The 144,179-nt window shown below is 38.9% G+C and overlaps 1 protein-coding gene across 1 annotated transcript; it reads left to right on the forward strand.

Annotated features, from left to right (window-relative positions):
• The first annotated feature begins 4,644 nt into the window (after positions 1-4,644).
• On the forward strand, positions 4,645-115,666 carry LOC122799379 (synergin gamma-like). The gene is made up of 6 exons (XM_044068387.1): positions 4,645-4,966; positions 14,229-14,279; positions 27,498-27,594; positions 60,918-61,078; positions 69,806-69,916; positions 113,001-115,666. Exons 1-6 carry the CDS (start codon positions 4,928-4,930, stop codon positions 113,163-113,165), a joined length of 624 nt encoding a protein of 207 aa, XP_043924322.1. The 5' UTR covers positions 4,645-4,927; the 3' UTR covers positions 113,166-115,666.
• The last annotated feature ends 28,513 nt before the right edge of the window (positions 115,667-144,179 follow it).

Below are 144,179 nucleotides of genomic sequence, written 5' to 3' on the forward strand. Positions count from 1 at the left end.
CTGTGGTTAAGAATCCAGTTCCTCTGGACAAAGATGCTAGGGCCCTGGATAGGTGGGGTAAAACTGTATACCTCTTCTACTTTGGCTATGAGGGCTTTGAATGGTCAGTTTCATAGGCTCAAGTATCAGAATTTTGTGTTAAGTCAATTGAAATGTAAAGTGGATGCTTTAGCTGAAGGTATTGACTGTAAGGAGCTTCAGGATTTAGTGCATGCTTCAGACCAGGTTGGGAAGCATTCTCTGCAGTGTGGTTTTGATGCTTTACAAGCTTCTTCCAGGGTGGCTGCTACTAGTTCTGTTGTTCGCAGACATGCCTGGCTTAAAGATCAGTCCTTGTCGGAGCATGTTAAAGCTCGTATTATGGATGCTCCTTTGCAGTCTGATGTTCTTTTTGGCCCTCCTGTGGAATTAGTTTTGAAAAAAATGGAGGAAAAAGCTAAATCTATGCAGTCAGTGAAGGAATTTTTACAGGTTCAGCCTCCTAAATTCAATAGGAATTGGCCTGCTAAGGGATGGTCTTTTCCCTCTTCGGATTTTCATTCTAGAGGCAAGTCGAGGCGTAGTAGAGGTAGGGCTTCCTTTCAGGGCCCTGTTACTTCTAGGTCTTTGAGTTCCTCTACCCCTTCTGCTGGGGAGGGCAAGGGTCAGTCCTTTCGGAAGCAGACCCAATGACCTGTGTCTTCGGCTGCCGGACTCTGCTTTGCTGGCAGCTCCTTTGGGCGGAAAACTGGGACTTTTCAACGGAAATTGGCATTTGGTTACCCAGGACAAATGGGTGTTGGACATTGTAACTCGAGGCTACAAATTTTATTTTCACACTTTCCCGCCTTTCAACGGTATGACGGATGTGCCTCATCAGCAAAAATTGGAAGCACAGGCACAGATTTCTTCTCTGCTCCAGTTGGGAGCAATACAGGAAGTTCCTTCGGCGGAAAGGGGCACAGGGTTTTATTCCCGTCTTTTCTTAGTGCCAAAGAAAGGAAATACTTGGAGGCCCATTCTGGATTTATCCATTCTAAACACCTTTCTAGAAATTCCAAAATTCAAGATGTTAACACTGCAACAGCTGTTGCCTATGCTGGGCAGGGATCACTGGATGGTGACTTTGGATCTCAAGGAGGCCTATCTTCACATTCCTATCAGGCCCAGTTGCAGGAAATTCCTGAGGTTTCGGACTGGGAATTTGCATTATCAGTTCTCTGCATTGCCCTTTGGCTTATCTACTGCGCCCAGGGTATTCACGAAAGTCCTGGCTCCAGTAATAGCTTTTCTCAGACTACGGGGAATTCAGATTTATCCCTATCTAGACGATTGTTTGATACTGGCTCAAGACAAGCACGACCTACTTTGACATCTGCAGTGTGTGATGACAGTTTTCAGATGCCTGGGGTATTCTGTGAACGAAATAAAGTCCAGTCTAGTACCCTCACGAGAGATGTGTTTTCTGGGTGTGAGTCTGAATACAGCGACTCAGATGGCATTTCTTACCCCGGACAAACACAGAAATCTTCACCAGTACTTCCTACAGCTATCAGTCCTGTCCAGGCTGACTGCAAGGACAGTCCTTCAAGCCTTGGGGTTCATGGCATCTTGCATTCTAGTACTTCCCAATGCCAAACTGCATATGCGGAAGCTACAATGGTATCTCAAAAGCGTTTGGACTCAACACAGCCACGATTTGGACACTGTCATTCGGATTCTTCCTTGCATCCAGAAGGAATTTGTGTGGTGGGCTCAGGAATGTCACCTAAACAAGGGACTCTCTGTGACCCAACCAGAGGCAAGTCAGATATTAACGACAGATGCCTCGGAGTCAGCCTGGGGTGCTCATTTCAAAGGAAAATGGATTCAAGACCTTTGGCCCCGGAGTTGCTTCACTTGCATATCAATATGAAGGAGATGCTGGCAGTTCAATTTGCCTTAAAAGCATTCAAGGATCTGCTTCGCCCGGGACTGGTGTTGGTTCGAACAGACAACACAACTGTCATGTGGTACATCAACAAGCATGGGGGAACTCATTCTTACCCTCTTTGCAGACAAGCAATGCTGTTATGGGAAACTGCTTTGGATCTGCACATCACTCTTCGAGCACAGTTTCTGCCAGGGGAACAAAATTCGTTAGCAGATGTTCTGAGCAGACAAATGGTGGATCCTCACGAATGGAAGTTGGATCCTCAGGTGTTTCGTCAGTTGACCATGGCTTGGGAACTCCAGACATAGATCTGTTCGCTTCTCCTCTGAATTTCCAACTACCTCTGTTTTGCACAAGGCTGTTTCATCCGAAAGCCTGGAAAATAGATGCACTATCCTTCAGTTGGAGCAACCTTCACGTGTATGCCTTTCCTCCTCTGCCTCTTCTTCCAAAAGTCCTGTTGAAAGTCAGGAGGGACAAACCGTGCATGATCCTTATAGCACCGGATTGGCCTCGTCAGCATTGGTACCCTCTGTTGAGGAGTTTAATTCAGGAGGCCCCTTGGCCATTACCACGGATTCCTCACTTATTGTCTCAAGAAAACAATCATTTTCTCAATGTCAGGGTGCGATCCCTGCACCTGACAGCCTGGCACATTCAGTTTTAGAGAATGAGGGCCTTCAGCTCCCTCAACAAGTTTTGGATGTTCTTTTGGAAGCCAGGCGTCCTAGTACTCGAAAAGTTTATGCTGATAAATGGAAGAGATTTTTTCTTTGGAGTTCAGCTAAAGGCTTTGAGGTCACATTGCCTGATTTGAGTTGTACATTGCAATATTTGACTATGTTATTGGTCAAGGGTTTGTCTTTCTCTTCTATTAAAGTGCATGCTGCAGCTATTTCTGCTCACTATGCTGGTGACCCTCCTTTATTTTCACATCCATTGCTTAAACAATTTCTTAGAGGGGCAAAGAATATAAGACCCCCACGGAGGGCTCCTATTCCTGCTTGGGATCTTAATTTTGTTTTGGAGAAGCTGACTCTGCCTCCTTTTGAACCTGCAGCTACGACTGACTTGAAGTTGTTGTCTTGGAAGACTGCTTTTTTGTTGGCTGTTACTTCTGCTAGAAGGGTATCTGAATTACAGGCTCTCATGGCAGTGGAACCTTTTCTGATTTTTCACAGGGACAGAGTTTCCTTACGTACTAATCCTACTTTTCTGCCTAAAGTGGTTTCTAATGTGGCATTGAACCAGTCTATACATTTGCCTACTTTTTATGCTGACCCCCAAACTGAAGGGGAAAAAGTTTTGCATTCTTTGGATGTACATAGGCAGTTACGATATTATTTGTTCAGAACCAAAGAGTTCAGAAGTTCTCATCAGTTGTTTGTTTCGTTTGCTGTGACTTCCCGTGGAAAGGCTGTCTCGAAACAAACTATTTCCAAGTGGATTGGCCATTGTATTGCTTTTTGTTATTCTCATCATGGTAAAGAGGTTCCAGTTGGGATCAGGCCTCATTCTACTAGGGCTACGGCCACATCTACTGCTTTTTTAAGAGGGGTAGCTACTAAAGACATTCTAGAGGCAGCTACCTGGAGTTCTGTACATACCTTTACGAAGCATTATCATTTGCCTCTTTATTCTACGTCTAGGGCTGGGTTTGCCACTGCAGTCTTACAGGGCATGTCTGCAGCTCCTCAGGCTATTTAGTTGTCCGACCTCCCTTTTTGTTTTTTCCGTGGCTCTGGGATTCTACCCATTAGTCAGGACTGCAGCAATGGGAGACGACGAACATAGTACAGTTTTGTACCTACCATAAATGTAGATGTTCGAGGATCTCCATTGCTGCAGTCCAATTTTTCCTCCCTCCTTCCCCTTTTTCTTTTTAGATTGGGGTTTTTGGGTGGTGTTTTATTTTTGCATTCTGACATCTGAGGCAAGAAAGACTAAAGTTATGGCGTCGGTCATGCTCATTTATACTGACACCACGTCAGTCTCGGGCGCCATGACCGACGCCAGATCTAGCCCTTTGGTATTCGGGCCGATGGAGGACAGCGGAGTACCCATTAGTCAGGACTGCAGCAATGGAGATCCTCGAACATCTACATTTATGGTAGGTACAAAACTGTACTTTTTTTCAGCTTTAAAGATTAAGCGTTGGATATAATTATTTCTTTCTTGAAACAACATAAGACTGAATTTATTTCCTTAGTCAAAATTTTTACAGATCATCGTCAAATGAATATGTTGGGGAAAAAAACTCTGAAATGCATCTCCAGGTATTTAGAACAGCATGGCTTAATTTAGTTATTTCAGTGCAGCCTTTCAAACGTGACAGTAAATTGAAAAGATCCAAGTGGTGTAGGAAGGCAAAATAAGTAAGAACCATCCACTTGGGTTAAACTTGTGGATTCCTTTTATGCCTTTAATGTCTGAATGAAGTTTGTTTGCTTTCTGTAGGTACTGTTCACAACTTTATGTTTATTTCGAGTGCAGAATATGAAAAGAAAATTAGGTGTAATTATAATCAGAAGTGGGACTTTGTAGTACTGAATGTCTACAGACATTCATATTTGGTCAGCACTAGCCCCCCCAATCCTTATCTGTTCTGGATCCGCCACTCTGTACCTTTAAGAGCTATCACAGGCCACTGATATTAAAAGGCATGCCTGGGCAATTAAGTAATTTTGACTAAGAAAAAAGCTGTTCAGCAGGTAACAGCATAAAGGCAGGCTTAAATAAACATCCTATATCTCAGGCCATGAGTAACACCCTCTCAGCAAAGTCCCTCCCAGAATGTTTGTGAACTTCTGAAATATTTCACATTCAAGAAACAAAGAATGAGAAAAGAATTCAAAGTTATGAACCAAAACTTCAGGTAGACAGCAAAGAGGAATGGGTGACAATAGTTCTTGCAGCTTCAGCTTCTTCCACAGGGTTACTATTCTCACTTCATTGTTTTCCTTGGAATCTTCAAAGGGGTGACTTCTCAAGGTGTGTGTTAGCTGTTTTCATAGAATGCTGGGAACAGAAATAGAGGCCTGTGCCTACTCAGAGGTAAGACACTGCTGGTCTGGCAGTTATTTTAGTGGCAAATAACCAGGATTCTCTTACATGGAGCAGTCTCTTATCTTTTGTTAGAAATTTTCTGCCAGTTCCACCTCACATAATAAGGGACAACTTTATTTTACCTACTCTATTGCTTTTCTTGTTACACCAGTTAGTAGCCACATGTCTCCAGGCACAGCCTTGTTCTGTTTTATTCATTATTTACAAGTTTAGATTTTGTAACTAGGTAACTAATCCCTGTAAGATAACTGATTTTTGTTAACTATGGATGAGACAAGGAAGCATTAAGTACAGTGGCAAAAAACAGAGATCAATACATTTAAATTCATTCAATTATTCTCCTATTACAATCTTAATTATAGAAGAGAATGCAGTAGAAGTATTTTACAAATAACGTGTTGACATATGTGCACAGAAGCATGTCTGTAGGAATATATGATCTGCGAAATTGTTAAGTTAGATGTGATGGTTAACTAGAGATTTAAGTTCTTGCAGACATTTGGCTAAATGGAAAAATGACTGTCCGTCCCCAGCCATCACTGCAGGAAAAGTAGTATTTTAAAACTTTTTGTATGTGCATTTATGGTCTTCTCTTTGTTAATATTTTCCCAAACTATACTTTTCATTGGCTATACTATATCCTGCTTCTCGTTTCTCTTACCCACCATTACTAGAAAACCGCACCTAAGAGGCAGATGTATGGTGAGTGACTGCACATTCCTGAACTCACTTTTTAAAAAGCCATGGTGTTGAGCAGCAAAGACTGAATAACTAGTGATGAAAAGCAAAAGCCTTGAAACAGGAACAACTGAAGCACTAAAGCCTGCAACTCAGAAAACTGAAAATAATTATAATTAAATAATGCAAAAATATAAAAGTAAAAAAAAAGTTAAGAAAGAGGCCAAACCATCCCCCACCCCACATTTCTGCATGTAGGAGTTTCAACTCCCCACTAAATTATTCTCACTCTGAAGTTGCGCTAGCTCACAGTGAAAATCAAACTTCAGAAAAGTACACAATGTGTCATGTTTAGCATTACCTTGAATTGCTTTGACCTCAGAGTGTGGAAAGGACAACTCCCCATATTGGGAAGCAGAGGGAACTTCAACCCATGCTTTACCCTTGTTTTAAGTCATTTAAGTTTTCAGATTTCATATTTAGTCTGTGTGTTTGTTTAGGCTTCTACTTTCCATTATTTGGGATTCAAACATTTGCTGAAAACTTTCAAAAAAGTTCTGTTATTTTGTGTGCGCGCACATACCTGCATGTAATGTGGTCTCATTCCCATTTTGTATCTCACAGCAGCAACACTCATCACTTGTATGGGATTGTAGAAAACTTTTCTCCTTAACTACCTGTCTCTTACTTCTTTCACCATGTCCCATTATATGTTATAGAATGCTGCAAGCATACCATTAAGTCAAGCCATTATGTTTTGAAGTGTAAGTATCCAGCAGTGATGTAATCTAAAGCTAATTCAGAAAGCCTCCTTCAGTATTGAGTGAGCTGGGCATAACAGAATCCAAGTCAAAAGTACAACACATCAGCACATTCTGTAGGAGACATGCCTATTTCTGAGGTTCTGAAAACCATTTCTTCTTCATTCAGAAGTGAAGAGAAATCGAGCATAAAGATGCATGCAAGACTGTAACAGCAGATGACTACCAGAACCCCTCCCCTCAAGTTTGCCATTTTTTTCCCCATCTACCAAAGAAGCTGTAAGTCCTTCTTTATCATAGTTTCATAGGTTAATAGTTTTATACTAGGCTATCTGCCCTAAGGCATTTATAAGCCTAGCCCAAATTTTTGTGGCTTACGCCACCCCTTATATGAAAAAATACTGCGCCCATTAGTTTGTTGTGCCTCTGTCCAGCAGTGACACAGAGATGATTCCCGGGATAAACCTACGATCTCCCATCCACAGGTCAAGATTTCTCTTGAACAGAGCCAGCGAGGTGCTCTGCCTCACATGGACTGGGATTTTATTCCACAGCATAGGGAGTCTCTGAGTGATAAATCTATCCCTCCAGCACGTCCTATTTATATCCGTGCTAAGGTTTAAGTCACTTGCTCTAGTGGTTTTGGTGGATTTGGATTTTTTGAGGTGGAGCATGTCCATTAATTCCGGGTTGGACATGGCCTTGTATGTCAGGCACATGTCACCTCTGAGCAGATGGTATGCAACTGAATAGAGCTGGAGTTTCTTCAATCTGGCAGCATATGACAGATTTTGGAGTCCCTTTATCCTTTTGGTGAGGAACTTTTGGGGTCTCTCCAATTGCTGCAGATGTCGGGTGAGATGCATCCCTAATGGGACATTGTACTCGATCATTGGTCTGATAAGTGAAGAGTACAGGGGAACAATGACCTCACTAGATCTGGATGTGAATCCCTTCATGATCAGGTGGGCAATGTAGAAGGTCTTTCTAACCACTTTAGCAATGTGAGTGTCAAAAGAAAGGCCACTGTCAACCTGGGTTCCCAGGTCCCTGATAACCTCTTCTGTGCTTAGTGGATTGCCACCTGTATGGTAGCTTGGGGTTACCTTGTTTGTTCCGAAGGGTATGAGTATACATTTTTTGGCGTTTAACTTCAGGCCATGGCTCTGGCACCAGCTATCTGTTTCCGTGAGTCCCTTCTGAAGGATATCCGTGTCCGATGCACTTTCCACTATGGCGCCCAGTTTGCAGTCGTCTGCAAACTTTGTCAGCCAAAGTCCTCCCATGTTGGCCTGTACTTCTGAGAAGTAGATGTCGAACAGTAGGGGCCAAGGACCGAGCCCTGTGGGACACCACTTGTGACCGGCTTGGAGTCTGACATAGCGCCAGCAACTCTAACCCTGTGGGTTCTGTCCTTAAGCCAGTTTGCAACCCATCTTGTGACATATGGGTTTACATTTAAGCTGGTGAGTTTTTCTACAATACCCGAGTGGGGTATTGTGTCGAAGGCCTTTGCAAGGTCAAGGTAGGCTGTATGGACTGCCTTTCTCTCATCAATGGCCTTGGTGACTGTTTCGAAGAAGTCGACCAAGTTCAAAAGGCATGATCTGCCCTTGACGAAGCCAAACTGGGTTGGGTCCAATGTCTGCAAGTCCCCTATATCTTTGTTTATGAGCTCCATTATGATCCTCTCCATAGCTTTGCAGACTAGACTTGTTAAGCTTATGGGGCGGAAATTACCAGGGTCCGTAGAGGCACCACCTTTGTGGAGTGGGACCACAGTTGCCTTACGCCACTCCTTGGGCACGTATCCTGTGGTAAGGCTGAGATTAAACAGCTGCCTTATGTGCGGGTTTAATTCCTCATTTAGCTCGTGTAGCACACAGCCGGGGACACCATCTGGTCCCATTGATGCTGTGTTTTTAGTTTTAGAGAGAGCAGCTTTCACCTGCGCATTTGAGATGTCTGGGAGGCTACACTCCGCTGGGATAGTTATCTCTCCTTTAGGGGGGGGGGGTGAAGTTTGCACTGAACCTGTCTGCCAGTATGTTGGCAATGTCTGTGGGTTCAGTGATTTTTGTATAATTTTGGACTAATTCTGAGCATATCTGGGAGTTTCCACCCAGGTTCCTAACATAGCTGAAAAAGGCCTTATGATTGTCCTTTGAATCCATGGCAATTTTTCACTCAAAATTGGCCTTAGTTGATTTTATGAGTGCTCGTATTTTTTTACTAATAATAATCAGAGGTGACTTCCCTTTTATGGATTTTGTTCTATCATGTAATAGCTTTCTCCTCTTATTGTAAAGTTTGTTAATGGCTGGGGTCCACCAGACTGGACGTTACTTTTTTCTAATCTCCCACAAACTGTCTTGTTTTCCATAAGCAACCTGGACTGTTTCACTGCTTTCCACGTCCTGACTCTGTAGCTCCATATGTCCATCATCCTGTCTTTGAAAAAAAGTTTCTACTACAGGATCTGATCCAGCCACTGTCTGTCTTCAAAGCATTCTTTTTTTTTTCCTAAAATATTTCACTGTCCTGAATTTCTTGATTCCCTTAACGCAAGTACTTTAAAATTTTATAATTTCTTTATTTGGCTTATTTTATTTTCACCTCTGAACTGCTTCTGCCCTTCAGAAACTACTGTTGCCAGGTTTATACTAATGTGTACTCAGTAGAATGAGAGGAAAGGCTAGCTTGATCTACTTAATTTGCCAAAATGATCCTTTATCACAACACATTACCCATAGCCTCTGATGCTCTTAGCTGCTCATCAGTATACTTTAATTTCTATATGCTTAATTTTCTGAGGGCTGCCTATGGATGAAAGAAGGAAGCCCCTTGTGGATAATGTCTATCCATGGGGGAGGGCTCACTTAGTGACTATTGCAAGGATGGGCACATTGCAGAGGCTATAACATATCAACTGCAGTAGGGTACAACTGTGTACTGTAACAACATGCACCATTTCCCAGCTGTATGAGGAAAAAGCTGTGTCATAGCATGTGAAGACTTCCATCTCCAACAGAAAATAACTGTATCATAGGATGTCCCACTTCCCACATACACCAGGGAAGAACTGTATCAATACATGCCCCACCTCCTAGGTGCACAGGAAGGAACTGTTCCATAGTATAGTTCACTTCCCACCTGTACCATGCCCCACCTCCAAAGTGCACAAAGGAGGGACTGAGTCATAATATATGCAGTCTCCTATCTGCAATAGAAAAGAATTGTATCGTAGGAAGCACCACTTCCTGCAAGCACCAGGGAAGACTTGTATTGATGCATACTCCATCTCCTGGGTTTACAAAAGAGGAACTGAATCATAGTATGGTCTATTTCACACACATATTCCACCTTCCATTTCCTTCAGAGAAGAAAATCCCTGTACAATTCCATTGGATGATACTGTGTTGGTGGCCTTTATCTCCTCTTTCTCTCATTTGGAGACATGTTTGGTCCTCTGTTGCTCTGGGGAAAGGAAGCTAAGCCAAAATAATAAACAAAGCAAAGTGGAATAGGGAACATGCACTGGAATGCAACCATTTATCAAAGACTACTTTATCAGCAGTCAAGTTCTATAGTCATACTAACTTTATGACAAATGCTTTAAATACAAAGCAGTCAATGAGTGGAAAAAATCACAACAGATTTATATTTAATGTTGCTTGATGACAAGTTGCATTTCAAGTCTTGGGACAGGGATATGAAAAGAAAACACCTGCTTATCTCTGTAGCTACGCTTTTTTGAGAGAGAGAGTTTATGCCTCAACCACTGACCTCAGGTGATAAAGATCTCATCATGTTAATTTACTGTCCCTGTTAAGGGCTGAATTGTAAGGACTTGGATCAGCATCACTCTGTTGATACAGATTGCTTTTTTTTTTTTTTTTTTTTTTTAATTATGCCATAGTTGTGTCCAGCTCCTACCAAGTATGTGACATGCAAACATGCTAATGGAAGAAGCACATCAGTGCTACCACTGTGAAGGTTTGCCAGTGCAACCACCCTTTCAGTAAGTTTCCTGCCTTCTATGTAGGAAACAATGAAAAAGGTGAGACCCCCCCAGCCATTGGGCTGCTAATCAAACTTGGGTTTTCTAAAACCCATCATCAGACTGATGACACAGCAGAGTACCTCTCACCTGAAAGGTTTCCTATTTGCCATCACTGACCTTAGTACAAAGCTGGATAGTTAGTAATTCTTTTCTGTCATCTGTTTTCATGTGTTAATGATCACCTGCCTACTGACTCTATTTATGCTTTCCTTATTCCTGGTTTGCAGTCTTATTTCTAGTTATAAAATACATTTTGTTTGTCTGTGTTTATCTGGCTTATGACAACTAGCAGCTTTTTCATTCTTAATATTAATGACTAGTACTTTATAAGTTCAGATTTAGTTAATTTTAGTGTTATTTCCTAAGCACATTACAAATTGGGAGTAATGCATATAGAAACAAATTAAAATACAAGAAGCATGTAGTATTATAATTTATATAGTTACAGTCTAGACGAGCAAGATGACTGAATTATAATATGCATCAAGTTAAATTAATAAAATCAAAATATTACCACATATGTAATGACTGCAGACTGACAACTTAAATGCTACTGTAACATCTAGAGAGCACAGTATTACTGGCCTAGTAATGCTGTGATTTACTGTTGAAGGTGTGATGAAAGGGGATACTGCCAGCACAGCTAGCTGGAATTTTGAAAATAATTATGTCATTGGTGAATATCAAAATTATGTATATAAGATGCTTGTGTTACAAATGTATTAGAACAGTATGTCATGTGTATATCAAACTGGTTTGTACAGATGCGTGCTGAAAAGGTATTATATAAAGTGTTTGTGTTTGAAATGCATCCATGGTGTGTCCTACTGGAAGAGAACAGAAATGTATATGCACTATTGCAACTGTCTAAATGTATATATTTTAACAGTGGAAACTGATATACATGAGGTTTACTTCAGTCCAGTAAATTTTAGGAAAATAGCTGAAATTAAATTACTTTATAGCTATACAATAAAATATGTTATCTTTCAGTTTTCAATGTAGCTAGAGACACAGTCTGTGCTGAGAAGCTTTCTGTATTGTCTGTAGGGTGAACTAATTACTCGTCTTGAAAGTATAAAGGAATGCAATTGTTTTATGACTTCCAGCATCTACCAAAGATCTGAAGTCTATGTATTTTCACAGGTAGATGCTAAATACTGCCAGCTTCCGGCAGTGGGGGGTTCGCCTGGGAACTACAGTCAGATGACAAGAAGTGATTGTCATTCTGCAAGTTATCCCAGTAGTCATATTTGAGATATTATTTTGAGAAGTCTTTGAGTGACAGAGAGCATTCTGTATTCTGTTTTGGACCTGACAACAACTAGAAGATCCATTCTCCACATCTGCATTGCTCTGATGAAGTAAGATTCTAGGGAATAGTAATTCTCTTAGATATAGTCAGGAATACAGTGAAGCTTAGTTTAGACATTTTTCTTTATTTATTTGAGACTGTCCTGCAATGTTGTTTTAAATATTTCCGGTGGTTTGAACTCTGATGTCACTGTGAATATATATGTAGTATTATCTTCTTTTATTATTAAATATATTTAAACTTTTCTCTGTGGCTGATCTTTGTAGAGATATTTAAGTTTTGAAAGTACTTGCATATTTATTTGGTGACACTGTGTGGGCCACTCCTAATAGCCTTGCTCTTGGTCAAACCACCATTTGTATTAGTATTAATATTAAACAGTAAAACTGGACTCCATTTGTTAAGGGCCTTAAAGTAAGAAGTGCTGGTGGCAGTGATAACTACCTTAGTCTAGGCAGAAGAGGGCATAGCTAGTAAACCTGTGCCAGCCTTTCCCAGGTGTGTGTGTCTGTGTGACTTGGGCAAGGACACGAAGCACTGCTTGGACAGAGAAAGTGTTGGAGGACTTTGCTTGGTACCCTGGCTAAGGAATCAACTCTATAGCTGTGCCAGTAGTGAGTCTTATTGGGAATCTGGAAGAAGAGGGAGAAACCAGCCCCCAATTGACTGTGGTGTCTGTGTGCTCTTAAGGGAAAATGCACTTGATGCAGAGAGGTGCATCTGGAAATACTGTGTGTGTACCTGTAATCCTCCCAGTGAACACATCCCACGGGTGCCAGTGGTGAGGATTGAGGCTCCTTGATTACTGGTCCAGTGGTGGGTCTTCACAGAAGGTACTATTAATCTGCCTTTTTACTGTATTTGCTTTATCTGCGAGTAGCATCTATGTATTTTTCTCTCTCAAAAATGATATTTTTCTAAGAAAACATGGCATGCACACTTGTAGGTACTCAGATCTGTGCTTTTATTAATTTTAATGTGAAGAGTTCTTTTGTAGTTTATATCTGCTTTAGACACAACTTAGCATCTTGTGTGAAAACAATCTTACTGTTTAATTAAATGCCATACCCAGTAAAGATAATGTCCTTCAGCGATGAATAATACTTCTTTTTGAAATATACCTGTAGAAATTTCTTGAATGCACGTTTGTCTTCTTGTATGAAGTTATAAAGTATTGCAGATTATCTTTGTAAGAAACAGATGTCCTGCTGTGATAGTCATATTAATACCTGCACTTTTCATTATAATGGTTGCTTTTGACATGTGATACTGGGGAATTCTAGTTTGGTAAAGGGCTCTGATACCAAAGGATTGACAAGGGTCAGGATAAGAAGTACAAGTTTCCATCTTGTCTTTTTGCTGTCCTAAAGGAGGTCATGGGACTTGATCCCAGTGTTGAGCAGGTTAAAATAAGTATAAGGGATAAGTTTTACCCTATATGATGTGCAGCTCATTGTATACATGTATTAGGTAACCATCAATGAATGCTCTAATTCCTCAGTAAGACTGGACTGGTCAGATGATAATTCTGTAACCCAGAACCCCATGAAATCTCTCCATGATGCCTCAAAATAGTCTTCTTCTGGAGTCCCTTAGTCTGCAGCAGAGCTTGTGTCATTAAGGCTGATTCCTGTCAGAAGTAACGCGCTGATTAGCAACAGCTTGTACAAGGCCACATGAGGAAGAGACTGAAGACAAAAAAGGAAAAAATGGTGAATGAATGGGGCAGTGCATTTAGCTTGGGTCCAGAGTGCAGAAAGCAGTAACCAGACCAAGAACGAGAAAGAAAAGACAATACATGCACTATGGCATGCACTTGTCTGTGCCCGTGTGCACATTATAAATGGAACTCCATTGCTTGAAATGGATCTCAACTGAAGTAATTTCCTCTTTGCATTTTTCTCTGTGTCAGCTGACTATCAGCTGTCCATTTCCTCGCCAGCTCTTTTAGTTCCGTGTGTTGTAAGAGCCAGATAGGGGAGTTTACCACACAGACATTACCCCCCCCCCCCCCCCACTGGCTCTACCATTTCAGCAACTTTAGAATGCTGGTCTATGGCATGTACCAGTACTGAGTAAAGAGCATCACTGAATTGCTTAGTAGCTGCACATGTCCAGGCCTTTTCTGTTACTGTTGCTGTGACAACTGGGCTCCACCCTCTGCACATCCTGAGGGAGCGGCAACTTGGTTCATCATCTGCTGTGTAATGGTTCCATTGACTCCTCCACCAGCAGGGTTACTAGTTAATCCTGGGTCCACTGGGTTTCAGTTTGGGAATGATTAATCTGTGTTATCTTAGAGCCTGGTCATCCTTCATGTTACTTCACATACATACCCACACACACATACACACACTCACATTCTGCTGGATGCTGCAATGTTCAAAGGCAATGTTCTGCTACTAAGCTTGCTGTTTGTTGCTTTCACTGTAGGTGGAGCCAGTACGTCATAAGCTGAAGAGATGCCTGGACAGCAGTCATAAGGTCAGTTTCAATTAATTCCTGTACATGTTCAAAATGCTCAGGTTATAAGAAAACAAGTTAGGAGGACAGAAGGAATACTTTGTATTGACAATTACACTGGAAATTACTTAAAGATCAGGGCACTGGTAAAAAAATACAAAACTCATCCGTAGCTGGTCATTGAGCTCTAGCTTGTAAGGACATTCAATTCCAGACGCTTCTGAATTACATACAGTGTGTCTACAGTTATTTGTTCCCCTCTTGCTAAAGAAGTTTTGGCAGTCAGTTTCCGTGACACTTCTGCATTTGTGTATTTGTTGCTGCTGTTCCAAGTGTTGCACCTGGCTTTGCAAGCACTTCTAGTTGACTTGGGCGCTGTAAAATCTAACAGGTACCCTGGAAATCATTTGACATTGGTGAAATTTTTACCAACATTACCTCTGTTTCCTTCTAACACAGAGTTTAAGCTCTTGAATTCAAGCTAGTTCGAAAAAAAATCAATATGCTTTTACAGCTAAAGGTCACATTGTTATCTTGTATTATTAATGTGCAACTACCTTCCCATCCCTTAGTTATGTTTCTGTACTCTGGTCCATACAAATGGCATGGAAACTGTACCTACGATAAGTTTATTCTGTCCTTTCTAACATATGTTTTGAATCAAATGACTTTTACAACCCTATTTTATAAAATAAATGCAATTCAGCATTCTCTGAGCTTCTTATGTGAACTTCTGGTCATGTTCTATGAAATGTGTCTGGAAAGGGTCCAGCTTTAGGTGTTTGTTCCAAACCAGTTGTCCTTGACCAGGTACATTAAAAAAAATTAGTTTATTCAATGAAGTCTAAATGAAATAAACAAAGACTGTAATGGATCAATGGATCAACTGACAGATTTCTATTGAATGTTATTAGCCAGCTCCACACCAGGAAGCTGTTGAAGGTGGTTGATATATTATTTTAATGCCAACATTTTTTATGGGAGATGCATGTATCTGCTCTTAATTTAAGTGTTATATGAATTATAAAGCAGAAGGCAAGAAGTATGAGATGTGTGTGAGAGTATATATAATGTGATATATATCTGTCCCTCCAACATGTTCCACTGATGTTGTAGAAGAGTTTATTTTCTCTTGATTGGGTGTTTGTCACCATTGGACTTGTGGAAGTGCAGTAGGTGTGAGAGGAAAGGATTTGTTGAGGCTCTGTATTTGAGGAAGAGGTTACACCTCAGTCACCTGAATTATGCCAAGAATAGAGACAAGACTTTGAGACTATCAGTATAGTTCTTATGAGTTAGACCCTTGACTTTTTTTTTGGTAAGAAAACACTGTGAACATGCAAGTTGCATCAATTGTTTGGACATGTAAATGTTGAAGTGGGCATTATACTCAATGGTCAACTTAATTAGTGCAGAGTACAGTGGAAAGATCACATTCCTGGACCTGGATGTCATGCCCTTACTAATAAGTTGTGCAATGAAGAAGGACTTTCTTACAATAGTGGAAATATGGTGATCAAAGGGCAGTTCACTATCTACATAGTGTCCCAGGTCCCTAAATATTTCATCCGTTTTTCAAGTGTGTTATCATTGTGATACTTGTAGGGAATGTTATTGCCAAATTATATACATTTTTGACATTTAGTTTTAGTCCGTCATTTTGACACCAGCTATTTATTTGCAAAAGGCTCCCTTGGAGAATCTTGGTGTCCTCTGGAGAGTTTATAATGGCACCTAGGTCAGGTAATCCACAGACTTAGTCAACCATAAGCCCTTAACATTGGCTTTGACTTCCAAAAAGTAAATAACAGAGAAGTGGTAAAAGGACAGAGCCCTAAGGTACACTGCTAATGACAGGACAGACCCTTGGAGTAATCCACTTGTTAAATGGCTTTTTCTCCCAGTATGTCTGGCTGGTTTTATGCATAAGCATGTCATGTAGGGAGTTAGTGTTTGTTTTTGCGGTAGTGCACAGGTTAGAGAAATGGTACAGTGTCCAGAAACATGCAGTGCTTGGAGTTGAGAGATGCTGTATTATGGGGACATGTGGATGGGAAGTTACATTCTGAAAGATGCCATGCAATTAAAAAAATCCTGGCTGTGCCCCTATCCCATAAGACTTCATAAAAATATAACCTGAGATTCACTGCATCTCATTGTACTAGAGAGGAAGCAGCTGTAAACCTCGCACTATTAATGAGAAGTGAAACACTGACATTCATTATTCATCCCTCATCAGGCCCATCATAGAATACAATGCCCCTTTTGGGATGTACCTTACCCGACACCTGCAGCAATTAGAAAGACCCCAAAAGTATCTCACCAAGAGGATCAAGGGTCTCAAACAGATGCCATATGCTGCTCAGTTAAAAAAACTCCAGCTCTACTCAGTTGCATACCGCCTACTTCGAGGCGATCTATGCCTGACATACAAAGCTATGTCAAATCCAGAATTAATGGACATGCTCCACCTCAGTAAATCTAAATCCCTTGGAGCCACACACTCGAGGGACTTGAACCTCAGCACAGAAATAAATAGAACTTGCTGGAGGGACAGGTTCATAACCCAGAGGCTCCCTTCGCTCTGGAATAAAATTCCAGTTCATGTGAGGCAGAGCACCTCACTGAATCTCTTCAAGAAGAATCTCGATAGGTGGATGGGGGATCGTAGGTTTGTCCCATGGATTACTCCCATGTCACTATTAGACAGAGGCACAGTAAACTAAACCTTAAAAACGTCACAGTATACTCAAATCAAGTGGTGGCGTAAGCCATACAGAATCGGGCTGGGCTTATAATTGCCTCAGGGCAGATAGCCTAGTATGAACCTATGAACCTATAATCCAAAGGAAACACAGGGTTGGAGGTAAGGTAAGGAAGAATGCAGGGTCTAATGATCATATATGTTGATCTTGTCACATGATGAACCAACAGATCCTATATTGTACATATAGTACAGGCACTGTGTAGTGCACGATCTTGTGTAGTACAGGTACTGTGTGATTTATGATCTTGTCTGGTACACCTGAACTCCTGTTCTTCAGCTCCAACAAGCTGCAGAACCAAGGAAAACAAAATTACCTGTGCATACTCTTTGTAAGTAGTGACACAATTTGGCTTTACTTTTCTAGGAATAGGTTCATAGGTATGTACTACGCTGGCTACCACTGGAGCCTATATATATAGGGGAACCTGGACCATTGCATTGGAAATCAGAAATACCCTGGGTCTAGCACATATGTCTGTAATGGACAGAGGCAGCCTGTAAATTTTACCCTAGTTTATATATACACTTAAAGTATCTTCCAAGGCTCATAAACTTGTGGGATACAATTGGGATGCTTGGCTAGGTATATATGTATTGTATCCCACAAGTTTATGAGCCTTGGAGCATACTTTAAGTGTATGTATAAGCTAGGGTAAGATTTACAGGCTGCCTCTGTCCATTACAGACATATATGCTAGACCCAGGGTATTTCTGATTTCCAATGCATTGGTCCAGGTTCCCCTTGAATAAGGTTATGAAAGAGCTCTGCTTCATATTAATGGAAAGCCTGTTCCAGAGAAGGGGAATTTTCTGAGACGCATACCTGTCCCTGCAATGTGTGCTATTTATGTCACAAGCAAAATTTAAATCTCTACATCAAGTAATTCTGATGCTATTCATTTTGTGAATATGAAAAAGTCCATCAGAGTGGGATACAAGGATACCTTGTATACCTGACGATGATAGTTTCTCAGCTGAGTATAGAGAGAGGGCTTTGAATTGATCTACACAGAACACTGTATATACACCCTGTATTCTTTTTATGAGGAATCTCTGTGGACGTTTCAGTAGTTGCATGTGCCTAGTCAGGTAAATACTGAAGGAGGTGTTGTACTCATTGGACCTGGTGAGTGCCAAAAACAGTAAAACAATGAATTCCTTGGACCTTGATGCCTTGACTTTGCTTATTAGCTGAGCAACATAGAATGTTTTCTTTACTACCTGTTGCTCATCTGCTCAGGATAAAACAGACGAACATTTGTGGTTTCTGTTGCAGCAGCTTTATTACACACAAACGCATCAGAAATGAGGTTTGTAACTTAACTTACAAACAGACTGACTACCACACTCCTGCATGCTAACAGCCTGGCTGTTTCCTCAAAATGGTACTGCTGCCTGCACGTGCTTAGTCTTTATATGCACATGCTACATCTGGAAATGCTTCTTAAAGGTACATACACAAGCTCTGATCTGCATCCTCCCTCTTTGAGAAATAGTCCTTAATACGAAATGGCAGTATTCAGTGACATGCAATTTACAGAATTAGACACACACAAAACAATTCTGTTCAAGTTGCTGTGTATTTTACGCTAGGTCTGGAAATATGACCTGAACGTGTGACATAAAAGTCAGAATTGGATCTAACAACGGTGACTGTCTTCAAGGAATGTTCAACTCTGGGGACATCTGGGACATCATCAGGAATGGGAATGGATACTGCAACATGTTCTTCGGTATGAAAATTGTCTGGATTGCTCTGAGATCTAGAGTCTGTATCACAGGTAGAAGATGTCTGCTGTTTCTCCTGTGCTCTATACCATCAGATTCTACTAAGTAGGATCTCAGCTCGGTGCATGTACCTCTCACTTGACCAATTAGATCAAAGCCTTTTGCTGTTTGCATCCTCACTGTCTGTCCTTCTTTTAACAGACTAAATCTGCTCATTTTATCATAACTGGATTTCTGAGAAGAATGCTTCTTAAAAAGTTGGGCTTTGATTGCTCTGTTGTTTTTAGCATTAGGCACCAACAAACTAGAACTGATAGGCAAGGTTGTCCTGGTTTGCCTAGATAAAACTCTCTGAGCAGGCGAGCATAGTTGGTTGTCATGGGGTATATTTCTGAGACTGAGTAAATTCAAGAAGCCATTGGTATTGTCATGCTTTGACCTTTCTAGTAATTGCTTTGCACTCTGTACTGCACATTCAGCAAGGCTGTTTGACTGAGGATATGCATGACTGCTAGTAACATGGATAAAGTCCCACTCTTTAGCAAATCTCTGAAACAATTGACTGCTAAACTGAGAAATTTTGTCAGAAATAACTTTGTGTGGACAGCCATGGGCTGCAAAATGACATTTCATCTTCGCAATAGCAGCATTGGACTTTAGGCTAGGTAGCAAATCAATCTCAAACCATTTCGAATAAGAGTTTACCAACACCAAGTAATGTCAACTGTTCCATTCAAATGTCAGCTGCTACTGTGGACCAAGGTAGTTCAGGAATTTGGCTTAGCTGAAGTGCCTCTTTCTGCACAAGAAGAAAGCACTTTATCAATGCCTATTGCTAGAGAATGCCAAAATACTAGTCCTGTCACCCTTCTTTTGATAGAATCGGAACCTGGGTGACCTGTATGTATTCATGTTGTAAGGCAGTCGGAAAACAACTTTTGGACATTTGAAAGTGATTACATCTTCCATCAGCATCTCATCTCTGTATGGAAAGTAAGGTTATACTTACAGCGGTACACAGGATTGCTTTGAAGGCCATCCTACATTGATGAAGTGGTTGAGCTGATCTCTCAGCTCAACAAGTCTTGTGGTAGAAAAATGATGCACTTCCATGACATCAAAGTCAACATTTTCTGCATCAAGCTGTTCCATAGTATTTCTGGGTGATATGGAAAAGGCATCAGCCAGGTAAAGAAGTTTACCTTTTGTATAGACCATTTTGAAATTGTACTTTTGCAATCTGAGCACCATTCTTTGTAGTCTTGCTGGAGCTGAATGCATAGGTTTCTTTAAAATAGTGACTGGAGGTTGATGGTCAGTTTCTATCTGGATTGCTTGACCATAAATATAATGGAAATTTGAACATGCATACACAATTCCAAAATGTTCCTTCTGAATTTGAGCATACTGCATCTCAGTTTGGGTAAGAGATCTAGATGCATAGGCAACAGGTCTGCCCTCTTGAAGAAGAACTGTGCCAAGACTGAACTTTGAAGCATCACAGGAAAGAACTACTGTTTTTGTTTGTTTGTCCTTCGGCTTTTCCTGGTTAGGGGTCATCACAGTGGAACTCTGGTCTGCTAATGATTGGCAGTTGTTTTTTATTGTGTCGAATTGCCAGCCCAACCTTCAACGAAGGCATGCCCATTCAACTCGTGTCTTTTGAACGCCCACTCGACTGCAGGGAGGACATGCAGACTCCACACAGAAGGAACTCCCAACCCAAGCTAAGAATCGAACGGGAGGATCTCTTGCTGAGGGGCAACAACGCTACCGCTGCACCACAGCAGAAGTACAGGAAAGAACTACTGGTTTGTGAAAATCATAGTATCTTAATGTAGGTGGGTTAGCAATTTGCTGTTTGAGGTTATCAAATGCTCTTTGGTGGTGTTCTAACCATGACCATGCAAACCTTTTGCATGTCAGCTCTCTCAAAGGTCCTGATAACTCAGTGAAACAAACTAAAGTCCGGAATAAAATTGCCCACGTAGTTAACCATACCAAGAAAATGCTGTAAGGCTTGGACATTGTCTGAAGCTGGCATTTCAAGAATGGCTGATTGCTTAGAAAGATCTGGTCATAAGCCTGTATTGTTAAATAAATTACCTATATAAGTAACTTCTGGTAGTCTGAATTTGCACTTCAGAGGATTGAGCTTTAAATTCACTTCATGTGCTCTGTCCAGAACTTTCCTGAGGTGTATGTCCTGCTCTGCTTCACCATTACCTCCAACTAGTAAATCATCAACTATTATTGCACACAGGTAGCATGAAAAGCTTTGCTCCATTGCACGCTGAAAGACTCCACTGGAAGAATTTATTCCAAAAGACATCCTGAGAAATCTGTGCCTACCAAATGGAGTACTGAATATAGTCAGTAGTGAAGATTTGCAATCAAGCATCACTTGGCAAAATTAACTCTTTGCACCTAAGACAAAATACAGTGGCATTTGGCATGAGGGTTGCAATCTCCTCGACTGTACGCATAGGATGATGAGGTCTTTTTAATGCCTTGTTCAAGTCTCTTGGGTCAATACATATTCTGATTTCATCTGAAGTTTTATTATGAGCAGCTGCCATGGATGATACCCACTCAGTTTGGTCTATGACTGGAAAAATCACACCTTGCTGCACCATTTTGTCTAACTGGACTTTGACCTTGTCCTGTGTAGCTATTGGAAGTCTTCTTGCTGGTCTGACCACTGGACTGACCACTGGGTCTAACTTCATGAAGTACATAACTGGAAGTTTGCCTAGCTTTTTATTGAAAACATCAGCAAACTCTGAGAAAATAGCATCAGTAAAGCTGGAACTGGGACATGTGCTTACATGATGGATTTCTTTGGTAAAAGAAAGCAGTTTAATTCTCAAACTCTCTCTGAGACCTAATAACAGGAGCGGCCCTAGGTCAACTGGTGCCCTAGGCAAAACAGCTCCACGGCACTCCCCAACACATTACCTGGTGCCCCCATCCTGGTCTACCTACACCAAATAAATACTGGAAAAGTGCCCCTGCTACACCGGTGCCCTAGGCGGCCGCCTAGTTGGCCTATGCCTAAGGCTGGCTATGCCTAATAATGACTGCACAGGTTTCGGACTACATAAAATTGCAAGTTGTAACTGTTCCCAGCTGAATAACATGAAAGCACTACTGAACCTTCAGTTCGAATCTCTTCACCTCCATAAGCAACACGCTTCACAAAATTGACCAAATTAAGTTGCTCACCACCTTTCACTCTAGCAAATGTTTCTACTGACATTGCATTACACTTTGAACCAGTGTCTACTTTGAACTCTGTGGGTTTATCATTGATCAGGACAGTACAAAATAAATCATTCTTTGCCATTAAATCTACTTAACATTTTCACCAACCACTGATACACCAGCTACATAGAAAGTTGGGTTGCAGATCTCTATATGATCAACTTGCTTTTTTGAGTGACCTTTCTTAACAACTGAATGAGGCTTGCTTGTGTTACAAAACTTTTAAAAATGCTTTAGTTTTTTACACTTGTGGCATTGCTGACCAAATGCTAAGCACTTCTCTCTTTTAGACTCACGATTGGCACCACAATTACGACAGTTATTAAGACTTGACTTGGGTTTTGCTGACTCACTCTTGTACTGTACTGAGCATGCTCTTTTTCTGAACTAGCCTTGGAACTTGCTAGAAAGCTTCACGTTTTCCTTGCGACACCCACAAGGGTTACTGCTGCCATGTGCTTAGGCCTGTTTTTGCTTGCCACATGTTGCATGCTGTCTACAGTTGCTCTAGAGCCTGCTGAAACCATGCTCTTATCACTTGTAAGCATACGTGTGTGCCTTTCTGTGAGCTCATGGAGTTGAGAAATCTCTATGGCTTTGCTCAACATTAAATCACTGTCACGAAGCAAAATCTTTCTCACTGCAGCAATATTAACACCACACACAAGCCTGTCCTTTATTAACTCATCTTTCAAGTCACCAAATCTGCACGTTTTGCTTTGTTTCTCAAGTCAGTGATGTAGGCTGCAAAGGTTTCACTTGGTTTTTGATCTCTTGTATAAAATAAGTGCCTCTGTAATGTAACATTTGTCTGGGGTTGCACATTTTTCTAAATTTACATTTTAAGAACTCAGGATCTTCCCTTGATTCAGCTGATACCACAATATGACTGTTTCCCCCCTCTCCTGCATATATTTCTGGTGCATGCACAAATGAACACTCTCTTTCAATAAATAGCTTCTGACCCAGCTAAGTTAAGCAAAATTAATGTCTTTGTATCTGCTTCTTTGTCAAAAAAACTGCTTGTATGAAAACATTGTATTCCTGCTCAAATACTCTCCACTTCTCTGCTATGTTTGATGAAACCTTATGAAACCACTCCTTATCAGTGTAAGAAATACTTTGAAAAGACTGTACTTTGCAAATAAACTGTACACAGTGGAAAAAGCTCAGAGTAAGAAACACTTTGAGATGAATGCACTTTGTAAATAAACTGTACGCACCACAAGAACATTTCAAAGTGGCTGTACTTTGTGAAATAACTCTGTACAGTTTAAGAAACATTTTGAAATGGCTTCTTTCTGCAAATAAATGCACACAGCACAAGAAACTTTTTGAAATGGCTGTACTTTGACTGCATTTTGCAATATAACTGTACTTTGCACACAGCAAATTCTTTGAAATAATTGCACTGTAATAAAGCACACACTCATGCAAAGACTTTGCACACTAAGATACTTCGAACACCTCTAGTTATGCTTTGAATGGCTTTGGTCAATGCGAAATAACAGTTTGTGCCCAGACACGGTCTTTTACTAAAAAACATACAGTTGCCTTGCTCTTTAAGCTTAATTTGCCCTTTTATTGTACTAGTTATGCCTTTTTAATCTCTTATCGTGCTCCTTATACTTTTTTGTGCTCATTTTACTCTAAACATGCTCTTTATGCAAACCAAATCTAATTCGGAGACCCATATGAATAGTTTTGCTAGTTTTTTTCAACTATCATGGTTTCTAACATTTTGTTTAATAATGTGGTCTGTGCCTTTTGTTTGCTTAATATGTTTTTGTGCTACTCGTTTGACTAATAATGCGTTTTGTGCCTTATAACTGCGTTGTTTCATTTCGTTTGCCAAATAAATCATTTGTGTAGTTTTCTTTACCTTTACCTCATTTCTGACCATTTTTAGCTTGTCTGTGCTCCATTTAACTCAGCCTGCTTTGTCTGCCTTCACCTTCAACTCTGCATCTCATGGCTCAAAGTATCAGCTTTTCTAATGCCGGTTCTAACACCATGTCGCTCGTCTGGTCAGGATAAAACAGATGAACATTCATGGGTTCTGTTCAAGCAGCTTTATTACACACAATGAGGCTTTGTAACTTAAACTTAAATAAATTTACAAACAAACCAACTACCACACTAATGCTTGTTAACACTCTGGCTGTTCTTTCAAAACCGCATCGCTGCCTGCACTTGCTCTATATTTACATGCACGTGCTATATCTGGAAATGCTTCTTAAAGGTATATGCACATGCTCTGATCTACACTACCTTAGACACATGTTGGTCAAAAGCCAGGTTCATAGGTTGGTACTAGGCTATCAGCCCTAGGGCCTATATAAGCCTAGTCATAACAATTCCCTGGCTATTTCTTCCCACACTATTTATTTCCCTAGACCCCTGTCTATCAGGGCGACTGACATGATCCCCGGGGTGAATTTCCTTTCTCCCATCCAATCATCAAGGTTCCTTTTGAAGAGGGCCAAAGAGGCACTCTGCTTGACATGCATGGGCAATCTATTCCAGAGTCTGGGGAGTCTCTGGGTCAGTAACCTATCCCTCCAGCATGTTTTGTTTATTGTGATGACAAGGTTTAGATCCCTGGAGTGTGTGGCTCTGAGGGATTGGGATTTCTTTAAGTGTAGCTTGTCCAACAGCTCTGGGTTTGACATGGCCTTGTATGTTAAGCAGGGATCGCCTCTTGAGTAGACTATATGTGACAGAGTATAGCTGGAGTTTTTTAAGGCAGTCAGCGTAGGGCATCTGCTTTCGGCCTGTGATTCTGTTAGTGAGGTATTTCTGTGGCCTTTCCAGTTGTTGCAGATGTCTTGAGAGGTACATACCAAACAGGGTGTTGTATTCTATAATGGGTCTAATGAGGGATGAGTACAGTGGGACAATGACCTCCTTTTTCTGGATGAAAAGTCCTTAGTGATGAGGTGTTCCACATAGAAGGATTTCCTGACTGTTGTGGCAATGTGGTTATCGAAGGTGAGACCACTGTCCACCTGTGTCCCTAAGTCTCTTTATCACACTTTCGGTGTTTAGTGTACTGCCACCTATATGGTAATTCATGTATACATGTTTTTTCCCCAAAGGGGATAACTATACATTTCTTGGCATTGAGCTTGAGTCCATGGCTCTGGCACCAAGCATCTGTTTCTGTAAGGCCCTTTTGTAGAGTATCCACATCATTTGGGGATTCAATAATGGCTCCCAGTTTGCAGTCATCTGTAAACTTTGTTATCCAGAGTCCCTTAGTGTTGGCCTGTACTTCAGAGAAGAAGATGCCAAACAAGAGTGGTCCCAGGACTGAACCCTGAGGTACTCCACTTGTCACTTGTCTGGAGATGGATTTGGAGTGTGCTACTTTTACAGTGTGGGTTCTATCAGTAAGCCAGTTAGCAACCCACTGGGTGACATAGGTTATTATCTAAATACGTGCCCAAATTCCTGGCTACTAGTTCTACTCGTAGGGCTGTGTTATCAATGAGGTAATTTCCAAGGGTGTCTGACTTTCCAAAGGAGAACTGTTATACATTTCTTGGCACTGAGTTTTAAGCCATGACTTTGGCACCATTTGTTTCTCTGTGTTGGTCCTTACTGTAGGATGTTGGTGCCTTGGGGGGAATTCTATGACTGCTCCTAGTTTACAATCATCTGCAAACTTGGTCAGCCAGAAACCATTAACACTGGCCTTGACTTCTGAAAAGTAGATGCCAAAAAGGAGCAGACACAGCAGACAGTCCTGAGGGACTCTACTAGTGACTAGCCTCTTTGTGATCTCCCCTATCTTAACTTCTGTGGTCCTATCTGAGAATCAGCTGGCTACCCACCTCATAAGATGGGGGTTTATGCTTAGATCCATGACTTTGTTTACAATGCCCAAGTAGGATATTGTATCAAATGCCTTAGCCAGGTCAAGGTAGGCAGTATGCACCATTTTCCCATATCCATTCCCTTGGTGACCTCTCAAGAAGTTCACCAAGTTGAGTAGGTATAGCAATCCACTATTTCCACGTTTGCAAAATTTCCATGATTTTGTGTCATTTTTGGTTTGTTCCTCATAAAAGGTCTGGCTTTTTTTCTAGCAAATCACTGGGTGAATCCAGATCCACCAAGAGGCCCGTTACAAGTGGTGTGCCGCAGGGCTCAGTACTGAGACCAGTTCTGTTCAGAATATACTTCTCTGAAGTCAAGGCAAATGTGGAAGGCCTCTGGATGACATTTTGCTGATGACCGTAAGCTGAATCCTCCAATGATATAGATATCCTAAAGAGAGCCCAGATTGGTGCTAGAACTGTGGCCAAAAACTGAATGCAAAAAAAAAAAAAACACTATCATACTCTTTGGGAAGTCAAATACCCCTGAAAATTGCAACATCAGTAGCACACCTCTTAGAGTAGACTCGAAAGTGAGAGATCTAGTACACAGATAGCAGCCTGAACTTTGAATGCCATGTGTTCACAGTAGTGAAGAAATCCTTTTTATGGTGCACAACTTGTAAGTAAAGGTATGGTATCCCGATCCATGGAAATTATAGTCCCGCTGTACTCAGCCCTCATTAGGTCAGTAATACAGTGCAGTGCACCATTTGGCATGCACTTGACTAGGCACTTGCAGCAGCTGGAGTGACCTCAGAGGTTCCTCAAAAAGAAAATACAGTGTGTAAACAACATGAACCAAGCAGACTAAAAGTCCTATCCCTTTACTCTGTCTCCTACTGACTATTAAGGGATGGCCTATGCCTGACTTGCAAGGCACTCACAAATCCAGCCTAAGGGAGCTGCTACACATCTGCAAGACAAACAGCATAAGAGTCTCCCAATCTTGGGATCTAAGCTTACATGGCAATTCAAATAAAATATGCTGGAGAGACAGATACATGTCTCAGTGATTGCCCCTTCTTTGGAACAGGCTTCCTATTCGTCTTAAGCAGAGCCCTTTCACTGGCCCTTTTCAAATGCAATTTGGATCAATGGATAAGGGATCGCAAATTCACACCTGGGGTAGTGCCTATGTCCCTTATGGACAGGGGCAATTTGTAAAGATACTCAGTGCACAGACACAAATCCATGCTATCCACTTGCCCTAGGGGCCATGTATTGGGTAAAATTGGGTTATATTGGTTAGGCTTGTAAGGGGCCTTAAGCTGTTAGCCTAGTAATCTCCTATGAACCTATGAGTGTAAGACTGCAGTCATTAAATAATGACAGACATTAATGTTTCAGACTTCATTTCTTTCAGAAAATGCATGGTAGTGCAAAACCTGTTATTCTAGCAACTTTAAAAGAGACCATATTTAAACTAGGTCCCTCATTTTTGGGCTTTTGTCCCTCATAATTATTTGGGTTTGTCCCTGCATCTTGCACTGAGACATTGAAATGTATGCTCCCAGTTCACTTGCAGTTCTAATCACAGACAAATATAAGCACTTAGGGTGATGCTGAATTTTCTAACATTTCAAGTTTTACATTTAGGTCATACAAGAAGCAAATGGCATCTTATGCGGTATCAGTCATCCATCTGTGTGTTCCGAAGTCTTGCTGTCATCTCAAGGAAGTGCTTACATTGCAGGTATGTACTGGTGAACAAGGCTAAATAACAGAACTACTTTAAGTTAGTCTTGTTGTCCTATAGCAATGAAAATCCAATGCCATTTTTTCTTTAAACAACAAAAAATTATTTTGGGTAATGTGATACTTGAGATGTACTATTAGTTTGGCTAGAAATAGTTATCTTGCAAAAAATGTTTAAAACAATCAAAGGAGAGCAGACATGCACAGATAATTGTCTAAAATGTCACTTAACTAACTGGTACCTTTGAACTAAGTTATGCTAAAGATAACTATAGGCAGAGCACCCAAGTAAAAGTGGTTCTCGAAACTGGTGTTTTTGTGATTATTCTGTTATATTACATTACCTAGAACTTGTTAGAGTAAATTCATGTTTTGACTTTGTAAGTGCAGGTGAATGCTTTTCAAACAGAGTTTAGAGAATGGGCAAACTTTAAATCAGCACCCTGATTGGAGCACGAACTTTCTCCAGCAGGGTATTAATGTACAAGCAATGTCTGCAGAAAAATTAGTCTGCAGCTTCACGGCAGCATGTCAAGCTGCCATGGAGCTCGGACTGAAAAAATGTAACACACCATTATCTTACACGCTAAGCAGCACTTCTGCTCTTTATTTAGTGTAAAAAAAAGAAAGTGTGTGTGTGTGTTTGCCTGTGTGTGAGTGAATGGAGGCATGAAAGCAGAAGAGACTGTGTGTGTGCGTATGACAGAGAGACTGAACAGTGAAACTGAGCTCTTATTTTACACTCTCTAACCAGTGCTTTTGCTGTTTAGCAAGTATAAAGTAAAAAAGAAAAAAAGTGTTGTTTAGCAAGTATAAAGTAAAAAAGAAAAAAAGTGTATGTGGCTGTGAGGGAGAGAGTATGCATGTATGAAAGCAGAAGAGACTGTGTGAGTAAGAGAAATGAGTGAAGAGTGAGAGTGATCCCTGACAGCAGTTAAGAGGTCTTCCAGACCTCTCAGCTGTACAGATTTTTGCAGACAGTCCAGATTTTTGCTTCATATTTTTGATATGGTGCTCATAAAATTCTGATTTTTTTTTTAGTAAATCACTGACAAAGCATTGAGAGCTGAAGTCAGAAAATGACAGGTATTTGAATTTCAATCTTCATTCCTTTCAGAAAATGCATGCTAATGCATAACTTCTTATTCTGTCAATTTTATATATTTGTAAAAGCAATATTTAAAAAGTGTCCCTATTTTTGGGCCTTTATCCTGGCATTAATTATGGCTTTGTCCAGATTTTTTGTTCTAAGAGGTTGAGAGTTATGCTCTCGATCTCTTAACCCAACATGTTTTTATATATTTTTGATGTAAAATGCTTCCTCCAACACCATTAACATACATTTACAGCAAGTTTGAAACATTAGGCGGAGGAACTATATTGCATCAAAAATATATAAAAAAAATTATAATATAGTACTTAAAAAGAATAACGCCCTTCCAGGGGGGGCTGTAACCCTTCCAGGGGGGGTGTAAAGTCCCTCCGCCACATAACACCCCTGCGCAGTCATTAATTACACATTAACACACACCCTGTCAGGCATTATTGCTTCTGTAAAGCACAAACGTAGTCCGTAATCCAAACAACCAGCTCTTTATTCGGATCTGGTACCTCGGCCTTTCGCCTTCAATGGATGATCCGTTGAAGGCGAAAGGCCGAGGTACCAGATCCGAATAAAGAGCTGGTTGTTTGGATTACGGACTACGTTTGTGCTTTATTTACCTTTGAACTGTGTGATAGATTATTGCTTCTGTAATATGCCCTCCTGAAGTGTTATATCAGATAGCTTGGGAAGGCATTTTGTGCATAGCTGTTCGATTGTGCTTCAAAAGGTATAATTTGTAACTGATAAAATACTTAGCTCAGTTAGTCTGTTTTCATGTGTGCAATATGAGTGCAATGGCAACCTAGATCAAAAGCATTTCCCCTACAGTCCTTTCTAGTCAAGATTTGTTACACCTCTCACGCACATTCTTCTAAATTTCAATATTGTTTTACTCCCAACACTTTGTGAGGTTTTTTAATGTAGCCTTATTTTCTGATGTTCTGTCATTGTTTTGCTCCAAAATCTACATTGTTGCAGCATCATAGCAAATTCATTTGACTAAAACTAAAATATTCCTTTCTCTGTTATTTATGAAAGTTATTTAAAACGTCTCTCTTATCCCCTACCATTCTAACAAACCAAAGCATAATAATTCAGTAAAATATTGCAAAAAAGACCCAGCCAAACTAGAGTCTTCACTGTGTAATACCTTAAACCTCCTGTAGTGGATGCCCATGGGATATATGCAAATCCCTTAGGACATAGAGTTTCAGCTACATGGCATTTTGGATTGAGGTGGAGATATGCTCTAGAGAAAAGAGGAATGAAGGTCAGCAGGACTAAGACAGAATACATGTGTGTGAATGAGAGGGAGGATAGATGAATGGTGAGGATGCAGGGAGTAGAGGTGGAAAAGGTGGATGAGTTTAAATACTTGGGATCAGCAGTTCAGTGTAATGGTGAGTGCGGAAGAGAGGTGAAGAAGAGAGTACAGGAAAGATGGAGTGGGTGGAGAAGAGTGTCAGGAGTGATTTGTGACAGACGGGTACCAGTAAGAGTGAAAGGGAAGGTCTACAAGAGGGTAGTGAGACCAGCTATGTTATATGGGTTGGAGACAGTGGCATTGACAAAAAGGCAGGAGTCAGAGCTTGACGTGGCAGAGTTGAAGATGTTAAGATTTCCACTGGGTGTGACGAGGATGGACAGGATTAGGAATAAGTATATTAGAGGGTCAGCCCAGGTTGGAAGGTTTGGAGACAAAGCCAGAGAGGCAAGATTATGTTGGTTTGGACATGTGCTGAGGAGGGATGCAGAATATATTGGGGAAAAAGATGCTAAAGATGAAGCTGCCAGGTAACAGGAAAATAGGAAGGCCTAAGATAAGGTTTATGGATGTGGTGAGAGAGGACATGCAGGTGGTTGGTGGTGTGACAGAGCAAGATGCAGAGGACAGGAAGAAATGGAAACAGTTGATCTGCTGTGGCGACCCCTGATGGGAGCAGCCGAAAGAAGAAGATTAGTTTGTGGCTTCCGGACTGTTTTCTCTGTTTTTTTCTGGTTAGTTTCTGGTTTGCGATGGAGGAAGGGGCAGACCCGATGATTGGAATTTGTTCTCTCAGGGCTGCTGTAGTAGCTATGACCAGGCAGCACTCAACACAAATGGTGGATTGTATTACTGGGGAACTCGCCAAACTGTTGGCGGTTATTTTGTTCTCTTGTAATGGGCAGAACACAGAAAGCTGTGGTGACAGGCAGAATAATGAACCACGATCGGACAACATAAGTTTAAATGCAGAATGCTCTGCTTTTTATGAACATGGATTAAGGACTCATGACTCCTAATCAGCAAGGTACTGTCAATAAGATATCTCTGGACAGAGAACACCAAAGTAATAGATTTAACTCTAGTTTTAGTTTTAATGCCTGGTAGAATCAGGAATTTTGTTTGATGGCTGAGTACCACCATTCACTGGAGGTGGTAAAAAATGTAAATCTACTGAATACAACTTCTAGAGGGAAAAAAAAACTGTTTTACTGCAAAATTTGCAGTAAGATAACATGTTTCTTAAAAAATATATCCGGGTACGTAGGCTGCCCAAGGGGCTTAGATATTATAAATTTCTGAACAGAATTGTACCCGGTACTAGACTATACAAAGAGTTGGTTGACTTTTTTAACAAACAGGGATTGGAACTGAGGAATGGATAAAAAGTGTTTTGGTTCCGATTTTAGGAATAAGGGTAATGTGCAGAGAGTAGTAACTACAGCAGGATTAAATTGATCAGTCACCGCATGAAGTTATGGGAAAGAGTAGTGGAAGCTAGGTTAAGAAGGGAGATGATCAACAGTTTGGGTTCATGCCAGGAAAGAGCACTACAGACGTGATGTTTGCTCTGAGAGTGTTGATGGAGAAGTACAGAGAAGGTCAGAAGGAGTTGCATTGTGTCTTTGTGGACTTGGAGAAAGCATATGACAGGGTGCCTGGAGAGGAGTTGTGGTATTGTATGAGGAAGTCGGGAGTGTCAGAGAAGTATATGAGTGGTACAGGATATGTACGAGGGTAGTGTGACAGTGGTGAGGTCTGCGGTGGGAGTGATGGATGCGTTTAAGGTGGAGGTGGGATTACATCAAGGATCAGCTCTGAGCCCTTTCTTATTTGCAATGGTGATGGACAGGTTGACAGACAAGATCAGACAGGAGTCCCCGTGGATTATGATGTTTGCAGATGACATTGTGATCTGTAGTGAGAGTAGGGACCAGGTGGAGGAAACCCTGAAGAGGTGGAGATATGCTCTAGAGAGAAGAGGAATGAAGGTTAGTAGGACAAAGACAGAATATATGTGTGTGAATGAGAGGGAGGATAGTGTTCCACGGTGGTGCAGCGGTAGCATTGTTGCCTCACAGCAAGAGGTTCTCCCATTCGATTCTCGGCTGGAGTGCCTTCTGTGTGGAGTCTGCATGTCTTCCCCACAGTCGAGTGGTGTTTGAAAGACATGCGTAAATGGGCATGCCTTCGTTGAAGGTTGGGCGTTGAGCTGGCACCACGGCACCATAAAAATCTACTGCCAATCATTAGCAGAGCAGAGTTCAGCTGTGGCAACCCCTAACCGGGAAAAGCCAAAAGAATTAAGATTTGCACTGGGTGTGACAAGGGTGGACAGGATTAGGAATAAGAATATTAGAGGGTCAGCCCAGGTTGGAAGGTTTGGAGACAAAGCCAGAGAGGCAAGATTACTTTGGTTTGGACATGTGCTGAGGGGGGATGTATAGTATATTGGGAAAAAGATGCTAAGGATGAAGCTGCCAGATAACGGGTAAAGAGTAAGGCCTAGGTTTATGGATGTGGTGGGAGAGGGCATGCAGGTGGTTGGTGTGACAAAGCAAGATGCAGAGGATGGGAAGAAATGGAAACAGATGATCCGCTGTGGCGACCCCTAACAGGAGCAGCTGAAAGAAGAAGAAGAAGAAGGGACTGGAATTGTTAAGGACAACCAGGTCATTACTGATGCAATAAGGATAGAAGTAGAACATTTAAATAAAATTAAGAAAGAATGATTGTTCACAGTTTGTAGCATCAAATATAATAATATTTTTAAGAAAGTTGACATCTACACGAATAAGGTCAAAATGAGGCAAAACAAAAGGTTGGCAAGAGATAAATTGGAATATGAAAAGGGCGAGGTTTTTCTTATCCCTAAAAAACAAAACTTTTCTGGTAGGGATAAAGCTACAACTGTTGGAGTTAATAGACCTTCCAACATCCCTAACCTAATGGTTGTTATTACCGGTGAGGTTTTTACAAGTGAACCTAATGAGGTTAACCCAGACAAGTTCAATCTAGAAGACCCTTTAGAGTCCCCCCCCCCCCCCACCGTGAAGACCAGAAAGACTTGCCAGCAGGACCCATTCCCTTCCAGGGAACAATGTTGTACCTGGGAACCAGACCCAGGCAGGAGGGTATTACAAGAGGGGGAGGGGTGGATACAGGGGTTGCTGGGGACAGAATTTATTTCCTGTGACAGTTTGGACTCTCATCCCTACCCTTTAGTACTTAAGAAGAATAATTTCACCATTTACAACTACAGTGATTTTGTTATAACTGACAGTTCCTTTTCATTTTTTGAAAAGAGTTTTTCTTTTGTCCCTACACCTAATTACAGCCTGTCCAATACACTAATTGAGTTTAAACTATTTACAAGGAAAATTTAATTTAGCTATTCAACATCATGGACTAGATAAAAGTATGGAGGATTCATATCCTCACAAGTACTCTATTTGTACTTAAAAAAGTTTAGTCCTGCCCACTCCCCACCCTACAGTACAAGGTTTCTCCAATATGTGTGAACATGATATTTATAAACAGTATGTGAAAGGGAAAATGAGAACCAGAAGATACAATCCAACTAAGGATGAATTTAAATTATTAGAGGAGATCAAAAGAAACAATTCCATCCATATTATGAAACCAGATAAGGGTGTAGGGGACGTGGTCTCTGACAAAAGTATTCAGAAGAGATGTTAAAAATTCTGCATGAGAATGAAGCCTGCACCATTTCTTCTGTCAGTGAGGTAAATCTGGCCTACCATAAAATTAATCATTTTCTGGAGGACGAATTACTACAACATGGAATGGATTTTACTACCTATAAGTTTAAAAAAAACATAACCTTCAGGTCCCCCTTTTTGTATTCCCAAATTGCATAAGGATTTAAAATATCCCCCCATTCAGACCTATAGTTTGAGCAGCAGGGGCTAAAGCACATTCCTTTGCCCCATATGAAGACAGAATCCTAAAACCATTTCAGGATTTTCATACCCATGTAATACAAGACTTGTGGGATTTCCTAGGAAGAATTAAACCCTCATCCTGGCATAAAGATCTTATTTTCTTGACTATTGATGTAGCTGATCTTTTTTGCAGCATCCCACAAGATAAATGTCTAGAAATGTTTAAAGATGCTTTATTAAGCTTTGACTTCTTGGACTCTGAGAACATTAGTCTTGTGATGTAATGCATGGAAATTGTTTTTGAAAACAATTACATCTGGTTCAAAGGAAATGTATTTAAGCAAACTAAGGGGGGCTGTTTGTGGGTAGGAAGGGGGGCTGTTTGCACCCCCATTTCTAATAACTTAGCAATGCTAACATGGGAAAGGAAATGTGTTTTTGGTTCCCCCCACCAGGAACATATTAAACTTTTATTTAAGGTTTTTGAACATCTTTATCCTGTGGGGTGAGGACCCCAAATCTATTCCTGAATTTATTAATTACATCAATCAGTCCACCCATTTTTTTGAAATTCACGTACCAACTGGATCCTAATAAGATCAACTATTTTGATATTATGCTCATCAAAAAGGATGATGGTTTTTCATCTACAGTCTGTATAGAAAACTCACCTTCTCCAGTATACACCTCTGTTTTCATAGTTCCCATCCATTTACACAAAAAGAGTTTGATGAAAGGCCAGTTTGTAAGACTGGCCAGAATGATATCAGATAGGGAAGTGTTTGATTATGAAAGGAAAAAAACTAGAAATATTTATGTATTTATTTGTTTATTTAACATTTGTTAAATGGAAAAGTCCGAGTTGGAATAAAGCCAATTTTCTGTGGCAGCCTGGGCAGAAATGCGCCAGATGCATGCCTTTTTTAACGTGGGAGGAAACTGGAGCACCCAGAGGAAACCCACATGAATGTAGGGAGGACAAGCAGACTCCACAAAGAAGGCACCCCGGTCAAGAATTGAACTGGAGAATCTCTTGCTGTGAGACGACAATGCTACTGCTGCACCACTGCGCCTTCAGTAAGTTTTTGGAGAGTGAATATCCTTGGTCTCTTGTGAAAAGCATGAGTGATTTATAATTGGGGGATGAAATACCTTTGTTAGGCACAGGACTTTAGGGTCCGCTCATATGGAAACACTATTAATTCTAATCATAGTACCACCAATGATAGAGACCAAGAGTCTGAATGGGATGTTTACTTACGGGAACCATTAGGTGACATCAGGGCATTTATACTGCAATACAGTATGGGATCCCACATTATTAAAAACATTGTTAGCAAATACTGGGGTATTTTAACTAGCGATGACCACTTTAGGGAGATTGTAGGGCTTAGACCTCTATTATCCAGTATTACCAATTTATACATATATAAAGCTCAGAGTTTCAAAACTTTGAACTTCAAATGGCTGAGACAAGAAGATCAAAGTTTTGAAATTTCTAAAACAAAATAAAATAAAAAATAAAAACAAAACATTTTTTTTTAAGTTTTTGCAGGGGGCAAGCCCACTGCACCCCCCATACCCCCTGCTAAATATACCAACTCCAAGGTCACATTACAGTGAGAAAAAAATGGTAAATATCATATTCCTTGTTGTATGGCAGTCTCTATTCAAAATGTTTGACTGTTTCAAAACTTCGATCTTATGGTCTCAACCATTTGCAGTTCCAAGTTTTGAAACTTCGAGCATGTAAAGGGAAACCACATACATATATATATATATATATATATATATATATATATATATATATATATATTTTTTTTTTAACTCCAAAAATGACCTTATGTAAAACTGAATTTACAGTTTTCATTCTATTTTACTGATTTATTTTTAACATGAAGTCTTATTTAAAATTAATGTGGTATGGTACCGATTTCTAGGATATGGGTTGTAAAAATGACAGAATTGTTTACTTTTATGGTTGGTTGCCTTATACCTTTAAGAAATTATTAAATCAGGATTTAATTGCTTTAATTTAATTGATTGGTATTGTTATATAAAGCATTAGGGCTATGGGATTTTGTGTATTCTGATGAAATCTTTCTTAAGACGAAAAGCTAACTGAATGTTTTTTAAGTTTTAAATAAAAAAAATTTGGTACATGTGATTCGTGATGGTCTAATTGATTGCAGTTCTTTTTTGGAGTTCAGGTTTGCTGACGGACGGTTTGGGATTTTTATTAGTTTATGGCTTTTGGACTGTTTTCTACATTTTTTTCTGATTAGCTTCAAGCTAGAGTCTTCCCTGTGTAATACTTTAAACCTCCTGTAGTGGATGCCCATGGGATATATGGAAGTGATCCCTTAGGGCATACAGTTTTTTTTAAGCTACGTGGCTTCTGAATTACTTTTATGTCTTTATGGGTACATTCAGGCCAATAAAGCCAGAGCACACCATCTCTTGATGTTTTTTATTAGTATGTTCTGGACATCTGATTCAGAATTTATACCAGAATTAGTTGCCATCTTCTGGGAGTGTGTAATTATTCACCTGTGTGCTAATACCATAATTTCAACAACCAATTCAAACACAGCTACTGATTCCATGAATAGACAATATCTAAAATAAGCAAATGTATTCAAACACTTAAAAGAATCCCAATCTTCAGTATTGGCGTTAACTTTAGAAAAGTAGATGCCAAGCAGGAGAGGTCCCAGCAAGCCCTGGGCGACTTGTGGAGGTAGCTTCCACTATTTTGATCTCTTGTACTCTATCCATGAACCAGTTGGTGATCCAGTAGATTATGTAGGGGGTCCATTCCTAGATTGCTTAATTTTTCTGCTATTCCTTGTGGGGGTTATGTCAAAGGCCTTGGCCAGGTCGAGATAGGTGGTGTGCATTGTTTTACCTTCCTCCACCTAAGTCATATATTTTATTAAATGAGTTTTAATAATGCCTGGCAAATGTTTTTTATTTTTTTGGTTCCATCAGAAAAGTCTGACACCCAAAAATGTAGATACTAAACTGCAATCACCTAAGTCATGATCGACCATTGAAACTACTGCTGTACTGTTTAAAGTGTTTTTTAGGGGGTTTGCCTCCTGCCACCCAGATTTCTGTTACTTATGTATAGTAATTCCAGGATCACCACATTATGAAATAAGGGGGATAATTTAATCTACGGCAGTCTCAATCTTACTGCATATAACATGCCATTCACACACAAAATTCGTAGTTGTCAGATTCGCATTTAAAATCTAACACATACAACTGGCACCCTTTTTGCTTAAACTGGTAATTTTAAAATTTTTTTCAGTATTGTACAACATGAACTGTTGAAAGTGGAGTAGGGGCTACACTTATTAGACTGATCGTTGAGTTTAATGCCCCTTTCAGGATGTACTTTGTCATGACTGGAACAGCCACAAAGATTTCTCACTTTAAAAAAAAAAAAAAAAAAAAAAGAAAATCCGTGGCCTAAATTGTAAAAATTATGAAGACCATTTGAAAGTCTTGTCCGTCTTCTCATTATGGAACCAAATAGAAAATGCACCAAACAAGCCTGTATATGAACTCTGTTTATTGCAGTAAAAACACACCAAGATTAAGAGCTTTCATCTTTCACACAGAAGACTTCATCAGAATAAAGGACACTGGGGCAGAGCCTAGATGGCCAACTGAGAGCAGTGAATTTTGAGAGCGCCATAAACTAGTATAATAATAATATAGGAAAATGTTATTTTCAAGTTTAAAACATCAGAAATCTATAGATAAACTACTAAACTACATAAGCATCAATTTTGGTGGAGATGTACAAAAATTTTCCTGTCATGTAAGGAGATGTATTGAGTCACTGAATATGAACAACTCAAGGAATTCTCATCCAGATGCTGCTTTGAAAAAAGAACTGCAATTGATGACATCTACCTTACAGGAACTATCTTTGAAGATGGATGGCTTTAAAAATGACCTAGAAAACCTCAAATTAAATTCTCAAAAACAGACTGATAACTCTTGCGGAACTATTACAGCAACACCATACAAAAATAACAAATATAGAGACTTCTCTAAATGACATTGAAGGGAGACTCAAAGAATTAGAATTCCAAAATTAATTTCTGCTTAAACAGAATACATGGCTGTTTAACAAAATAGATGACTTAGAAAACAGGGAAAAGAGAAATAACATAAGGATCTTTTGTCTGCCTGAAAATACTGAAGGAGAAGACATTATTTCATTCTTAACCTGGATTCCTGAAATTTTAGACTTGAAAAAGGGACTTTCATTTGGAATCGAAAGGGCACATAGAGCACTAAGGAGACCTGCTTCTAACTCAACAAATACTCCTCCTAGATCCATAGTTATAAAATTCCTTTCATTTCTGGACAAGGAACTAATATTAAAATCTGCTTGGAGAAAAATCACTCTTAAAATACAATCAAAGCCTGATACAGTTTGACTGATTATTTTTCCAGAATACTAGAACAAAGGAAAAAAAGTCTGGCCAATAATAAAACTGTTGAAACAAAACAACATTAAAGCAGAGCTGGCCTTTCCAGCTAAGATAAAAATATGTTTTGCCAATGAGATGAGAACCTTTAATGACTTAGAAGAAGCTACTATAGTCATCAAAAACAACAGCATAGTGTCTATCCCAGAAGAAATGGAATGGATGGCCCCTACTCTTAAAAGAATAAAAGAAACACATCCTTGGATTGATGCTAGAAAGAAAAAACAAACAAAAAAATGATTCCAAGATAGCTGTCCCAAAAAATAACTCTTACAGCTACATCTCTCAAAGTATCAACTGATATGGTACATCACTTGTCATCTGTTTTTATTTTAAAAAAAGAAGGGTTTCTTAAACAACTGAGAAACAGTAATGATTTATTCAGAATGTTCAAAGAGTCCAATAATTCTTCACAAACAAAGATAGGTCAAGATGGGTTACTATTTACATTATATATAAGCCAAATAAAGCAACATATAATAAAAAAAATAGACGTTTCTATTTCCCTACTTGAACTCAATGAATACTTATCTTCATTTTTCATTGATTTTACTTATAATAATTTAAGTAATTGATGAATGGTATCTTGCTGAATTGGTTAGAGTTCAGACTCAAATGTAACAAATTAACATCATATATAATAACAGTAACAGTAGAGTGTTTTGAAAAAAAAATGCTGTCCTGGAGAGTAATGCCTTCTTCAGTTAAAGTATGATTTAGAAATGTCATGTATATCCTGGTTAAATAGCAGCAAGCTCTTAGTACAAATCTCATCAATATTCTGTCTAAAGATAGTTAATATCAATTATGGCAGGTATCACAGCTACGAGTGCTGTTTGATCAGTCCTGATATTGTGTGTGTGGATGCAGCTTTGTCTGGTAGCTAGTACAAATGTCATTATTATTCTGTCTAAACATAATTGATATCAATTGTGGCAGGTATCATAGCTTTGAGTGCTGTTTGATTAAGCCTGACATGGTGCATGTGGATGCAGTGGGTCTATATGATATGAGCGAATCACACAAATTGCGAACGCTCATGATATCGAATGTACTGGATCTCGAACTTCCTATTGTGGGGGGTTGTGCCCACCCCCCACTTAAATACATGTTCCAAAACCGAGATTGCACTACAGTGAGGAAAGGACAAAGATCCCATTCTTCACTGTACTGCACTCTCAGAAAAAGCACTTTGAGGTCTGGTACGGTCGATATTATGAGCGTTTGCAATTTGTGCAATTCGCTCATATGATATAGACCCAGATGCAGCTGTGTCTGGCAGCTGTTATATGTTGCCATTTTCGTCTCCGGGAAGCTGTGGGTTGTGGCTTGCGATCAAGGTTTACTGATGCTTATGAATTAGGAAGAGACATTTGGTGTTTTAGCCAGGATCCAGGGGAAAGGGGGTGGATAGAACTGTGATTTGGGATATTTTGGCAGAGAATGGTTTGTTTGTATTCTGCTGAATGAGAGGTGGGAGGGCTGGAGGAGTGTGTTGTCTTTTGTTGTGGCGACTTGGGAGTTTTTTCTGTTTGCTCTCTGTTCTTTTTTTGGCTGTTGCCTCGCTGAGAGAGAGGGAATTTAGGCTTGAAGTTGCAGTGAAGTGAAGATTTGCTTCAGGTGCATCGTGAGCCTCTGGTATGCAGTACACAGACACAGTAACAGAAACAGATGCTCCCAGGTTGTATGGTAATGGAGACAGAGTGGTGATAATGCTTAATGGCTCTGAGGAGCCTCCGAAATGATTTTTGGCAATGATGTTTTTGGTTTAAAAAAAAAATATATATATATATATATATATATATATATATATATATATATATATATAAGGCTGTTTTAAACCGCATGTACATATATTGATGGTCTCCCAACATTTTGTTTAGCTCATTAAGTTGATTCTTGATAAAAATAAATAAATAAATAATAATAAGCACAATTTTATATTTAAAATGTATTTTGGTCCAAACACATTAAGGACTTGAGTGGAAGTCTGAGTTATTGTGAAAGACTAAGAGCACTTGGTCTTGTGCAGTGCCCTTTGCAATGGTCTGGGAGGTGAACTTGCTTAAACATGCTGGGCATATGGCAATAGCTGATTCTAGGGGTGTTTGGGGTCACCAAGAAGTGCTGGAGAGGCCTCCAATTTCCTTTGTGGAAATATCTGTGGGAATGGAGGATGTGTTTAGTGGTTTGTTGGCAGAGTAGCCACTGCATGGAACAGGCTGGTAGAATGGAACAGGACAAATATTGGTTTGAATATTTTAAGAACAGCCTGGAAACACACCACATGAATTAGTGAATGGTATTCTGGCAAAACTGGGTGGGCATTATTTCCCATGCTTGAAGTACTGATGTGTGTATGTAATGATGGAAATATAACAAATAAGAAACTAGAAGGGTCTCATAATTTAAAGTCTATGGACTGTATAAACATGCTTGGAAGAAACTAATAATAAGAATAAACATTACAGCTTGTGGTCTCAAATAACTAAGCAACAGCCAATAGTTATGTAATGTATGATTTTAGTAAATCTAGATATAAACTATATCATTGTCATACAAGAAGTGTTATTATACTCAAGCCCATGTTATTAAACTGAGTGTCTATTGTCAATTTAATACTATTTGTTCAGAATATGATTGTTACATTCTGTGACATTTCAAGTTCAGGCTTCTATTGTTTCTCTTGAACAACTTTGTTGGTTTGATATCATGTATAAAACATTAGTTATCTTGGTAACTGCTTAAGTATTATATGTGGTCAAGATGGGTTACAAAATCTACAATTCAAGTTAACGCAATTACATGACTTGTTATGCATATTTACTTATATAAGAAAATCGTTATGCTTCCCCCTTGATGTTCAATGTAGTGTTATACACAAGCCCATGTTATTAAATCCTGTCTTTAATATCTAAATTCAGCAGACCACTTCTATTTTAACTTGTCATAAATAACATACACTATATTGAACATCAAGGAGAAGCATGATGATTTTCTCATATAAGTAAATGTGCATAACAAGCCATATAATTGCTTTAACTTGAATTGTGGTTTTGTAACGCATCTTGACCATACATAATACTTAAGCTGTTACCAAGGTAACTACTGTATTATACATGACATCAAACTGACAAAGTTGCTCAAGGGAAACAATAGAAGCCTGAACTAGGAATGTCACAGAATGTAACAATCACATTCTGAACAATCACTCAGTTTAACCTTTGCTGATTATACAAAATAGAATGTTGCCATTTACATCTAAAAACTTTCAGTATATGCCATAAAATGGCAATTTATGAATATGGAAAGTGAACTTGTAATCATTAATCACAATAAGTGAATTTGTTGTTTTTAACCTATAATCTCACTCATTTTATAATAAGAAATGATAGGTATGAAAATCCTTATGTGTAGGAAATGGGGGGAAGAGAGATGCACTGATAATTAAAATGCACTAACTTTCATTGATGTTTACATAAAACAAACTTGATGCTTTAAGTAAGTTAGCAACAAACAAAGCGATTACTTAAATGCTGGCAAACAATGAAAATGTAACTTCTGATATATCCAGTAAAATATATTGTATTATAAACATTAGGTATAAATATTATTACCATCTATTTTATATAGAGTAATTTTTGAAAGACTTAATCAATAAGGGCAAATATATTAAATAACTGTGTGCTATAATCTTACTGAGGTTTTATATATGATACATCCTACTTTACTATGATTGAATTGCTTGTCATCTATCTTTCCTATAAATATTAACTGCTTATACAATAAGTAGACATTTATATTGTATTAGAATTCTGTCTAATCAACAATAGTACTATATCTGTTCAAAATAATATAAATATTGCTTATTCCTATTACAAATATTCTCCATATGATAATTCAGTTTATGGAGCTCAGATATTCTGGATTGTCAATGTGTGAGTGATAATCTGATGGGCTTAGGTTTATCCATCAGATTAGGAATGATTTTCATTCCATGGCTAGTGCGGATCTTAGTTTTGTTAACATTTATTAATTTAAATGTATTTCATAAAAACATTTTTAGTATGCCTGCCCAAAACATTACTTTATTGGTAAACACTCATAAAACTGATCATTTTCTTTAAAATCTCCAACATATACTTTATAGTTATCAGAAGAAAATGTTTAATAGTCACAATAAAACAAAAAATACATAGTCTACATAACCTAACATGGATTTAACTTTATCTTTAAATACCAATGGCTTAAATAATCCTAGCAAGAGATCAAATCTACTGAAATATTTAAAACTGAACAAAGCACAAATTGTCTTCCTTTTCGAAACTCATTTCAAAACAAATGACAATTACAAATGGAATCCTTAGGAATATATGATATTGGCACAATCCATTACAAGACAAAGACAAAAGGGGTAACAATTTTATGGAAAACAAATGTCATTAACCCAGAAATCATTTATAAGTATGAAGATAAGGCCTTATGGCATTAGTAATAGTTAAATATAATAACAGAATATGGATCCTAGCTAATCTATACTGGTTCCCAGGCACTGGATCAGGAACTGTTAAAAAACACTTTGATTTCATTTCCACTAATTATAAAGGCAACTTAATATTAGGAGAAGATTATAACTGTATATTTGATATTTCTGAAGCTACAAATAAAAGACCTCTGTGTACATCTGCTGTATCAAACGCTTTAAACAAGTGGGTAGAATCATTTCATCTTGTAGATACTTTCAAATTTAAAGAAGATAAATCTTTGTTGTTTTGCCATCCAGATCACAGATTTGGTACTCAAACTAGAATAGATAAAATATTTGCTGCCCATGACTTGCGCTCTAAAATCATTAATTTCTCAATCACCCCTGTGCCTTTTCAGACCACAATTCATTGATACTAAAACTTCAAAATGGGTACAAACCATTAATCTTTAACTCCAGAATTCCAGCATATATAACTAAAATTAAAGAGTTCAAACCCTGGTTATTATCTGAATTTCAGTTCTTCTTAGATATTAATTACACCACACAGAAAAATAAAATAATGATATGGGACTCATTAAAAGCTTACATATATGGTAAAACCCTAACTTGGTATAAAAAAAAATCAGAGAATGGGATTCTGAATTATTAGATCTACAATCCAAACTTTTGTCAGTAAAAGCTGAAAAAATGAAAATCATTTGGAGATGAAAAAAGTAGAAGTATTAAACAATAAATACAATTAAATTCTAACATAAAACTAGTTTAGCTTTAGAAAAACTAAAAATGAATACCTTGGCCACTTCTCCCAAATATCTACACAATTTATCCACAAGAATGAAAATGCATTCAAAAGCTAATAACATTAAAAGCATCTTCCATGAAAAGAAAGGGGAAAATGTCTCGGATATAGGTGACATTCTTGATGCCTATATAAATCACTATATGGAACATTTCCAAAAGGAAACCATACATATCAATCAATTAACTCTAGATGAAAAATGTTCTAATAATAAAAAAATACCAAAAAAATTAAAACTAGATCTGCAAGCACCCATATCCTACAAAGAAATTACAGATCCAATAAAAACAGGTAAAAATAATAAAGCTCCATGTATAGATGGCATAATTATGGGAATATATAAACTTTTTCCTTCAAGAATACTATCCCTCTTACATAAAACTCTATTAGAAATTCAGTCACAAGCTTTAATACCACCCTCTTGGAGATATTCCTTAATCACAGCAATCCTAAGTGAAAACAAATCCCCAAACCTCATATAGATCTATATCATTATTAAATAATGACTATAATATATTTATGACAATATTAACTAACAGAATGAAAATACCACTATCCAAAACAATAAATAATCAAACTGGATTTGTATATCATAGACACACACATGACAATATTAAAATGATAATTTCTCTTATAGATTATGTTGATAAGGAAAATAAACACTCATAATTGGCTTAGATATAGAGAAAGCCTTTGATTCCCTAAATTGGGACTATTTATTCAAAATTCTGGTGTTATTTGAATTTCCTCCTTCCTTTTTTCATCTACAAAAGAATACATATGCAAATAATTTAGTGTATGTTAAGCTAGATCCTTTCACCTCTGAATCTGTACATATAAAAAGGGGTACTAAACAAGGATGTCCCATGTCACCAATTCTATTTGCTTTGGATATTGAAATATTGGCAGATTCAATACATAACGATATAAAAATCATAGCAGTAATGTTTATGGACATTACAATTCTAAAGTAATGCTCTTTGATGATGACGTATCATTTACATTATCCAATACAAAAGAGACATTAGAATAATTAGATATTTTAATTGACACATTTTACAGGACTTCAGGACTCTATTTTAATAAATCAAAATCAAATTGTTTTTATTTTTAAATTAAAAAAAAATTGCAGATGAAGAGGAATCACATTATAGGGAAACAAGAATCTATCTTAAAATATCTAGGAATTGAGTTATGCAAGGATAATAATGAATTAGTCTCAAAAAACTACATAATGTCATCAATACAATTAAAATCTCTGTGGAAAAGTGGAATAAAATAATACTAACATTTGAAGATAGACTACAGTTAAGAAAAATGGTTTTACTACCCAAGATTCTATATATAGCTTTGGTAATTGTTACCAGAAAGGAATATACTCAAAGAAATAAACTAATGCCGAATAAAATTTTTATGCTTTCCCAAAAGAAACGGAATAGCTTTAATACATCATATCAGACCATGGAAACAGGAAGGATTAAACTTTTCTGATATAGAAACATATATATAAAATCATCAATATCTAAAACAATCTCAATTCTTTGGTAGTCTAGCGGAAACTTTTTGACAGTTTTATTGTTCCTTCTGTCTACATTCATTAGTAGTAGTTAAATCAAGTAAAAATATGCCATATAAATGTTTTATTTTGCATACTTTTGCCAGTTGTTGGTAAAAGTCAAATCTTCACTTAGTGCCACCTCCTATCTGATGCTTTAACACCTGCACTGAAAGATTTCAGACCTGATAGTTAAAACAGGCAGATGGGAGATGGTATGGATGTATTCATTTTCTTTACTAGCAAGACAGCAAGTACAAGGCAAGAAAGAACCATGTGATATTTCATATACATATAAGCCTTGTAGGTATTACTTAGTTACACTACCCATGTGATATTTCATATACATACAAGTCTTGTAGGTATTACTTAGTTACACTGCACTATTACTTTACAGTGGGTTCATTCTGAAGTTGGTATACAATTCCAAAAATCCTAGCTATGTCCCTGATAGGACAGGATAGACAGTGTATTTGAGATCATCGTTACCTAGCCTGTTTAAGTTGGACCTTACCCTCTTTGCAGCTATGTATTGCCCTTCCTACTATCAGTCATAAGTCATGACCGCCTTAGTTCTCTTCACATGCTAAGACTTACATTTGTTGGCTCAGACTTTTTTCTGTTTTTGGCTCTAAGTTAATGGATAATTTCCCTCCTGAAGTGTGAAAATATGCTACACTTGGAGTTTACTTGTCATTTCTCATAAACAAATAACTAAATGTAAATGATTATTGTAGCTTTCCTGTTTTCTTTACCTTTTTCAGTATACAGTAAATCCCAAGTACTGTTATCCTATAAGCATATGTTCAGTGATACATTAATGATGAATGTGTTGTAGCTTCAATATAAGCAAATTATTTTTATTATCTTAGACCTATGTTGCCTTTTGTACATGATTGATTGTATTTATGCACATTTGTATACCCTTTCTAGCACTGTACCTTATTTAGTGCCAATCATTTTTGTTTTGTTTAATATTTACGTATATTTTAAAATCCACGAATGAGACCCATAGTGGTGGCAAGGAGGTCTAAGACCAAACCTATAGCCAAGCTAGTGGATTACCATTTAAAGGAATATTTTAAAGGGAAGAAGCATGTGCTCAAGAATTCGTGGCATTTGTTAAAATGTTTAGTTAAAAGTGAGTACAAGGAGAATATCATATTTCTCAGTATTGATATAGAAGACTTTCTGACAATTCCACATGAAGAGGGGATGGAATTTTTTGAGGAAGCTTTGAATGTGGGTTCTAAATTTTCAAAGGACTCTATTTATATTTTGTCCACCCTGATGGAATTGGTATTAATGAATAACTTTGTTTGGTTCCAGGGGGAGTATTTCAAACAAATTCAAGGGGTAGCGATAGAGGCAGCAGTGGCCCCCATTTTTGCTAATATTTTATGTCAGTGGGAAACTAAATTTGTGTTTGGTTCAGACTATATGAAGTACATCTATAAGTATTGCAGGTTTTTGGATGATATTTTGGTGTTGTGGGAAGGGGAGATAAATGAAATCCCAGATTTTGTTAATTACATCAACAATACCGCAGACTTTAACATTTACAAGTAGTGTGAAAGAGGAGGGCATCAAATATTTATAAGTCCATATATACAAATATAGGAGTGAGAGATGCTTTGAGTCATCCATATATAGGAAACCGACATACTCTAATAGTATCCTACACTTTGGAAGTGACCATCCTTTTTGGCAAAAAAAGGAATTTGGTGAAAGGCCAAATGATAAGATTATCCAGGTTAATTACAGAGGAACAAAAGTTCAAAGTAGAACTTGAGAAATTAAAAGAAATGCTCAGGTTAAGAGGATATTCCACATCATTATTAGAAAAGCAGGAATCCTACATTATTAGCAAGACAGCAGATATGTACACCCCTCTATTGAGAAACGCTGAGAGTGAGATGGGAGAAAACAATGAACATAGTTCTACTTGTTGTGTGTTAACATATGACCACTATTCCCCAAAAGTGAGACAAATTGTGGAAAAGAATTGGAGTTGTGCGTTTGGGGCATTTGGTTTAACCGAGAAATTGGGACAAACCCTGAAAATAGTGTTTAGAAGGGGAATGAACATGAAGAATATGTTTGAAAGGAATCACAACAAAAGTTGTGTCCCCATGGGGAGGATAGGTAAGTGTCACACATGTAAGGAATGTAGATATATTTATGAAACCAGAAATGTGGTCATTGAAGGACACAAAAGGGTGTTACCAATGCATGGGAACTGCAATTGTAATACTAGGGGGTGGTATATGTGGCTTTATGCCAGACTTGTACCGCTTTTTACATCGGGAAAACTGAAAATCAACTGAGAGGATTTACCAGCATACCTATGCAATAAAAAAACAGGACAGGTCAAATGCTTTATATAGACATAGTGTAAAATGTAATAATTTTAGAAAATTCCTCTTTTGTGCACTGGAAAAGGTGTCAAGATAGGAACGAGGGGGGATTGGGCAAGTATTTTGGACTGCAGGGAAATACATTGGCAGGTTTTATTAAATGCCACATGCTTTCCTGGTATTAATGATAGGATGTCCATTAGTAGTTTGTTGGCTTTAAAAGCAGACAGGGTTTAGAGAGATATTCTCCACAACATCAGGAAGGGGATAGGATATGTATTCACATATATATATATATATATATATATATATATATATATATTTCATCCAACTAGGTAGGATGTTATGACAGTATTTATTGTTGACCACTAAAGACTGTTGCAAATGTTGTTAAAAGTTTATAACACTGTATTTTATTTTTAAGTGTTCTACAAAAGGAAATGACATATTTTTTAAATGTGTATACAGTGGATATAAAAAGTTTACACACCCCTGTTAAAATGCCAGGTTTTTGTGATATAAAAAAATGAGACCACAATAAATGGTTTCAAAACTTTTCCCACCTTTAATGTGACCTATAACCTGTACAATTTAATTGAAAATCAAACAAATCTGTTAGGGGAAAAATATAAAAAAATAAAAAATGTACAATAAGCTGGTTGCATAAGTGTGCACGCTCTTAAACTAAAACTTTGTTGAAGCACCTTTTGATTTAATTATAGCATTCGGTCTTCTTAGGTAGGAGTCTATCAGCATGGCACATCTTGACTTGGCAATATTTGCTCACTCTTCCTTGCAAAGGTGCTCCAAATCTGTCAGATTGCGAGGGCATCTCTTGTGCACAACCCTCTTCAGGTCACCCCACAGATTTTCTATTGGATTTAGGTCTGGACTCTGGCTGGGTCATTCCACAAGTTTAATTTTCTTCTGGTAAAGCCATTCTTTTGTTGATTTGGATGTATGCTTGGGATCATTGTCATGTTGAAAGGTAAAATTCCTCTTCATCTTCAGCTTTCTAGTAGACGTCTGAAGGTTTTGGGCCAAAAGTGACTGGTATTTGGAACTATAAATCCCTCCACCTTGACTAAAGTCCCAGCTCCAGCTGAAGAAAAGAAACCCCAAAGCATGATACTGCCTCCACCATGCTTCACCATGGGGATGGTGTTCTTTTGGTGATGTGAAGTGTTGTTTCTGGGCCAAATGTACCTTTTGAAATCGTGGCCAAAAAGTTCAACCTTGGTCTCATCAGACCATAACACATTTTCCCACTTGCTTTTGGGAGATTTGATGTATTGTTTTGCAAATTTCAGTTTGGCCTGGATGTTTTTCTGTGTAAGAAAAGGCTTCTGTCTTGCAATCCTACCCCATAGCCCAGACATATGGAGAATACGGGAGATTGTTGTTACATGTAGTACACAACCAGTACTTGCCAGAAATTCTTGCAGCTCCTTCAGTGTTGCCATAGGTCTCTTGGCAGCCTCCCTGACCAGTTTTCATGTGGTCTTTTCATTAATTTTGGAAGGACATCCAGTTCTTTGCAACATCACTGTTGTCCCATATTTTCTCCACTTTTTGATGACTGCCTTCACTGTGTTCCATGGTATATCCAATGATGTGGAAATTTTTTGTAGCCTTCTCCTGACTGATACCTTTCAACAATGAGATGTTTTGTAAGTTCTCTGCGAACCATGGCATTTGCTGTAGCAGGCAACTGAGTAAATGTCAGGAAAATCCTGCTAGGACAGCTGAACTTTATTTGGAGTTGGTCAGTTTCTTTAATTGATTGCAGGTGTGCACCCAAGAAGACTGACTGTTGTAATTAAATCAAAAGGTGCTTCAACAAAGTATTAGTCTAAGGGTGTGCACACTTATGCAACCAGCTTATTGTACATTTTTTATTTTTTTTTATATTTTCCCCTAACAGATTTGTTTGTTTTTCAATTGAATTGTACAGGTTATAGGTCACATTAAAGGTGGGAAAAGTTTTGAAATGATTTATTGTGGTCTCATTTTTTTATATCACAAAAACATGGCATTTTAACAGGGGTCTGTAAATTTTTTATATCCACTGTAAGTATAAAGGATTTTTAGTAGTTGATGAGAATTGGAGTTTGTATAAAAGGAGGATGTGTGTAAGGTGCTTTTATCTGATGAAGTTCCGGTTTGTTGAATAAAGGGAACAAAAGCTCGTATTACCTTGCAGTGGTATCCTTGTCCTGCATTGCGAGGGAAGCTTTGCTTTGTCTGTGTGGTGATTTTATACGTTCGTCTTTGGATTACTTGTTTTCAAAATTAAAGTATGTAATTGACGGTATATAATAATAATTTTTACATGTTATATCAGCATTTCAGTGTTCCTACCGCACAGTAATATCTGATTATCTTTTTTGATTTGAATGCATAATCATCTAAGATGTAAAACTACATCTGCAGCCCATACCATAATTGAAGAATGCAGCCAGGCTGACTTTGTGAAGTCAGACAAGTACATATTTTCCTAAGAATATCTCAGAAATATTATGTCTTAGAAATATTTATTTAGAAGTTGATCAATCAATTTATTTTAATTTATCTGGGTACATCTAGCTTGCTGATCCATTTTTATTTGGTACAGAGTTGAGAGGAAAAGCATCATTTATAATATTAAATGACTGCTCCAGTTAAAGCCATTTTAAATACTTAAGATACAAAACATAAATAAAATCCACACTGTTGAACCACTACTGCACTCTAGGCAGTCAAGCAAGGATTTCAGACTATAAAGACTCCCAATACGACCTTTTATTGAAATAACGAATGAGCGCTTTCTTCCAGCTTCATTATTTCGCTTGGGAGTCTTTATGGTCTGGAATCCTTGCTTGACTGCCTGTAATTTGGTAAGATACAAAACAGTCTGTCAGTAACTTTGAAGCATGGGATTTTCTGTCCAGTTGAAATGTAGCTAAAAGGTGATCCCTCACTTCCTCTTTCCAAATGTCTATTTGTCTGTATCTTCTGTTTGTTTGATAGTCTGACTAGGAAGATGCCCTTTTTCAGCCTAGAGTTCTGGGGAAAAAGGCTCCACAGTAGCAGTGAAAAAAAAAAGTTTTCTTAACAGTTGCTGTCCTGTATGTAGCAGTAGTTATGCAGTCTTCAAACCAAGTCATGGAGTAATGCTTCTACTGGAAAGAAACCTCAGTTGTCCAGACTTTAACCCAATTTATTTCCACAATCAGAAATGACCCTAAATGGATCCCCAGATAATGTAACTAATACTTATGTGGCCTCTCTATTTATCTCACCCTCTTCTTGTCTACACTTAACATCACACTGGAAAAGTTTTCTCCTTGAATCTGTTAAAAAATTATTCTCCTTATGGACTTTGATCTGGATCTGAACACACTTATCTTAAACAAGTATAGGACTATTAATTTTCACACAAATTATTTCTGAACCAACATGACCCAGTCCACCTTCCCCCAACGATGCTCTTCTTGACCTCCTTACTAATTCACCTCATGGATGCTAGTTTACAAAAGCCCCACCCTACTTTATTTCTGTCTGGCCACACAACTTTTACTGCTTCCTCGTCTTTTAAACAATCCGTTACCTGACTTAATATCTAGCCAGTGCTTTTTTTTCTTTTTTTTTTTTTGCCAAAATCGGCCCTTGAAGATCTCTGTCAGATAACGTCTCTACTTCTGAATTATTTGACTTAATTTTCTACTCTATTCAGGGCTCTCTCTACTGCCTCATAACACATAGGGTATGTATAGCAAATTGCCCTTGGCTCACACTTGAATTTAAAAAGAAAATCAAATGCAGAGACAAGGTCTTGAGACTGTGACTTTTCCAGTAATCCATTTTAACATTTAACCATTTACTCTTTGTTGGTCTTAGAATTTAAACTAGAATTACGATCAGCGCAGTCAAATCCACTTATTGCAGAAATCAAGAGCAATCCTGCATTGGTGACCCTGAAACCTACTAATCTGATGTGAAAAAAAAAACAGTTGGACACTCCAGAGACCCCATAGCACTGTTTCCTGCTATCTTAATCCTATCTGTCCTTCTACTTCTCTATATAGCTTATATGTTATGAGAGGGCAGAGGGATCTGTGAATAGAGAAGTTAGAGGGATTCCTGGAAAGGGACAAGTAAATAAGTAAAACAGTTCTTTACTCATTTGAACTGTCTTTTATAGCCCCTTTGAGTTTTGTCACACCTCTTCTAATGCTGTTTGAAAATTAATTCAGTTGCCTATCAAAACCTTTTCATTTTGCCATCTTCATTTCTTCAGAAAGTTTACTAATCATCTTTGTGACCCTCTGGCATTCATATTTCATCTGTCTTTTACTACTGATATTTTCACATAATGAAAAGCTGCCACTATCATCCTCATTTCTAACACCCTTAACCCCCCGTCCACAAAGTGGCCATTTTGTACCAAATAATTAATTAAATAAATAATCTGCTTATTCCATTTCCATTTGTTAACCAGAGTGGCACACTGATCCTTGTGGACCATTTACAGGCACTTCTTGGGACAAAACTGTAACAAAGTACAACTAAAATGTTTTGTAACCAAGAACAATTGAAAAATATAACAAGGTACATCTGATATAACAAAAAACATTCAACAGCAATAGTGTAGAAAACAAAATGCCTGTAAAATGCTTGCATTATAGAAAAAAGAGTGAAGCTTCAGAAAAGCAGTGGAGCAACAAGCACAGTTAGGAGGCAGTAAGACTACTATGGTTAAAGAAAAAGCTTATAGGCACAAAGTGTAAGATGAGTTATAGACAATTACTAACCTTTCCATTACTAAAACATCTGAACAAATTCTTTATAAGCAGATGTTATACTTCAAGACAAATATCATGTCTCCTCAACATCATGGTCTTAGCCTTCCTATAATACCACTACAGTTCTCTTTCTAGGTACTAATATGACCTTTTCCACCTCTGACAGAGGACTTCTCATAGCTGCAGTCTTTGTGGACCTAAAAAAGCTTTTTTTCTCCGCAGACCATGATCTTCCTATTTATTAACTATCTCATCAAAATGTTGGCTCAAACTGTCTCACAAAGATATCTTCAGGTTAAATTTCTTTGCAATGTCTTCTAGAGCTCACCTTTCCTGTGTCATTTCAGAACGTTCAGTATTTGGCTCTATTTGTTTTTCTTTATTTGTTAATTATCTCCCCCATGAGTTTTATAAAATGAGTACAACTCACTGCACTGGTGAACTCCTAATTAACTCCTCCACTGGTTTTACAACTTTGCAAGCAATGTTCAAGATGACTTTAGAAACATTTTCTTTATTTTTTTCAACACAATTTCAAAATTAATTCTTCTAAAATGAAAACTATAGTATTGATATCTCTAAAGATCCTACCAACAAACCAAGTGATCAAGTTTATAAGTATTAATATCCTTCTAGAGCATAGCATAGTGTTTACCACACACACACACACACACACACACACACACACACACACACACACACACACACACACACACACACCAAATTTACTGCATCTAATGTGCTCCCATATCTTAATATACCTTATAGGATTACTCAGCTTCTCTTACCTGACACCATTTTATTATAGACAAAAAACATTCTCATCCCTAAACATATAGGTTCATAAGTTCATAGGAAGTTAATAGGCTAGTGGCCCTAGAGCCTTTACAAGCCTAGCCATGTTAATCTCAAGTATGCCCATTTGTTCTTTTGGGTAGTTCGCAGAATGAATTTATGAACGGAGAGGGTCTGTGATCAACACTAGCTGTCCCTGTCTATGAGGGGCATGGGTGCCACCTCAGAGGTGAATTGGTGGTCTCCCAATTATCTACGTTGCATTTGAATATGGTCATTGAGGAACTCTGTTTTAATTGAATAAGGGAGTCTATTCCAGAGAAGCAGCAGTCTCTGGGAGACGCATCTGTCTGTCCAGCATGATGTGCTAATGTCACAAGCTAGGTTGATATCCCTAGTGTGAGTGACTCTTGAGCTGTTTGACTTGTGGATGTGCAGTATTTTCAATAGGGCAGGGTTGAAGTAGGCCAGGCACAAGTCACCTCTCAGCAGCCTACAAGATACAAAGTAAAGTGACAGGGCTTTCAGGTTTGGAGTCCATGTATTTTCTTAGTGAGAAACTTCTGAGGTCTGTCCAGCTGTTTCAGGTGTCTGGTGAGGTGCATGCAAAACAGTGCATTATACTGTATTAGTGGTCTGATGAGGGTCAAGTACAGTGGAATTGTAACATCCCTTGACCTGGACTCTATGCCCTTGCTTATGAGGTGCACTACTTAGAAGGCTTTTCTGACCACTGTGGAAACTTGGTGGTCTAAGTTCAGATTGCTATCAACCTGTGTTCCCAAGTCTTGCACCACTGGGTTGGAACTCGAGGCAGTGTTGTCAATATTGTAATTTGTAGGGAATTGTATTTTGCCAGTAATAATGCATTTTTTGCATTTAATTTTAGACCATGGCTCTGGCACCAATCAATTGTTTGTGTTAGCCCTTCCTATAATATGTTAATATCATTGGGAGAATCCTCAGTGAACTTGGTGAGCCAAAGGCTGTCTACTTTGGACTGGACTTCTGAGAAATAGATGACATTCAGTACAGACCCCTGTGGTAATGCACTGGTGATGGGTCTACTGGTCTAAGTGGAGTCACCAGTTTTGACAGTATGTGTTCTGTCAGTGAACCAATTGGCTACCCATTTTGTAACACAAGGGTTACTCCCTATCTGAGAGAGTTTTTCAAATGATGCTAGAGTGGGGAATTGTGTCAAAAGCTTTGGCAAAGTCGAGGTAGGCTGTGCACACTGTCTTACTTTCATCCATGGTTTTGGTGACATTCTCAAAGAAGTCTATACCAGGTTTAATAAGCAGGGTCTACCCTTAACAAAGCCAAACTGGGCTGGGTTCAGTGTTGGGAAGTCACCTATGTCCTTGTTGATAAGGTCCTTGATAATTCTTTCCATGGCCTTGCAGATGAGGCTGGTTAGACTTATGGTTCTTTAGTTCCTAAAGTCAGTTGATGGCCCCCCTTCATGCAAGAGAATTACTGTCGCTTTTCTCCATTCTGCAGGAACATAGCCAGTTCTCAAGCTCTTACTAATGAGAATGCCAAGTGGGTCTGCTAGGCCTTGTTTTAGATAGTTTAGTAAATCACTTGGGATATTATCTGGTCCCACTGAGGCCGTGTTTTTGGTCTTGGCGAGTGCAGAGATGACCTGTTCTCTAGAGATACTATGCAGGGGCTGGTGTCAGGTATGCTTTGGGGTATGGTAGGTGAGGATGGGGGAGGTGAAGTTTGGGGAGAATCTGTCAGCTAGCAGGTTGACGATATCTTCTGGTGTAGTATGAGTGATCCCATCTACAACCAGTTTGGCACATAGGTGGGCATTCCCTTTTAGACCTCAGACATAGTTAGGGAATGCCTTATGATTATCCTTGGCTAGGGATATGATTTTAGTTTTGTAATGTACTTTAGTAGACTTTAGGCTTGGGAAGGAGCTACTCCTCGACCGAGTGATATCCCAGAGGGAACGCTTCCTCTGCCGAGTGATATCCTTCTTGCTTTTGGACAACAGTTTCTTCCTCTTGTTATATAATCTGTTTACACTTGGTCCACCATGGTGCTTGTTTTTATGGAAAGACCTGGTTTTGATCCAGTCAGGTACAACAGAGTTTATGCAGTCAATTAAGAGTTTGTACAGGGCATTTGCATACACTTCTGCATAGTGATCATTGGTGTCTGCATAGCGATCATTGGTGTCTGTGATTGTGGGTGGTATGAAGCTTTTTATACAATTGTTTAGTATGCTGTAGTTAGCTTTGGTGAAGTTTTTTATAATTTTTGTTCCTGTGAGTGTATCAGTTCTAGTAGTTATTGTGATGATGTGAGGTATTGCCAGCTATGCCAAGAGAGGTAGTGCAGTGGATATGTAACATATGCCAGTATAGCTGGCTGGAGTTTTGTAAAGAATTATATGTCATTTGTATATCAAACTGATTTGTACATATGCTTGTGTTTGAAAATGTATTTGTAAAGCTGCTTGTGTTAAAAATGTACCAACAGTGGGTCCTGCTGGACAGAAAACAAATACACCAGTATGGCAGACTGTATTGTAACTGTTGAAATGAATATATTGTAACAGATGATACTGGAAGAGAAGATGTTAATCTCACTCCTGCTAACTTTGAAAAAAAGTCTGTAATTAAATTACCTGGTTTAGGACATAAAGATTGTATCTTACAGTTCTGATTGCAACCAGAGACGAAATGTCTGTGAAAACCAGGACTAAGAATCCTACTGCATTGTCCTTGGGGGTGAACTAATTGCTAGTTTTGAAATGGTTTTATAGCTTCCAGATGCTATAACACACCAAAGCAAAGCTCTATCTGTGTGTATAGTAACACATATTTGCTAATTCTTGTTCATTTAAGCAAAGGGGGTAGTGTTGAAACCATAGTCAGATGGCCAGATGTATATGATGTCATTCTGTAATCCAGCACCAAAATGATGTTTTAATACTAGATGAGACAGAAGTAATAGGGAATTCTGTTTTTGAAACCTGCCAAAGAAGGATTATTCACCCACTTCATCTTGCCTTGCTTTAGTAAGTAACCAGGGAACAGTAATGATTAGTTAATTACTGTTTTTCTGTATCTGTGTGAATTTATCCATTTGTGTTATTTTTAATATTTCCTGTGATTGAAACTGGTGTTTATTGTAAATAGATATTTAGTATTGTAATGTTCTTTTATTATCTATTATTAAATATATTTAAACTTTTCATTGTGGCTGGTCTTTAGAGAATATTTAACCTTTTGAGAGTACTTGTATCTATTTTGTGACACTGTGGCCACTTCTGAAAGCCTTGCTGCATTGGGCAATCACTATCATTTGTATTAGCATTAAGTTTAATCAGTATAATTGGATACCTTGTAGGATCCTTAGAGTAGCTGGCATTGGAGTGTTCTGGTGGCAGTACCTACTTTGTAGTCTGGGCATAGCTAGTAAATCTGTAACAACCTTTCCGAGGGGTGTGTGTGTGTGTGTGTGTGTGTGTGTGTGTGTGTGTGTGTGTGTGTGTGTGTGTGTGTGTGTGTGTGTGTCGGCTACCTGGAACAGGGGCACACAGCACTGGTTTCACAGAGAGGGTGAAGGAGGACTTGGCTTGGAAAACTCAGCTGAGAACTCAACTCTACAGCTGTGCCACTGGGGAGTCTTACTGGGGGCCTGGAGAGAGAGAGGGGGAAACCCAACCACTTGACTGTGTGTGTTCCCTGTGTGCTGTTAAGGGAAGTTGTGCTTGGTGTGGAGAATTGCATCTGGAAATACTGTGTGTATCTTTTTTTGTTCCAAGTGAACGTCCCTCGTCAGTGTCAATGGTAAGGATTTAGAATTCTTGATTACTGGCCCAGATCAGGGGCATCATACATCACAGTTATGAGACTGATTTGTGGTCTTACCTAACCAGAGAGGGCATCACTCATGGGGAAGTACAGTGACCCCCCGCAATGTTGGTGAGTACTATGTCCAGAACATTAGAGCCCCTAGTGGGGGGGGGGGTGCAGACTATGTGTTCCAGAGCATTTGTGTTAAAGTCCAAGAACCTTTGGACAAGCATGTTTTTGCTTGTGTATGCCCCCTGTCTATGGAAGGATAGTTGAAATCTCCCATGACTAAGGTGTTGGGTTGTATGGTGAGGGATTCCAGTAAATCGAGGTAGGTAGTGTACTTATCCTGGTTCATGGTAGGGGATCTATAGCTAGCAATGATGTGGCATGTTACTTTCCCAGTAGTTAATTGGAAGTGTAGGAGTTCAAGAGAGTTGCACTATCTGACCTGTTTTGAAGTTTATTTGGTCTTAATGAAGATGGATATACCTCCACCTTTGGTTCCTTCATGCTCATTTTGAGATCTGAATGTGTGGAAGGCATTGCAGCCTTGCATGGCTTGGGTGCTCTCACCACCCTTGAACCATGTTTCAGTAACTGCACAGATATCAGCATCCTCCAAGGTAAGGAGTGCTTCCAGGTTGTGCAGTTTTGTGTTTAAACTCCTAGCATTAAGCAGCACAACCCAGAGTTTGTCTCAATTCATATTTTGTCATGTTGGAATATTTGTTGTTTTGACATTGTCTAAAAAAGGCACTATGGGCAGGCAAGCGTCTTTGCCAGTATCCGAAAGCCTATGGGGGATAGGTGCAGAACATCTCTCCCAAAGCAGTGAGGTCTGTCTACCATATCCTCCCAGGCTGACAGATACTGGATCCTCCTGGACTGCCACCAGAAGCTGAGCCAATTGTTGAAGTCAATCATTTTTTCTTTATATAGTGGCATCATCCTGGGTGAGTGTAGGATATTGCTTTGGGCTAGGGACATAACTTGTCTGCAACACATAATCAGAGAGTTCCATCATGTCTGTCTTCATGTAGTCCAGAGTGGTACATCTCAGGTCATTCACTGTGACATGAACTATGACAGAGTTGTAACGGTACTTGCTGACTGACTTGAGTACATGCGTGATTTGTCGGATCCTGGCACTTGACAGGCGGCTGATCGTGACCCTCTCCTTGTCCAGTCTGGTGAGGGAGACATCTGTGTATCTCAGTATAAAGTCACCTATGACCAAGACATTTGATGTGTTTTGCCTTAAGGGTCTATTTGTTGAGACACAGATGTGTGTATTGATTCTTGACTGTTGACTGCTGAATATTGTCTTCCCATCATTGCTTTGGATAACTTTAAAAACTACAAAGCCCTCAGTAAAATTTGCTACTTTTATTAACCTCTCACATCCAAGGACAAAACCAATGTCATTTAGCCATCTCAGGAAATACCATTCCAATCAGGCTTAGAGCCTCCCTTATTTTAGCCACTATCATCTACAAACTACTTTTTCTTAATTATTGTTGTCTCCTGGATCACTTCCTCTGTCTCTCAGAGAGGCTCAGATAACAATACAGTTTTTTTTTTATCCTTTATCTGATGAAGTCCATGCTGGGATGAAGAATGCAGTGATTCGTCAAAGCGTTTAATGTTCTTTCTGCTTTAACTGTGTGGTTTGTGTTTGCCATGGAAAGGATTGTGGTGCTTTTTACCTCCTGTGAGTCATGGCTCTTCCATTTTCAGTGATTTTTGCTGTTTACTTGTGAATTTTTGCACTGAAATACTCCGTGTGTTTTTAGTTTCTTTATAAGGCCACCCATTCATACTATGCTGTACTAAATGCCCCTTAAACTATCTCATGACATCTAGTACAGCATTGGTCATTACATTATTGACTCACCCTCCATCTCCTCTTCCAAACAGGCACTGAAAGTGCTCTGATGTGATGAAATTCAGTGCTACTGTTTCAATAAAGTTCCTCACGTCCTACATTCACCCTAACCAACTCAGCTTCTTCACAGGGTTGAAGCCATGACCATGACACAGGTGACTTTAGTTCAACGAGTGGCTCAGGTACCTGTTGGAACTGGCATGGAGAGGAGTGGAATGGCGAGGATTAAGCCTGCTCACCTTTCCTTGAGAGGTAAGAGTTTCAGAATTTGTCCAAGCACATGCTCCATGGTACAATCCACTGGTAGATAGGGGAACACATGGAAATGCCGTCTACAAATGGAACAGTCTATGACTACATTGCACATAAAAGCATAAACATCAGCTGCAAGGCCCATTGACCACTACCCCTTGGATGTCATGGACATGCATAGTGGGCTGACAAGTCGCCCAATTGGCTGTCCTATACTTTGTATTTGGATTCTTCTCCGTTTACTCCTCTAATGCTCTCAATTTGTATACATTTGTAAATGATGCATGTATTACATTTTTTATCAATTTTTTCACTATTTATTTTTTTTTACTTTTTCAACTGCGTACTTTTAATCATATGTTCCAACACAAATTTATACATTTACACTACTTCTCATGCCTTTTGACTGGGTTATGGCTGAAAAATGTTACTTGACCAGTTTATCCACTCTGTTATCAAATGTATAAGTAAAGACATTTTTAGATTTAAATAAAATAAAAACTAACAATCATAGTAGACACTACTAACATAGAAAAGAAACCTAATGGATTAACAGAATATTCATTTTGCATTTCCATGCAATTGCACTGGGACAATGGCTGTTATTCAGTGGAGACTAGAGTATCTTTACTCCACACAAGATAAACTATAGGTATATTAAGAGAGAGGGACGATCCGCCCCAGGCAGCACTTTTCACTTTTGGGACTGTCACATTTAATAGTTTAATTTAAAAGACATTATTTTAGAGAGCTATAAAGAGCCATGCTAAGAACAACGTGGGCCCCTTCACATGGTCAACATTTCAGAATGTCGAAGACCATATAGCCGAGACCATATGATCGACATTCGAAATGACAACCATGTGGAACCGGGATCTGCAAACAGTGCGGAGTGGAAAGATTTCCATCTTCTGCACTGTAGTGCAATCTTGGGGTTGGTATATTTAAGTTCTGGGGGGTGTGGGGGGTGGAGCACCCCATGGAGGGTGCAGGAGGGCATAGCCCCCCCTGGTTGCAGTGTGAAGGTAAGATTTTTTTTATGTTTTTTTTTGTTTGTTTTTTTTGTATGGTTGACATTTCGAATGTTGATCATATGGTCTCGGCCATATGATTTTTAACATTTTGAAATGTCAGCCATATCAAGTAGACCCAACATAAAACATAAATATGTGTTTCTGCAGGGCTGGTAAATTATTCTGTGTCCCCAGATTCCTGCCACCTAGTTATTCTTAGTCTGATATTCCATTTAACAGGTGCATAGAAACCGAAGTTCCAATTCAAAGTGGTACTAACTTGGAAAGTGAATATCAGAGAGGGGTGTGGGGGGGATGTCACCTGCAAAACAATCCTAAATCTCTACACTTCTTTATTATATGCATCTGATCAGGGTATGTCTGAGTTTTAGATTCAGGACTGTTGGGACCTCAGTCGTTAGGTGAGTACATCTGCACATATGTATTTATATATGTGTGTATAAGACGTACATGCACACATAACAGATAAAACAGAGTTTTACATAACTTAGGCTTATTCAGTTTGCACATGAAATTATCTTGTTTTTTTAAGTGTGGCTGGTGCAAGAGTATGATCATATGAATGCAGCAATGAAATTTGTGGCTATATTTCTGCTCTGATTGATAGGAAAAAGGTATTTTCTCTTTCAACTGCTGTATCTTTCTAAGATGGTTGTCTGTTTTTCTAAATAACTTAATTTATGTTGCTTTATTGTAATTTATGTTCATTCTTTATATACCTTTAAACAATCTACAAAATGTGACCTTTTCCTGTTCTGCACTTAGGAGTGACAGAAGTTTACAGAGTAGCCAAAAGAATAGAAAGTGGTATGAAAAGCTTGAACTTGGAGGATGAAACTCTCAAAGATATTTTACGAAACATTGAGTTCGGATGGCATAATCTGCAGGCGTTTCTGTCATTCAGCCCATCTGTTTTACAAAAACTGGTAAGTACTATTTGTGTATTTATAGTCTGTTTCCCACTTTACTTACACAGAGCAAGAATCTATTGCAGGAAGTAATGGTGACAGCCAAGAAAATTGTAGGCTTTATTTTATTTATTATTTTATTTCCAGTTTGATGACTGGGGAGGTCCACTGGCCTCAGGGAGCCCATTTTCAGTGGAGGCCCGGGGAGAAAAGCTCTGCATTACATAGTTTAGATACAGGTACAATCTTAGTAAAGAACAATTTACAATTACATTTCATGTTAGAGAGCAGGCATCTTTCTTAGGTACATAGTACAATTTAGATGTTTACAATATGTACAATTATGTTTGGTTAGCTAGTAATCGTAGCTAGCCAGGGGTTTAGAGGTGGAGAGAGAATTATAGGACTAGGTGGGGAGAATGCAGCTGCATTTCCTGTTAGAGGAAAGGTAGGAATGTAGCTGAGATTTAAAGTTTTCAAAGTTTGCACAAGTCCTTAGAGAGGAAGGAAGAGAATGAGAATTCCATTTTTTCGCTAAGGAAAAGGATGGCAGGAGATGACCAGCGGGGCGATTGGGTTTTTGGACAAAGATTAGGTTTTGGTGAGTAGATCTGAGAGTTATCCGAGGGGTGTAAGGTAGAAGGATGTTGGCTAGTGCAGGGCACTTAGAGGGTTGAAAAATTAGTTTGTGGGCTGTGGTAATTTGAAGATAGTCTAGGTGATTGGAGATTTCAAGCCAGTGTAACAAATTAAGGGCGATACAATGATGGGAGGAGTACTTGGCTTTGGTAGCAAATTAAGAAATCTTATTAGACTTCCAATTTTGAGGTGAGCGTGCCAGATATGTTTGTTAATAGAGGAGCGCCATACATTAGTGAGGGGAGTAGAAAGGTAGTGGCAAGAGTCTGTCTGGTGGAAGGAGAGAGAAAGTGGATGTTCCTTTATAGCATACCAAGTTTTATATGGGTTTTCTTAATGTTTTGCTGGATGTGAGTGTCGAATTTTAGGTCTTCATCAAGTGACCCCAAGTAGTTTGGCGAAGGGAACAACCGCTATAGTGGAGTTGTTTTGGCTAATAATGTGGAATGAGTTTTTATCAAGAGGGGAATCTTTTGAGGGAGAGAATAATAGTATTTTGGATTTATTGGCATTTAGTGAGAGGTGGCTCTGAAGCATCCAATTTTCAGTGGTGGAGAATGCAGTTTGGGTCATTGTTTGAAGCTCTGGGAAGTTAGAGGTGCTGCAGACTAATGTGGAATCATCTGCGTATTGTACAGTTTTGGTATTGGGTACGGGTTTGTGGAAATCATTAATAAAGATGTTAAACCGCATTGGACTGAGTATGGATCCATGGGGAATGCCAGTGTGGGTAGGAAGGAAGGTTGAGGCCTGATGTAAATTTGTATCACCAGTTTAATGGCAATAGTATATTTTGATAAATACTACAGAGTTTGTTTGTATGTGAATAGTTAAATATACTTCAGAGGACTTGTTCAAAAACAGTGCACCAAAAAAAGGATAGATGGATTAAATGACAAATGGAGGGTATCTGCTAAACATGTGTGGCATCAGTAAAGGACAAAGGTAAGAAAAAGAACCTGTAGAAGAGGAGGCTAAATTGAATAAGGACAGTTTGGCCAGGGACTAGCATGGGTGATACCAAACTCAGCATACACTTTATCATAGCTGTATCAGTCAGTTCCATAACTGACTGACGTAGCGTGCTATATATCCACTCTTCTGTCTCTACCCCATTTCCCTTCTCTCACACCCACTAACTACTTTTCCCATCAGAAAAACTCTCCTCTCTCCATTCTTTTCCTTTCCTCTATCATCTGACTTCTCCCCAACTGCTCTTCCCTTACTACCCCTTTGCATTCTTATCCATCGTCCTACTTCATCCTATTTCTAGCACCTCTTAAACTTATTAACTCCACTGTGTTTTCCCTATTTATTTCACCACTTTGTCACATCCTACTACTCTCTTCCTCTCTTCCCCTCTACTGACCATTAAAGTGTGGAATTTACTGCTGTCTCTGTCTACTAACCATTACAGTCTAATATGTCACCACTATTTTATACTCTCCATTACCAATAGTGATGATAATCTCTTTACTCCACCCCACCTCTCTCCAACTCAAGACTACCAGCCTAATATCTCATTTAGCCTCCCACAATCCTGCTACTATATGCATCTACTGTCTTATCTCTCACACTGTTGACATGTGTCACAGCCTACCATCACCCCTTCTACATTCACAAACTGCGTTCTGCAACATTACACACCCAAGCCCTTATCACACCCATAATCAGTATCACCATAGCCTCTAACTTAACAGCTCTATAGCCACATTTTTAGAAATAAATACCAGTGGTTAAAAGCTATACACTATAAGCTAGGATCATACCTCTAAAGTGTCCAGATTTTTGCAGCTTCTCCAGATTTCTGCCTTATATTTTTAGTCTGTTCCTCATAAAATTTGAGGTTTTCTGGCAAATCATTGAGGATTGATGTCACTAAACACACATACATTTGAGTTTTAGACTTCACATCCTTTAGAAAATGTACACTAACACAGATACTGTTACTCTAGCAACTTTCCAAGTTTATAAGAGCAATATTTAAAAATTGTCTATTGTTGGGTCTTCCCCTCATTATTTTAGACTTTATCCAGATTGCTTGTGCTACTTTTAGAGGTATGTTTAGGATGAAGATATAAACACAAATGTAAATGGTTCTTTCACATCCATCATAGACTACCAACTCTAAAATTCATTGGAGGCATTCATCACAACCCAGGTCTAATAAATCTTCCAGAAAAGTCCCTTATCCCTACTACAAATATTTTACCTCTTCTACAGCATAACACCCAACAAAATATACAGGCTTTCATTTCATTAACATAAACCTCAGAAATGTATGTAATAAAATTCCAGAATTCTATGCCTAGTTAGCCTTTCATTCTCCAGATGTAGTAATTGTAATTCTGACATGGCTAGAACATAACACTCTCGCTCCCAGGATGCATCATCATTAGATCAGATAGGAAAAAGAAGAAAGAGGAAAGTTTAACAATACTATTCAAGAATAATCTTTTAATGTCATCTTCACCCCACACACACGCACACACACGCGCACACACACACACACACACACACACACACACACACACACACACACACACACACACACACGTGATTAACAATGTAGAACTTCTGATCTTCTTTAAACTCAACAGTTATAGTTATATATGTTTTGTTGCAACATACATCCTTCATGGCAACACTGTTAGTACTGCTGAATAACTCTTCTCTTGCTTATCTATGAATACCCTCAACAAACAATAATACCAAACGACTTATATATATATATATATATATATATATATATATATATATATATATATATATATATATATATATATATATGTGTGTGTGTGTAGGCTTACTTTAAACTCTGACACACTCACAAACAGCATATACTTACATGGCCTCACACAACTCATTTCTATGTCTACTTGCCATAACAATATTAGCACTAGTCAATCTGTTAACTTGCTGCTTACCATCTCTCCCAACAGTGTCATTTCATCTGGCATTTTATCAGATTCAGCTAGTGACCACCTCCCTACCTTCTCTATAAGAAACTATAATGACTTACACAACCAATACTGCGACAACCAGTTAAAAACGTAAATCCTTCCACAGACAAATATTTATTAAAAACTTTATATATTGTCAGGCTCTGGATTGCATTGCATAAGTGGAAATTCCTTAAGATTCCAAGAGCAGGCTAAGTTATTTCTTACACTTATTTCACTGAATTGCACTTCTGAAACGCTTATAATTGTGGTATACAGTTGATCTACTATATTTTTGCACTGTTATAAAGCTTATTTTTTATTGTTTCACTGCATTTATGTACTGTTTTAAACTGCTTTAACATGACTTAACTGTAAACTGCTTTTTCATACCGAGAGTTGTATTTTCTGTTTGTGATTGCTCTATCCGAACTTTTCTGTGCATTTTTGTCTGTTAAAAGCATTCTCTAGTCTGCTCCTTGATCTGTTTAAAACTTTCATTTAGTGGCTACAGCTAGGAACTGTAATTTTTTTGTTCATATACTTGGTGGCTTTGCAGTTGCCCGTCCATACTGTATATTTGATCTGTGACACTCCTCCCAGTCTAGTGTCATTAGTTCACTCAATCTAATAGAGAACATTTGTGAAGGCCAACCCACTCAGATTCTTAACGTTGAATTAACTTCTGTTCCAGCTTTCTCCATTTCCACTTCACTGGAAAAAAAATTCTAAGCTTGCTTCCCCCTTTCCTGTGGCAGGTCAGATATGGATTTGCTGTGTCCAGGACTGTTTGTGAGCTCCTAAGCCCCCCACCCCCACCCCACTTAACTGGGGTTAAACTATTCCTGGCGCCATAAAGTCTGTTTTTCAAAATTTCCCTTGCAACTAGCCAGATTTTTAGTTTTAGCACTCATCTGTTTCTTTGATCTCAGCACTTGTTCAGAACTCATTGTAAGCCCTAAATAAGTTACAAATTACTACAGCACTCAACTTTCCTCACTTGTCTAGAGGAAAACAGTTTTTAGTACTTAATAAATAAGCACCTATTCAGGTATGTCTAAAGGTCAGCTCCCGGTGTTTTCTCCTGTCTACCTGATAAATCTGGGCATCTTTGGACAATGCAGCAATTGCCTCATGTACACAGACAACCCTCTCCTCCTACCACCCAACACTACGACCTGTGAGAGATGCACTTATATAACCAAACTGGAAGCAAAGCTCTCTTTACCAAAGACAGGCCTAGACAGTCAAGAGGAGAAGATAAACACTTGCACCGCACCACATTCATCACATAGTCCCTCAAAACCTCCACCACCAAAACACACACACACAACCACAAAACACACTCCTACATTCACAGAGGCTCTCTGTACTAATCTGCCCAAACAACAGAGACCTCCAAAGCAGAAATGCAAGCAACCTCCGCCCCCCCAACACAACCCAAATGACACATAGTCCACATACTCAGTGTGTCACTCAACTACAGCCCATAAGGCATAACGTACCCAACACTCAAGTCATAGGTGACTCTATAGTCAGACACACTGATGTTCCACTCACCAGGCTAAACAAGGAAAAAGTTACTGTCGGCTGCCTGTCAGGTGCCATGATCCACCACATAACGCACGCAATATAACTCTGTCGTTGTCCATGTTGGTGTGAATGACCTGAGACGTACCTCCCTGGACTACATGAAAAGAGACATGGAGGAGCTCTCTGATCTTGTAGCCCAGGCCGGTATGACCCTAGCCCTGAGTAGCATCCTGCCATCACCCAAAATGACACCACAGTACAAGGACAAAATGATTGACTTTAACAATTGGCTAAGCTTCTGGTGTCATTCTAAGGGAATCCAGTATCTGTCTGCCTGGGATGACATGATCGACAGACCACACTGCTTTGCCAGAGATGGCCTGCACCTGTCGCCCTTGGGATTCTGGATACTGGCAAAGGCTCTTGCCACCCCTATAGTGCCTTTTTAGGCAAGGTTCAAATGACAAATTCACCACCGTAACAGGTACAAGCAAGCAAAATCTGAGGGTAATGCTACTCAATGCTAGAAGTCTAAACCTCAAAATGCACTCACTCGAGGCACTCCTTAAAATGGAGAACATTGACATCTGTGCAGTAACAGAGACCTGGTTCAAAGCTCCAGAGAGCACCCCTGCATTACCAGGCTATAATTCATACCACACCTTTCGGCCACCAAATCCGGACTGAAACACTAAAGGTGGAGGCGTGTCCATATTCATTAAGGATATCCACACCTCCAAGCTAGATGCTTAGCACAATGCATCAGAGATTATCCAAGTTCAACTAACTCTGGGCAAAATCGCAATCCAGATTGTAGCTTGCTACAGACCCCCACCATGCCACAGAATTCCCACTCCTCTTTTCTTGATACACTGGAAAATATTAAGGTACAACCCAACACTCTAATAATGGGTGATTTCAACTATCCTACCATTAACTGGGAAAACTACTCATGTACCAACTCTTTTGCTCAACGTTTTCTGGAAATCATCAATTCCAACACTTTGGATCAACTTTATCCACACCCCCACCAGAGGCAGCAATATCCTAGACCTGGTCATCACCAACATGGGTGACCAGTGTTCCACACCAGAGGTCAGCTCCTCGTTGGTCAGATCCGACCACAAGCTAATCACCCTAGACATCCACATCCCTCTCCCACCCCCATTAGGAAAACAACCGTAAAAAATTTCTCCAAAGCCAACTTCACGCTTCTTAAGACAGAAGTGGCAAACTTCATGACACCCATGCAGATGGACAATAGAGGTACGACTGCTGAATCCTACACAAATGCACTTTATAAGCACTTACACAAGTGCATGCATCGTGCTATCCCTAACAGAACCAAGATGCTATCCTCCAAAAAAAAGGAAGCCAATATGGTGGTCTTCTGCCATAAACAAACTCTACAACAGAAGAAAGAAACTGTTGCAAAAAAAAAGTAAAATCCCACGATTGGAGGAACTCCCTGGTCAGCCTCAGTAAGAAGCTGAGATCCCTCATAAAATCCTCCAAAGCTAGTTATGAAAACAAAATTGCCACTGATTCTAAAGACCACCACAAAGCATTCTATAGCTATGTCAAAAATCTCAATGGCAACACTCGGATCTGCTCTGAGTTACAGCACAATGACACTAAGTATACAGAACCAACTGATATTGCCAACATCCTGGCAGATAGGTTCAGTGCTAACTTTACCCCCCTCTCACCCCCTATAGGGCCCATCTTTATACCGGAAGAATGCAAAGTTCCTATAATCACGGTTGCACAGGTAACAACTTCACTCTCCAAAGCCAAGAACACAGCATCCATGGGACCTGACAACATCCCAGGCTGCCTTCTACATGAACTGCAGAATGAACTTGCACCCCACCTAAGTACCATGTTCAATCATAGCCTCACCTCAGGCTTTGTGCCCATTGAATGGTGCACTGTGACAGTTATCCCACTCCACAAAGGGGGGGCCACAACAGACCCCTGGGAACTACCGCCCCATTAGCCTGACGAGCCTCGTCTGCAAGGCCATGGAACATATCATCATGGAACTCATAAACAAAGACATTGGAGATCTCCAAACCCTGGACCCCACACAGTTTGGGTTTGTAAAAGGCAGATAATGTCTCCTAAACCTGATAGACTTCTTTGAAGTAGTCACCAAAGCCATAGATGAGGGTAAGGTGGTTCACACAGCTTATCTAGATCTCGCTAAGGCGTTCAACACCATCCCCCACTCTGGAATTATAGATAAACTCACTAAACTAGGTATAAATCCCTATGTCACAAGATGGGTTGCCAACTGGCTTACTGAAAGAACCCACACTGTGAAAGTAGCAGACTCCAAATCAGACTTCAGACCAGTGGCAACTGGAGTACCACAGGGTTCAGTCCTGGGTCCCCTCCTGTTTAGTATCTACTTCCCTGAAGTACAGGCTAACACAGAAGGTCTTTGGCTAACAAAGTTCACAGATGACTGCAAACTAGGAGCCATAATTGAAACTCCTAGCGATGTGGACATCCTACAAAAGGGCCTCACTGAGACAGATGCCTGGTGTCAAAGCCATGGCCTCAAGCTCAATGCCAAAAAGTGCATTGTCATCCCCTTTGGTAAAAACTCTGTACTCATGAACTACAACAGAGGCGGTAGTATACTTAACACCAAAAGTGTGATAAGAGACCTTGGGACACAGGTATTTTATCCCCTCTGTCCAAAGACTTTGAGAAATAGGTCTAATCCCAGCTATTTAATGATGTTTCTGAAAAGAACATCCTATCACAATCTCAACATAGCTTTTGTCCCCACCACAGTACCACTACTGTCCTCCTTGGTTTTATTCACACTATAACTTATGTAGAAATACAGGCTATCTGGTATATGCCCTCTTCTTAGACCCATTGTTGATTTCGTATCCCACCAAGAATTATTGTACAAACTATCTACCTCAGAACCTTTAGCTCATCACTCAACTGGTTTCAAAGGTGCCATTCCAACAGATATCAGGTAGTTAAATGGCAAAATAAATTCTTATTTTTCCCTATATCTGTTGGTGTTCTCCAAGGTCCACCCTTAGTCATCTGCTTCTTAATATATTCATAAATGACCTGCAGTTAGCAAGTAAGCACACCTCCATAGTTCAGTATGCAGGTGATTCTTCCTTGATCTTTTCTGCCCACACCCTGGAAAAATTGCAAGAAATAACTTCGCATTCATATACCTCCATAAAACATAGCTAACAGACTCCTAATTACTTCAAAACCCTTGTCTTGATCAGCACTTCATTAAATGATCTTTAAAGTTAATTGGGTGACTAAGGGATTCAGGTATTTCAAGGCTTTGAATAGAAGTCTCGGGTGAAGTTACTACTAAATCTGTTCACAAGGATATTGGAAATGTTAGTTTGGTCAGAATGGGAGGACCCCATTATGAATAAGTTTTAAGATGTGTAGGGTATTGTTTTCAGTTCTGTAGCACAGCTAAAGAAGGATATGTAATCATTTTTGTGTTCAGAGAGCAGCCTAAGTTCATGGGCTCTTTTAGTGGGCCTGATAGTGTTGTTTACTTGTTTGTAATGTTTTTGGTATTATTATTATTGTATATAATATCATCATATTAAGACAGTATTGTTCTTAACAGCCTTCTGCCTTCAACCTTGACTATTTGCTTAATGACTTGGAACACAGTTTAGCAGATTCCCAAAATGGAAACTGTGGAGTGTGTCTGCTGAAGATACCTCCAAGTACAGAAGTAAGTCCTTTTTAAGTTTTTTATGTAACAGACATTGCTATGACATGTATACAGTATTAAAGAAAGACTGCTCCTTGCAAAATGTGACTTGTACTCCGTCAAGTTTTATAAAGCTGCTTTGCAATGGTAAAACTCAAAGCCCTTAATTTATAGTAGATAGACTTGGATTCAGAGTAAACCAGATCAAGCCTCTGCACAGGGCCCTATGCATTATAAGGCCCCAAAACACTGGATTATTGTCAATATCACAGTGTTTGCTTCTTTACCCATGACATGACGGTTCTGTCTTACAGATGGCAGCAATCTTTAACTTGCAGGCTACTGTCAGAAGATAGAAGATAGTGTTCTTCTCTTTGAAGGTCATCTTGTGAGATTGTTAGAATAATATGTGCAAAGGCAGTCACAGCATTATATATCAAACTATTGGCTGAGTTATGGATCAGGTGTCCTATAGGTCTATGCTAGCAGAGCTCAGATATCCTTATACCATATCTCTTATTTATTTAAACTATACTACCTCTTAACTTTAATAAATGTGTAGTAGTCTTTCCTCATCTGAAGTTACCATCCAAACTGACATCACTTCATATTTCTACAAGATGTAAAGTCTTGAAAATAATTTTGCTAAAATACTTTGTGGTGATACTGATGATAGTCCTAGCATTTAAATTGATGTTTTTCTTTTAAATTAAAATATAAATCTGCCCAAGACAAATTGTTTTCTCTAATTTATGGATTTCCTTGCTAGGCTCAATATGTATTCCTTTATTCAACATATTTATTCTTAGTGCTAAGTATACTCAGCACCAGTAGTGAATTTCTCTGTTAAGAAATTGGAAAGTGAATAAGCAAAAACAAATATGGCACATTTCTCTTATTACAAGGTGAACTATTTGGGAACTACATTTAGTTTATGTACATAATATTTCACCCTGTAATGAATTAAATTAATGGAATGTAGACTTTGAAGCACAAATATAATTCTACAAAATAGCATGCATTATTGCTTAAAAGGGATGATGCACTGTGGCCACTTTATCAGCATTCTTCTTAATGACTGGATGTGTATCCTGTCAGAAGAGGATTCTTGGGGATATTCTATGCATAAAGACTTAAAAGAAAAAAATGATAGCATACACACACACACACACACATATATATATATATATATATATATATATATATATATATATATATGCATATACACACACAGATGTGCACCTTGTCATAAAAGAGTATTTGGGGACTAGTGTAAACATTTTTAAGTGAAAGAGTTAGAATTGTTATATCAAACCTCATCTTTCTGTTTTGATAATTTTTGGCAAGTGTTTCTACCACTTTATTACAGTGAATTAATTGGGGTTTATTTAGTCAGAAGTGTGTGTGTGTGTGTGTGTGTGTGTGTGTGTGTGTGTGTGTGTGTGTGTGTGTGTGTGTGTGTGTGTGTGTGTGTGTGTGTGTGTGTGTGTGAATAAACTTGGAAAATTTTGTCAAAACTTGCCAGTTGATTACAGTCAAATGATCTTCAAGGATCAAAGATGTACCCAGTTAGAAAGTGATTATTTGGAGGATGAGGACCATACTCAACTGTACAGATTTTCACAGACTGTCCAGATTGTTGTGCCATAATTTTGGTCCGTTTTTCATAAAATTGTGTTTTTCTGGCAAATTAGTGGCAAATCAGTGAAGACTGAAGTTAGAAAATAATGACAGGCATTTGAGTTTCAAACTTCATACCCTTCAGAAAATTCATGCTAAAGCAAAACCTGTTATTCCATCACCTTTCTAAGTTTGCAATGCAATATTAAAACATTATCCCTATTTTTGGGCCTTTGTCCCACTTTTATTAATGGCTTTGTCCAGATTTTTTGCTGTAAGAAGTTGAGATGTATGATGGGGACCAGTAGGTGTATGAAAGTATTCATAAGTCTTCCCAGATGCTTCCCAGATGTACATATTTTATTTTTAGCTTCTGTCATCTGTTTACAATTAAAACGGCCATACCCTGTAAGACATTGGTTTCTAGAGCATGGCCTCTATGTGAATGGAGCTGATATACTTTTAGACAAAATATTTAATTTATGTTTTATTTCACCATTTATCACATAGAATATTCTGTGAGTGGGATGGGGTATAGATGAGACCCTATTTTAAAGAGACTAAAAAGCTTCTGCTATGATATCTTTGTATGTAATATCTTGAAACATAACTATTCAACCCTAATTCTACTAAATTATTTTCTAGAGGAAACATATGATCTAAACACAAATACTTGCATGGGAATAACCTTTAATGGAACTGTACTAAGCACAAGCTTAAAGTTCTTCTGGATGAGGGAAAGTTTCCCCTAACCCCCCCCCCCCCCCACTATGGGGAGTTTCACACACTCCTTTGTTATTTTCACTGTGAAGTCACTATAGTTTTGGGGAAAAAAACTGCAAGAAAGACTCAGCCAAGCGAGTATTTACTGTGCAGTACTTCAAACATCCTGTAGTGGATGCCCATGGAATACATACAGATGCACATTTAAGGAAATATCAGTGTTTCAGATACATGGCTTCTGAATGCCCATGACTTTTTGCTTTTTAAGAATTTATAGATACATTGCAGCTGATAAGGCTTTGGTAGTAGATATGCCTTGTCTTGGCTCTATTTTGACCTCATCAATACAGCATACATGGATTATTTGGTTTTACTTTTAGAAACATGAAGTTTAAAGTCAAGTCTTATATCTATAAACATTAGAGTGTCTGTGCAAAATATCCCAAATAACATCCAAACCAAAGAGCAAAAAGGTCACACAGATAAACTCTTCAATAAAAACTGCAAGAAAGATGCCGCCAAGCAAAAATCTTCAATGTGCAATATTTACACCTCCTGTAGAGAAGACCCATGGAATATATGCAAATGACTCCTTAAGGGTCGTATCAGTGTTTCAGCTACATGTCTTCTAAATGCCCATGACATTTTACTTTTGAAGTCTTTTTATTGATTGGTATATGTGTGTGACCTTTTTACTTTTTGCTTTGCAGTTTTGAAAAAGAGACAAAAGCAAAGCTATTAAAAGCATGCACACCCACCAGAGGTTCAAACATACTGGACCTAGTACTCCCCAATATGGGAGAGCACTGTGTTACCCCCTCCCCACAGTGTCACATCCTCACTGGTGAAGTTGGACCACAAAGCTGTTTCCTTTGAAATAAAATTCAACTCAATAACCCCAGCAAATCATGTAATAGTTGGGAATTATTCTAAAGCAAACTATACCCTGTTAAGTGATAGTTTATCAAAATTAAGTGCCTCTCCCAACCTGAAGTTCACAACAACATATGCATAATTGTCAACTGAGAGACCCTATACAAACACGAAAATGGCTGTATAGAGGTGCTGTACCTACTAGAAGTAAGCCAAAAACAAACCACACTGGTGGAATCCTAACGTTAATAGGGTATATAACAAAACAAAAAAGTAATGACTAAATTCCAGAAGAGCAACTCGCATAATGATAGGGGCTTTCTAATTAAACTGAACAGGAAACTAAGAGGACTAATTAAGTCAAACAAGGCCAATTAGAAAGGTCAGGATAGCCTCAAAGGCTAAATGCAACTACAAGGCCATCTACAGCTATGTCCGAAACCTAAAAGACAGCAGACAGGGTGCAACCTTCACTGAGCTAAAATGAAACTAAACAAGAAACTAGGGGAGCTAATTAAGTTCAACAAGGCCAATTGCAAGGTCAAGATAACCTCATGGATTAAAGACAACCACAAGGCCTTCTACAGCTATGTCCAAAACCTCAAAGGCAATGCACATTAGTGCGCAAAACTGGTGGTCAGTGGTGCCACCTTCACTGAGCACAGTGACATAGCGAATTTTCTGGCTGGCAAATTCAGCTCAAACTTCACCCTCTCACTCCCTCCTGCCTCTCTCCATGAAATACCTACTTGCATATCCTCCCCCAACTATTAACAGGGAGTAAGTCTTGGAAGTGCTCACTAAGGCCAAAAACACTACCTCAGTGGGGCCTGACAGTATCCTGGGATGCCTCCTAAATAGATGGAAAGCATGACCTATCCGGACCACTTGAGTCCCTGTTCAACTGTAGCCTCAAACTAGGCTTTGTGCCATGAGAATGGTGGACTGTAATGGTTATCCCACTTTACAAGGGTAGACCATCAACCAGCCCTGGAAACTACATACCTATTAGTCTAATATGCAATGCCATGGAATGAATTGTCATGGAAATGATCAACAAAGACATAGGCAACCATCAGACACTAGACCCAACTCAGTTTGACTTTCCCAAGGGAAATTAATGCCTACTACATCTGGTAGACTTCTTTGTGAAGGTCCCCAAGGCAATGAATGATGAGAAGATGGAGCATACCACCTAGCTGGACTTGGCTAACGCATTTGATACAATACCCCACTCAGGCATAGTTGTCAAACTCGCCAAACTGGACATGAACCTTACATAACTCACTGGATTGCCTGCTGGCTGACATTCAGGACCCAGGCAGTCAGGATTGATGATACCACCTCCACCAAGAGATCAGTCATCAGCAGGGTACCCTGGGGATCCATGCTGGGACAGCTCCTATTTGCCATCTATTTTTAAGAGGTAAAAGCTAATGTCAAGGGCCTATGGCTGAAGAAATTCACAGATGACTGCAAATTGGGAGCCATTATAGATCCCTCACTTGACACAAACATCTTACAAAGAGGGTCTAATGCAGACAAATGGTTGGTGCCAAAGTCATGGACTAAATCTCAATGCCAATAAATGCATTATAGTGCCTTCTGGGAAAACTGCCACCCAGTCTAATTACTCCATCAGTAAGACACCCATAAGAGCTGACCCAGTAGTCAGGGATGTGGGAACATATGTAAAGGCAATCTGGCCTTTGACCAACATGTGGCCAAGGTAGTAAGACTATCATTTTATGTCACCCAGCTTATAAGTAATTGCATGGTATCCAGATGTGAGGAAGTCCGTGGCATTTTATTCAAACCCTGTCAGACCCAGCATTGAATATAATGTCCCCTTCAGTATGTACCTGAGCAAACCTATGTAAGGAACACCTTCAAAGCCCTATATTTATACTCTGTCTCCTACAGGTTCCTGAGAGGTGATCTATGGCTGGCATTCAAGGCATCCTCAAATCCAGTTTTGATGTACTTTTTGTATATCTGCCAAATGAACCCCATCAGAACCACTGGATCCAGGTGTTTAAATTTTTCTTGTGATATAAATAACACAATGTTGGTGAGACAGATGTGTCTTGGTGGATCTCCATGCTCTGGAACAGAATCCCCATCCATGTGAAGCAGAGACTATCCATAATCCTATTAAAACGTAACTTTGAACAGTGGATAGGAAATTGGAAATTCACCCTGAGTCTGGCCCCTGTGTCTCTGATAGACAGAGGCAGACAGTAATGCCCAAACTAACATATCACTACCCCCCCCTCACCACCCACATAACCTCTAGAAACTTCCTAACTAACATGTCCCCTCCTAATAAACTCCCACGATACAAATGGACACATTGGGTTTGGATTGCACGGCTAGGCTTATAAAGGCTCTGGTGGTTATTAGCCTTGTATATAACTATGACCTATGAACATGCCTCTATTTCACTTGAGACAATGAAGTGATGGAGAAGGTATTAAATACTAACATTGCAATCTATATCTATTACTGCAACATGTAGTAAGCAAACACAAACGGACAAAACATTGAGCAAATATACTCAAAACAGGAAATTAGGAAATTGCAGTGGAGCAACTAAAGATGACTCAGGTGAAATGTTTTCCAGACCTATATATTTGGCTAAGTACTGTTGCTTGTTTCAGATACACACAGGGTAAATTGTCAAGTTCAAGTTTATTATAATTCGTTTACCCAAAACAGTTAACAAAACACAAATTCAAGCAATGAAGGAAACAGACATTAAAACCAAAGAAGTTAACAGAAAGCAATGAATTAACTCTGTGTCAAAAAAAATACTTCAGAAATTGCCATTTCTGTGGCTTAGAGGAAATAAACCTGACTATGTGCAGATGATCCATATTCAGTTAGTGGCTCAAATACTTGTAAGAGCTGACTGGAGAGGATGGGTGTGAGTAGCCATTGCTAGCTCTGTCTTTCCAAATAGGTGACACCTAGTGGGAGGACTAGGTGCTTAACTAGTGGACATTCAAGGTGGCTGAGCCCATGCTGCTATTGTTTAACAAATTCCTGTGGAGCCAAAAATAACATGACATATGGAGGCATGTTTCCTCTTGGGAGATAGTGATTGTGGTCTCAGTGGATCAATTTGAGGAGGGAATAGTGGTGGGAGATGGTAGCCACTGCACAGGGACAGCAAGCTGGCTACTCCCTACCTCTCAAGTATTGCTAGGTAATGGAAGGCTGATAGGGATTTCTGGACAGGCAGAAGTGGGCCATATGGCTCTTAACTAGCACAGGAATATCAAGCTGGCTACTCCCTACCTCCCAAATGTTGCGAGGTAATGAAGGGCTGATAAGGATTCCTGGGCAGGCAGAAGTGGGCCATATGGCTCTTAACTAGCACAAGAATATTTGGATCCCTTTCTGCCAGGACTTAAAGGAAAACTGGGTGAAAGTATAGGATCTGTCAGACAAAATCCTGGAGAAGAAATAAAGAAAAGTAAAATACTTCATAAATGATATTTAAGAGAGACTGCAAAATGATGCAGTTAATTATCAGGTGATAATATCAAACGTGTACAAGTCAAATAATAAAGCCACAAAAATATAGAACCAATCACAGCAGCTATTACTAGCTTTCACCACAGTTTACTCTTGCAAATATCCCAAAGTCTATTACTGAAGAACACTAAAATTTAAATTAACAACCACTAAAATTATTAAAACCAGTTGTAACAGATGTTAAAGTAGTGTTCAAAGCAGATCCATAGTCCTTTGTTAAAATAAAGCATCAAATGATAAGCAGCAAACAGCTGTTAGTAAAACATAAGTGCCATAAAGTCCATTGATAAGACAAGCTGAAATTAATTTAATAGCCATCTGAAGATATTATACCAGTTCCAACAGCTGCTAAAATAGTATTAGATCCAGACCCAAAGTCCATTGATAAAATAATGCAACAAACACTGTCCTGTAAATAACTGTTAAATGTTGATAGAACACAGCAAATAGCTACTTAACAAACATGCAAATGGCCTAAAGTCACCAGAAAATATATTTATGCCCATTTCTCTACATTCTTCATAAAACAAATATGAACAGTGGTTCAATAATGGAAGTATTAAAGCATAAATTCAGTCAAATAATTAAAATACTCTGAATTGTGTCATGTTCGTGCTGTGGTATCAAGGTTCAAATCTAAATGTGGCAGTGTTTGTAAACCCATTTGTAATCTGCATATTTTCATCTAATAAGACAGCCAGAGTTGAAAGAATATCCCAAATAGAGAGTCAAAAAATTTAAATTGTTTTACATCATCCTTTGCACGCAGTTTGGCATTGTACAATAGGCACTGACTGTGGGCACTAATAATGAATGATGGTTCACTTCTCAAGGCAAAAAAAAAAGAAAAAAATTACTTTTGGCTGCCTTCAGTAGAGCAAATGAGCTTGGTGCTGGTGTGCTGCTGTCAGCAGTCTGGATAGTACTGAATGAAGAAAATGCCTGCCTTCAGTAGAGCAAATGAGCTTGGTGCTGGTGTGCTGCTGTCAGTAGTCTGGATAGTACTGAATGAAGAAAATACCTGCCTTCAGTAGAGCAAATGAGCTTGGTGCTGGTGTGCTGCTGTCAGCAGTCTGGATAGTACTGAATGAAGAAAATACCTGCCTTCAGTAGAGCAAATGAGCTTGGTGCTGGTGTGCTGCTGTCAGCAGTCTGGATAGTACTGAATGAAGAAAATACCTGCCTTCAGTAGAGCAAATGAGCTTGGTGCTGGTGTGCTGCTGTCAGCAGTATGGATAGTACTGAATGAAGAAAATGTACATGTCAGTTTCCCATCTCTGTGGCAAAATGTGTAATTGCACTGAGTTTAGAGAAAGAGAACAGGTAATGTAGGCTTTGAATCAAGTGTACATATAAATGTAACAAGATGTTCAGAATAAATAGAGACCGATTTTTGTGTATGAATATTAGAAACTCAACTTTTCTCAGTATTAATAACATGTGAAATGCATAATGTAAAATATAGCATTTTTTAAATTGTGATAACAGAAATGCAGTAACATGACATCTGGAAAACTGTAGTACATATATGTTACATCAACATATCTCTCAAGCAGTAATCCTGACAAATACAAATTTCTTTTGAAGTGGTGTCCGTATTAATTGTAGATATACACTTTGATTGTTTTCCTTTCCATTTTAATTTTTTAAATGTATTTTTTCCTTTTGCATTTGCATGCCACTTGGAGTGCAAAAACATGGTTCATGGCTGAAGGCAAAAATGTAAAAAAACCTGCAAAATTTAATTTGGGCTGCCTTCTGTACCACAAGCAAGCCTGGCATCATTGTGTTGCCATCAGTACTCTGGATAGTACTGAGTGAAGAAAATTCACCTGTCAGCTTCCTATGTCAGTCATGCAAGATTTAAGTGCAGTGAGTTTAGAAAAAGAGGATAGTAATGCAGAATTCAAATCCAGTTTACATATATATTTGCTATGAGTGTCAGAATGACATTTGTCACAAATGTTTGTTTAGGACTGTAACAGGTATATACATGAGTATCATAAATATGATTTTTCTAACAAAATTATCATTAATGCTTGCTATACAAATCCATTATAATGTGTGTAAATTAACCACAATGACGAGGACACTAATTTAAAATGCACTTGAATAGGTATGATGTGCACAATAGCTTTGTTATAATTTATTATGACTCATCAAATATCATAAGTATGCGTTTAGGGAAGTATGTCATATGAAGTGTGTATGGAACGTACACCAACATATATTACTCAGGTCATGCAACTCCATGCCTCTGAAATGTATGTACAATCACAAAAATTGCATTTTACATAGAAATCCAGGCCATGAGTAGTTCAAGTCACACACATACAAACATCTCAAGTACATCTGCATTCATTTTGAAACTAGTACATCTCAAATGACCATGTAAAAGGACATTTTTTACAGTGGCATTCATAGTTTATAAGCAAAGGTTAACATTTTATCCTTCATTTTCTCATGAGTTCGATTCCAAGGTGGTAATTGGAGAGTTTGTAACTCCAGACAGCCCAGTATGTCAGAAGTCATAACATTTTACCTCGAACCAGCAGTGGTTATAAAAAACCATAAAGCATATCGGTGTTTAACATTGTAATGTGTAAATAGGTTGAGCATCACACACTGCCAAATCTAACTGCCATATTTCACACTTTCATTACTTTTTCATGTAATCATTGTCAATGTGTCTGTCAAGCTGTTTTTATGCTTTCAATTGCAGCTGACAGGGCTGTATATCTTTGCACACATGCCGTTACATACAAGATCTGAATCAGGCTCCAGGTCTGGCACATACTTCTAGCTTAACTTCTGTAGACAGAGCTAGTGAAGGAAAGGATGGTGCTCCATTTAAAGAACAAAGGTAAGATGTTGAGGAGTTCAGGATTTGGCAAGCATCATGAAGTGCTACAGCTATAGGCTGCTGCAGGGGGATTATACTGGGCCTCATTATAAGGCTGAGGCTTTGAATAGTTTGGCCAAGGCTTTCTCCAGTGCAACTGGCATTCCATGCACTGGGGAACAATGTTGTCACCATTACAGTGACATGAAGAGGCACAAACAGGAACTCCTGAGCCAATGGGAGAATGAATTTAAGATGCAAAACACCACTCAGATGTGTTAAGTATAGTGACCTATCACCAGTCAATGATATATCATGGATTTGTAGCCAGTCGAGTTATTTGTTATGCTTCCATATCTTTTTATTTTTTCCCCTACTGTACAGCTGCAGAACAAATAGCACAGAATTTTGAGACAAATCAGGACAGAATTATCCACCTCATAGTGGCATAGGGTAAGTATGCATCAGGTATGAGTCTAAGTCAGATAATACATTTCAGACCATCAGGCCATCAGTGCATATCAGCTTGAGCAGGCATACCTAAACTTATATAACTCATACATGCCTTCACCACTAGCTCTTAGTGATTAAATTAAGCAATGAGTATACCAGCTTAATCGTGTGCTAGTTCAATTCCCAGAAGCAGAATTTAGCTTTTAGTACAGGTATTTATAAAATATTAAATAGGTGCTGTATGGAATGACATTAACAATTCAGTGCCGGTAACTGAAATTATTGACATGTAAAGCATATATGCAATATGGCACAGGCAAACAAATGTTTCCATTTTTTATAAGACTGATTTATTTTATGACACAATTTTATACCGCCAATAAATCCAAAAAGCAAGCAAACAAGGAAAAATCGCACAAATAAACCAAAGAATGAACCTGGATGCCACTGTTCAGCGAAACAATAAAGCCACAGAGAGACATGTAGGCAGACTTCCGTTTAATAGTAAAAGCCACAAAACAACAAAACACATAAACATATTCAACATTTCGTTTTCATTTCTAGCCCTTCCTCAGATGTGGGCTGTCACAAACCAATCCACTACAAATAGTAAAAAATCATGACATCACTAATCAATTAACCAAAAGTATTGTTTAAAAGACGTTAAAATGATTTAAAATAATTTGATTATTTATTTAATACAATATATCTACAAATCATTAAATATGTTAAAACTGTTTATAAGTACTTATATAATATAGTAAAAGCATGCTAATATGTATTATTTAATTATGTGAAAGTAAAAATAAGTATAAGGTAAATATAATAAACACATAAAGCGTACATATATATATATATATATATATATATATATATATATATATATATATATATATATACTAAAACCATACCATAAAAATATTATGCATCATATGTATAAAGTGAAGCAAAAACAGGCCATGGTTTTGTATAAATGATGGCATGAAGGGAAAAAGCATATTTACAATTCTTACAATTTAGCTGCCCTCAATTTTAAAAGTGGAGCCAGTGACACATATTCATCTAACCCTGGCCTTTTATTGGCTTCTAAGGTCACTTGCACCACAGTTCTCTATATTCAATTGTTTCTTCCCACATGCCACCTCTTTTGTCCATATTAATTTTTTCTATCGCAAAAAAATCTGAAAGATGCATCATGACATTCCAAAGTGTGCTTATATAGAGTGTTATTGTCTTTCCTAGTCTGTATGTCATACATATGTTCATAGATCCTCCTCTTAAGCTTTTGTTCAGTTCTCCCTATATAGAAAGCCTGACACACATGACATAAAGCTAGGCAGACTAAACCGCTAGTTTCACAGCTGTTATAATTTTTACTCTTTAAGGATATATTTCTACTTTCCATAATGATATATTCTTTATTTATTATGAATTCACACTGTGAGCATCGACCACACATGAATGTTCCACATCTCCACTTTTTATTGCCCTCTCTTGAATTATTACTTTGCAAATAATCTTTCAAATTTCTTCCATTTTTATACACCACCTTTATAAACTCTTTACTAATAATTTCTAAGTCAATAAATACAAGGAATTTACTCCATTCCTTGTTAAAAATATTTCTGACTATCTTTGAACTACCATTGTATTCGAGAATTGAAGCCCTATCAAAACTTTCCCTCTTATCACTAGCTTCTAATAGGTTCATCCTAGCATCCAGACCCAAAATAGGTTTATATCTCCCGACTCTCTCTTCAAGAACTTCTACCTCTACTTTCTTCAAGAGATTGTCGGGGTACCCTCTTTCCTTAAACATCTGTTTGAGAAAGGTTAATTCATTAATAAAGTCTTCATTTTTTTAAGTTATTCTGCTGGATCTGATGAACTGACCTTTCACTATATTTTCTTTATAGTGTAAGGGATGAGCACTATTAAAATGTAAATATGAATTACAGTATGTATTTTTCCTATAGATCTTGGAATAAAAAGCCTTATTTTGCTTATAAATTTCTACATCCAGATATTGCAACTTATCTGGGGAATAGTTATATGTAAATTTTAAAAAATCGGTACTTGTATTTAAAAATTCAATAAAACCATAAACCTCTTTTTCTGGTGCAGTCCACAAAATACATATGTCATCCAGAAATCTCTTATACAGACTCCAACATTGTTTGTATATGGAACCCAAGACATATTTTTCCTCCCATTTGGCTAACACCAAATCTGCGTATATGGGTGCGCATATTGCACCCATCGCCACCCCTTTTATTTGATGAAAGAATTCACCATTAAAATAAATGTAATTATATTTCAACACTAGTTCAAGTAATTGCAAGATTAAGGTGCATTCATCATTTGACAGTGTCCCATATTCATAAATAATTTCCTCAAGTAAAGTTAAACATTCTTGATGGGGTATACAGGAAAATAGGTCAACAATGTCTATGGTAAGAAACCCCTGGTTTTCATTCACCAATTCTTGTTTAAAACTTTTTAACAAGTCCCATGAATGTCTTAGGATGCTTTGTCTCTTTAACCACAGAAATTTAAATTTAGTATCTACAGGTTTAGCCAGAGGCGAGGTCTTTGGTCCCTCTGCTGAAACAATTAACCTTAATGGTGGATCAATTTCATTCTTATGTATCTTTGGGATGACAAAGGTGGTGGGGATTTTTAGTTTTTCAACAGTTAAAAATTTCAAAATTTTCTGATCAATAAGGCCTTCAGTAAACAAATCCTGCAACACCATATATATCCTACTATATGATATATTTATCTCATTCCTAGAGACACACATATATTTATCCGTTTCCCTTAACATCTCATTTATCTTGGATTCGTAGGACAGTATATCCATAAACACTATCCCCCCACCTTTGTCAGGTTTCATTACAATTATAGTTCCATCATTTCTTAATTCTTGCAAAACATTACTTTCTTCTGTAAGCAAGTTCTGTCTAAATTTAGCCTAGCTAAAATTATTCCTAATTTCTTTTTCAATCACATTTTCCAAATGTTTGATTTGGGGGTGGAGTGGAGGGTTAAATGTACTTTTCCTTGCTAAAGTCGTATTAGTCTGTGTTTTCATCTGATTAAAAAATATTTGAAAATTAATTTTTATCATGAACATTTTAAAATCCATTAATGTTCTTGCTAGATCACCCCTTTTATTTGGAATATATTTAATGCCCTTGGATAGAAGAGAAAAATGATCATTTCTTAATACCACATCACTAAAATTATAAATAGTAAAACCATCCTTTGTATACTTAAAATGGTTAAAACATCCTGCCTAATAGTATCCAATTCTAAATCGGGGTGGGCGGCATTATTTATAATCAATACCTCCCTCTCCCCCTTCTTCCCATTCCCCGAAAATGTGTATTCTGATACTGATGTTGCTTCCCTTTATTTCTGATCCTTTCGGATCTTTGTAATGGTGGGTATTCTGATGCATCATCCAGTTCAGAAACTTCATCCCCTATTCAGCCATATTCAGGGTGATTCATATTATTATTACTATTATTCATAGCTCCTCTTTCATCTTTATCTCCCCACTTCCAAGACCTATTACTAACTTTTGGTGGTGGATAACTTGCATCATTTTTATAATCGTTGAGGTCTCTTTCTAGCTTTTTAATTTTTCTTTTGATCAAATCATCACATTGGCCATCAATATCCTTCATAATATCATACTTTTCTTTTTCTGAAGGAATAGTATAAATTAAATCATTCTTTATACATTCAATGTCTCAATTTCAGTTAATAATTCATTTTTTATGCTCATATTCTTATCAATAATACATTTCAAAATTTCAAGCCCGCATATGTTAAAAACATCAGTTAAATTTTTATGCCTAAAACAACATTGTTTGGATATTTATAAAGTCTTAGTCCTTTAGGCACAATGCCTTTAAGTAGGTATTCTCAATATCCAAATTCTTGAATTTATAAAGCAATTTCTGAAAATGCAATAATTTGTTATTGTAAGACATTGTAATAGGTCCAGGTTTTACTGCTTTATCTTTGAAATCTTTTAAATAACTGACCCGTAACCAGTCCTTTAATTCAAATTTATTGTGATTTTGTTCACCAAGAAGAGAATTACTTCCTTGTCCTGGTCTAATAGTCTCTAAGGATGTTCCACTTGTATTTTTCGATGAGCAAACAATGTTTTCGCCCCTTAGAATAGCTGGAGTTTGCCTAAAATCCATTCCGTTTCCATCAGACACGCCATTAGCATTGACATTCACATTATCAGGTCTAGTTAAAACAGTGTGTGTATCTGTGTTAACCACTGCCTCTCCACCTCTCGCTGTAACCTCCTGGTTCAGCCCACTTTGAATAGCTGCAACCAGGGTAACCACTGATTTACTTAACAGCATCAATAAGTCCTACATTTCTTTTCGTGGCTTTATTGTTTTGCTGAACAGTGGCATCCAGGTTCATTCTTTGGATTATTTGTACAATTTTATACCTCATATCACATCTGGATGTGTCAAAGGTGAATGTATTTATGTGTCATATTTGTTTATGTATTGAAATAATAACAAAATGTGATATGCTATTGATCATATTCTCCCTAGTTTGTCTCCACAACCCTCCCACCCTCTTTTTTGGAATACATTGCTGCTGAAACCAAAATGACCATCAGAACTGGGAGCTAGACTGACCACTGCAATTTGGTCTGCCATACTTCAATAGGTGGCTGTGATAGCACCACTACAGGCAGCACAGACCCCCCCAGCACATCTGGGTCAAAACCTGACCGTGCTGCTTCCACAGCTCCTGCCCTGCCTGCTCCACCTGCATCAGGTAGCTCTGCCCAAGCTGATGATGCAATGGCACCCTCTGGAAGATGGTGATTTTGTCACCTGTCAGGAGCTGACAGGGTTGTTGAGGACATAACAGAGAGGGGACTATGTGCCCAAATTGTCATAGTGGAAAAGGTCCTGCATCAGATTGCCAAACTGATGCCTCCAGCACTGATGTGGGAGACATTGATGACAGCTCCAAGTGTGAGGACTAGATTCCAACAGTGCTCAAGCTGGACATGGATATACCTGTGATGTCCCCTACTGGACATGGATATACCTCTGATGTCCCCTACTGATCTCCCATCATGGTGTCCCCAACCTTTTATGTCCATGACCACCCCTGTTTGTCTTGTGTGTATGTCTGTTCCTGCTACCTGATCCTCTTACATACCTTCCCAAACAGTTTTCACACTCCACAAAACAGATAAATAAAAATAAAGACAATGGGCATCTAACCAACAAAAAATATGTCCCGTACATTGCTCTCCACTTTGCCTATATGTCTTCTTGACAAACGTAATTTGGTCCATTTGGCTATACAACATTATTCTGTTGTCACCCATCCCTAGTGTGGTGACAATGCAGATTCATGTAATTCTGTATACAGTTCTGCATACATGTTGTGAAAAAGTAGATAGCTATGGTGCTCACCCAGTACCATTCTGCAAATTCCTGCATTCTTTCCTGTGTCCTCCACTCTGCTTGCCCTCATTTCAACTACTGTCCTATCCATCCCATTTTTACACATTTAATCAGGTCAAAAAATAGAATCACACACAACATGCATGGCCAGAAATGTCCATACTAAAAGCCTTCACTTTTTGTACTCTGTGTTTTGTGCAGGGCTTCGCATTGCACACAACTGCTCAGTGATAATAAATGGCATTTCAAGTCCTACTGCAAAAATGATGATTTTTACCTTAGACTATACTAGTACAGTTAGCTTTGTGCAAATATATTAACCCTGCTGTGCTATAGAAATAAACTGAAAGCAGTATTGTGAGATATTTTTAGTCTGCTGAATGTTAAATGGGATTTGCAATTCTCAATACTGTGATGAAGGCCAATGCATACATTCTACTTTGACTCAATATGTTGTCTAATTTTAACTTTGGAAGTAGGTCTTCCAATCTGGTGTATTGAGATAATGCTCAGGTATGAAGGTTCCTTTTTGTATACTGTCAGGGTTCGAATCCAGAAGTATGCCAAATTGTTATGACACTCGTGTGTAACTGTTGGATAAATGTTATATTAATGCACCATTATCCTGCTTCTGTATTAATCTGCTTACTCCCTGTTGGGAACGCTTTACTGTACAAATCATGACAGAATAGTTATGGTGATAAACCAGAGTGTAACACAATACCAAAAAGTGTGGAAATGACCCATAAGCAAAATTCTTCCAATGTCTTTATCCCTGTCTCCCAGTCTCTCTTCCTAATTTATTGTCTACAGTATTTGCCAAGAGCTTGGCATTGTGCAGCAGTGTTGCCTGATGTTAAATGATATTCCACGTCTTGTGCAAAACTTGAAGACTTTAATTTTGACTGCACTACCTGCTGTGCTATAAAAATACAAGCTGATATTACTATTGTGTAACATATTTGTTAGTCTGCTGGATGTAATATAAACCTTATGGGATGTTACAATTGTCATCAGTGTGATGAAGCCTGATATGTACATACCATCTGTTGTAACCGTCCATTCAAATGTGTGATTTTAGCTTAAGAAAGTATGACTTCCTATATGGTGAGCTGAGATAATTCTTTGATTTTATACTGTCAAGGGTTCAACTCCACACAAGTCACATAATTGGGTACTGTTTTCACTTAATAGTATGAGTTTGTGTGTGCTGCATATATTAACTTACCACTATCCTCCTTATGTGCTCATTATATTTCCACTTTCCTAACCCTTCTTGATTCATAATGGAAGCACTTTATTGTACACGGGAATACTTTTGAAATGCACAGATTTTCCAAGGATGTCCACATTTGTACATCTCAGTGTTTGTTGTATTTATCACTAATCACTGAGGGTTGAAATCATTGCAAATCTTTAGAGGTCAGAGAAAAAGATGTTATGTACTCACCATAACATTCCATCTGAGTAGTAGTACTTCATTTGTCTTCAACCTGTGTGTTATGGATCTGTATCGGATCCGACTCAGCTGCGTAACTAGCATCTGATCCGAGCTCCAAGCTCCTCCCCTTACCCATAATGCCCCCCTGTCTCCTTCTTCCCTTTGGATCGAGTTTGCTGCTAAAACATAAGACATACCTGACCCAACAAGACCTTACCACTACTGGCAACTCAAATTTCCTGAAGCAAAGCATGACAAAGAACATCACTGATTTGTCCAACTACTCTCTCTCTATATATATATATATATATATATATATATATATATATATATATATATATAGCCAGCACATTACTGACAAGGTCAGGGGAAGGAGGGGGGATGGTTGAAGACAAATTAAGTACAACTACTCAGATGGAACGTTATGGCGAATACATAACTTCTTTATCTAAAGTAGTTGACTTCATTTGGTGTTCAACTTGTGGGACAGAGTCCCCAGCAACTATACTCCAGGGATGCCCTCGTGGAAGTATATTTCAGAGCACGGCGGAGCTAAAAGATGCCCTGTTCCTGGATACGATATCTAAATTATAATGTGAAATGAAGTTATGTGATGAGGACCAAGTAGCTGCAGAACAAATATCATCCAGTGACACCCTGGACCAAAAAGCTGCTTGAAGTAGCCATAGCTCTGTTAGAATGAGCTTTTATCTGACCTTGTGGGGAAATTTCCCTAACAGAGTATGCCTGAATAATACATTGGGAAATCCAGTGGGCAAGTGTAACTGGAGATTGGTTTCCCTAAAAAGGATTTTGAGTAAGAAACAAAAAGCTTGTCAGACTTGTGCAAGGCTTGTGTCCTGTGCAAATAGAACCGTAATTGTCTATGCACATCCAGCAAATGTAATTTTTATTCTCCTTTATTTTGAAAATTTGGAAAAAAGACTGGAAGACTGATTGTCTGATTAATATTGGCTTCTGATGCTACCTTGGGGAGAAAGGATGGGTTAGTATGTAAAGATACCCTATCTTTATGAAAAATCATATAAGGAACCTTGATAGAGAGTGCTTGAAGTTCTGACACTCTCCTAGCCGAAGTAATGGCAACTGAAAAGCAAACTTCCAAGATAGATACTGCAACTCTACCGAGGCTGTAGGTTCAAAGGGGGGGGGGGGCAAGACAAAAGCCTGAAGCACTAAAGTAAGGTCCCACAGAGGCATAGGGTCCTTTACCAGGAGTCTCGAAAGAAAAGTACCCTTAAGAAAAGCCTTCCAAAGTTTAGAAGAGGCCAACAAAATCATATTTTCCCCCACATGAAAATTAGAAATTGCAGCTAGTTGGACTTTGACAGTGGAGGAACTGGCCCCTTGCTGAAAAATCCCTGCCAAAAATTCCAATACCGCAGATACAGGAGCAGTAAAGGGATCCAATGCATGTTGCAAGGCCAATAGTGAAAAACATTTCTACTTACTACAGTATACCTTTCTGATGGAAGATTTGTGAGCCACCACCAAAATGTTTTTAACAGGAGAAGATAAACCAGGAGTCCTAATAATCATGGGAACTGGAGCAACCACGCTGTGAGCTTCAGACTGTCCCGGTCTGAATGAGGAATCCCCGAGGGACAAGAATGAGATCTGGAACTGGATCCAACGTCCATGGTGGAACTACTAGATGAGACCATAGAGAGGGAAATCAGACTTGGCGAGGCCAGAATGGAGCGATGAGTATCACAAAGCTTCCCAGCGTGTGAGCTTTCTGAAGAAATCTTGATATTAAGGGCAGAGGTGGATAAGCATAGAGGAGACCAGGAGGCCAAGTGTGAATCAGAGCATCTCTGGGGGCTTCCCCCTGAGGGGGGGTTCAGAGTGAAGAACTCACTGCATTTCTCATTGGAAGGAGATGCAAAAAGATTGCATCAAAGCCAACCCCACTTTTGAAAGATCTGCTTCACCACTGAACAATTCGGAGACCACTTGTAGGGCATCAGGATAGATCTGATGAGTCTGTCCGCTAGAATGTTGGACCATCCTAGAATGTGCGTTGCCACCAGAAAATGGCCTGTGGAGATCGCCCATTCCCATACTCTCATGGCTTCTTGGCAAAGGGGGTAATATCTGATTTCCCCCGTTTGTTGATGTACCAGACCATTGATATGTTCTCTGTCTGGATAGCAACCATCCATAGAGGAAGCTGGGCATGAAGAGCCTGCAACACTAGAAGCACTACCCTCATCTCCAGGACATTGATATGCAAACTAGTCTCGGAAGGGGACCATGTGCCTTGAACTGTCCTTCCCAAGTAGTGCCCCACCCATCCAAGCTGGGAGGCATCCGTGGTCACTGTGGTCTTGGGGAAATGATGGGAGAAAGGGATGTCCCCTGACTCGATCCAGGGAATGAATCCACCACCAAAGAGAGTCCCTGCACACTCTGTGGACTCTAACAGGATGAGACAGTGGCAGATCCAGCAAGGACCATTAAACATCAATGGTCCACTGAAGAATCTACATGTGAAGGCGAGGTAATGGTAGCAGGTTGATTGTAGCTGCCACAGACCCCAATGCCTTCAGTACTGCTTCTGCTGTCGGAGATTGGGCTTGAAGGATGTAAAGTACATGCATGTTTAGGATGTGAATCCTATCTGGGATAAGGAAAACCTTTGCCGAGCTAGTGTCTAACTGAGCAGCAATGAAGTCTAAAATCTGAACAGTGGCCAGTGATGACTTGTTGAGATTGATGGTGAAGCCCAGCCTCTGTGCTAGTGACAGGAAATAATCCATGGCTTGACAAAGGTGATGCATGGAAGGGACAACGAGGAGCCAATCATCCAGGTAAGGGAAGATCTGAATACCCTGAAGCTACAGGGTGAGCCACTACTACTGCCATCACCTTGGTGAACACCCTGGAGGCTGTGGTGAGACCAAAGGGAAGGGCTCTGAACTGATAATGATTGGCTCCTAGCCAGAAGTGGAGGAACCTTCAAGAGCACTTGTCCATCTTGATATGGTAGTATGCATCCTGGAGGTCAATTGAGCACATCCAGTCATTTGCCTTCAGGAAGGGCAGAATGGATTGAAGTGTGACCATCCAGAATTTTGCCTTGGCAACTGACAGGTTCAAGGTGGATAGATCCAAAATGGGTCTTAGGTCCTCTGTTTTCATTGGTATTAAAAAGAACCTGGAATAAATGCCTGATCTGGACTGGTTGAGGGGGTCAGTTTGGATGACTCTTTATTAGCAGCTTTTCTATTTCTAGAGCTGCTGCCTCCCTTTGCACAGGTGGGACATCCGGGAGGTGTTTTGGTTGAAGGGATGGTTCGAGGAAAGGAAAGGAACTGAATAGCCCCTGGATGTGATCTGCAACACCCAATGATCTGTTGTTATGGACTCACATTCTGTTGGGCATAGCGATAACCAGCCCCGACTCCCCCAGGGAGGAGCAGTCAGGCAGCCCTTCAGGGCTGCTGCCTAGGTCTGTCTGAGAACGGTTGTTGAGACCCGTAATTTCTCAGACACCCTCTGCCTCTAGTGCAGCATCTATCATAACCCTCTCTGCCTCTAGGGGATGGTGAGTCCTAAGTGTCCCAGGAAAACACCTGAGACTTTGGAATCACATCTTCTTAGCCCCTTGCTGAGTCCTAGAAAAGGATCTTTGAGGGGAGGAGAAGTGGATCCCGATGGCAGACAGTGTCTTCCCATTCTTCTCACTCTGGACCAAAGTATCGCATACCAACTTCCCAAACAGGGAAGAACCATCATACAGGGCGATGGTGAATGATGCCTTAAAAGGTGCAGAGAAGTGACGTAGCCAGAACTAGGCATGTTGCCTTATGGCAACGCCTGTCCCAGCAGCCCTAGCAGTTCCTTCAGTAGCATGGGAAAGGAGACGCATGGATGTGTTAGCAATGGACTTCAGAGTGGCCATTTGAGCAGTAAACGTCTTCTTGTCTCCTGCCGACATGGACTCCGTGGTAGACTCAGCGATCTCCTTAAGTAGGTCTCACTGCAGCCAAATCACATGCGCCATGTAATTCAGCACTCTTATTGAAAAGGTGGTTGAAGCATACACCCGCTTCCCGAATTGATCCATCATCCTTGACTCTTGGTCAGGAAGATGGACCAAAGAGCACTGCTGAGTGAGCTCTTTTTTAGTGGTAGCTGCCACCACCCTACCATCAACTGGGGACCCTTTGTTCCAATACGTTCTATCCAATGGGCTAAGGACTTTTTCAGAGCACTTGGGGATAGGCTCCACCATGTCTGTTTTTTTCCACACCTGAGATGTTATAGGATCCACTAAGTGATCAGTGGGGGGGCAGCACCCAGGAAGTAGATAGGCCTGCCCCGAATGCTTCTAGGAACACTGACTCATCCGGGGTTGGTTTTTGGGCAGACCATCCCCCCCCCCCGTGGCAGAGGAGTTCCATAATGTCTCCAAAAGAGACATCCTTGAGGGGGATGACCAGATGGAACCTTCTCTTTCCTCCAAATCATTGTTCCAGGGGAGTGCAAGTGTCTCCTTTTGCATGTCCATTTGCGAGGAATCTCCTCAGAGGGAATCTCTGGGGAGGACTCGCGAATGTCCTGCTGCTCCCAAGTGGGAGCTTCCTAAGGCAAACTGGCAGCAGGCTGTCCCTGAGATGGCAGGATGGTCAGGGCCGTACCCAAAACAGAGGGAGTCAGGGCGGAGTCTGGCGAGATGGTCAAGGGTATCAACGACACTGAGAGAACCCTCTCCACCACTTCAAAGGAGAACGGCCATCCTGAGAGGGGTCAGTAGGAGCCATCCCCCTGTGACCCGATGGGGGAGTCAGAGCCAAGATTCCAGGAGCCGAGATGCCAAGGGGAAGACTGTGCCTCCAACACACTCAGAGCCAACAGCACCCCCTCAGATCTGATGTTGAGGGTACTGCTCCGAGGGCTCTGATCTGACCCGGTCAGATCTGACATGCTCAAGGCAATAGCTGGCATTGAGGTACAAGGTACCATCCGCGCCAACCCCTCAACCCCCGAGGGTCCTTGGATCCAAAGGCCCTGAAACTGAAGCTCAGAACAGAGAAGGAGTAATGGGAGTAAAGAAAGATTGTGAGCTCCTCAGAATGGAGGGAGAGGGGGCAGGCAAGACTCCCATCTGGCTTTGGATGTGGATGAACTTCCTCATCATCCTGTCCATCTCTGCTTCACTAATGCTCCAGGTGGAGCGGGAGGAGGAGACTATTGACACTGGCCTGGAGTGCCAGTGAGGAGAAGTCAGAACAGGAGAATGGATTGGGGACTCCCCTGGCTCAGAGGAAAACTTGGGAGAGAGGAGCTGGGGAGATCTTGGTCTGGTTGCTGGCCTGGTTTTTGGCGGAGGCCCTGCTGGAGCCGAGCAGTCAGGTGGCCACTTCTTAGGCTTATCTTTTTTCAGGCTTCTCCCCTTCCCCTGGGCCTCTTGGTGGGAGTTAGTGGCTGAGGAAGGAGAAGAAGCTGAGGCTGAAGTAGAAACCGGGGGTGTGGGGGCTACTGTCCCTGAGGAGGGAAGCAAGCCCTTCAAAATAAGCTTATCCCTCCCCACACAAATAGGATAGAAGGTAAGCAGATGAGCCGCCCCCAATCATACCATGCACAGAGTGTGGCCATTGGCTGGAGAGAGCTTATGGCCACAATCTGTGCACTTCCTAAAACCTGGTTTTGGGGTATCAGCCATGCTCCCAAGACAGGCCCACAAAACTACACACACACACTCACACACACACAAACACAAGCTATTGAAAGGAAAGGAAGAGAGGGAGAAGAGTTTTTTTTTTTTTTCACTGACGACCAAATGGGGGTGGGGAGGTAAAGGATAAGGATAAAGTGAGAATGATAGAAGATAGAGAAAGACCCAAAAACTAACACACTTGCCAAGAAAAACAGTGAGCTCAGACCACTATGCTTAATTTTCCAGCGGCAAATGAGATCTGAAGGGAGGAAGAAAATGGGGGCATTGTGGGTAATGGGAGGCGCTTGGAGCTCAGATCAGATGCTAGTTATGCAGCCAAGTCAGATCTTATACAGATCCGTAACCCACAGGTTGAAGACCAAATAAAGTCAACTACTTCAGATTGCATGTTAACATGAATCCTATTATCCTAGGTAAGTTTTTTTACTCTGTATATACAGAGCCTGAAATAAGAATCATGTCATACAAACACATACAATTATATTACAACAGTTGCAACATGCCTCAAATAAATGGATATTTACCACATATGAGAGCTATGTCAATATACACTTGTATCATACATTTAATGAATAAAGTACTAAAACTGTCATAACAAATGTGCAAATCAGAACACATGAAACCTTAACATGATACATATATGTTCTGGATTTCATAAGATTCTTAATGGTGTGTATGTCTTTACTCTGTGTTTGCACAGATGTTGCCATGAGGAACACAGACTACTGCTAATTGCAATTCCCAAGTTAAAAACCTCAAGATATGTCAATGCATGTTGTGCTTCAGGGAAAGATTAAAAAAAATTGTGAGTAGATTGTACAACTTCTGTGTGTGTTAATGGAGTGTTGAAGTCAACATGTGGATTTCATTGTGATGTTGCCTGAACACACAATTGTATAAAGTTATGCCTGTACTCCAAAACTAACACTTGGAAATGATGTACAATATTGTGAAATATTTTCACATACACTTTATCAGTGGTGTTCAGCAGTGTACTGTCATATTTGTGAACTGTGTGGTTGTATGTGCACTACACATTGCCTAATCATGAGGCAATACAAGTGAAAGAAACATAACAAAATGATTACTGATTGTATGCAGTCAACCTGAGATGAATTCTCATGAATGCTTTGTTGTCAACCTGAGATGAATTCTCATGAATGCTTTGTTGTCAGTCCACTGTTTCACAAGTGTGATAGTCATAAAAACACCATACTGTGAAGCAGGTACTTCACACACAGTAACGCAATCTACATGACTGACAGGATAGATAAATTGTCTGAGCAATATGTGACTACTTGGGAACTGGGATCAGCACATTGCTGTTACTTCAGATGTCAAAACACAAACCTTTTTACCAAAATCTGTGAGGCATACTAGCTTCGCTGCAAAACCAGATATGTTAATCCTTAAAATATGCATTTTCATACATTTAAAGTTGGACTTATCTTGTGCTTGTGATTGTTACTGAATTCTCTAGATTATGTAAATTAAGTAGGTGGATAAAATTCAACAGTAATGAACTTGTGTGTGTGTGTTTGTGTCTGTCTGTGTGGCTCTAGTGTCAGGTAAGTATAGCTTCAACAACTCGTATGCTGTGTCTACTCTCACTCAGGAGAAACATATACATTGGGAAAGGGCTCCACCCCCCACTTTTAACACAAACATCTTCTGTGGAGCAAACAGATGAGGTCATCCTGACAAAAGTACACTTTCTCCTTGTATGAGTCAGACCTCTGCTGTGGTGCATGTGATCGATGCTATGTTCACTTGATTGTGTAACTAAATAGGTGGTTCAAATCCAACAGTGGTAAACTTTGTGACTCTGTCTGTCTGTAGTTTCAGGTCAGTGTAGCTTCATCAATATTTGTGCTGTATTTACTTCCACTCAGGAGAAACATATAAATGGGGAGAGGACTCAACCTCCATCTTATCCCATATTTAAAACTTATAAATTCTGTACAATACATGGAGGTCATCCTGACAAAAGTACACTCTCTCTCCCTGTAGAAGTCAGACTTGTTCTGTGGCACATGCGGGTGATAGTTTGCTCTCTAGATTGTGTAACTAGATGGGTAGGTGGTTTAAATCCAACAGTGGGGAATTGGTGTGTGTGTGACTCGTTAGTGTCCAGTAAGTACAGCTTCATCAACATCTGTACTGTATGCACTTTCACTCAGGAGAAACATTTACTCTGGAGGAGGAATCCCCCACCACCTTATCACACTTTTAACACAAACATATTCTCTGCATTAATGAGATCATACTGACAAAAGTGTGCTCTCTCTCCCCCTATAGAATTCAAACAACTTCTGTGGTGCTCCCGGTTGATACTGTACCTCTCTAGACTGTGTAACTAGATAGGTAGGTGGTTCAAATGCAGCAATGCTTAAATAGTGTGACTGTGTGTAGTGTACCGTCATGTACAACTGACTTTGTCGCAACAGCTATAATGTACACTTCCACTTAGGAGACATATATTTATTGGTAGAGGGCTACCCTTTAAATTTCTATTGATACTGTGTTCTCTAGACTTGTGTAACTAGGTGGTTTGAATCCAAGAGTGACTGACTACTGTAAATGCGTGCTTCTCTCATGCTGTATAGAAAAGGCTTCAAAGATATATAGGATGTGTAGTTGTAGAGTGTTATTGGGCTCTTCATCACTTTCCTTTTAAGCAGAACCATCATCCTGCTCAACAATGGTGATGCTATCCATTCAGCTGTGCACTGTTACAGTTGCAAAACAAAATCTCTTGTGATGCTAGTGAATCATGCAGTGTTTTCTAGCTTGTGATCTTATTTAGTCAGTTCTTATCCGGTCATTACTCCTTAGACTTTATTGTATCACTATGACTGGGAATGTACATGTATCAACAATGTTGTCACCTAACTAGCTGCATGTACAAGTATAGCTAGTGACTCCTCTTACAAGAATTTGTCCATTTTTCACAGACAATACTTTAACAGTGATGATGCCCTCTGAAAAAGATGTAATTTTGAATATTAGTGTTAAGCCTTTTCCTCTGGCATGAGGAATTAAGACAATGTTCAGTTATGTTGTTGCCTTAGTAAGCAATTGGTTCAAATGTGTGATGCAATTGGTTCAAATATGTGATTATCTATACACTGCACAAGACTGGGATTCTACTCTCACAGTGATGTCTGTATACTTGCAATGGGATAGGCCTCCCCATCCCTTTCACCTCAAACAACTGGTTTGAAACCCAATCCTATGATGCAAAGGCTTCACAAAGGTGGAGTCTCACAGTTGTGTTTGGGCTTCCACTGTGGTTTGCGTCGAAGAAGGTAGCATTGAATAGACTATAATACTGACAGTTGACACGACACCCCAAACCCATGTAGAGAATGGGGAAAAAAGATACTGATTATGATGAATATAATAAGTGCAGTTATGCGTCTGATGTGCAACCTGATTGTCTTTACCCAATAGATAGCGAGTTGCCTTAATTATGAAATAGTACACAAAAATTAAAGAGACCGCTGTTACTTGCTATTGTAATTAGAACATATATGAGAAAACCTGTGGGTGGTTACCCATATATTTTGCCTATATTTATAGAAAAATCCAAAACATTTCGGACAGGAGGAATTCAGAAAGACTTACCATTAGATGAAAACCTCAACTTCAAAGGTTTTTATATCACAGTAAGCCTTTCTGATTGAGAGATTGGTGAATTGATGTGCTTTTCCCATCAAGTGATGGTGTTCACCCATTCATCCCTATAAAAGTACTCACAGTGCAGGTAAATTCAATGGTGCCATGTGGGTGGGCAGTGTCAAAGTCTGTATTTGTGTGGACGTTTTATATATATATATATATATATATATATATATATATATATATATATATATATATATATATATATATACACACATGTCTGGCTGGTTGCATTACAAGGGTAGGTGGCAGATTTTGTGTGTGTGTTTTTGTGTTGGAACATGCAAGTTAGTGTGTGGGTGTCTTTTTCAGAGTGAACAAGTGTGGGGAGGCTTGTTTGAAAATGAGTGGAAATGTGTTTGTATATGTGTTGTCTGGCAATACCCTGGAGTGTGTGTGTGTGCATGCATGCGTGTAGGGGCTGCCTTTGCTAACAAAATGCATGGGCTACTATGGAGAACACTAGTGTGGTCAGGTCTAACAGTGTAGCATTGATTCAGAGACATGGTAAAGAGATGCTAATGAGGTGTTTTTCAGTCTGGCTGTACCATGTCTCTAAATCAGAATTTCTCTATATTGCACCAATTGACCTGCCTGTGTTGGCAATTAGCATGTGTGGAGAGGAGTTCTTTGAATCCTAAGAATAGTGCTATATAAATAGCAATGCAAACTGGGTCAAGATGGATTGCAGAATTTAAAAGTTTGCAATTTTTTGTTAATTTGATTCACAACAAATATATATGTGTTAACTTTTTATTATTTTTATGGTACTAATATATATGATATATATCAAAATTGATACTGCTTTGTTAAACATCATAAAATCAGTATTTTTCACTAAAACTGGCATTTGCAAGCATTTTAAATGTTCAGAATGAAAAATAGCAATATTTTTAGATTGGCAGAAAAATCAATAAAGAAATCAATAAAGAAATGCATGCATGCTGTGTGTGTGTGTGTGTGTATATATATATATATATATATATATGTGTGTGAGACCAAAATATCACTTTATCACTTGCCTGAATTACAAATAACCACGATGACAAAACCAAAACCGCATTTTAACGAATGTGCACATCACTGAAACTGATTCTGGTAAAAACAACCACTTGGCCAACATAAAAAGAAAAGCACATCAAAACATGTTAAACACACCTGAGTGGGGGCCTTCACCCCCCCCCACCCTCAGTGTGTGTGTGGGGGGGGGTGCGCCCCCAACTAAATATACCAACTTGAGATCACACTATAGTGGGGAAAAGGGAAAAATTTCCCATGGTGGCCAAGTGGTTGTTTTCCTGGGAATCTGTTTTGGTGATGTGCACATTCACTAAAATGCGGTTTTGGTTTTGTCATCTTGGTTATTTGCAGTTTGGCTAAATGGTATTTCTGTCTACTGAAGTAGACCCATATAAACATATACATATATGTGTAGCTTTACCTTTGCAGCAAAAAATTACAAACAAAGTAGTTTGTCAGAGAATGCAAATAATAAGATAGAAAATGTTACTAGAAAGCATCCGTTTCAAAGCTAAAACCATCAGTAAGCATACATGACTATTAGACCCTGGCAGAATGTAAAGATGCATGAGATTTAGTATACAAAAAACAGTGACGTATGATTTTTTTTCAGGCAAACCTGTTACATACCAAAGACCCGTCTATAGTGATATGTCAAATTGAGTTGTAGCTATTTCAGTTGGTTTTTCAGGTAAAGTCCTTTAATGGACTCCCCCTTCTCAACTAGGCTGAGGAAAAAATGTCTCTACAATTGAGGACAAAAAGTCTTTAAATATTTTAGAGAAGAGAAAAAAAAAGATTTAAGAAAACAGTGTGCCTTAACGGGAAAGTAAATGAGGCAACAAGGACAAACATGTCTATAAATATTTAAAGAAGAGAAGAGAAGAATGAGCATGAGGAAGCAAGAAAAGGACACTAAAGCTAGCAAGGAATGCTGAGGAGGATGGTTTGCATATGGAATCAGGGACTGGAACGAGTGAAGGAAGGTGGTTTCTATAGGCATTTCAATGAAAGGAAGAAGGGAAAACTGAAATTCAGAGTTTATAAAAATAAAGGAAAATATACAGTAGACTCCCTGTAATCCAGCCTCTCTTTAACTGGCCATCAAATTTCTTCTAAACCCTAGCAAAAGACAACAACAACACTTCCGCCTCCTCTAGGCTAAATAATGACATACATTTGAGTTTTATACCTCATATTCATTAGGAAAATGCATACCAGCACAAATCCTGTTATTCTAGCTCATTTATAACCTATAAATGCTATTTTGTATGCATTTTCTTATTTAACCAGTCATTCGTTTATGTGGCCTAAGGCCCATTCCAGCAAGACTGGATAAGAGGGAGTCTACTGTAATGATGATTCTGTCATAAATGAAATGCTTAATACATTTTTCTGGCTCTGCTCACTAATGAGAAGAAGGGAGAGTACTATGTTGGAAATGGAATAAACCATTGGGGAGATCTAATAACCGAGGGATTCATGAATAAAGAAACTGTTGATAAGTTTATGACTTTTAAAACTGATAAAGCAGAAGGGTCTAATGATTTAAAAATCAGTATCAGAAGATGTATATTATGTACTAAGTGCAGTAGCAGGTGGCACTACTAAATAACTTAATAGGTTGCCTGATAGTGGTGGACTTCCAGATTACTCACTCCTGTAATTGCAGACCTATAATTCACATAATAGCATTACCCACTCTGAATGTAACCAAGAAGATACTATGGAAAAAAAAATATTGATTTTTGGAAGAGTAAATGACCTATAGTTTTGTGGCCAGAATATGTTTCAAGATCAGCCTTATCCAGTTTTACAACTCCCTCACGTTGGAACTTGACAGAGTTGTGGTACCTTTCGATTTTAATAAAGCTTCTGTCTTCAGTCCTTGCAAAAGTCTACAAAGCAAACTGGAAGGGTTAAAAGTAGAAGAAAATCTAATAAAATAGATACAAAAGTTGCTGAGTGCTGCAAAATAAAGTGTGTTAATTAAAGGGACATGACCTAAATAAAGTGGTAAATAAATGGTGTTTCTTAAGATTCTATATTGTTCCCTTATGTCAGATCAATGCACAATCAAAAAAAGAGAAACCATCCTCAGTACAAATGAATTCAGAAGTGTTTCCCACAAGTCTCTCTCATATAAGCATTTTCCTGCACCTGCATGTGGGTGGCAAGCCCCCACACCCAAATGAACTTACTTATAGTAACACCAGTGGAGAAAAGTGAAACTTCTCACAAAGCATATGGTGGCCTTGTATTAACAGTGACCTTTTCATAATGTAACTCTACATCTTCCATTCTTGACCAGTTGCAACCAAACCAACTAGTATGATCTCCTGTAAGGAAACTTACGTTTAGCTGAAACTCTTTAATATCTTTATTTCAGATAACACAAATGGCACTGGGAGCAGGGTTGATTAGTTTGCACATGATACTAAGATACATGGAACATGGTAAGAGATGTGGGGAGTTTACAAAGGGCACTAAACAGACTAGTAAAATGGGCAGTGAAATTACTGATGAGGTTTAATGAAGGAAAATGAGAGGTTTACCACCAGGGGTTTAATAACTTTAAAGTGAAATACTAGTTAGGTGATGATATTTTGAGGAATACATATCAAGAGACATTCTGTGGAGTAGCAGTAATTGTAGAAGTGAACCATAAGTCACAAACTGAGAAAACTATACATACTAAACCATTTTGTTAGACTTGTGTATCTTAGGAAGCTGGTTCAAAAAATGTAATAGATTGTATTACAGTCGTACTAGGCTTTTGTCAACTTGGTAGAGCATTGTGCAGAGATGTATAGAGTTTTTGGTGATCTTTCGAAGAAAATGAAGTAAAGCTAAAATGGAGAGTTTGGAGAAAAGCAACCTGAGGAATAAAATAAAAAGAAACTGAAAGTGTTAATTCCTTTCATATTAAAAAGAAACAATGGAAAAAGGAGAATGATAGGGAAATAGAAGTTACCAGGGAAGAGTGAGATGGTACACATTTAAAGAGGGAATTACTGCAGCCTTGATATTAACAAATGCTTTTTTCAACAGAATGAGTTATAGGTGACTGCAGCATACTGTCAGAAGAAATGGTGTGCTTTAAATCCACGGGTGCATTCAAGAACACACAATTAAAAAATAATGTAGCAGTGCTCTGATTTACTTCATAATAATATTACCATCCCTGACCCTAAAGATATTGCTAATATACTTGCAGATAAATTTGGTGCAGATGTCACATCAGAAACGGTCACTAAAGTTCCACAAATTCTTGAGTCCCTTCATTCACCACACAATTATTATAGAACATAAAGCAGAGAAGTGGGGAAATTAAGAAAAAGCACAAATAGAAATACTTATGGAGGACTTAAATATGCCAAGGTTAGAGGAAGAGGACGCTCAACAACTAACAGTTAAAATAGGAAGAGATGAGAATAAAATGGTGATGTATAACCAATCTGCAGGAAAGTCACCAGGAGTAGATGATATTCTGGTAGAAGCTTGAAAGCTAGGAGGGAAGTAAATGATAAAGATCTGGATGGTTTTGCTTAACAGTATTTTAAAAGGAGGGGAGGGACAGACATCCTGGAAAAAAAAGCTGTGGTGGCTGTAATACCTAAGGATGGTAAAGACCCATCAGATCTAGCTTTACATACACCCATTTCAATTTTAAACCATGGTTAGAAAGTGTTTGTTTATAATGGCTAAGAGAATGGCAAAGGTGATGCCAAAATTGATAGATATGGACCAGTGTAGCTTTATGGAGGGATGGCAAACATTTGTCAACATTTATAAAACCATGATCCAGAGGGAAGTAGAATGTAAGAAAATGCAGCTGTTGTTGGTAGGTCTTAATGCAGAAAAAGCATGTGACACGGTAAGCTGGGATTTTATGAGTAGGGCAATGAAAGCATTTGCATTTCCTAATACAATAATAAGATTAATTAGATGGATATATGAGGGAGCAGAGGCAAAAAATCAAAATGTGAGGACTTCTCTCTGATAAATTGCTTCAGAACAGAGGAACCAGGCATGGATGTCCTCTTTCCCCTTTGTTATTTGCGTTATATTTAGAAACATTGATAAAGAAAATAATGGTCTCAGAAATTCAAGGATATAATTGGTATGTTGTTCAAGAAAAGTTAGCTTGATTTGCAGATGATGATATTTTGTATCTGATGGAAACAGAAAAGTACATCTCATGGCTGTGGAACATTCGCTGACAGTTCCTGTTTTTTTTTCTGGATATGACATTAATGAAGATAAAACAAAGGCTATAGCTATAAACTATGTACCCACACATGAATTGGTTCAGCAATGTTCATATTTAAGAGGGCATGATCATAGGAAGTATTTAGGATTGTGGATTATAAAGGATTCTGTTATGTCAGCTAAGGATATGTGGGAAAAGATTAAACAAAAGATAATACAAAAACTGAGAAATTGAAAGTTTTTGCCTATGGATACAGATAGCAAGATACAAGCACTAAAAAAGTTTTTAGTCCCTTTAGTTTTATGCACAAATCAGATATATTTTATCAACCAGAGGAGACATTAAGGATAGCAATTAATAAAAAGTTGAAGGGTTTTATTTGAGAGAGGAAGAGGGCAAGAGTCAAGTGGGATAAGTTGATCCTCCCAGTAGCACAAGAAGGTTTAGGACTACCTGATATGAATCGATATTTTAGAGCTGCACAATTAAGACTCTTGTATATAACACAAACAGAAAGCTACAATTCAAAAGTGGAAAGGGATGCTGATGAAGTAATTCAAGAAATAAGGAAAGAATGGGCCGGTAAAGGAACCAAGGCACTGGGAACAAATAATTAAAGAGGGAAAAGTAATAGAATGGGAAGAGGCCAAGAAGACATTTAGATTGCAGATTAGTGAATGGCTTCCCTATATAGACAAAAAAGAAAGGGACAGAGGATCCTAATGAAAGGCCTGCACTGATTTGAATTTTTAATTAAATTTGGAACAAAAGCTGCTGCTATAGAGGGGATACTTGGTAGGGCATATAACATATTGCACACTAACTATAAGAATCAATCAGAAGAGGTCAGAAAAAATTGGGAAGAGAGATTAGATGTACAATTCACAAAGAAACAATGGGAGGCCATATATGTGGCTCCCAAATATGCAACAAAATCTAGAAGATTTAGGATTTTTGCATGGGCATGTTTATATAGATACTTTTATACCCTAAGCAGACTCCAAATGGTTTTTCCTCAGGTAGATGGGAAATAATAGATGTGTAACAGGAGAGAAAGGGGTACCTGGGACTATATGTTCTCAGAGTGTAAAGAGTTGGCAGACTTTAAAAATTCCCTACAGAATACTCTTTCAGGAATACTAGGTAAGCAAATGAGAGTAACTAACAAAATTATCTTTTTTTAGATGGGATACAGGATCTGGATTGTCTAGTAAGGCCTTGTTAAGTTTAATTCTGGTGGCTGCCAAAAAAATCAATTACTAGAAAATGGAAATCAAAATGTTAACCAACTATACTTGAAGTAGTAAACATTATAAAAGAGAGAAAAGAATAGGAAGTGGGATTTTCTGTAAAAGGGTAGGAGTAAATTACACAAAAAAGTGGAAATTGTGGGAACAAAACTTGCAGAAAAAATTTTTGTATGAGGAATGAGATTTAAGAGAAATCAGGAATTGAACAATTTATTTAATGTTGCTTTGATTATATAACAATACATGTCATGTATGTTGTTGTTGTCTTTTGGCTTTTCCCGGTTAGGGGTCACCACAGCGGAACTCCGGTCTGCTAATGATTGGCAGTAGATTTTCACGAACACAGAGGTGCCAGCTCGACGTTCAACCTTCAATGAAGGCATGCCCATTTATGCATGTCTTTTGAATGCCCACCCAACCACGGGGAGGACATGCAGACTCCACACAGAAGGCACTCCCTGCACTCCAGCCGAGAATCGAATGGGAGAACCTCTTACTGTGAGGCAACAACGCTACCACTGCACCACCGCGGAAGTCAATACATGTCATGTATAATGTTTGTAAATATAAACTTAATATGCTTTGATTACTTTTATATAAATGTACGTTTGCTTATGTCACAAGTGATAATTCAATAAAGGGGTTTAAAAAAATTATAACAGAACGCACTTTAACTGCACTTTGTACCACCTATATGGGCCCTGACAGTGTACTTGGTTGCTTAATTAGTAGTGCCAAATATGTCTGTTCTGAATCCCTCCTAAAGCTGTTCATGTTAAGCACAGCCACAGGGTATATACTTAAGGTATGGTGAATGTCTATTGTTATTCCCCTTCATAAAAGGGCCCCACCTCAGATACCAGTAACACTGTAGACCCATCAGCCCAACAATCCTAATTTGCAATTCCATAGAACGTATTGTATTTGATTTCCATAGCTTTTGCATAATAAAATCTTATTGCTCTAGACTTGTAACAGTATGTCTTATGAAAGGGAAATTGTCTTCGTAATTTAATAAATCTCTTCAGGAAAGTCGCTGAAACTGTAGGGTATATATATTAGAACACTGAACATTCAAAATGTCGAGTGTTCTAATATTGAACCCTATCAATTGAAAATTCAAAACATCGAACATTCAGAACAGCAAATTTTTTCCTAGGGAAAAAATTTGCTGTTTCAAAACACACACACAACACAAGCACACCAAACAAACAGCAATCCACACACATACACCTAAAACTCTTACACCTAACCCTACACTAAACTATACATACACCACTAACTATCCACTTACCTTAACCCAAACCCTAACCCTAAGGTCTATCACTATCGCACAGTGAACTCACCCGTGCCCTAACCCTAACTCACTTACCCCGCCCTAACCCTCAGTCCACACAATCGCACACTTACCTGACCCATGCCCTAACCCAAACTCACCTAACCCACCCTAACCCTCACATCCACACAATCACACACTTACCTGAACCCAACCCGTAACTTTCCACCAGAGCGCTGAAAATACCAAAGCAACAGAAACGGACAACCATATTCTTTCCTTAGGGAAAAAAATTCGGTCTTCTGTTTCTTCGATATTTTCAGCTGAAAACGGGTCGATATTAGAACACTCAACATTATGAATGTTCGGTGTTCTAATATAGACCCAAACTGTATACGGTGGCGTAGTTCATACAGTTTACCTGGATCTGGCCAAGGTCTTTGACTCTGTTCCCCATGACGGAATTGAAAACAAGTTTAAAGGTCTAAATGTAGACCCTTATATTATAAAATGGATAGCAACATGTTGTTAGCCGGAACTCTCATAGTTAAATTAGGAGTGATGAACTAGTGATGTTTCTTAGGGTTCCATACTGGGACCCCTTTCTGCTTAGCATCTACTTCCTGGAGCTCTGAAGCATTTATTTGATATATGGCTAACTAAATGTGGTGACAATTTCCTCAGTATCTGATACCATGTTACTACAGCAAGGGCTAATCTATATAAATCAGTGGTTTATTAAAAACGGGCTTAATTTAAATACAGAATGTAGCACTGTCACCTTTGGTAAACAAATCTTAAAAGCATCTTACAGTATAAACAGTATCCCACTCCAGCTGAGACATGTCATCAGAGATCTTTCATAAGACAGTTCTCTATTCTATGACCACCACTTAGCAACAGTAGTCAGGAAGTCCTTCTGTGTAGCCCAATTATTAACTAAAGGCATCTCCAGGTTAAAAGAAGATATCATTCCTCTATACTCTTCTATGATCAAACTAACTGTCAATTGTAATGCCCCTTTTAGTATTTGTCTATCCAAACAAATATGTTAATTTAAGGAAAAGGCATTGTACCACTTTGGTAGGGCAGGACAGAAAAAGCTTGCAACAGGGGGATGACATGATAACAAATCTGGAAAACATTAGGGGAACTAAGGAGAGGACAGAATACTTGATCGTGCAAAATCCATTCAGGATTCCCAGGAGGGTTGCTGCAATATTTGATGAAGCCTTTACAGAGCTTATTAGCAGCTCCCACAGGAAATGGGTGACCCATGTTATTAGAAACTTTTATTGGCAGGCAGCTCAGCGAACAAGAAGACAGTATATCATTTTTAAATGTTTGTGTTATTGCAGAAGCTATCTGTTTGCTTTTAGGCATTTATTTAGATAATAGGCTAAATGTATACTGATACCCTGCCACGGTGGTGCAGCGGTTAGTGTTGTTGCCTCACAGCAAGAGGTTCTCTGGTTTGATTCTTGGCTGGAATGCCTTCTGTGCGGAGTCTGCATGTCCTCCCCACAGTTGAGTGAATTTAAAGACATGTAGATAGGTCCGAGTGTGTGTGGGTGTGCCTTCTTTGAAGGTTGGGTGCTGGGGTGGCAACTTGACACCGTAAAAATTCACTGCCAATCATTAGCAGACTGGAGTTCCACTGAGGCGACCCCTAACTGGGAAAAGCCGAAAGACAGTTTATTGTCCAACAACTACCTTGCTCAAGAATTCAGGATAAAGTTAAAGATTGGGGGGGTTCTTACAGTAAGTAGTATGAAGTTATAACAGGGGTATTTGGGAGGCATAGGGGATGCAATGCCTTATACTGTATGATTTTATTTTCCTTTGTTTGATCACAGTAAGATATTTGAAGTCTACTCAGTCAAGAAACTATTAATAATTGGACACATTTTGTTTATGTATGTATGCAGACATTAAATGGGAAGATCATTTTTTTTTTTTATGTAAGATACTTCCTCCAAATATAATTATCTTACAGCAAGTTTGAAACACAAGGCATAGGAACTATTTTACATCAAAATATTATAGCAATAACCGACGTTGTGGGTGTGGTATATTAAAGATTTACCCATAGTTGGTGCAGCTTAATCACTTAGCTCTCATGATTAAACAAAGCCAACCGTGGGTAAATCTTCTATTATACCATACCTAAGAGTCAATAATTGCTATTATACAATGACCTTATTTAAGAAAAAGATTATTTACTTTTCTTAAACAATGTCTTTGTATAGGGGCACCGTGGTGTTCTTCTGTGTTGTTTCCTGATTCTGCCCTTTGATGATGTACTGCTTATGCATATGAGACTTGCTTTCCCAGGCTTATGCATTACATCACTGCTTTAGCAAGCAAATATAAGAGGAACAAAGTCACTAAATAATGACACTGATTTCATTTTCAGACTTTCATTAAAAAAAACAAAACAAAGCAAATGGTTTCCATACACGTTCCCCTCTTAAACCAACTCTGATAAGTAGCATCATATGTTGTATTGCAGCTCTATTAACCAACAAGTTTCCTTCAGACAATGCACAAAGGGCAGAATCAGGAAACAATGCTTTTTTTTTTTTTGGACAATGGCTATCTGATCAAATTAATTTTGAAATGTATTGCGTATAGCATACAAAATTAGTGAAGCAAGTTGTAAGAGCTGTACCTAATATATGTGTAAGCCATTCTTTTATCTTCCGGTGATTTTTCATTTGTTTACAGCAGCGTTCAAAATCCTGCAGACTTCAATTAAATGTGTGTGTACCACATAACAATAGAAAAAAAAATTCTGGCCATTCAATGATACTTTAGCAGCCAGACTTTTACCGTTGGGATATTCTCGATTTATAACGGACATGCTGGTTGGCCTGACCAATCAGAGTGCTCATTTTTAAATGTTAATGACCAGTCATTGTATAATTTAATATATATATATATATATATATATATATATATAAACACACACACACACACATATATATATATATATATATATATATATATATAAAACACACACACACACACATATATATATATATATATATATATATATATATATATATATATATATAAAATAAGAAAAAAATACAAAACAATTTAACAGCTAGCCCACTATCTAATTGCCATAATGAATTCCAGGGTGGGTGTTATAGGGGGAAACACCAGACCTTCCAGGGTTGAAGAGGCCCTCTATCTGTGGGCCTCATAATAGCCCTGGTCAGTCCATTATTTCCCCAGTAATGCCCAGCATGTTGGGCATGGGTATTATTGCTTGCTTTTTTTCTTAGCACCCTTACTTAGGCTTTGGGCACACATTTTATTTATTTGCTTTGTCAGCTCTCCTCTGCCTTTTTAAAGGCTTCATGAACTCACTATTTCTTTTTGTTTTCTGTGCACTGGTGGTGGTGTGGAAACTTTAATTGGCAGGCAGCTGAGCCAACCAAAAGGCAGTATACATCTTTCAAACATGTCTCCGTCATTGTAGAAGTTATGTTTGTTTTGAGGCACTTATTTCATTTATTTTGTTTTTTTTTCTCAATGTCCTTATTTGGGCTTTTGTCACACATGTCATATATTTTATTTTGTGAGTTCCCCTTGCCTTTTTAAAGTTTTCAGGAACGCACTATTTGCTTTTATTTTCTGTGCCCTAGTGGTGGTGTGGAAACTGATTTTCGGCAGCTCAGCTACCTGGAGACAGGTAGAGTGTTAGCACATTTATTGAAACACTTTTGCTGTTATTACCAAAGAAAAGGTTATTGAGTTTTTGGTGTTTTGAAAAGTTTTTTTCCTTTGTACATTGTGAACTGCATATTGAAAATCAGTACATTGTTTCATGTAAATCAGTTGATGTTTCTTTCACTGTACTTGTCACAGAGTCTATATAAGAATACTTAACTAACAATTCCTATACAATTCAACGTCTGCTTAATACAATGTACTGCTAAGGGCTGTCAATGACTATATTTAATATCTGAACACTTCTCTGAATGTAAGAAAAGAGTTTGCTCTTACTAATCATTAGATTCAAGAAGCTACTATTGCATGACTAGTAAACTCAACATGGTATAATGGACTCTCACGATTCATATGTGCTAGAAGACTTGCATAAAAATATTGACTGTTGTTATTGTGGGGCTTGTATTACATGACATTATATTACGTAATGACTATAATAAATTAAAGGCTCCCACTCAAATTTTACTGAACAATCTTTGCATGTTCATGTAACAATAGTTTTGCTGTAAGAACAGTAACACATGAAAAGTTATTTAAAATGAATGATTGAAATGTCAGTCCTGTCATAATAGCCTGAAACTGACGACTGCAGCTTCTGTGTTGCTGCCTAGTCTTATTAGCACACTGCTTTAGTGCCTTTTAAAAACAAAGTCTGGTTAGTGCACATAAACTTTGCAGATTGTTAACCTTGCCGCCAGTATATTGTTATCTTTCTTGGCAGAACTAATAAAGTAACTTGCCTATATAACAGACAACATGTACAATAATGTACAGCTTGTAGGGTTTAATGTCTTCAAGTTTGTTTTCAATACAACATGAAAGCTGTTCTCCAATAAACAGCTCTAACAGATCTCCCAAGAAATCAGATTACATTTTACATATATACATTCTTATGAAAGCAGTCTTTTGGGAATTCTCAAAGTCATTACTTTGGGATTTTCATTTAGGGAGTCTTTTCTGTCTGAGAATGTTTCTGCGTGAAAGCAGTCTTTTGATTATTTATTTTATTTAACATTTGTTAACCAGGAAAGTCTGACTTGGAATGAAGCCAATTTTTAGCAGAGGCCCGGGGAGTAACTCTCCAGATGCATGTTTTTGAAGGTGGGAGGAAACTGGAGCACCCAGAGGAAACCCACACGAATGCAGGAGGACATGCAGACTCCGCACAGAAGGCACCCCAGCCAAGAATCGAACTGGAGAACCTCTTGCTATGAGGCGACAATGCTACCACTGCACCACTATGCCGTCCATGTTATGCAGTCTGTTAATAAGCTCCTTTGTGTTCTTGTTTCAAGGTAAATTACATGACAGTTCAGTAAGTTGTTTTTACCTCCAACTTGATTCCTTCCTTGCACCTGGGTCCTTATCTGTAATCTTTGAAGCTTTCATTAAACACTTGAACATTCAGCTTATCCTTATCAGCATTTGTACATGAATGCCACTTTATTTAATATTTTCCTTGCTTTTCAGCTAAGAACAGTTTAACCCTTTAATATATTCATGCTAGCAAACAGAAATACATGCATCTAACTGACTATATTATTCCTACATATATTATAGCAACATAAGTGTATATGCATCTAACTAGTAAACAGAAATGCATGCACTTATAAATCTTTAAATATGTATCTAATAACAGAATTCATTAAAACTTGTTATGATGGTAGACAAGGTGAAGCAAATTCAACTAGTAATCCACCCCTCTCCCCACCATTGCTGTTTCTAAGAAAGGTGCAAACAATTCAAGGTTATGCCCAAAGGATATGAATGTTAACAAGAAAAGGAAAAAGCAGGGTAAAATACAAATTACAAGATCATATTATGAATGACAAAATTTCACCGCAATTGAATAGGTTTATAAGTAACACTGTCACAAATGATAGTGATCAACTGGAGGTTGTCCGTTTAGACACTGATTCCCTCTTAAGTACACATTCAGAGAATCAAAAGACACCACAGTATTCAAATATTGGCTTCACCCCAACAGAAAGATTTGGAAACTGTGCAGGATTAGATCCAGAATTTATATCCAGAAGTAATAGTTTTAATATCTACGGACATATCCAATCTAAAGGAAAGGGCTATGGCCATAATGGGTGATGTAAAAACCTACTGGAAAAGGCAACATCAGAAACAGTTTCTAAAATTAATCACATATCGTTTAGTTGTGAGACTAATAATAGTAACTTTACTCACACTGCCAACAAGTGATTACTAGAAGCATTGCCAGAAAATCTAAAACAATTATCTTTGCAAGAGGGGAACCCCACGTACTCGTGACATAGGGGATTCTGCCCTCACACCCTGAATTCTTTATGTAATAACTTAAGGTCACACAAACCTGGAGCAAAGAGAAAAGTATAGAACAATAAACTCATATTTTCCCTCTTTATCAACTCACATGAGCCAAAACAAAATCATAGTATCTGCAATAAAATAGTTTCCGACACATTAAAACTTCATCACCATAAACACATAGTCTTTCATCTGTGATGCTTTGCATTGTGATAACAACACACATGAGCAGTTGTAGTACGTGTGTGTGTGTATTTTTTTTCTCTTATGTGTTACCAAACTGCAATTTCTCAACTGCCCTAACCCCAGTTGTGGCGGTCTTCATCCCTCCCAGGACATCTGTATTTTTGTGTGTGTACACACACACACATACATATATTAGGTGATGATTGGAGTGGCTGCATGTTCTTGTCTGGGATGAAGTGGAAAATGTTGATATTGACTGGTTTTATTTGGTGAGATTGTTACGACAGATTCCCAAACCATAACACTGTCCAGCTCACCAAAGTCCTATGAACTGAGCTTAACAGATTGAACAAGGTTCTGATGAAAAGGTTAAAAACCAAGAAATCGAGATGAAGGCAATGAATAAAAGGTTATAATATGAAGGCAGTATTCACCATGACTTCTGCAGAAAGGGCATTTACCTAATATATACTTCTGAGGTCATTAAATGTTGAAGATAAGTTATAATTTCTTTAGCAAAATGTGTTCATTCTCCATGCTCAACCATTTGTGCTTCAACAAACTGGTCAAGGAAGAAGTGAAAATTTATTAAAAATTACTCAAAGGAGCTTTCTCCCAATATTTGACAAAATAATGTGTATGCAAAACTCTACTTATGTTTGAGGGAACTCTGCAGGATGGAGCTTAACAAACTGGAATTTGGAGATATCCTACAAAAGTAAAGACATTACTGGTTCTACTACAAGCATTAGCACAGCTGGGGTGGGGCAAGAGGGGCAACTGCCACAGGTGCAAAGTGTTGGGGGGGGGCATGATCAGCATTCTGAATCTCTTTAATGCAGTACCAGCTTTTAAAAGCTGTTATTGCATTTGCAGTCAAACTTGAGTGCTGTAGCACTCTTAATGTGGTATAAACTGTAATTGCTATAGTTTAAAAGTAAACAAAAAAGAGAGATTTTCTAGAAGCACAGCCTGAGCACTGTAGTGCTCTGTGAAGGCAGGATGTAAACTATAGCAGCCGTTTCCTTCATTTATAGCAAGCAGTTGCCTATAATTTAAATTAGACAAGATTGTTTTTAACTGCAATGTGAGTGCCATAGCACTCTGTGCAGGCAGGGTATAAACTGTAGCAACTGTTTTCTACATTTGTGCAACCAGTTTGAAGATTTTTTTTAACTAAAATATGAGTACCACTGTGCCATAGTACTTTGTGCAGGCAAGATATAAATGTAGTAACTGCAGGCAGGGTATAAACGGTAGTAACAGTTTGCTACAGTTTAAAAGAGAAAATGTATCTATCTATCTATCTATCTATATATATATATATATATATACATTTTTTTTTAAAGTAAAATGTGGGAAAGGAGGGTCCGGGGCAGAGCACAGAAACAGGACCTGAATGGCTGCTGCGGGGGTGGGTACTATTGTTCTTCTGACTACCTGGTTGGTGGGTGTGCCCATGAAAGGAACTGCATTTTTTTTTTTTTAGATTTGCTTTTCGATGGGGAAAGGAGGCATAGATCTAACTGTAATAAGCCAATCACTACAATTTATTTATTTGTTTTTTAATTTTTGCTCTTCACTTGAAGATCTGAGAGGGTAGGTAGCTGGTTTGTAGCACTGGCAAAGGGCACTAGTCGAGCCAACTAAGCTTATGACTGTGAGTATTTAAGTCCCAAGCACTTGAAGACCACTATACTGAACTCATGCATTTTGTATCCCATACAGGCTGCCAGCTGCACTTAAACTCAAATATGAGTTCAGGTAAGCAACTACCACATCTTAACCAATCACATTATTTGAGTTTGAAAAAGGTAAATGATTCAGCAGTAGGGAGAAAGTGGAAGGGGATTTTAGGGTTATGGTCCAAGAAAGGAGTTTTAGGGTTAGACACTGGGGAAGGGAGTTTTAGGGGAAGGGAGTGACAAACTGGGTTACGCACTGGGTGGGAATTTTAGGGTTACAGTTAGGGCTGTCATAGGACTTTATAGTTTAATAGGGCCAGGTGTTGAGAGGGCTAAATAAGTACAATCAAGCTAGTAAGAGTCAGAGTACTTGCCTTTTTGAGCAGGTGCAGTAAGCAAGTGTGTCAAGAGGCGAGCTAATAGCACAGGAGCACTTGTAGTAGGCCTAGCATTGCTGAACTATGCATTCTCTTTTGTGAAATCCTCACTTCCATCACAATTGAGAGTGTGTTTGCTTAGCAGCACTAATCTAATAATTTCATAATACTGTAGATCAGCCTGATTTCACCTGCAGCATCTTAATCATGCAGATACAAGTGTAAAATAAATGTGTTCACAATGCAATCATACTGTCGTCTTCAGCATCCAAGTGGAGTTTTATTGTAAGCTGTGAAGACTTTTTTTGCCCTGCTCTTGCACTGTGTAGCTAACTGCCCTATCCTCCCACATGAGGAAGTTTGTAATAAAGCACATGTGAGTATTTAAGTAAAAGGGAATTCTCATACCTTCTCGCATATACCCATTTACTACATAGTGGTATTCGGTTATACACGAGATACACTACTTGGATACCATACTTTTACAGGTTACTTAGGAAATAGGCTGCAAAGAACTACTTTTCAGGCATAATGCTGTTAACATGCTACATTTAATTTAAAATATGCTTTTAACACTGGTACAAGAGATTTATAAGAACTGTATTAAAATGCAGTTATTGTATAGAGTGATTATACTTAAGAAAAATATCAGTATCGTAAAATTATGTCCTAATACTTTAAATAAAACACAGTCCTTTCTTTGTTTTGATTCTGTAGGCTACTTATGAAACTGTGGTAGGTTACCATGGCTGCCTGTATCACACAACCTGTGCCAATTTTTGGCTGAACTGTGTGGAAAATCATTTGCCTGAACCTTCATCTCTCCTCCAAGAAAACACTTCTGATGTAAAGGAATCAGAGCCTCTGGAGCCTCCAGTATGAACAAGGCATGCAGTACTTTCTGTCCTTTGGTTTTATAAGTCATTTGTGTATGATCTCTCCTTGACAGACTTGAAACAGAAATGTTCCTCATTCTGATGTACCTGTGAACTTTGCATCCTGCTGATCTCTGCAGTTATGCACCTCTGTGAAATAAACTCTAGTAACAGATATGGAAATAGTTATTTGGATACCCAAATCCATATGTGGATGCATTTTCGTCTTTTTTTATGCTACAGACAGACATTTGAGTCTAAGGAAAATCAGATGGAAAGAAACAGGAGAAACTGTTGAGACAAACCTCTCTTTCTCTCTTAGAGTTGTAAATAATTTTCAGAATGTAGAAGCATGTAACCACTGTACTTCAGCAGAGTTGCATAAAAAACTGTCATTGGCATCAAAAATGCTTTGAAAAAATCTGTATGCTGGATCAAACTTACTGTAACCTTGTTAATAGACAGCACAAGCATTGTGTTAGGGCCGTTCTTGAATTCAAAAAGTTTACACAAAGTGTACATACTTAGTGGTAATCTTTATGAATCCAGCCTTTTTTTTCTTAAGTTTAATGTGGTGTTACTGATAGCTGTCAGGCTGTCAATGTCTGCCTGAAAGCTTACGTCTGTATTTTTTGTTTCTGTCATTGCTGAAGATGCTCAAACTGTTCAGGAATTTACTCCTTACATAACCTCAGGGTAAAAGAACCATGCTGAAATGTAGGTGTAATCTATAAGGAAAAAAAAAAAAACAGGCTGAAATCTATAAGGAATGTTTTTTTTCTGTGTGCTAGAAAGTTCCTTTACTTGGGACAGTCCCCTCTTACTGTCATTCTGACAGCTGTCTCAGTGCCCTAACTCCTATGCTGGGTCTACTGACACTCCAATTCACCCCCTAGTTTAAAGCCCTAAATTACGTCGGGGCCAGCTAGGAACCAAAGGCCATCCTAGGGATGGGGTCCACTGTCCATCTTCTAGCTGTAGGGGTGTTCATATATGGCCTACCTACTTCCCCCTGCACTTGTTGACACATGTCCCTTGTTTGGAGTATGCATCCCCTGGATGAGATAATGAGGTTTCCATGGGAAATTGCTTAAGTAACAAAACTTTATCATCCCAATTTATTTATCTGATGTTCCCCAGACTCTTAATTTAATGTGCCAAGGGGCCATATTTCAGAATTTTTGTCATCCACGTGGAGGAATGTGCACCAATGCATACAGCAGTGCTCTTCCCTGTCCAGAGGTACAGTAACATTGCAAGCACAGTTTGAACTGCACCATTGTAAGTGAGCTATGTATATCTGTGATAGGGTGCAGCCTACTCAGTTATGGCTCCAAGTTACAGCTTATTATACATGTGGGCATCAAAGCAAACCAGCCTTTAGCAGCAGTCAAGTAATTCCTGTCCCCCAGCAGGTGTTAAATCAGCCACAAAACATGTGGCATGTACATAATCCAGGCAATGCCTAAATCAATTCAGCTTCTAGAGCCCAAGAACATGCATCCTACAACCTACTGCTTTCCTACCTAACCGTCATTACTCTGCTCATAGGTATACACTAATGATGTTTACCTTGGTTTCTACTGGTTTACTCCCAGTTGACCCCCTGACTTACCCTGGTATGAGACCAAGGGAAAGGAGTGGCATAAGTCTTCTCCTGTCTGCTAGGGCTTGCCACCAGCTGACCGTTCCAAATAAGTGTTCATATTACACAGGCACATCACATACCCATTCAGAGCTGCCAGCTGGCTGTTGACCATGGCAGTGAGAGATGAGCTGTGATGGTATTACACCACTCCTTGTCATCATGTAGCAGGCTACACTTGGAAGAAATTTTTGAACTTCTGTTTGTTCCCGGAGAAGAGAAGTCACTAGAATTCAGAAAAGCTTTTTTTTTTTTTAAATATGGTACTCTGGGCATTTGCTGTGAAGGCTCTATAGACACCCTGGAGAACAGTGATTACTGTTGGTATGATAAGACAACAGAAAGCATGAATAAGTTCCATGTCATGATCTTTAGGCTGGAGTAACTCATCAGGAAAGCAGAATCTCTCCGTATCCTGTAAGAGTATACTTGTCTTTACAAGAGACATCCTTGTACTCCTGTATACTAGTCACTGTTTTCAAATTCTAATTTCTGAAGTCTTGGTAAAGGTACATAAATAAAACTTGAGCATCTACAAGCAGACATGATTTCCTAAGCTTGACAGTGAAATGGTCAGCATGGGGTGTCTACAGCTTGAGTTATTACAGAACATTTGCAAAATGTTATGGAAAAATGGGGTGTATTTCCATGTTTACATCAACAATGCAAAAATAGTGTGTGATACAGTCATGATAGGGGTGGTGTATTCAAAAGGTGTGTGATAGTAAAATGATGTTAAAATATGGTTGGTAATGTGAACACATTCTTATATGTACATGTTCTTTTGGTAAAGCAGTTATGACTGTTGCCTATATTTTTATAACTGCATTAATTTAATAAAAGCTGTGTGAACTGTAGGTTAACAAATGGTGCCATATTATACAAATATGATACAAAACATTAAGGTTTACAGCGTTGTCACTGATAACTGCTATCAAATGCAAATTGTTTTATAGTTTCATATTGTTTTGAAAAATTATGAAATTATTATATGCATAATTAACACAGACTCAGCAATATCATAACACAGCAGTGTTTTATCTCCTCTTTTCATACATCATTGGAATGCTCTTGAACAGGTAAATAACACCTTTGCTGATGTATTGGATATATCTTTCTTACAGAGATATAAATCTTTGACCATAACATCAGTATTTTTTGGTAAACAAAATACAGCTTTTCTTTCATAAATATGCAGTATAAAATCATCATGTACAGATAGGCCTTTGATACTAATACCAGTATATAGGCCATTGTCTACCAAGGAGCGTTAATATTTTACATTTTTTTAACTCGCATCATTTATCAAATATTATAAATCTAATGTGTGTTTTCAGTTGAGAATTTTGGTAAAAAGCTCTTAGAAAGCAATTGGTTTCCTGGCTTAGAATGTCTCAAGAAGCAAAGGTTTTAATTAGCCTGCTGCTGTTCAGGATTAAATTAGGTAAATGTTACATGAAATCAGGATTACCAGTAAATGAATGGGTGTATGCAATGTCTAGATGCCAACCTCTACAGTAGTCTGTTCTTTGGGGAAGGAGTACTTGCAGTCCATGCTACCTAGTTGCTTACAATAATTGGCATTTAATGAATGCAGACTGTTTGTATATTCATTCCATGTATTGTGTAGCTATCTGCATGGGCTTTTTTTGTAAAATGCACCATGTAATGGTGTACTTGTCTTTTCGTACCCAGCTTTTGTATACTCTACTAAGGCAAGTATAGTTTACTGAAGTCTCATTCTAAGACTCACAGGGGTACTGTTTACTGCAGTTCTGATCATTGGACTAGATCAGTGCTAACACTGATAAAGCTACCCTTAAATCCCTACAAACTCATTGTACCCACAACCTGACATTTTCTCCATCTGAGCAATTTTCTTCATTCTGACTCATAAACCAACTTTGGCTTACACAGTCATACCATAGAAACAACCTCCCCTTCAAATATCAAATTCAAATACCTAGGATTGTGGTTTGATCCATCTCTAAACAACCCACCCCCTCTTACTTCACATTTATACTTCCATAGCACCACCCACATATTCCTTTAACTACTACCATCACTTCCCTCCAGAAGAAAAACAATCAATACAATTACTTTCAATAGTAACACCCACTCTAGTTTACCACCTAAAATTCTCTCGCAAGCTGTCTTAACCCTAGCCCCCTATAACTATCAAATGACATCTCTACAACTAGCACAGTACCCTCCTAACATTTTCTAATCCTGATTTACAACAAAGATAAAACCCAAGTTTAATGAAATGCTCCTAACTCAAATTATTTTACTATTCCTCCTCACTCTACTAACCTTTATCACCAATTATCAAATCCACCTTCTCCAAGTACTTAAGACATCAACCAATCCTCAAAAAGGATATTAACATCTACCCAGCCTTTCTCCATAACACCCTATGTCTACAAACAAACTATATCTCATTTATTCATCTATAAATATCTCAAAAATAATTATTCAAATTTACTATCAAATACCAAGCCAAGACCAAAATATAATGGGACACATTTTCCCTCTGTAAAATATCAATTCAAAAAATTAGTGAAGATATTCACACCAACGCAGGTCCCACTGTTTATAAAGCCATAACTTCCAACCCTGAAATAAACCAGTCGCCTAATACCTATCAACAAAAAAACAGAACTCAAACTCTTACTAAACATGAACTCAAGAAATATATGCAATAAATTCCATGATATACATACTTCTCTTGCCACATACACGCCTGATGTAGTTATAGCTACTGAAACCTAGTTAAAACAAAATAAAGGCTAATGAGATCACCCCCCCAGATACAATATAATCAGGCATAACAGACAAAACAAGGTGGTGTAGCAATCATCTATAAACATTCCCTAACTATTATCTTACTTCAAAAGGAAATACCCAGATATAACAATGCTGATCTTCTAATGGCGCTCCTAAAATCAACAACAGGAAAATTGTATGTTTAACAGCAATTTATATACCACCAGGGAATAACATTGATACTGCTAAAAGTATTTTCTATTGGATATCCAGACAAATTAACCATTAAACTCTAATACTTGGAGACTTAAATATAGACTGGCAATGCATAAATTCCACTATCCCCACTGAATCCATAAATTTGTACAGCTTCAGACAATTAATAACTACGCCTACTAGAATCAATAAAACTTCAGGGAGACACTCAACATTACACTGGATTCTTACAAACAAACCAGTCAAATTGACAAAAATAGACTGCCCCTCAGATAGCATAAGTAACCACATATCAACATATGCTATTAGAACTCAACGTAACCTAGATACAGTAGAGTTGAGATTATCCAAACGTTGATTATCTGAAACATCAATTATCAGAACCAGCCTTCCAAAATTTTGGGGTAGGGAAAATCATAAATTGTAAATATGTAAGCATTATACATTTTTGCTTGAGCATGTTTTATAAGCTTGTAGCCAACTTGTGTGTTAAAAATATTCTTTATTGTCCACTGGAATTGCTGAATGGTTGAAAAGTGTATTCCTGCATGCAGAAAAAAACAAGATTTTAGAAGTCTTTTATCCAGTTCAATTATATGTTTGATTATCTGAAATACCCTAGGTCCCAATTAGTCCGGATGATCGTCTCTCTACTGTAAACATATCGTCTATAATCAAATATGAAATAAGACCAACTTCAGAAAAGATATTTTCAGTGAAACACTAAAACAATATAACTGGAATGTATTTAGTGCAATGTCACTAGATACTGCTGTATAATACTTTAATAACGTAGTCTTACAGACCGTAAAAAAATCTAGCACCAGTATGTAATAAAAGACTAAGTCCAACCCCATACCATGGCTGACAAAAGAAACACAAAAATCATGATAAAAAGGGGTAAAGCCTGGAAAAAATGTTATTAAAATACAACTCACAATACCTTCCATCAATTTAGACATCTTAGAAACCTTGCAAAACTCCATGTCAAACAGGATAAGCAAAGATACTATACCAACCTACAAGACAAACATAAAAACAACCCATACCTTTTTTGGTCATCACTAATTAAACTACTCCAGTCTGGCAAAACCACCACTCCTTCTCCAAAAACAGACAATATGATGGACTCTATCCTCACATAGTTTAATTCCTACTTCATACAATCAATATTATCTCTTTTAGACACATACATCTGCCCCTCTCTCTACCCCTATCCAATCAAAGCCACCCACAGCTCAGTTTTAGTCCATTACCTACCTTGCTCATAAGGAAGTTGCTCCTTAAACTAAAAACTACTTCTGTAGCTGTAAACCAACTCCCATTGGGCTACCTGTGACATCCCCATTGGGCCAGTAGTCAAGTAGCCGGAATCCTCACCACTGACACTGAAGAGGGACATTCACTTGGAACAAAAATGGATACACACAGTATTTCCAGATGCAGCTGTCTGCATCAAGCACAATTTCCTTTAAGAGCACACAGCGAACACACTCAGTCCAGGGGCTGGTTTTCCCTCTCTCTCCAGATCCCCAATAAGAATCCCCACTGGTGCAGCTATAGAGTTGAGTCCTCAGCCCAGTGTCCAAGCCAAGTCCTCCACCACTCTCTTTGTGAAACCAGTGCTTCATGTCCCTCCTCCAAGCAGCTGACACATGCACTCTTTGAGATTTGATTTTCACACACACACATGGGAAAAGCTGGCACAGATTTACTAGCTATGCCCCCTTCTGCCCAGACTATAAGGTTACACTGCCACCAGACACTCCAAAGCCAGCTACGCTAAGACTCTTACAAGGGTACCCAATTATACTGAGTGAAATTAATATTGATACAAATGATAGTGTTTGGCAAATGCAGTAAGGTTTTCAGGAGTGGTAATAGTCACCAAAAGTGCTCTCAAAGGTTAGAATATTCTCATAAAGACCAGCCCCAATGAAAAGTTTAAATATATTTAATAATAAATAAATAAAAGAACTTGAGAATATGGAATATCTCTTTAAAATAAACACCAGAGTCTCAATCACAGGAAATATTAAATTAACAGATGAATAATTTGATTTCAATAATTGGTTTAGTTTCTGGTGTCATTCCAAGGGGATACAGTATCTGTCAGCCTGGGATAACATGATCGACAGACCTTGATGCTTTGCCAGAGATGGTGTTCATCTGTCATCCCTGGGATTTCAGCTACTGGCCAAGGCTCTTGCCACCCCCTTTGTGTCTTTTTAGGCAGTGTCTCAAGGACAAAATTCCCAATGTAAGAACTCCACCTAAGAACAACCTCAAGGTTTTTGCTGCTTAAATGTTAGGAGTCTTAGTACAAAACTGCATTCACTGGAAGCAGTCCTCACCCTGGAAGACATAGACATTTGTGTAGCCACAGAGACTTGGTTCAAGGCTATAGAGAGCACCTCAGCCATATCGGGCTATGCCTCCTTCCACATGTTCAGACCACAAGCTGAAGGCATGAAAACTAAAGGAGGTGGTGTATCAATATTCATTAAAAATAAATATGCCTCCAGATCGGTTAGACAGCATGATTCCCTGGAGATACTTCAGGTGCAATTAACTGTTGGTAGGACACCTATTCAAGTCATTGCCAGCTATAGGACCCCTTCCATGAATCAGGACACCCACTGTGCCTATTTGGATCTACTTGAGAGTCTATCAAGATGCATCTGAACATCAAGGTTTTGGGCAACTTTAACTACCCATCCATTGACTGGGGAAATTACTCATGCAGAAACTTACTCGCCCAAAGGTTCCTCGACTTCATTAACTCCAATGCCCTGGACCAGCTAGTTGACATCCCCACAAGGGTTGTCAACATCCTGGATCTGGTGCTTACCAATATGGGAGATCACTGTAGCACCCCCTATTGTGAGTTCTTCCCTGGTGAGATCTGACCACAGATCAGTCTCATTCAAAGTTACTATCACACCTGGCACTCCATAGCAGAAACTAAACTAAACAAAATCTCCAAAACAGATTATAACCTCTTACAGGATGGTATAAGTAGCTTCACTGCACCTCCTCCCTCAGATAGAACTGGCAACTACAAACACCTGAACAACTGCTATGACACAGCCATACCTGATAGGACCAAAACAAGCTCCACGAGGAAAAATAAACCTCTATGGTAGCTAACTGCTATTAACAGGCTTTACAATAAGAGGAAGAAATTGCTATTTAAGAGTAAGAGGGTGCAAGCCCCAAATTAGAAACACTCCCTGCTTAGGTTAAACAAGAAAGTAAGACTCCTTGTGAAGTCCTCCAAAGCTAATTATGAATCCAGATTAGCTTCTTCAACTAAGGACAACCATAAGGCATTCTTTAGTTACCTTCATAACCAACCTATGAACCTGTGAAAAGGAAAGGCTTAGATTTGTGCCAAACTGGTAGTTAATGATACCACATATACTGAGCCTGTGGACACTACTAACCTGTTAGTCGATAGGTTCTGTGAAACCTTCAATCCCCCTTCCCCGCCACACTTACCCCAGGATATCCCTACCACTTGTCCTCTACCCTGTATCTCTAAAGAGCAGGTCATGAATGCCCTCTGTAAGGTCAAAAACACAACATCCATGGGACCTGATAACATCCCAGGCTGCGTCCTACATGGGCTCAAACAAGAATTAGCAATGCCATTGGGTACTCTCTTCAATCATAGTCTAAGCACTGGCTCCATCCCAGCTGAATGTAAAAAGGGCACCGTTATCCCCTTGCACAAAGATGGTGCTTCCATTGACCCCAGGAACTATAGACCTATTAGCCGGACTAGCCTTATTTGCAAGGCCATGGAGAAAATCATCATGGCCTCATCAACAAAGACATTGGTAACCTCCAAACTCTTGATCCTATTCAATTTGGATTTGTCAAAGGGAGATCATGCCTGTTAAACCTGGTGGACATCTGCAAGCCAGTCACCCAGGCCCTTGTTGAGGGGAAATCTGTGCACACAGCCTACCTAGACTTAGCCAAGGCTTTTGACACTATCCCCCACTCAGGTATAATTGACAAACTCACCCAGCTAGGTATCATCTCGTATATTATTAGATGGGTCCATAACAGGCTCATTGATAGAACCCATATAGTCAAAATAGAAGAATCCACCTCCAGCACTAGACTTGTAACCAGTGGTGTTCCACAGAGATAAGTCCTAGGACCTCTACTGTTTGGAATCTATTTCTTCAAAGTGCAAGCTAAAACTAGAAGTCTGTGGATGACAAAGTTTGCTGATGACTGCAAACTGGGAGCGGTCATAGAATCTCCAGACGATGTCAACATCCTACAAGAGGGTCTTACACAAACAAATGACTGGTGCCAAAGTCATGGCCTTAAACTCAATGCAAAAAATGTATTATCATCCCTTTTGTTAAGAGTGATGTTTCTGTTAACTACCACATTAATAACAACACCCTAAGTACACACTCAGTTGGGTGGCCATGGTGGTGCAGTGGTTAGAGTTGTCCCCTCACAGCAAGAGGTTCTCTGGTTCGATCCCCAGCTGGGGTGCCTTCTGTGCGGAGTCTGCATGTCCTCCCTGTGGTTGCTTGGGTTTTCTCTGGGTGCTTTGGTTTCCTCCCACATTCAAAAAACATGCTGTAGGTGGATTGGACACTCTAAATTGGCACTAGGCATGAGTGCGTGCATGTGTGTGCCTTCTGTGGAAGGTTGGGCACCTGGCTGGCAACTTGACACTGTAAAACTCCACTGCCAATCATGAGCAGACAGGTGATCTGCTGTGGCAACCCCTAACTGGGAAAAGGTGAAAGAAGAAGAAGTACGCACTCCGTTGTAACAGACCAGGGCACACAGGTTGACAGCAACCTTACCTTTGATCACCTTGTCTCCACAGTGGTAAGAAGGGCATTCTGTATTGCTCATCTCTTAAGTAAGAGCATTGCCTCCAGAAAAAAAGAAGTTATAACCTCCCTGTACTCTTACCTCATCAGGCCAATAACTGAGTACAATGCTCCTTTTGGTATATACATTTCCAAGCACCTGCAGCAATTAGAGAGACCACAAAGGTTCCTCACAAGGAAATTTCAAGGTCTTTAGCATCTGTCCTATTAGGACCATCTGAAATCACTGCCAGTTTATTCTGTTTCATACAGACTGCACAGAGGTGATCTCTGCCTTGCATATAAGGCAAATTTTAACCCTGCTTTATTGGAAATGCTGCATATCTGTAAGTCAAATGGTACACAGGTTACTCACTCTAATGGCCTTAACCTGGTATGTGACATTAATAGAATCTGCTGGAGGGACAGATTTGTCTCCCAGAGGTTGCCACACCTTTAGAACAGACTACCACTTCATGTCAAGCAGAGCACCTCATTGTCCCTCTTTAAATGCATTCTGGATGATTGGATGGGTAACAGTAAGTTCACCTCAAGGGTTTTACCTATGTCATTGTTGGACAGGGATGATAGGTGCTGATCGTGGAAATAAGGATAAAACTTGGCTAGGCTTGTTAGGGCCCTAGGGTCATTAGCCTAATAACCACCTATGATCCTATGAAGAGATTCCCACAGATACAGGAAAACAGTATTTAACTAGTCTCACTGTATTTCTAAAGAGTTACTAATTCCTGGTCACTTACTAGAACAAGGTAAGATGAAGTAGGTGAGGGGTCCTTCCTTGTCAGGTTCCAAGAACAAACTGCTCTGAGATTTCTCTCTCATCTGGTATTAAAACATTTTTGCCCTAGATTACAAAATGACATCACACACATCTGGTCATCTGACTTTTGGTTCCCATGCTAAAAACTGAACCAGAATTTAGCACATATGTGTTACATACACACAGATAGAGCTTTGCTGAGATGTGTTATAGCATCTGGAAGCTTTAAAACCATAAAACAGTTCCACTTTTCCTACAGGAGCTAATAAACCATTCTCTGGCACAGACATTTCATCTCTAGCTGCAGTCAGAACTGTATGATACAATCTTTATGGCCTAAATTAAGTAATTTAATTTCTTATGATTTTTCAAAGTTAGCTGGACTGAGATTAACCGCTTCTCTTCCAGTGTCTTCTGTGAAAACATATATATTTAATCAGTTATATATAAGCAGTTTACAAATACATATTTCAGCACAAACATCTGTACAAATCAGTTTGATATACACATGATATACAATTCTTTACAAAATTCCAGCTAGCTATGCTGGCATATGTTATACAGCCACTGCCCTACTTCTCCTGGCATAGCTGGCAATACTTCACATTGTCACACTACCTAAAGATGGCCACAGAAGTAATAACCTTCCCAGTATCCATAATTAATAGGTTTATAGCAGAAAGCTATGTCCCGTCAATGTGGAAAAATCCTACATCATACCTCTGTGCAAAGGTGGCACATTTGCAGAGTTTAATAATTACAGACTGTTAATTTTCTCCCCATCTACAAAATATTAGATAAATACATCCATATGCAGCTGATGCAATACCTAACCTAAAATAACCTGCTAGCAGAAACACAACATGACTATAGGCACCAGATAGTACCACTACTGCTCTATTACAAAATAATAAACCAACATAGAAACAATGGTCTGCTTCTGTCAACCATGTTTTTAGACTTTTCAAAGGCATTTGATACTGCCTCACACCAGTAACTGGTCTTTCAATTCTCCTCAATGGGACTTTCACAGTACTCCTTGTGGTGGTTTCTTAGTTACCTATCCGGAAGGCAACAGGCCGTTAAATGGCAACATACCTACTCATCCTTTCAACCAGTTACTACAGGTGTATCTCAGGGCTCTATCATGGGTCCTCTCCTATTAAATATATTTATTAATGACCTCCACACCTCCACTCACTTTCCAAGTTTAGCTCAGTTTGTAGATAACTCAACATTAATATGTGCAGCCTCAACAATAAAAAAGCTCCAAGAAATTACCTAAAAATCTTTCTCCTCTGTAGAAACCTGTCTCACAGAATCAAACCTCCTATTCAACCCCAAGAAAACTAAGTTAATACTTTTTACCATAAAACGTCACCAAAATCAAAAGCAGTGTTTAAGTCAGCAAATAATACTGTCATTGAAACTGTAACTCACAGTAAACTTCTAGGTATTATAATAGATGACAGTCTCAAATATGACCAACATATACTACACACCATTAAATTTACACACCAGAAACTTGGCTTCCTTTATAGGATCAATTGATTCTATGCAGATACTGCAAAAAAAAACTCTAGTCACTTCCTTCTTATTGCCAGCTGTCTTATACACTGCTCCTATCATAACAAATTTAAACAATATTCAAAGAAAGAAACCCTGCTTCCTGCGATAATAAAATAGCTAAATTTGCCACCAATTTCTCTCATAGGACCCACCGTTGTCGTAGCTTAAAGCAATTAAACTGATTCGAACTACACAACTACCTAACATGTTCACAACTAATTACAGCACACAAAGTCATTCCTCATCCATAAAAATGCCCTGCACTACAAAACTTATTACTGCTCTACTGTCCAACAAGGGGCCTCTGCTCTAGTAACAAATTCTTATTACTTACAAAAAAGTCAAATAATGTTGCAGGAGACTCACACTACTCTCAATACATTGCTAAACCTTGGAATAGTATGCCACACAAATAAAACTCCCTGACAAACTCAGTAGTTTTAAACCACTGCTTAAACAACAATCTTAACCAATCCTGGTCCTGCACATGCCCATCGCAAGGTTAAGACTTTGTGTTCACCGTATGATACTATTTAGTTTCACTTGATTTGTGTTATGTGATTAAAATGAGGACTTTTCCTAAAATATACACATGTAAGTGTTATCATGCCCAAAATATGGCTAAAGCTTCCTGTTTTGTTTGGCTATATCTATTTTTAGCATCAAAAAGGGATATGCAAATAACATTGATGACCACCTTTTACATGGCTTAAGTACTCCACCAAGTATTACAGAACCTTCATTCACTTCTAGTTATACATGACTATGTCAGTATAAGACAATATTTGTCTTGTCTAAGCTCACTCTCTTCTTTAACATTTCTAATATCTCCTGTTGGGCTTCTGCCCATATAAATGAAACAGATTTTTTTTTTTAATTAGCAGTCAGAGCTGCCCAGTAATAGTGCTGATGCATTTTATAAACCAGGAACTACAAGTGCCATGATATAGTAAAGTCTAGTAAATCAGTTAAAGGAATAGTTGAAAGGATTAAACAGCCGGTAGGAGTTTCCCAAGCAAATTATCTGGGAAGAGTTAGAGCAGAATCTCTAGTCAAGCCAGTAGAGAAACCTGCCATTAAAACCCCACAAAATTTTCTTACTAACTCTGTACTGAAAGTAAGGCTGAGTGCCAACAAGCCAAAAAAAAAGTCTGAAAACAAAGTAGAAGAGCAAATCTTGAAAACTGCTCTTCTCCTTTAAATTTCTTTTAGTAGGGGGGCAAGCCACCTTGCACTCCCCTTGTATATAAATACACCAACTCCGAGATCTCCATACCTTGAAGAAAAGGAGAATATTCAGAGAAATGTCATCTTGAAAGGCCAAGTGGTACAGTGGTTAAGGTGTCTACCTTTCAACCACAAAGTGCAAGGTTTGATTCTCACCCCTGGAAAGAGTTTGTTGGGAGGGTGGCCTAATGGTTACAAACACAAGGTGCAGGGTTTAAGTCTCACAAGGGATAATTGGCTAGGCTTAAAATGGTTCACAAGGGCAGTTAGCTTAGTACTAATCTATGGCCTTAGTATATGTAAGCCTGTTCTTTTGCCCAGTCTCTACACATTTCAAATGGTTACCTGAAACTACAAGTGGCAAAGTTAGGTAAGGAAAAGTGAATGTACAAGTGGTTATAAAAGTGCCTGCAAAACTGTGTCTAAAGAAAAGTTGCAATACCAGTCCTAAAGTGTCATATGAGAAAACTGCATTTTGACAGACATCTTTCAATTTTGACAAGTGGTGAATTTCTGGAATTACTGAAGGATGTCTAACAAATCTATATTTATGAAAGATGCATATTAAAACTGCATACAAAATTTTGCTTGGATACCTTTGTTAAAACATTATATTGAAAAGATGTGTTGTAACACAAATCTTAGGAACTGTGAGTATATTTATGAAAATATCATGGTGTACTGCAGACATGGATGCTGTCCAGCAGGAGGCTATAGATTGATACTTAATCTTATATTTTTTAGCATCTTTATTAAATTATCACTAAAACTGCCACGGTGGTACGGCGGTAGCATTGTTACCTCACAGCAAGAGGTTCTCCCGTTTGATTCTCGGCTGGGCTTGGGAGTGCCTTCTGTGTGGAATTTGCACGTCCTCCCCGCGGTTGGATAGTGTTCGAAAGACATGCGTGCGTAAATGGGTGTGCCTTCATTGAAGGTTGAGCGTCAAGATGGCACCTCGGTGTTTTGTAAAAATCTACTGCCAATCATTAGCGGACCGGAGTTCCGCTGTGGCGAACCCTTATCGGGAAAAGCCGAAAGACAAACAACAACATTAAATTATCACTAAAGACATAGACAAACATGCATTAATATAAAATAAATCAAACCATATTAACATGTTTCCAATTGCATACATTATACATCATATATGTTCTTTTTTGTAACTATCCTCAGGCTAACATTACATAAATTGCTGAATTCTCGCTTTCCCTTAAATATCACTACTCCTCCAGAACATTATTCTGCTTGTATTATTCCCACAATTTCCATTTATTTCTATGTAATTTGCTTTGTTCCTTTTCTAAAGATCTCACTTCCAGTTCTTATATCTCTGTTACAACATACAATACTTCAAATACAGTTGGTTTAGACTTTGATTTCCATTTTCTAGTAATTGCTTTTTTGGCAACCACCAGAATTAAACTTAACAAGGCCTTATTAATGTCTAAACACTTCACATCCTGTTTCCCAGCTCAAAAGAATCATTCCTTAGTTACACCCATTTTCTCACCCAATAATTCTGACAGTCTACTCTGTAGGGAATGTTTAAAGTCTGCCAATTCATTACAATTCCAAAACAAATGTTCCCACCTACCTCTTTCTTCCTCATCACACCACAAACATTTGTCTACTCTGCAGGGAATTTTTAAATTCTGCCAACTCATTTCAGTTCCAAAGCATATGTTCGTTCCCACCTACCTCTTTCTTCCTTATCACACCTCAAACATTTGCCATCTACCTGAGAGAAAAATTCTTTGGGGTCTACTTGGGGTATAAAATAACTATGTAAACACTTCCAAGTTAAAATCCTAAACTTTCTAGACATTGTTGCATACTTGAGAGCCATACAAATGTCCTCCCACTGTACCCTTGGAAATTGCTTATCCAATATCTCTTCCCAATCGCTTCTAACCTCCTCTGATTGATTCTTATAATTATTGTGCAATGTTTTATATGCCCTACTAATTATCCCCTTTTTAACAGTAGCTTCTGTTTTATCTTCAGTGAAAAACTCTACCAGAGCAGGTCTTTCACTTATGATCTCCCTATCCCTTTCTTTTAGCCTGTACTCTGATATCAGTCCCTGGTATGGAAGGCAGTCTCTGATCTGCAGTCCAAATGTTTCCTTGGTCCCATCCCATTCCGTGTTGCTTGTCTTGGTTTACAATTGAAGACAAACAGGCAGGGTAGTTTGTTTATTATGCTTTATTACACAGAAACATAACAGGATGGATAGTAGCAGTACAAAATATAAACAAACTGATTAACTGACAAACTACACAGACATGCATGCTTACATCTCAACAGCTTACTAAAAAATGGCAGTCAGGCTCGCACGTGCTCAGTATTTATACACATGTGCAAGCCCATGGAAAGCTTCTTAAAGGTATACATACATACTGATCTACATCCTCCCTCTTTAATGAATTGCACACAGTAAAATGACATTTGAATACAACATGCAATTGTTTAGACACTAAGAAACAAACACAGCACTTATGTCCTTATGTCCAAGTTGCCATGTATCTGGAACATGGTCTGGAAGTGCGACCTGATCTAGTGATATAGCAATTAGAACTGGGTTTAGCAACAGGGGCAGTCATTGGTGAACAAACAGATTCTGGAGTTTCGGGATTCTCCTCAGGAAGAGGGATATTTACTAGAATGCCCTCTGGAACTGGAATGCTGGATAACTCACTCTGAGATTTAGAGTAATTCTCGCAGGTAAGATACTGCAATACAGGCATAGACACCGGGACCAAATGTTTCCGATTCCACCTAAACTCTACTCCTTGTGATTCCAGAATGTACGATCTTGGCTCTGGACATACACTTTTCATGATTCCAATCCTATCAAAACCTTTGGACGTCTGCATCCTCACTATCTCCCCCTCTCATAATGAATTAAGCAGTTTGCTGGTCTTATCATAACAGGACTTCTGGGATAAGAGCTTCTTTAACAGATGGGCTTTCACTGATCTGTTGTTCTTGACACATGGAACCAACAGATGACTGCTAATTGGTAGTGTGGTTCTAGTTTGTCTCAACAGAAGTCTCTGTGCAGATGAACCAAGATGTTTATCATGAGGAATATTTCTGAGATTCAAGAGATTCAAGAAAACATCACTAGTGTCTCATTTCTACTTCTCTAGTAACTGTTTCTCACTTTGAACTGCACGTTTTGCTAAACCATTTGACTATGTGTACTCACGGCTACTTATAACATGAGTAAAGTCCCACTCTTCAGCAAATCTTTTGAATTGCTGGCTTGTAAACTGTGTACCATTGTCAGAAATAACTGTGTGTGTGGACTACCATGGATTGCAAAATAATGCTTCATCTTGGTAATGACAGTACTGGATGCTAGAGTAGGAAGTAGGTCAGTCTCAAACCAATTAGAATAAGAGTCTACTAACACCATGTAATGTTGACCATTCCCTTTGAAAAGGTCTGTAGCTACTATCAACCAAGGTAGTTCAGGAATCTGGTCCAGCTAAAGTGGTTCTTTCTGTTGATATGGCATAGTCTTATTGCATACAGAACAAGATGAAAGTGCTCTCTCAATGTCCCTTGGCACAGAAGGCCAAAATACTAGTCCTCTCACCCTTCTTTTGGTAGAATCAGTTCCTGGGTGGCCACAATGGAAAATAGTAATATACTCTTGTTGTAAGGATTTTGGAACAATCACTTTTGGACCTTTCATGATGATACCATTGTCAAACAAAATCTCATCTCTGTAAGGAAAATATGGTTGCAGGTTATGAGGTAAACAAGACTGTTTGACAGCCATCCTTGACCTATAAATTGGTTGAGCTTCTGAAGAACAGGATCTGAGGCTGTATGACATCTAACCTCATCAAGATGTGTGGAAGAAAAATTTCTCACTTCTATGATTTCAAAATCAAGTTTCTCATTTTTATGCTGTTCAGTGGTATTTCTGGGTGATCTGGATAATGTATCAGCAAGATAAAGAAGTTTGACTTTTGTGTAGACAAGACTGAAATTATACTTTTGCAATTTCAACAACATGCATTGCAATCTGGCAGGAGCTGTATGCATAGGCTTTCTCAAAATACTAAGTGACTAGAGGTCTGTAGTTGGTTTCAGTCTGTATAGGTTTACCATAAATATAATCATGGAACTTTGAACATGCAAACACAATTGCCAAGAGCTCTTTCTCAATCTACGCGTACTGCATTTTGGTTTGGGTTAGAGTTCTGGATGCATAGGCTACTGGTCTACCCTCTTGAAGAATGACTGCACTAAGACCAAACTTCAAAGCATCACAAGAAAGAGTAACTGGTTTGTGAACATCATAGTATCTGAGAGTTGGTGGACTGGCAATACTCTGTTTCAGGACATCAAATTCTCTCTGGCGTTGTTCTGACCATGACCAATATACATCTTTGCAAGTCAACTCTTTGAGCAGTGCTGAAAGTTGGCTCAAGTCTGGAATGAACTTGCCTAGGTAGTTAATCATGCCAAGAAAACTTAGTAGGGCTTAAATATTCCCTGGAGCTGGCATCTCAAGAATCATTGTCTGCTTTGAAGAATCTGGTTGTAAGCCTGAACTGGTAAATACATGACCAACATAAGTAACTTCTCTTAGCTTGAATTTGCACTTATGAGGATTCACTTCATGTGCTCTTTCCAGAACTTTCTTGAGGTTTCTGTCATGTTTGGTTCACCATTACCACCTACTCAAATATTATCTACTATAATAGCACATGGATACCCAGAAAAAAATTGTTCCATTGCACATTGGAAGAATTCACTGGCAGAATTTATCCCAAATGGCATTCTCAAAAATCTGTACCTGCCAAAAGGAGTACTGAAAGTGGTTAGTAATGAGGATTTTTGATCAAGCAAAATTGCCAAAATGAACTCTGCATCTAAGACAAAAAAAAAAAAACAGTGACACTTGGCATAAGAGCAGCGACTTCTTCAACTATATGCATTGGATGATGAGGTCTTTTCAGTGCTTTGTTCAAATCTCTTGGATCAATACACATTCTGATATCATCTGAGTTTTTCTTATGAGCCATGACCATGGAAGATACCCATTCAGTTGGTTCTTCAACTGGACAAATCACACATTTCTGTACCATTTTATCTAGCTCAGCTTTGACTCTGTTCTGCATAGCTACTGGAACTTTCCGGGCTGGTCTGACAACTAGGCCTACTTCTGGGTCTAACTTCATGAAGTACACACCTGGGAGTTTGCCTGGTTTGTTTGATTGGGCAAAATTAGAACAGTGGTCTTTTAAGCTTACATAGTGCACTTCCTTATTAAATGAAAGTAGTCCCATTTTCAAACTGTCTCCGAGGCCTAATAATGACTGTACATGCCTTTTGACTATGTAAAATTGCAAGTCATAGCTGTTCCCAGCAGAGTAACATGAAAGCACTACTGAACGTTCAGTCTGAATTTCTTCACCACCGTAAGCAACAAGCTTTTCACACTTTGCCAAATCAAGCTTTTCACCAGCACATACTCTAGCAAATGTTTCTTATGACATAACATTGCAGTTTGAACCTGTCAACTTTGAGCTCTTTGGGTCTCCCATTTATCCGAACAGTCCAAAATACTTCATTTTTGCCCATAAATATACTGCATTGGCTGCTTCATTAAGCACAGACACACCATCAACATAAAAAGTAGGGTCACCACTTTATAATTGATCAACTTCTCTCTTTGAATGTCCTCTTTTAATAAAAGATTGAGCCTGTTTTGATTTACAAAATCTTTGGAAATTATTCTACTTTTTACATTTATGGCATTGCTGACCAAAAGTTAAGCACTTTTCTCTTTTAGACACATGACTGTCACCACAATTACGACAGCTAACTGTGAGGCTAGGTGAAGGTACATGTTTTGAGTTTGCTGACTCACCCTTGTGCTTCACTGAGACTGTGTGCATTCTGGAATTTGCTAGAAAGCCACGAGGTTTACCAGTGACTGTTGCCGGGTTCACAGTTGCTGCCATGTGCTTTGGACTGTTTCTTTTAACCATGTGCTGCATACTATCAACAAGAGCACTAGAATATACTGGAAGCATGTATTTCTCATTTGTAAGCATATTTGTGTGCTTCTCTGTAAGCTCATATATCTGACAAATCTCAATGGCCTTATTTAAAGTTAAATCACTGTCACAAAGCAAAATCTTTCTCACAGCATCATCTTTAATACCACACACGTCTGTTTTTTATCAACTCATCCCTTAAATCACCAAATCTGCACATTTTAGCTTTGCTTCTCAAGTCAGTCATATATGCCACAAAAGTTTCACCAGGCTTTTGATTTGTGTAAAATAATTGCCTTTCCATTGTAATATTCATTTGGGGGTTACACATCTCTCTAAATTTACATTTTAACCACCCGGGGTCTTCTCTTGACTCAGTCGGTACAACTATATAATGGTTCTCTCTCTCCTGCAAAGACAGCAGGTGCATACACAAATGAACGTTCCCTTTCTATGGCTTCTGAACCAGATAAATAAAGCAAAATAAATGCCTTTGTATGGTCATCTTTGTCAGAAAATGCAGACTGTATGAAAATATCATACTCTTGCTCAAACCCTCTCCAGTTCATTGCAATATTATTATCAAAAACAAGTGGACCTGGTTTTTGAAATCCTTCAGCCATGCTAACAAAGTATGCCCAAACACATTTAAAAAATGGCCCTTGTAATATATACGATCATGCACACACAACCAATACTTGTAATAACATCCAAATGCACAATAAACTCTTTGAAATACTGTACTTTGCGAAATATGCTTTGAAATGGCTGTAGTTTGCAACATAACTGTACTGTAATACTGCACAAACTTGTGAACACTTTGTGTAGTTTGGATACCTTAAATAGCTTTAATTAATGCAAAAAAGTAGCACATAGTGAACAAATGCGGTCATTTTCCTTATTTTTATTAATTGTATGTAATTTGGGTATTGTTTCAAACATTTTTGTAACTATTTCAAATATTTTTATTTATTTATTTTTATTTTACATTTGATAACCGGGAAAGTCCGACTGGACACAGGTCCATTTTCAGCAGAGGCCTGGGGAGAAAAGCTCCAAATAAGAGTACAGTACATAAGCGAGTATTCACGCATACATATCAGTCTACATTTCAGCATGCAATACGCAGATATTAACAACCTCTTGTTATAAGGAATATATACAGTACATTACAAGACTACATTTCATCATGTAATAAGCAGATATTAACAATTTCTTGTTGTAAGGAATATATACAGTACATTATACAAACATTTTTTCCTTCTTCTTTTGTGTACTAAGATAGGAGTGCATTCTGAAAAGTCCTTATGATTGGGGTAGAACAGGTATACCCGGGGAAAAAGAGGAACAAACAGGTGATCCTTAGCAGAATTCTTGGAATAGTGCAGAGGTATGGATTAACCTTGGGAGTTGCAAGCTAGTTGTTTGAATAGTGGGTTTTGAGGAGTTTTTTAAATTGGAAAGCAGAGGTTGTAGAAGTTATGTGGTTTAGGAGTAAGTTCCAGATTCTAGCTGTAGTGTAGGTAAAGAGAGATTTACCAGCATTATTTTTGTGTTTGATGACATTTATAAGGTTTTGGTTACTAGATCTTAAGGTTCTGGTGGTGGTGAAGGGTTGAATTAAATACTGTAGCGCTGGGGTTTTGTCAGGCAAGTAGTAAAGTTTATGTGTTGTTGAGAGTTGATTAAGTAGCAGTAGTTGGGGCAACTCAAGCTAATTGAGGTGCTTCAGGGTAAGACAGTGATGGGATCTGTGAGAGGCGTCAATAGCCAACTTGGCAATCTTGTTGTAGCTAGATTCCATTTTATTACGTTCGGTGTGGCAAAGATTTGTCAACATAGGGGAGGCATAAAGGAGAATGGATAAGAGATGAGTTCTTGCAATTGTGGATTTGGTATTCTTGGTCATGAACTGTTTGTTCCTATAAAGGAGACCAAGCTTTTTGTTTACTTTCTTGATTGTTTGGGCTACATGTATGTCAAATTTGAGGTTATTATCAATTACTACACCTAGTACTGTGGTGGTGGTGCTGCGGTAGCGTTGTCGCCTCACAGTAAGACGTTGTCCTGTTCGATTCTCAGCTAAAATGTGTCTTCTGTGTGGAGACATGCATCAATGGGCGTACCTTCATTGAAGGTTGTGCGTCAGAGCTGGCAACTCAGCACATAAAAATCTACTGCCAATCATTAGCGGACCGGAGTTCCGCTGTGGCGACCTCTAACCGGGAAAAGCCAAAAAATACAACAAGATCAATTACTACACCTAGCAGTTTTGTGTGTGTTGTTTGGGGGTGATTTTGATGTTATCTTTGGAGTCTATGGTGAAATCATTGTTTAGAGGAGGAGGTCTACCAGGACCGAAGAGAATTAGGTTGTTTTTTTGGGATTAAGAATAAGTTTAATGTTAGTGAACCATGCTTCGCTAATGCAAAGTTATTTTGAGTTATGGTTTGTAGTTCATTTAAGGTGGGGACAGCACATATAATAGTGGTGTCATCTGTGTATTGCACTACTGTGGCAGAGAGTGACTGTGTAGCTATCTGGTTTGTAAATAGGGAGAATAGCAGAGGACCAAGGATGGATCCTTGAGGGACACCTATGGATAATGGTAGCAGGGAGGACAATTGGTCATGTCATGGCACTGCTTGCTGACAGCCTGATAAGTAGCTATTAAACCATGATGTAGTGGAGGAGTTTATGTTAAGGGTAGATAGTGTTTCCAGAAGCATGCTATGGTTTACCATGTCAAAGGCTTTAGATAAGTCTAAGAATATGGAGGATACAAATAGTCCCCTGTTTCTATGGTGACTGACTATGTTGGTAAATGAGAGTAGTGTTGTGGTGGTGCTGTGGGAAGGTCTAAAGCCGTGCTGATAATTAGATAGTAGGTTATTTTTCAGGAGGTACTGCATTAGTTGAGAGTGAACTACTTTCTCTAATATTTTTGATAAAGGTGATAGAATTGCTATTGAGCAGTAGTTGGTGAGCGCTAGAGATTTACCTCCTTTGTGGAGTGGAATAATATGTGATATTTTCCACAAGGTGGGTACTTTACATTCTGATATTGACCTATTTATGAGAATGGATACTGGATAGGCTATGGCCTCAGCTGATATCTGAAGGAAGTTGGCTGGAAGTTTGTCAGCTGTCAGTGTGGTTGATTTAAGTGCTTTCAGGAGTTTAGTAATAGTTTTAGTAGGCACTGGGTGCAGGGAAAAGCTAGAGGAATTGTTTTGTCTATTGAGATGGGTAGGGTGGCTGTTGGTATGGGGTTGGTAGTACAATTTTGGGTGTTGGCTAGGGCTTGGACTGTTTCAGTAAAGAATTTGTTAAATTGTGTAGGGGTGTTATCACGGTTATTTGGTAATTTGGTAGGAGTGGCAGATTTTCCAGGGTACAGTAAACTATTTATTGTGGCCCAGAATGTTTGAGGGTTATGAGCATGTTTTTCTTGCATGGTTTTATAGTAATTAGTTTTGTCTTGTTTAATTTGTTTTTTGGCTTTGTTGCGGAGTTCTAAATAGTTTTGTTTTAAGGTAGTGGCTTTGTGTTTATGAAATTGTAGCCAGGCTTTGTCCCTATCTTTCATTATATTTTAGTATCTTTTTTTAGCCAATGGGGCATAGTTAGTTTTGACTCTAATGGTTCGGGGAGGGTGCATGCTCATTTAGGATTTTAAGAAAAGGCGAGTTAAAAGTATTGCACGGCTTCGTCTAGAGATAGTTGAGTTAGGGCAGTCCAATTACTCCATTTTAGTGCATTGATTAGGTTATTAGCTTTGAAGTTCTTTTTGTTCTGTACTACTCTGTGGGTGGGTTGGGTGACATTTTGGGATCTGTTCCTAATAAGGTAGGTTGCTTGACAGTCACTCAGACTGTCAGGGAGACAGCCAGATTGTTGTGCGAGAGTGGGGTCAGATAGCAATATCCCATCTAAGACGGGCTATCGTTTGGATGTCTTGTCAATTCTAGTGGGGGTAGATATAATTTGGGTAAAACCATGTAGGTTAATGTGGGTAAAGGGACTGTGACTGAAATAGTCAGACCAGTCAATATTAAAGTCCCCTAATAGTATACTTTCTTGTGGAAGGGAGGTAGACATCCAGTATAGCAGGCTTTCCATTATAATAATGTTATTGCCTGGTGGGATATAGCCACCTGCAATAATTATATGTTTTCTGGAGTTTAGTTTTAGTTTAGCAAATATTAGTTGTATATTTTTGACTTCTTGGGAATTGCACTCAAATTGTTCTATAGTGAGATGATTTTGGAAAACTATGGCTACGCCTCCTCCTTTGTTCCCTGTCTTGTCATTATGTATAATATTGTATCCAGGGGGAGCAATCTCATTATTGTGATGTTCTGGTTTGAGCCAACTTTCAGTTAACACAGCTATATCTGGTTTGTATAAGGCTAACAGGGCATGAAGGTCCTGAATTTTGTTAGGAATACTTCTTACATTTATGTTTAAGAGGAGGAGAGAAGAGGTAGGTCTTAGGTATAGAGCATTTGTCTGATTTAAGTTTGTATTGATTGATGAGTTGGGACCTGGATTAGGGTGTATGTCTCCACAGCAAGTGAGTTTTTGGAGTAAGTGTAGGTAGAGTTTATTAAGTTGGTGTATTATTCTAGTTTGTTTTGGGAAGAGTGAGGGTTAGTTTTATTTGTTGGTTTATTATATAAGTAAGAAAGAGGTTGGGAGGAGGTGAGGTTGGATGGTGATATAGGGAAATTTCTTACTTTTATGGAATTGGCTATGGATTCTGTTTGCCATTGTGTTGGGGTGCTGATATAAAGTTGTGTGTGGTAGGAGGAGAGGATGGAGAGCAGGAGTAGAGAGAAGATAGTGTGTATAATACTGGTTTTAGTAGTTGGGTACGCTGTGGGTAGTACATCTTATATTTTTAGATGGAGTGGGGTATTATGGGAGTAGTAATTATAGCTGTAGAGGAGTAGTATCTATAGCTGTAGAGGTTGGGAGTTGTATAAGGGTGTAGTGTTTAGGGTGTGGTGAAGTGTGTTGCTATGGGGAATGGTAAGTTTGAAGTGACTGGGTAGTTGGGAGTGCTAATTGATGGAGGATGTGGTTTATAGGTATAAGTTTAAGTGATACAGGGTGAGTGGGAATAGGGGTAGGATAGGGGAGTGGAGTGAGTGCAGCGAATGGAGCGTGTAGCACTGTCCTGAAGGAGAAGGAGTTGTTTAGGTAAACCAATCAGTGAGGATTGTAGGTAATGCATTAAAAGAGAAGTATGATTTTGGGTTTAATGGTTAACTATTGTATTTTTGTCTACTTTGTTACCTTTGCACAAATTTATGGAGACAGACTGAGCAGTAGGCTGGGAGCTATGCTAGGGAGGTGAGTAGGGAGACTCTGGTAGGGAAAGGGGAGGCTAAGCTGGGAGTTAGGCTAGGGAGGTGAGCAGGGAGACTCTGAAAGGGAAAGGGGAGGAACTGGGTCTGGGGCTGTGAGTTGAGAAACTGTGTGGGTGAAAGAAGTCAGTAAGAGGCCAGACAAAATAAATAGGTAGAGATATGTTATCAATGTCACAATTTTGTACATTTCATTTAACTAGAAATTCGTTTTGAGCATTCTCAGTGCTTTGTTTTATATTTTTCGAATAAGAGATCATTTAAGCAAGTTTTGATACCTGAAATTAATTTTTGACATGTTTTGTGAACTATACATGCAGTAGGGATGATCCATTCCTCTATATTCCTCCACCATTAACTGAGTGCCTCCTGGTCTTGAATCTGGATTAATGGATCCCATTCTGACACCATGTCACTCATCTTGGTTTACAATTGAAGACGAACAGGTGGGGTAGATCGTTTACATGCTTTATTACACAGAAACACATCAGGATGGATAGCAGCAGTACAAAATATAAACAAACTGATTAACTGACAAACTACACAGATATGCATGCTTACATCTCAACAGCTTACTACAAAATGGCAGTCAGGCTCACACGTGCTCAGTATTTATACACTTGTGCAAGCCCATGGAAAGCTTCTTAACAGTATACATACATACTGATCTACACTCTAGTTATTTGCTCCCAATGCCTTAATTCCTTTGCTAATTTTCTCTAGAAAATTCCAACCCCTTCTTGGCTATTCTTTGTACTCCTAATTTCAGTCATCCCTACAGGCAAAATCTCCTTTCTCCATTCTCATGTTGGCTTACTGCTTAGAATACTTTTGTTGTTATTCTCCTTAATGATCTGCATCAAAACTCTCAGTCTTTCCTTATTTCTTGAATTCCCCCCTCATTTCATCATCACGTTCCACTTTGAATTACAACTTTCTGCTTGTGTTATGTATATGAGCCTTAATTATGTAGGTCTAAATTATCCCTTCAGCTGCCTTCTTTTATTGGGAGGATCAACGTATCCCATTTAATCCTTTCTCTCATCCACTCTGAGATACATTCCTTCAACTCTTTATTAATTATTGCCCACAACTTCTCCTCTGGTTGATAAAAATATGCCTGATCAGTATATAAAACTAAAGGGACTAAAACATTTTCACTGCTTGTATCTCACTATCCATATCCATAAACAAAAGCTTTGAGGTTTTCAGTTATTTAATTATTTATTTAATTTATTTATTTATGTATTTATTTATTGCATTTGTTGACCGGAAAAGTCCACTGGGCCAAGGAAGAGCCCATTTTCAGTGACGGCCTGGTATCATTGATTCATTTCATTGCAGTAGGAATATATTGAATCTTGTACAAGACAGAGGAACATATATCTTCAAGAAGTAATATAAGACTATGATAGAGAAAGAAAAATAATGGTGATAGAGAGTTGGATCTAAGTGTGGAAGGAGTGCAGGTATACGTTTAGATAGTTATGAGTGGAGGTTTGAAGGTGTAAAGTGAATGCACAAAAGACCACAGTGAAGAACTTCTCAAAAGCCAACTTCACACTTCTTAAGACTGAAGTGGTATCCTTCAAGGCCCCTGGGCCAGTGGAAACCACTACCCACACTGCTAAATCCCTTACAAATGCCTTCTATGAGCAGCTTCAAGAATGCATGGATCATGCAATCCCAAATAAAACCAAGACCCATTCCCCCAAAGGCAGGCACCCGGTCTGGTGGACCCCAGCCATAAACAAACTTTACAACAGGAGGAGGAAGCTACTACATGACAGAACAAAATCCCTAAAAGGGAAGGCATCTCTGATCAGTACTAGCAAAATCTAAGATCACTCATAAAATCATCCAAGGCCAACTTTGAGAGAAAAATCGCAAAAGACACAAAAGACAATCACAAGGCCTTCTTTAGCTATGTTAGAAACCTGGGTGGAAACTCCCAGATATGCTCAGAGTTAGTCCAAAATGACACAAAATACACTGAACCCACAGACATTGCCAACATTCTGGCAGACAGGTTCAGTGCAAATTTCTCCTCCCCCTCCCCCCCAAAAGGAGAAATATCTATCCCAGCAGAGTGTAGCCTCCCAAACATCTCAGATGCCCAGGGGAGAGCCGCCCTCTCTAAAGCTAAAAACACAGCAACAATGGGACCGGACGGTATCCCGGGCTGTGTGCTACATGATCTCAAAGAGGAACCAAACCCACACATAAGGCTGCTGTTTAATCTTAGCCTTACCACAGGATACGTACCCAAAGAGTGGCATACGGCAACAGTGGTCCCACTCCACAAAGGCGGTGCTTCTAAGGACCCTGGAAATTACCGCCCCATAAGCTTGACGAGCCTGGTCTGCAAAGCTATGGAGAGGATCATTATGGAACTCATAAACAAAGACATTGGGGACCTACAGACATTGGATCCTACCCAATTTGGCTTTGTCAAGGGCAGATCCTGCCTTTTGAACTTGGTCGACTTTTTTGAAACAGTCACTAAGGCCATTGATGAGGGTAAGGCAGTTCACATAGCCTACCTTGACCTTGCAAAAGCCTTCGACACAATACCCCACTCGGGCATCATAGACAAACTCACCAGCTTAAATGTAAATCCATATGTCACAAGATGGGTTGCAAACTGGCTCAAGGACAGAACCCACATGGTCAGAGTTGCTGGAGCCATGTCAGACTCTAAGCCGGTCACAAGTGGTGTCCCACAGGGCTCAGTCCTGGGACCCCTCTTGTTCGGCATTTATTTTTCCGAGGTGCAGGCAAACATAGGAGGATTGTGGCTGACAAAGTTCGCAGATGACTGCAAACTGGAAGCCATAATTGATACTCCAGCAGACACAAGCATCCTTCAGAGAGGCCTCATAGAAACAGATAATTGGTGCCAGAGCCATGGCCTTAAGCTGAACGCCAAAAAATGTATAGTCATACCCTTTGGGAAAAACAAGGTACCCACAAATTACCACATAGGTGGTAATCCATTAAGTATGGAAGAGGTAATCAGGGACCTAGGGACCCAAGTTGACAGTAACCTCTCATTTGACACTCACATTGCCAAAGTGGTTAGGAAGACCTTCTATATTGCCCACCTTATCATGAAGGGATTCACATCTAGATCAAGGGAGGTCATTGTGCCCCTGTACTCTTCTCTTATCAGGCCAATGATTGAGTACAATGCCCCATTTGGGATGTATCTTACCCGACACCTGCAGCAGTTGGAAAGACCCCAAAAGTTCCTCACCAAGAGGATAAAGGGTCTCAAACATATGTCATATGCTGCCCGGCTGAAGAAACTCCAGCTCTATTCAGTCGCATACTGCCTACTCAGAGGTGATCTGTGCCTGACGTACAAGGCCATGTCCAATCCGGAATTAATGGACATGCTCCACCTCAAAAAAATCCAAATCCACCAGAGCCACGAGAGCAAGAGACTTGAACCTCAACACAGAAATAAATAGGACGTGCTGGAGGGACAGATTCATAACCCAGAGGCTCCCTACACTCTGGAACAGAATCCCAGTCCATGTTAGGCAGAGCCCCTCACTAACTCTATTCAAGAGAAATCTTGACGAGTGGATGGGAGATCGTAGGTTTACCCCGGGGGTCATCTCTGTGTCACTACTAGACAGAGGCACAGTTAACTAAACCCAAAATGGGCGTAGTATTCTCATCCTAAGGGGTGGTGTAAGCCACACACACTCTGGCTAGGCTTATAAATGCCCTAGGGCAGATAGCCTAGTACAAACCTATGAACCTATAAACCTATGAGAGTGGTTACTGGGCTGAAGTAGGACGTGGAAGGGATTAATAGATCATATTTCAGTGATGGATAATGATAGATCAGTTTTTGAATTATCTTTTGTCTAGTCTCTTCACACATATCCTTATCTGCCATAATAGAAGCCTTTTTAAGCCTTACTCCTAAATACATCATCTTATTATGTCACCATAAATACAGATATTGCTGAACCAACTTGTGAGAGTACATAATTTATGGCTATAGCCTTTGTTCTATCTTCATTAATTGTATATCCCCAAAAGACTTGAAACTGTCTCAAAATGTTCCACAATACTGAAATGTCCGTTTATAGACTTATCAGGTACAAAATAATATTGTCTGCAAATAACATCAAGTTTTTTGATTACCATACCAATTATATCCTTGAATTTCTGAATCCCTTATTTTTTTGCCAATGACTCTAAATATAAAGCAAATAAAGGGGAAAGAGGACACCTCTGCCTCGTTCCTCTTCTCAGACTGAACTTATCAGAGACAAACAGTTCCACTTTAATTTGTGCCTCCGATCTCTCATATATCCTCCAATTAACATAATTATTGCATCAGGGAATACAAGTGTTTCCATTGTCCTACTCATAAAATTTCAGCTTACTCTGACAAATGCATTTTTTCTATCATCCATTCTGCTTTTATCTGGATCATCATTATTCTATTACTGTTGTCAGATGTTCGCCTCCCTTTCACAAAAAAACACATTGATCTATATCTATCAATTTAGACAACATCTTTGTCATTCTTTTAGCTAGTATACACACTTTGTAATCATGGTTTAAAATTTAAATAGGTCTACATGAAGCTGGGACTGATGGGCGTTTACCATCTTTAGGTATTACAGCCACCACAACTTTCTTACAAGATGTTGATGCTTCTACTCCTTTTAAAATACTGTTAAATAAAACCTTCCAGATCTTTATCACTTTCTTCCTCCTAACTTCCAAACCTCCACAGGAAAACCTTCTATTCCTGGAGACTTTACTGCAGATTGATTATACATCATTTTTATCTCATCTCCTCCTAGCTTAACTAACTGCTGAGCCTCATTTAACTCTAATCTTGGCATCATTTAAGTCTAATCTCGGCATACTTAAGCCTTCCATAAATATTTCCATTTATGCTCTTTCCTGATTTCTACATTTCTCTACTTTATACAATTTTTCATAAAACTTCCAAAATATCCCTAATACCGCAACAGAAATAAAAGTTATGTACTCACCATAACTAGGTATCTGTATTATCCATTTTCATTCTTCCTCAATGTATGGGTTACGAATCCGATCCTCTGATTCGACTTGGCCTCATTCTACAGACTTCAGATCCAACTCTCAAGCTCATCCCTCTACCCATAATGCCCTAGTCAATCCCCAGTACCTCAGATCAAGTTGGCTGCCAAAACGATTTCAGTATAGAATAGAAATTTAGAGTAGGGCTCAAACCCAGCACTATGGGCTTCCAAAAAATAATCCATCAGGTCACTCCAGAAGATGACAGGAAGGGGAAAAGAGGGAGAGGAGTTGAGGAAGAATGAAAATGGACAACACAGATGCCTAGTTATGGTGAATAAATCACTTTAATATTTGATGTTGTCCTTTTCATTCTTCCTCAGTTTATATGGGACAGAGTTCCCAGCTATGCATCTTGGGTGGCCCTCATGGAAAGATACGCCGGAGAACTGCTAAACCAAAGGCAGCTCTGCTTCTGGAAATTAAGTGCAATTTGTAATAAATGTATGCGCATTAGACTATGTGGCTGCTCCACAGATATCATGAATGGAAGTTGTAGAATAGAAGGCAGATGAGGTGGCCATGGATCTTGTTGAATGGGCCTTAGTTGGTTTTGGTAGGGAGAGGCCTTGCTGAGAATAAATCCAGAAATTGCAATTAGTTATCTGTTTGGCCAATGTAACTTTAGAAATTGGGCATCCCAGCCAACTTGGTGAAAAGGAGACAAACAGTTGGTCTGATTTTTGAATTCTTTAGTTCTATGTAAGTAAGTAAAACTACACTCCTGCCCGTGGCTGCTATGCATCCCTGGCTCCGGTGTTTGCACCTACCTACTGTATGTACATCCTTTCCTGTGTTCCTGTTTCTCCTGCTCTAATCTCCCGAACGTTCCCTTTTGGAAGTCCAAACTAAGGAACCCTCAAACAAGGACATTTATCTGTAAAACTAAAACCCATCCAGCTCCCTGCAAGGCATTGTCAGTGAAACCTGTGTTCCTGTTTCTCCTGCTCTAATCTCCCGAACGTTCCCTTTTGGAAGTCCAAACTAAGGAACCCTCAAACAAGGACATTTATCTGTAAAACTAAAACCCATCCAGCTCCCTACAAGGCATTGTCAGTGAAACCTGTGTGCCTGTTTCTCCTGCTCTAATCTCCCGAACGTTCCCTTTTGGAAGTCCAAACTAAGGAACCCTCAAACAAGGACATTTATCTGTAAAACTAAAACCCATCCAGCTCCCTGCAAGGCATTGTCAGTGAAACCTGTGTTCCTGTTTCTCCTGCTCTAATCTCCCGAACGTTCCCTTTTGGAAGTCCAAACTAAGGAACCCTCAAACAAGGACATTTATCTGTAAAACGAAAACCCATCCAGCTCACTGCAAGGCATTGTCAGTGAAACCTGTGTTCCTGTTTCTCCTGCTTTAATCTCCCGAACATTCCCTTTTGGAAGTCCAAACTAAGGAACCCTCAAACAAGGACATTTATCTGTAAAACTAAAACCCATCCAGCTCCCTGCAAGGCATTGTCAGTGAAAGTATG

This window comes from Protopterus annectens, chromosome 4.part0, assembly GCF_019279795.1.
Source record: "Protopterus annectens isolate FY-2018-M chromosome 4.part0, PAN1.0, whole genome shotgun sequence".
In the NCBI taxonomy this organism is placed as follows: domain Eukaryota; kingdom Metazoa; phylum Chordata; order Ceratodontiformes; family Protopteridae; genus Protopterus; species Protopterus annectens.

Bases quoted from the DNA above. Each gene is read 5' to 3' on its own strand.
- LOC122799379 (XM_044068387.1), top strand. From the start codon at position 4,928: ATGCTGGGAACAGAAATAGAGGCCTGTGCCTACTCAGAG. The intron at 27,595-60,917 runs GTATGTACTGGT...TTCTGCACTTAG, and splicing joins AGGAAGTGCTTACATTGCAG to GAGTGACAGAAGTTTACAGA. The intron at 69,917-113,000 runs GTAAGTCCTTTT...TTGATTCTGTAG, and splicing joins AGATACCTCCAAGTACAGAA to GCTACTTATGAAACTGTGGT.